This window comes from Vulpes lagopus, chromosome 23 (genome assembly GCF_018345385.1).
Source record: "Vulpes lagopus strain Blue_001 chromosome 23, ASM1834538v1, whole genome shotgun sequence".
Taxonomy (NCBI): Eukaryota; Metazoa; Chordata; class Mammalia; order Carnivora; family Canidae; genus Vulpes; species Vulpes lagopus.
This window is the reverse complement of record NC_054846.1, coordinates 727,852-872,030: the sequence shown is the minus strand read 5'-3', so window position 1 is coordinate 872,030 and position 144,179 is coordinate 727,852. Positions and strand designations below refer to the sequence as shown.

The window sequence follows — 144,179 nt, the reverse complement described above, 5'->3', positions numbered from 1 at the left end:
ATGGTAACGACTCCCCGGCCGGGCCATATTTCCAACATCACATCCCGTCCTCCTTGGGAAGACACCGTGTTCGTTGTGTGTCCCTGTCCATGTACTCAACTGATGCCGTCCTGCCTTCCTTAGACTATGTATCCGGGTTGAGGGATAAATGTGACATAGCACAGCAACACACGATGAAACCTCGGGGCCTAGGTTGTCAACTAAATAGAGGCTCCTGGAAAGAAACACTAAGAAAGTCACCATCTCCTTCTGGGGGACGGAGGAGGCCACACAGGCTGGGGTACACTGAATCAGACCCAAATAGCGAGGCTGCTCCGGGTGCCTGACTGCTGGGGCCTCCGCCCTCCCCCAGGGTGAGCTCTGTCTGCCTGGGTAAACTGCGTCTTTCTTCGTGGAGCTAGAGGAAAGCATTTCTTTTAATCATTATTTTTAAACTTAAGTTTTCTTGTGCCTGTTTACAAATTCCAGTACTTCAGTTCCTCTCTCTGAAACAAAGACTATATTAGTCTCTCTTTTCTATAATCGGTGTTAAGGTTGGGTTCTGAGTCACTGTAAAAGAAAAGAAGAAAAAAAAAACGCTTTTAAAATCTCTCCTAAGATAATAAATACGTGAACATTTTCGTACAGTCAGGAAGTAGATGACAAATTAATTTTGTGTGACTCTTCAGGCAAGGCCTCCATGTCAAGGCCTGTTCTTAAGATGATTTAGAGGTGACTTGAAATAGCTAAATTTCAGTTTTATTTCTTTAGCTGGGTTCTCTCATCTCCTGAGCAAAGGTGGGTTATAAATTCATACCTGGTGAATGTCTGAATTTGCTGTTTGATATGAAAGTCAGAAGTTTCTCAATAATTTGCCCAAATCTTTGACTTCGAGGCCCAATCCCAGGCGCTGTTTCCTTACATGAGTCTAGATCTCGCTAAATCACGTCTCCTGTCCACGGTCTCCAGAGCTCCCTACAAGCTCCAGACTAGGAAAGCAGGGACTTATCTCTTGCCTTCATCTTGCACCTCAGAGGCTCCCTGAATGGGACTTGCTCTTCTCGGCCACATGCCTCATTCTCTCACGACAACGTCTCTTCACCGTATCAACTCTATCGCCAGGCCTGCTGGTACTTTACCTCTTGTCCCCTTACATCTTTCTGGGAGTCATCATTCTCGTTGCCGCCATCATAGTCCAAGCTACCATCATTTCTTATCAAGGCCAATTAACTGTTTCCCCTACATCCCCTCTGCCCCCCCCCCCTCCAATATACTCTTCATATTGGAACCAAAGTGATCATTTCAAAACTGAAATCTGGTCATGTTAACTACTACCCAGGTGGAACACCACTGAATGCTTCCCTGTTGCTCATAGGATGAAAACCCAAGTCCTAACTGTGGTTTACATGCCCGAAGGTGAGCATTTCTCTAGCCCTCTCACTGCACCGTGACCACAAGGACTCTCTCCTACAATTTCATTTACGTAGGCTGTTCCCACTGCCTGGAATCCTCCTTCCCCACCATTCCCCCACCTGAACCCTCATCGGGTTCAGCCTTCATCATCCTTTGGTTTCCACCTCCAGACTCATGTCCACAGAGCAAAGTGGGCTTGAGCTCAACTCAGGACCAGTACCTTGTGATATGCTCCACACAGCATCGTATTTATTTTCTTTAAAGGGCTTATTTGTTCTATTAGCTTGTCTCCTCTTACTTTCATCAAAGACACTCCACGAATTGGGGCCTGTTGTTAACCACAAGTATCTCCCTAATGCTTCACATAGTATTCAGTCCAGGGTATGAGCTCCATAAATATCTGTTAAATAAATTAATGTTTTTCTCCCAGGATTTCTCCATTACCAATGGTTGCTCATATCTGCCCTGTATGTAAACTCCCGTTACTCCTTTTGCACCCAACTAATCCCAGGATTGACAGAGTAATTCCAGAAGCCCTGGATACTGGGAAAACAATTAAAAGTTCCTACCACTTTGACTGAGAACCAGCCCTGGCTCCCCTGTGCTTCACAACTGAGGCGTCCGCTCAGTGCCATTAACATGAGTAGGAGGCAAACTGAGACATCTTCCTCTTTGTTGTTATTTGTGAATCTAGACAAAATACTAATACCAATAACTCTACTAATAATGTCATTCTATAGTCTTCATTTTGCCAAGACAGACAAATCAACTGGGCATCAGCTTTACAATATGTGAGTAAGGTTTTCAATTTAAATAAAATAAATTTAAGAAAAATAAATTTCTAAAACTGCAAATAACATTTAAAAGAGAAAATAAAGCTTCTCTGACAAAGAAACATAAGTAGAAATAGCTGATATCTCTTTGGAATTGTTGAAAGGTCGCTGACCTAACCATGTAAGTATCAGGTTTATCTAAATCTAAATTATAGAGAACATAGAAAGATAAATACAAATTAAGCAATGTAAAAAAAAAAATCAATCTAGTAAAAAGGAGTATTAAGAAAACCATATAATTAAATGGAGATAAACTCAGAAAAGATAAACCACAAAATGAGTTGCAACTGGTAGGAAATATTTAAGATAAACAAAAGAAACAATTTTAATTATGAGATACAGAAATGATAAACAGTACTGTCTTCTTTAAAGAGTTGAAAATTGATTGAATAGATAATGGTTAGAGGCAGAAATTTTTATCCTTCTTTGGCTTCATCTTAAATTCAAGAATAATCAATTAACTGAAACACGTGTCTCCTCAGATAAGAACTAAAAAAGGAAACTCACCGTAAAAGTGGCACAGGGGAAGACAAAAGTCTTTAAAGACGTAGTGAATTCTTTCATGGAGGTCTTTCCCACAAAGAAAGATTTTTAGTAACATATAGAATATGGAAAGAGCAATGACTTGCTTTAAGGAAAGTATAACTATTCATTAAGAAGCAGCAACAACAGAGCCTCGATGAAATGGAACCACGTCTGTGTCGTTCTACAGTTCGGAAGGCCCCTGTTCAAGGAAAACTGAGAACTTCCTCAAGGTCATACTATATCCCTGTCGATTTAACTTCGGTAAGAAAAGATCCCTGTTTTCTGATCCATTAGAGAAGTCAGGTTCAATTTTACTTGTGATAAATATAGATCTGGAACGTCTGTGCATGTGAGCTATTAAACACTTGGACAGACGTAGGATTAGGATATTGGAAGGGTTCGGCTCATTACAGAGAGATTCACAATAAGCACATCCTACGACGGGAGTCATGAATCTTCTATAATTGCAATTTGAATTATTCCCTCACTTTAATTTTTATGTCAGTTACTGAACACTTTCCTAATGAGTTAATTAAGTATGATTTCATTTGTTGGACATATTTTAATAAATTCCAACATGTGCTGAGAATCATACCAGAGTCTAGTCCGAGTAGATTCCAATAAAGACAAGTCCGCATTTTAAGCAGTCTGTTTTGGATTTAGTGATTATACAAAATTGTTTGCACGAAGAATGATAAAACTTGAATGAATTAACATTTACAAATACATGCATTTGTAATGCATATTGTTGGTCAGCGTGTACACTTGTCCTCTTTGGCAATACTGAAGAATTGGATAATCCCTAGGATATCTATAGGATCACATCTCATGATTTTTTTTTTCACATCTCATGATTTAAATAAAGAATCATGAAGGATACTCTGCATTTCTAGAGACATCTTAAGATGAAGATCTACTCATCAATACTTCTCAGTTCTTGAGGGCTGAAGTCAAATCCACATCATTTGGGGAACCTCCTCTAACTAGACACTCCCTTCCAGGTTGAAACATTGCTTATACTTTAGTTCTGCTTTTTTTGGTTGTTGTGTATCTATATTTATATTTTATTGTTTTAAGTGCGTGATCAGATTATTTTCTTCTTGGGTCCAACATTTCTGCATTAGATAGAAGTATATGAAATGACTTGTGGTTCTTACTAAATTCACAGAGAAATTTGCAAAATAAGTTACATATTTATTTTATATTTTGCCTCAGATATTACTTCAACTGTAATCTAACTTCTAAATTTACTTTGGATTGTAAATATAACATAGTTCCTTTTCAGTTATTTCCATTGTCATTTGTAACTTATTTTATGGAATCGATATTCAGGCATTATCATAAATCAAAATTCTGTCAAATATTAACTTATAACTCTTTGTTCTTTTAGCTTTATTGAAATCTTTTCTGACTTATGAAAATATAAACCTACCGATGAACTTAATTTATCTGCCTAACAATTCGCTTTTTACAGGCACACTTCAGAGATACTGCAGGCTTTGTTTGAGATCGTCTTAATAAAATGAATGTCACAATAAAGCAAATCAAGAGAGTTTTTTGGTTTCCCAGTGCATATATAAGCTGTTTACACCATGCTGCAGCCAAATAAGTATGCAATAACGTTATGTCTAAAAAAAGCAATGCATATAGCTTAACTAAAAATTACCTTTTTGCCAGGAAATGCTAACCATCATCTGAGCTTTTAGCATTTACAGTCAGAGATCACAGATCATCATAACATAAAAAAAGGTTGAAAATATTAACCCCGTGAGGCCTCGGGCACTGAGGGGGACACTTGACAGGATGAGCACTGGGTGTTATACTATATGTTGGCAAATCAAACTCCAATAAAAAGATACACACACACACACACACACACACAAAGAAAGGTTGAAATATTGTGAGAATTACCAAACGTGTCAGAGACAGGAAGTGAGCAAATGCTATTGAGAAAATGGCACCAGGAGACTATTTCAACACCAGGTTGCCACAAACCTTTAATTTGGGGAAAAATCTACAATATCTGAAAAGTGCAATAAAACAAAATGTAATAAAACATAATATGTTTATATATATCTAAAAAGAGGCAAAATTGCGCCTGAACAAACTCGACTGTGTGTGAACACAACGACAGATCTACATCCTCGGACCCAGAACAGTGACATCTATCCCCAAGTGTTGGTGATGACTCGGAAAGAGGTCATGGATTTTTCGCCCTTTCTGACTTATGAAGGTTCATTGTTTTGTCATTTTCTTTCTGTTTAGAGAACTTCCTGTGTCATTATTTTAGGAATGCTCTGCTGGTGACAATTTCCAATTTTCCTTTATCCGACAATGTCTGAAAAGTATTGAAAAGTATTTTGGGTGGGTAACAGATTTCTGGCTTGACGGTTTATCTCTTTAGACCTAAAAATTGTGATACTACCTCTGTCTAGCTTCTGTCATTTCTGTTAAGGGATCCAAGCCCTTGTGGTTGATTTTTCCCTCCAGGTAAATTGGCTTTTCTCTCTCACTGTTTCTCCTTTTTAATTCTCAAAAGTTTGACCATGATGCATCTCTATGTGGATTTCTTTGAGTTTATCCTCTTTGGATTACAGCTAGCTTCCTGGATGTGTAGGTTTATATATTTTGCCAAATTTGGACATTTTGAGCCATTACTTCTCCAGGTCACTGAGGCCCTGTTCTTGCTTTCTCTCTTAGTCTATTTAATCCATGTTGATCAGATTAGGTGATTTCTACTGTACTATCTTCCAGTTCACTGATTTGTTCTACTGTCTCCTCTATTATGCTACCAATCCCATTCATTGAGTTTTTAATTTAAGTTATATTATTTTTTAAGCCAAAAATTTTCATTTGGTTCATCTTCATAACTCTCATATCATGGTTGAGACTTTCTACTTTTTTCAAGTATATTTATAATTGCTAGTTGAAGGATTTTTATGATGGCTGCTTAAAAATCACTGTAAGAGGGATCCCTGGGTGGCGCAGCGGTTTGGCGCCTGCCTTTGGCCCAGGGCGCGATCCTGGATACCCGGGATCGAATCCCATGTCGGGCTCCCAGTGCATGGAGCCTGCTTCTCCCTCTGTCTGTATCTCTGCCTCTCTCTCTCTCTCTGTGACTATCATAAATAAATAAAAAAATAAAAAAAAATAAAAATAAAAAAAATCACTGTAAGATAATCTTCACATTTATTCCATCTGAGTGTGGGCCTGTATTGATTACCCCTTCTTTCTGAATTTGAGGTTTTCTTCTTTTTTGATATCACAAGTGACTTTCAGTTATAACTTGGGAATTTTGGATATTATATTTCAAAACTCCAGATCATATTTAAATGCATTTAACTGGTGTTCACTTCAGCAGCACATATAAATGCATTTTAGCTGGCTTCCTCTGACACCATTCTAGCAAAAATGTGTGTGTTGGGGGGCGGTGCCACTTTGTTATTGCTGATGGGAAATAGACATCCCGGTTTTTCATTTTCCTCAATCAGATGCTGGTGACATCTGGGGATGAGGGGAGGGGAGACCTTATTGCTCATTGTTGGTAGGAGTTTGGGCTCCCCATTGATAGCCCTCTCACTAGGAGAAGCAGCAATGCTTCATTGCAGCTCCCCATGTGACCTCCACTGACACCTCAGAGGGAGTATCCTTGTCAATGCTGGAAAATAGTAAAAGAAGTGATTCTCCACTAGGCCTTCTCTCTCTTTTTTTTTTTTAAGTTTTATAATTGATTTAATAGCATAATTGATATATAAAACCTGCACATATGTAATGTGTACAAGTTGATGAGTTTGGACATATAGAAACACTCATTATACCATCACCACAATTAAGGTAATAGACGTATCCAACATCTCCCAGGGTTTCCTGTATTCCTTTTTTCTGTTTGCTTTTTTTTTTTGCTTTTGTGTGTGTGTGTGTGTATGTGTGTGGTAAGAACACTCAACATGAGATCTAGTTTCTTAATGGATTTTCACAATATGTGTGGTCAATTATAGACATGAGATATGTAAACTTCACATTATTGTTATCATTATTACCTCTCACATTATTAAAAATACAAGTATCCATGAGGATGTAGGGAAATTGGAGCCCTTACACACTGTGTGAATGTAGAATGGTGCAGCCATTATGGAAAAAACACTATGGAGATGCCTCAAAAAATTGAAAATAGGAGTACCAAATGACTAGCATTCCTACTTTGGGGCATATATATAAAGAAATTGAAATCAAGATCTCAAAGAGTTATTTTCATCTCCGTGGTTCATGATGGCACTATTCATAATAGCCAACATATAGAAACAACCCAAATGTCTATCAATAGATTCATAGATAAAGAAAATGTGATGTATACATACAGAGTATCATTTAGCCATTAAAAAAAAAAAAAAGAAAAGAAAATCCTGGCATTTGCAAAACATGGATAAGTTGGAAAAACATTATGCTAAGAGAAATAAGCCAGTCACGGAAGGGCAAGTGCTGCACGATTCCACTTATATGAGGTATCTAAAATGGTAAGACTCATAGAAGCAGAAAATGAAATAGTGTTTCCAGAGGTCAGGACGGGGGGCGGGATGAGGGGTGGTAATTCAGTGGTTATAAAGTTTTAGTGATGCTAGAGGAATAAACTCCCCAGATGCGCTTCACTAGGTTTCTCTTGACACTAATGGGGAGGGACAAGGGTATCTCATTACTGCCAGGTGGGGCTGGAAGTCCAGGCTTCCTGTGGTCTCCACTGACATGACGGTGGTTGGTAATCATGGTGCCCTTTTCAGCCGGTGGTAGTAAAAGCCTCAGCTTTCTCCTTGGCTTTCTGTGACACCATCCTGGTGGAGGCGTTTCGGTGGCTCCCTCTAGCTTGATGATGGTCACTTTACTGGAGTGGATTGAAGTGGTGCCATAGTTTTTCTGTGCTATTTGGCTGGAATAAGGTGATAATTGTCCAAAAGATTTTTGTCCTCCTAGGTTGGCCCTCTCCTGAACTTTTGGTCTTAGAATACAGGCTTTTTGGAGGGGTGTGTGTGTGTGTGTGTGTGTGTGTGTGTGTGTGTGAACCCACTTGGCATTTCTAGGTTGCCACCTTCTTTATATATGAAGGAAAATGAAAACACAAGGAACTCATTGCCATGTCATTCCTTGAATTCCAAGGCCCCTCGCCAGTCTGTCATCTTCTCTTTGCTTTTCAGTCTTCATAAGTTTGTTTTATATATAAAGGCCAAGACTTTTAGTTGTACTTAATGTGAAAACTAGGGGGAAAGTACGTGTGCTCTATCTCCCCAGAAACGGAACTCCTTTCTCCCTTTAATCTCTTAAAAAAAACAATCTATTATGAAAAATGTTGTCACCATAGCGCAAGATCTTATTGTCAATAATTCTGCTGGAAATTCATTCCACATAATTCAAACAAATGTTAACTTAAGCAAGACTTAAAACTCTGCTGCCACTTGGGTCTCAGAAACAAACTGACTACCTGATAAAGAGGGTTTTGGGGGTGGGGGCGGTACAGGTATTTCACTCTTACTGTCCATAGTTTTAGTTAATTAATTAATTAGTTAATTTTTACTAAAGGGAAAACTGAGGCACTGTCTCACTTTTTGCATCATCTGGGCATCGTACCGGGTCACCAAGACTTCTCAAAGGTCACCCAGAGCAAGGTAGCAGTCTCACCCACAACTTGCCTGGATTCCCGGGACGTCCCGCAGCTGCCTCACGGGGATGAATTCACTCGGAGCATCTGGTGCTTTCAGTGCATTTACGTCTTCTGAACGACCTTGACCTCTAGGCTGCACCCAAGTCTTCCCTCGTCTATACCCCGGGCAAAACTGTCAAAGCAGCGTCCCTGATGTTCCGCTTTCATTGTGTCTTTTCTGTCCATACAAATTTGATGACTTGTTATGACTCACAGGATGAAGTTCAAGTCCTTTAGCCCAGTTTGAAAAGATCATATTCTGATTTAATTCTACTTCCAGCATGTTCAATGCTCCTCTCTACAAAATTTTTCTTCTGACAAAATGTGTAGCTCATCGCCTCCATATTTTGTTTTACATCTTTGATAGTCACATTCTTTTCTATTAGAGTATCTCAATTAATCCCTTTTAACTATATTAATTTATGTTAAATAAATTTAGTTAGTTCAAACCTTAGGGAAGAGAACAGTGATAATTCCTATATTCACAATCCAGGTGTCCTTCTAAATGTCGGTGACATTTCCTCTTCTTGTGTATTCTTCAATAGACATTACATTCTATAAACAAAAAAACCTTATATGATTTATATTCTGTCTTGTTACAGAAATGGTGGCTTATGGATGTCCAGGTGGCTCAGCGGTTTAGCACCCCCTTCAGCCCAGGGCATGACCCCGGGGTCCTGGGATCAAGTCCTGCATAGGGCTCCCTGCAGGGAGCCTGCTTCTCTCTCTGCCTGTGTCTCTGCCTCTCTCTCTCTCTCTCTCTTTCTGTGTCTCTCATGGGTAAATAAATAAAATCTTAAAAAAAAAAAAAACATGTAATTTAGAAATCCATCCTCTATCAGTGCTTGAAAAGGTAACTTCATTTATTTTTTTTTATTATATGGAATTTAATTATATGGATTCATTAAATTTTATGTCTCTACTTATCTGTATCTTTTACTAATCTGTTTCTACAATCTCTTCTCTCTTCTCTTCTCTCTCTCTCTCTTTTTAATCATTCTTTTTCTTTCTTATCTCCATGTGTGCCGGGGTATTTTATTATTAAAAATTAGAAATTGTGTAGAAACAATTTAAAATAATATAAAGAGGCATTGATTTATTTTTTCCATTAGAGATAATTTACTTTGCCTCTAATAGGCATCTAGGAGCATCAGCATTTCAGATTGTCCTCAATCTAATTAGAAATTGAAATTAGAAATTTGGCTTTGGTCTCTGCAGGAACCTGTTATAGATACACTCTTCATAATATGGTAACATCTCGGGCTTACAGTCCCAGAACACAACTACCTTTCTAGCTCCCACCTCGACTCGATCACACAGACTCACACACACCCTGCCAAGTGGACCCACTCCATTCTTTGTCGTCCTCACTTAATGAGTCTATCTAAAGGTCATCTAAATCTCTGGTCAGCTTTTTTTTTTAAGATTTTCTTTATTCATGAGAGAGAGAGAGAGAGAGAGAGAGACAGGCAGAGGGAGAAGCAGGGTCCATGCAGGGAGCCCGATGCAGGACTCGATCCCAGGACCCCAGGATCAGGCCCTGGGCCAAAGGCAGATGCTCAACCACTGAGCCACCCAGGCTGCCCTCTGGTCAGCTTCTCATGCTCAATCTCCTCAGCCACTTTTTGTGACTTTAGTACATGGAAACCCTACAAATCCTTCTAATTCTTTAAATTTTACTTTTATTTTCATATCATTCTTAGTAAGGAGCTGGATCTAAATTATCTAGTTATTGATTAACCGAAACTCAAATCTTAGACATCATTTTTTTCCTGTTTTTTATGACTTTCACAAAAACATCTTTATAATCTCATGTACGTATGTGTATTGGGAGTGTCTGTGTATGTGTCTGTGTGTATGTGAGTGGATTTTTTCAGGTTTGTTTTAGGAATGACATTTGAGGTGATAACTTTATATATTAATCCACTATTTCTTTTTTAAAATATTTTTATTTATTATTTATTCACAGGAGACACAGAGACACAGGCAGAGGGAGAAGCAGGCTCCCTGCAGGAAGCCTGATGCGGGACTCGATCTCGGGACCCCGGGGTCATGCCCAGAGCCAAAGGCAGACAGATGCTCAACCACTGAGCACCCAGGCGTCCCTTAATCCATTATTTCTTTAGACATTATTGATTCCCTATTTTAGAAAATAAGTAGAATATATTTACTTTCTTCCATCTCCCATCATTAATTTCCAACATTCGATTTCTTTAGATTATGCATTTTCAGTATTTCCTATTTATCTTTTCGATATATGTATACTGGTATACTTGATTGAGCTCAAATGATAAATAAGCTCAAGTGCCAGATTTTTACTTGTGGCATTTAAAGATTTTTAAAAAAAAAAAAAAGTTGTGCTTATATGTTCTAGGATGTTTTTCAACCTTTCCTCACAACTATTCTTAGGCAAAATTTCTGTGTTATCAGGTTCTATAGTATCGGAGTTACAAAGTGCCTTCAGTTCTGACAACAATTCTAAGTTCAGGGGTTCCTACAACCATAGTTAGTTCCAACAACGCACTAGGAGGATTTGTTGAATTCAGTGAAAGCTACCAGACACATTGTTATGATTTATCACAGGTAAAGGACACAGATTAAAATTAGATAGCAAAAAAAACAAAAATTAGACAGCAGAGTCCAGCAAAGTCCACGCGGAGCTCGCAGTTGTCCTCTCCTCACAGTCATGGATGGTGCTTTCCTTCTATTTATATGACAACACATACGACAATATTGCCAAACTGCCAAGTGCATCCGAGCTTTGGTGTCAAAAGTCTTGTTGGGGCTCAATCCATGTGACCCACTGGCCACACTGGAGTCGGTGGGGTGTGTCCGTATGTGCCATCGATGGCCCAGCACAGCCTCCTCCAGTCTCTCTGGAGGTGGAGAGACACGGAATGACTCAAAGCCCCTCCCGTAAACCACATCGTTGGCATCTCCCAAAGCCACCAGGTAAATAAACAAACTTTTATCATGCACGAAATTCCAAAAGTTGAGAAACAATCTACCAAAAGTGGAGGGCAAAGGGCAGATCCCCTCGTGGGCAGCGTCCAAGTCTTTACTACACACGGTTCTCAAAACATGATCTCAAAATCTATTTCCGTTTTGCACCAAAGTCTATGACTTTTCTCAGGAGTCATTTTACTATAGATGTCCCGCTCATAGTTGATTTGGCTCCAAAGCAGCTCTTTAAGAAAATGCAATTTAGGGTTGGGGCCAGGGCTAGGGTTCGGCTCCAGGCAGTCCACTTGCACTCTGGCTGCTGCCCCAGCTGTAAACCTACTGATCAGAGGAGCTCCTTACACCCACCCCTTGCGGAGAAGCCCGGCCCCACAGCAGTAGGCCATGAGCAGCAGACAAGAGGGACTCCACGGCCATTACATGATGCAGCAGGGCCAAAATATACACGTATGTATTTTATACTTACACTTAAATGATACTCTTAAATTATATATTTGCATAATTACTGTGTCCTTTTCTTATGGAGAGGATAGAAGATACTCATTACCCTCTAGTGTTAAATATTAGAGGAGCAAAAGTCCGTTTCCGCTCTATAGGTTGTTTGACCTCTCTGCCTAGTTAACAAATAGATTTCATCTTCGAATTTTAAATCTAGTAAAATTACTAAGACGTATGTAAGAATTAGTGGTACTTTGCCAGTTCTTTCCCGGATGGAATTTAACTTTTTTAGCCCGTAGTTTCAAGTCTTTTATTATTGGGCCTTTTTATTTATTTATTTATTTATTTATTTATTTATTTGTTTGTTTGTTTATTTATTTTGAGTGTGTGCATGCATATGAGTGAGGGAGAGGGGAAAGTGGGAGACGGAGAGAGAGCATCGGAGCAGGCTTCACACCCAGCACGGAGACAAATGTGGGCTCAGTCGCACAACCCTGAGATCATGACCTGGGCCAAGGTCAAGACTTGGACACTTAACCAACTGAGCCACCCAGGCATCCAGACCGTTTTCTTAAGTGATATAACCAGTACCTGAATTTCTTAGTTGGGGTTTCCCAGCAATGCGTACATTAACAGTATTTTGATAATCTGTGTTGATTATAATCTCAAAATCTTTTTCACATTTTGTTCATTTGCTATGTGCATATTAGTTATATTTTTGTATTATTTGTCAATCATAATGTCAAAATCCCTTTTCACTTTTTGTTCACTTCTATTATATTCCATTCAATTGTCTGACTCCTATTTTCACCAGATCTTCATGAGTCCATATATTTGATATTCATTATTGTCATGTTTTATTTTAGCACTTCTTATTTTATAAGATCTTCATCTAAAACTTCATTTTTTGGGGCGCCCGGGTGGCTCAGCAGTTGAGTGTCTGCCTTTGGCCCAGGGTGTGACCCCTGGGTCCCGAAATCGAGTCCCACATCGGGCTCCCTGCATGGAGCCTGCTTCTCCCTCTGCCTGTGTCTCTGCCTCTCTCTGTGTCTCTCATGAATAAATAAATAAAGTCTCTTTTAAAAAATAAATAAAACTTCATTTCTTTCTAATTTTCTGATAAATCACTTTTGAACTTCTTTGTGTTCTTGTTTGATAAAGAAAATTCTTACAATTTTTATGACTAAATTTAAATAAATACACTTGGTCACACTTTCATCTGTTCCACAGCAAATTTTGCTGCCAATTTTTCTTCTACTACCATTTCTTTTTTCATACGCAGTTTTACATGTGTCCATATTTTGGGGGAAACATTTGAATGTTGTTTATGATTGAATAATGTATATTCTTGCTGGACCAGCTCCCTTCAGGAGGTTCTTGTCAGAACGAGGACCCTCGTCCAGATTAATCAGAATTCCCTTGAAGCCATCGTGTCCGTGTGTGCACAATCAATATTTTTGTCGTTTCTTTCTTCCCAGCAATCCAGGACAGCGCGTAAGGGTGCTGCTCCCATGAGACTTCCCTCTCTCCTGCTGGAATAACTCCCTTTGGAGTTACAGATTTTTACCTTTCATGGTAAACCCTGCCTTCTGGTTTCTTCTTGACTTCATGTTACCTGAGTCCACAAAGTTCTCATATTAGCCCCCTTTTCTTCTTAATGTTTTAAAAACTAGCAAACAGACAAAACTTTGGGGGGCGCCCGGGTGGCTCAGTGGGTGAGCAACTGCCTTCCGCTCAGGTCATGATCTCAAGGGCCTGGGGTCCTGGGGTCCAGCCCCGTGTTGGGCGCCCTGCTGGGGGGGAGCCTGCTTCTCCCTCTCCCTCTGCCCTCCTCCCTGCTTGTGCTCGCTCTCTCGCTCTTGCCTCAAATAAGTAAATTTTAAAAAATCATCAAAAACCTTTCGGTTTTATGTATCAGAAATTCCAACCTGGCACCATTCCGTCCTGTGTTCTATTCAGTATTATCTGTTCAATCCTCCCTTCTCTGCGTGTCCATGACCCCAGTAGTAAGTGGCTTTCATTTTAATTTTACAGTTAGATGAAATTTGAGAAATGTGCATGATTATTTAACTATCAAAATGTGTACCATGCCCATCACTCCAAGTGCTCTCCCCTTGCTCTTGTATAGCCAGCCTGGCCACCTTGCCTCGAATCCTGACCCAGGGCAGCTACTAATTTCCTTCCTCCTACTCTAGAGACGGTGTGGACATTCTAGAATTTCACATAAATGGAACCATGCAATGACCGGGTGTACCTGGCTCCTTTCAGAATGCTTTTAAAATACTTCCATGTTATTAGGCTTATCAGTTTTTATTTCTTTTTATTGCTGAGTAGCATTTCATTGTATGAATATAATTTGTTTATTCAGCTTTTGATGCACATTTGCATCGCTTACCATTTTGGGATATTATAAACAAAGTTATTGTTGTATTAACCTTTTATGGATATATATATATATACATATATATACTTTGATTTTTCTTGGATAAATTTCTAGGATATGTATGCTTGCCTTTAAAATAAACCTCTAGGGGATCCCTGGGTGGCTCAGCGGTTTAGCACCTGCCTTTGGCCCAGGGCGTGACCCCCTGGGTCCCAGGATCGAGTCCCACATCCGGCTCCCTGCATGGAGCCTGCTTCTCCCTGCTCCTGGGTCTCTCTCTGACATGAATAAATAAAATCAAATATTGCAAATATTTAATATCTAAGACTTTTTTAGTCTTTCTGGTAGCTTACAGTGGTGTCTCACATTGTTTTGTTTTATAGTTCTTTGAAGAATACATATGTCAATTATCATTTTTGTGCTTATTAAACTTTTAGTCATACATTTCCTATCATGTATAAATGGGAAGTTGTAAGTTTTCTTCTCCAAATTGTAGCCATTTTATTTCTCTCCATTTTATTTCTCATCCTCGCCTTGTTATTTAACCAAGGCCTCCATGAAAGTTAAAATAGCAATAAAAGATTTCCGGGTAAGACAGCTGAGTAGGAGGCCCCTAAGCTCACCCTGTCCTGTGGATACAACCAGATGACACCCACATCAGTACGAATAACCAAGAAAGTCACCCAAACACTTGCAGAACAAACTCTCCGCAGAGAAATGCAGAGAGGAGGCCACACCAACGTTGGTAGAAACTCGGTCAGGAACTAAGCAGACCCGTAGGACTATCCATGGGAGAGAGGCATGGAGAAAGGAGAGAAACAGATTCTCACCACGGGGGGCCCACAAAGGGGAAGATGAATTCCCGAACATTTGGTTTGGAAAACTAGAGGGGATGAATTTCAAGAGTTTTTACAATGAGCAGGATGTGAGATCACACACACACACACACACACACGGGAATGCAACAATACTTAGCCTTAAAAAAAGAATGAAATCTTGGCACTTGCCACAACACGGATGGAGCTAGAGCTCACAATTCCAAGTAAAACGAGTCCGCTGGAGAAAGACAAATACTGCATGGCCTCACTTATATGTTGGATTAAAACAACAGCAACAGCAACACAAGGACAAAGAAAATAGAGACAAACGAGAAACAGCCCCTTCACCATAGAAAACGAACTGATGGTCACCAGAGGAGAGGTGGGTGGGGAGGTGGGGGAAGTAAGTAAAGAAGATTAAGAAGATTAGGAGGACGACGCTCATGATGATGAGCCCTGAGTGGCGTAGAGAGCCGGTGAGTCACTCCATGATGCACCTGCAGCTCCTCTCACAGTGTGTGTTGACTATACTGGAATTAAAACAAAACCTAATAAAACAACAACAAAATAGCAAAAAAAAAAAAAAAGTGGATATCACTGCCTTTTTCCAAATTTAGGGCGAGCTTTTTTCATTTCTCATCGCTGAATACAAGAACACTAGATTCTTATCAGATAGATGCCTTTTATCAAGTCGAGGAAGTGACTTCGTTGTGGATGAGTATTGAATGCAATGGAAGATGATCTCTGCAGCTGTTGAGATGGTCACTGGTTTTTGGCCTTTGTTAATGTGCTGACAATACTGTTTGATTTTTAGATGTTGTAAAACCAGTATTTCTGGAATAAAACCCGCTATTTCATAAGGTTATTATATTTTTTATAAATTGAAGGATTTTGTTTGCCAACTTTTTATTAAGCATCTTTTTATTAAGCATTTGTTTTTAATCTATGTTCGTAAGGGGCGTAAGTCTGCAGTCTTCTTCTCATATTTGTGTGACTTTAGTGCCCGTGAAAGTTTGACCTCCTAAATGAATATGAGTTATTCCCTCTCCTCCATTTTTCTGAATGTTTGTGTAGGATTATTATTATTATTTTTTAATATCTCATAAAACTCACCAGTGAAGCCATCTAAACCTGGAGATTTCTTTGTTGGCTAATTTTTAATAAGAGATCTGTTCTTCAAGTTGATATGAGGCTATTCAAACTGCCAGAAAAATCTCCTCTACTTCTTTTTTTTTTTTTTTTTAAGATTTAATTTATTTATTCATGAGAGACACAGAGAGAGAAGCAGGCTCCCAGCAGGGAGCCAGATGCGGGATTCGATTCCAGGACCCCAGGATCACGCCCTGAGCCAAAGGCAGATGCTCAACAGCTGAGCCCTCCAGGCGTCCCCACCTCTACTTCTTTAAATGCAAGTTTGCTGGTGTCAAAATTTGGGAGCTTTTGTTTGGCTGAAAAAGACTTTATGTTCAGTTTTCAATGATATTTTTTGCTGGAAAAGGATCCCTCAGTTGTTTCCCTGCCACGGCCAGCATTGTAAAATCTCACTCCTCTGGCTTCTGGCTTTATGTGCTTCTGCCTGGAAATGTTCAGTTATTCCTTTGTTGTTGCTTCCTTACCCTAGCGTGTCTTTTTCCATGGCTACCTTTAAGGTTTTTCTCTAAAACCAGCTTTCATCAATATGATTACAGTGCGCCTTGAGGTAGTTTTCTTTGTGTCGTTCCAGCTTGGATTCTATTAAGCTTCCTCAGGCTTTGGCTTTACTTTTTTCATCAAATTAAAAAAAAAATCATTTTTCAAATATATTTCTGCAGCCCTGTCGTTTTCCTCTGTTTTTGAAAATGTAATTATACATATGTAAGGATGCTTGATACTGTTCCACAGGTCAGTATTTATGTATTTATTAATGTATTTATGTGTTCATGTTTGTCATGAAACAAATATCTCTCCATGTGATTCAATTTGGGTCATCCTTATTGCTATGTCTTTAAATTTATTTATCAGTGACTAATTCACTATTAATGCCAATTCGGCGCATTTCATCTTGGCTGTTAATATTTTTCAGCTTTTAAAACACCATTTTTTTAATCCTTTATTTTCTTCATAATGTCCATATTTTTCTTTATGTCTATGAATATATTTACTTATATGGGGTTTTTTTTAAGATTTTTTATTTACAAAAAAAAAAAAGATTTTTTATTTACTCATGAGAGACAGAGAGAGAGGCAGAGACACAGGCAGAGGGAGAAGCAGGCTCCACGCAGGGAGCCCAAGGCAAGACTGGATCCCGGGACCCCAGGGGTCACGGCCTGAGCTGAAGGCAGACGCTCAACCACTGAGCCACCCAGGCTGCCCCTATTTACATCTGTTTTAAGTCCTTATCCGATGATTCCATTATCTTGGTCATTGCTGATTTTTTCCTATTGGTTGAATGTTATTTTCTTCTGGTTATAGTCACGTTTTCTTGCCTTGATATTCTAACAGTATTTGACTAAATACTGAACATTTAGGACATTACAATTCTGAGCAACTTGGTATTTGGCCTACAGCAAAAAGTGTCGACGTTTGTTCTTGCAGCCGGGTTACTTAGGAATTACTTTTATCATTTATAGAGTTTTATTTCTCCAAGTTTTTATTTAAATCCCAGTCGGTTAACATACGGTGCACTGTTAGTTTCAGGCGTAGAGTTTAGTGATCCCTCAGATACACCACAGGTGCTCATCGCAAGTGCATTCCTTAATCCTCATCGGCTGTTTGACCCATCACCCCCCCCACACCTCCTCTCCTGTAACCATCACTTTGTTCTCTATAGTGAAGAGTCTGTTTCCTGGTTTGTGAGGCTTATTTTTAAGGCTTGTTAGAGTGGCTCAAGAGCAGATTCTATTGTAGGGATAGCTTAGCCCCTACCGAGGTGAGACCACGTGCATCTTCAGGTATTGCCCGCACTGAATGACTTGTAGGAATTCCCCAGTTTACAGTCTCCTGGTTTTGTCCTTTGCTCAGCCTTGTGGATTTTCACTTTCTTTGCAAAGCTTGGCATCATTTCCTATAGATTTCTTATTTTCTTCCACCAAGTCCCTTCTTCTCTGGGACATACGATCGGGTCAAGTGCTCTGTGTCAGCCTCCTTAACCTCTGATCTCTGCCTTTCCAACTCAGCGGAACTTTCATAATCTGCTTGGGTTTTCTCTCCCACTGGAGCGTAGCACAATGTGCCCCAAGGCAGAAAGCAGGGCCAATTACAGAGCTCACCTCATTTGTTTCCCTTCTCTCAGGGATCACAGTTATGCTCAATAGTTGTCAAAAATCCACAAACAGTTGTTTCATATATTTTGTTCAGTTTTCTAGTTTTCTATGCAGCAGGGCAATCATTGTACAAGTTAACCAGTACGGCTTGAAGCAGAAGCATGCCTTATATTTATAATTATGTATTGTTAAAAACTTAAATGTGAAACAACTTTCATAAAATCACAAATAACAAAATTTAAATGAGAAAGAAAAGTTAAATATGAATGTGTGTTCAATTACTCGTTAGTTCCTTTACAGATTCTGGTTTATTATTTACTATCTCATGTAATAGTTTATACGAAGAGGTCTCAAAAATACTTATTAAAAGAATATAAAAAAATACTAGGCCCTATTTACACAAACATTAAGAATATTGATATTTTATATCTAATAATAAAATGTTATCTGTAAGTGGCCAAAATATGTCAGTTTATATGAGAGTAAAAATAAATGTCTTCTTCTAGTCAGCTTCGTCTTAATTGACATTTGACTGACTTGCCTTTAATTAGACACTTGAAAATTTTGCAAAAACACTAGTGTTTTATTAAATAAAACTCAAATCTTTTCTTGTTTAGTTTGATTTCAAGAAAATCTTTTTTGCCAATCTTTTTGAAAGCTATGATTACAAAGTTCCTTTATTTAAAAAAAAAAAAAAGAAAAGTAGTTTGAATACAACCTAAATCAGGTAGATTTTCATTTTTCTTTTAGCCCCATGAGAGTATAATAAATCTTTGTGTGCTGAAATTAGTGTCTTTTGTTGCCCAAATTAATTAGATCTTTAAAGATTTCTTTTCAGTGTTCTTGAAATAATTAGGCCGCTCTAATCCGCACAGCTTTGCTGTTACACGAGCAAAATTTCACTAATAGTTCGCTTCAAATTCCCCGTTGTTTCCAAATATTCTTTTCTGAAATAGATATTTTAATAACAGATTGTTTTATTTTCTTCATTTAGAGGTTTAGTTCTTTCTTACAAAGATCTCTGTCACTTTTAGAAAAATGTGGTTGTGTTTTATAAAAAGTTTTCTGCAACTTTCATTGAGGTTTTTACAACACTAACCCAGTGGAAACAGTGTTAGTTTTATCATGCTTAAATTTGGTTTGAGGTTGGTGATCAGGAGTCTTTGGAACTCAGCTGGATTTGGGGGGAAAGACTTAAAAAAAACTAAGAAACTTTAAAACAAAATGCATTACCTTTGATTTTTAGGTTTTATACATGTAAACATTAGATTGGGCATTTTTGTTGTGAAGTTAATTCTGTGCAATAAACATCCATGATGAAACAAAAGAAGATGTGCTTAGATAGCACACTCCAAAAACCCGGAGCCATGAGACAGCACTCTGAGGTGCCTTTTTCCTAAAAGTCTAAATGCTAATCTGTTAGAACTGACAAAAGGAATTAAAGGGAATTTTACATGATAAATGAATAAAGGAAATGCCAAATTGATGAAAATGCTACAATGTTTAAATGTCAACATCTGTTGTTGAATTCAGTATTCTTAGGCTGCTTTGTATTTCACTTTAATAGAACTGTGTTTTCTGGTTTAATCTTCAGATTTGTGGAAAGCCTGAAAAACTCAAATTATCATTTAAACGCATTCAATTTCAGATTCCTAGTTGTCAATGCAACTATTTCAACTCAGGGCTTAGCACTAAAAATTCTCATCTAATAAAAGGTTTTGTTTTACTCTTAGAAGATCAATGCACGGGTGACACTTTTTAATTAGTTGAGTTATAATAAAAGTTATATAACTAATTAAGAAATAATACATGGGAGCCAATCTTTGCCTCAGAACCAAAACTCACTTGCTTACATCAATGCTACTAACAATTGGCATAAAATCCTATAATCATTAAAATAGTTTCCTGACAGCCCAAGCGTATTAGCATGACGTATTTAACAATCCTGTAACTGACGTAAAATATCCAGAACCTGTGGATTTGAATTTATAACCCCACTCACTCTGAGGGAGAGCATAAACCATAAATCTTATATGATTCAAAGTTTATTCCCCAAAGTAAAAATTTGTGGAACAAAATAGCTGCAAAAGAATTTGAGATTGTGGCTATTCCTACATAAGAGCTGTTTTATAAGAAAAAAATATTCAAGGGTTATAAAGCATTTGATAGAAGATAAAGTTACTGGGCTAATAGTTCATGCTTTAAAGCAAGAGTGTCATCAGAAATTCGAAGATTTGAATATATATTGGACTTGTAGCCATCTCTTCGAAATGTAAACATCTAGGGAGATAACGCCCCTAACTCCCAGTTTCTGTGGGAGGATAAGGGTCTAATTTCAGTGATAGGCCTGCTCCAAGTGGCAAAACTCCCTCTGTCATAGAAGTATGAGAAGTTCACTTTTTTCTTTAAAAAAATGGTGATATATATATATGCATATATATATATGTATGTATGTATATATATGGTGAGAAAAAATGTTACTTAATTGGAGAAATTGGGACAGAAAACTACAAAATATCTCACTTCTACTCTCATATTTCTATGTTCTAAGTAGATTCTTCTGCTCTAAGATCTTCTGTTACTGATGTTAAAGAAAAGGAGTTGTTCCCTACTGTTCCTTTTCTATTATTTTTTTTATTGTGATTGGACATCCTTTTGTACATCATTTTTATCCTTTTATTTTCTCCTTACTTAATCCTTCCCATAGATGAGGGCTGACTTATCAGACTGATGTTTTTCTAGAAGGGAGTTGAGCAATGTGACTTCTCCCCTTTCTTCCATTCCCCTCATCCTCTCCCTCCATTCTCCTCCATCTGGGACCTGCCAGTGTGCAGAGATTATATCCTGGGGGCCACGCTTGGCCAGATAATAAAGCTCACTGATAAAGCCTCTCTGGCTAAATTTTGAGCTCAGCGCTATTTCTTTTCTTTTCTTTTTCTTTTTTTTTTTAATTAATGATTTTATTTATCTGTTCATGAGAGACACCGAGAGAGAGAGAGAAGCAGAGACACAGGCAGAGGGAGAAGCAGGCTCCATGCAGGGAGCCCGATGTGGGACTCGATCCCAGGAACCCAGGACCATGCCCTGAGCCAAGGCAAGCGCTAAACTGCTGAGCCACCCAGGGATCTCCCCCCAGTGCCATTTCTATTCGTGTGTGAGTCCTTGGATGTTTTGAAGGATGGTCCATGAGAAGCTGGACCTTGACTAACATAGATCCCTGTTGAATCTCTATTCATTCTGATGTGAGGCAGCTAATGAAGAACCAGTGAGGTTCTCTGACCACAAAAAGAGCCTCAGCTCTCCCACAGCATCTAGAATGCTTCAAAGAAAAATTTAGTGATATATGAAATTGGGTCGAATAAATTTTGGATTTTAATTTCTTTGAATATTAACTCAAAACAGCAAAAGAATTAAAATTTGAACTTCATTTCTGTGGGCTTGGAATTATAAAGCAATCTGGAGTTTTGACATTAACTCCTCGTAGGAAGTTGATAGTAAAAGAAGGTAAGTGATCAAACGTGTAACATCTAATTGCCAGCCACTTATTATTAAATTAGCTTAAGGCAATTTAACTTTATTTAAAAACCTCTAATAGGTCATATTGCACAACGAGGTTGCTGATTATCTGAGATAATAATGCAGGTAGAGAATCATTTTTTGAGCCTTGAATACAAAAAATCTATGAAGTCTAATAAATATACCCTTATGAACCATCATCCCATGGAATTTTGGGCTCAAAATCAACACTGCTCACTGTTTCGAGTTATATCCTTCTCCCTTTCAGATTTTCGAATGTAAGATAAACTCTTTTGTTTTAAAACATGAGGTGGCTAGTGTTGGGGATATATAATTAAAACTAGAATCTCCCAACCAAAAAAAAAAAAAAAAAAATTCTTCCCAAAGGTAGTAAGGGAAGAAAACAGTTGTATCGTTGACTAAGCATTAAACCAGAAGAGATGCTTATCACAGGTAGTCCACTAAGAAATCCCAGAGAGAAACCTTACATTTGTATGTCTCCAACCAGATACAACCCATTCTTGCTTTTAAGAAAAACAAGACTAGTCTTCAAGTAAGAGGATCTGGCTGGACCAAGAGTTATATATAACTCACCCTGACTTTACCTGCTAATTATGTTACCGCCAATGTGTGACTATCGGGGTTAGCTGAGTGGCTTTATCCAGAGAAAAAAAATGAACTTCTCATACTTCTATGACAGAGGGAGTTTTGCCACTTGGAGCAGGCCTATCACTGAAATTAGACCCCTATCCTCCCACAGAAACTGGGAGTTAGGGGCGTTATCTCCCTAGATGTTTACATTTCAAAGAGGTGGCTACAAGTCCTTGAGATTAAAAAAAAAAAAGATTAAAAAAAAAAAAAAGTCCTTGAGATAGACATTCTTGGGTTGTAAAAGTGATAAAAGACCTATGTAGTCTTCAAAAGCATTTGTGTCCATTTTAAAGATGTAATATTTTAGATTAAAATGTAAAATTTTACATAATTTAATATTTGTGATATTAATATTACAAATGATCCAAGGTAAACACTTGGAGAGAAAATAAAGGAAGTAAATCTCTTTCCTTATTTTCAACAGGGTGAATTCAGTCTCTTATTTTTAAGTTGTGTTTATTTTTAATGTAGCCCAATGATTTTCAAGTGTATGTGAAATTCTTGAAAATGGTTTTCTTTATAGAAGAGCTACTATGCAAAGAGAGCCACGATCTCAAATATGTAGTGATTTGGTCTCACAGATTTTTACTTTTGGGAGTAGAGTTTGAATTTTATAAGACTTCATGGTTGATGACTTCCCTCTGAATAGGGTCGGAAGGGAGGGGGAGTAATATCCAATATACAGCAATGCCTCCAGGGAGCTTGACCAGCACTACATCAAAAGTAGCTGGTGTGGGGGAGCAAGCATGGGAAGGTGGGTTCAGGACTCTGCTAATGACACCCTTGCTCTCTTTCTGCTGAGGAGTAGCCTCAACACTGGTTGGCACGAGCTCAATACATTAAGGGTATAATACGATGGAAAGAGTATATTCTTACTAAACAATGAGACTATCATAAGATGGAAAATATAAGGAGGTGAGGCTTTGATATGCCACCACTTTTGATATTTCCATTTGTGTGTGTCTGTACTGAGTCTTCTTTCATCCGCCCCACTCGAGGTAGTAATTCATTTGATATAGAGTTTGGAGAAGACCCTGAGCACACACGATTCATCTTCATCTTTGTTTATACTTTGGGAAGCAACTGCTTCCAGAAACTGTGTATAGAGTATTTATTCTCACTCCCATGACAACTGTAATAATGACTGGCTGTGCAAGTCTAATCCTGGAGTTCTCTATTGGGAAACTCATTGATGCTATATAATTAAGCTACCGTCACACTCAACCAAGTCTTTATTAGGACAGGCTGATTTTTTTTCATCTTTATCTGCCTCCTACAATTTCCTTAATTGGTTGTAAACTCAGGGAGGGTAAGGAAAAAACACTGCACCTCTAAAACACTAGTAAATAATAGGATCGTTAAGTACCAAAATAGACATTATATGATTTTAATTCATACAAATTGACAGAACTGTTAGAGTAAGTAGTCTGCTTTGCAAATGAAAAACCAAAGTTCCGGGAGGCCAGGCAGGATGGTGGGAGAGTAGGGGCCCTAACTCACCTGGTCCCATCCTCTTACCTAGAGAACATTCAAAGCATCTCGAACACCTACAAATACATCCTGAGATCTCAGAGAGAACAGCCCAAATGCTACAGAAAGAAAGGATTTTGCTTCTAGCAAGGTAGGAAGGTGGGAAAAGAAAAGAAAAAAGAACCAAGTGGGGGTGGGGCCCACCAGGAGCCCAGCTAACAGGGGACAGGAGAGCCTCTGGGTGGGAGCACCCAGCCCTGGAGAGGCAGGAACTTTAACAATCTGCAGGAGTTTTCCTGGACAGAACAGTGCTCAGCAGGGAAATCCCACAGAACCAGGAGGGTGAGGAAGCTTCCAGATTCCCGGGGTCACTGTGAGAGGAGGGGCGCCCCGGGGAAAGTGTATCACACACTGTGGACCAGTCTCAGGAACGAGCTGGAGTGCACAGCCCTCTGGGCATGGGGAGAATGGTCCATTCTGTGAGGTTGTATTCTCTTTCACTCCCCTTCTGCCCCCCTCTTTTATCTCATTTATCTTTTCATGGTCAATAATGGGGCTCTCTACCAGCATTGCTGGTTTATATAAATTTGGGACTGAGCATCCTCTTACATAGAGCAAAATACACTCAGAACCAAGAGGAACATCCTCTAGGACCCCTCAGGGAGACAACATTCTCCCTCCACTACAACTTCCTCACCATCACCATCTTGCTGTCCCTCCCCCCTTTTTTCTTCTTATTTTCTATTTTTCCTCTTTACTTTTTTTTTCCTTTTATTCTTTTTCTTTTTTATTCTTCTTTGGGGTTTTTGGTCTTTTATTTTTTACTACTTTGTTTTAAAATTCATTTTTCACTTTAGGTGTCCTTTTGTTTTATTTTGTTCTTATCTTCATTTCCATTTTCTGGTTTCTGACCTCATCAGAATCATCTAGGATGGAATTTACTTAGGTTGTGGTTGATAGTCTTAACTCAGCCCGCTCATACAGCCCCTCTGCACTGAGCAAGATGACTAAGAGAAAGAACTCACCACAAAAGAAAGAACCGGAAACAGTACTCTGCCACAGAGTTACAGAATTTGGATTACAATTCAATGTCAGAAAGCCAATTCAGAAGCACAATTATAAAGCTACTGGTGGCTCTAGAAAAAGCATAAAGGATTCAAGAGACCTCATGACTGCAGAATTTGGATCTAATCAGGCTGAAATTAAAAATCAATTAAAGGAGATGCAATCCAAACTGGAGGTCCTAACGACAGGGTTAATGAGGTAGAAGAACGAGTGAGTGATATAGAAGACAAGTTGATGGCAAGGAAGGAAGCTGAGGAAAAAAAGAGAAAAAACAATTAAGAGACCATGAGGAAAGGTTAAGGGAAATAAATGACAGCTTCAGAAGGAAAAATCTATGTATAATTGTGTTCCCAGAAAATGCTGAGAGGGACAGAGAACCGGAAAGTATATTTGAACAAATCATAGCTGAGAATTTCCCTAATTTGGGAAGGGAAACAGGCACTCAGATCCAGGAGATAGAGAGATCCCCCCCTAAAATCAATTAAAAAACTTTCAACATCCTGACATTTAATAGTGAAACTTGCAAATTCCAAAGATAAAGGGAAGATCCTTAAAGCAGCAAGAGACAAGAGATCCCTGGGGAGAAGCATTAGAATAATAGCAGCCCTCTCCACAGAGACCTGGCAGGCCAGAAAGGGCTGGCAGGATATATTCCAGGTTCTAAATGAGAAGAACATGCAGCCAAGAATACTCTATCCAGCAAGGCTCTCATTCAGAATAGAAAGAGAGATAAAGAGCTTCCAAGACAGGCAGGAACTGAAAGAATATGTGGCCACCAAACCAGCTCTGCAGGAAATATTAAGGGGGACTCTGTAATAGAAAGAGGAAGTCCAAGGAAACAATCCACAAAAACAGGGACTGAATCGGTATCATGATGACACTAAACTCCTGTCTTTCAATAGTAACTCTGAATGTGAATGGGCCTAATGACCCCATCAAAAGGTGCAGGGTTTCAGACTGGATAAAACAGCAAGATCCATCTATTTGCTGTCTGCAAGAGACTCATTTTAGACAGAAGGACACCTACAGCCTGAAAATAAAAGGTTGGAGAACCATTTACCATTCAAATGGTCCTCAGAAGAAAGCAGGGGTAGCCATCCTCACATCAAATAAATTACAGTTTATCCCAAAGACTGTAGTAAGAGATGAAGAGGGACACTATATCATACTTAAAGGATCTATCCAACAAAAGGATCTAACAATCATGAATATGTCCCTAATGTGGGAGCTGCTAAGTATATCAATCAATTAATAATCAAAGTTAAGACATACTTAGATAATAATACACTAACAGTAGGATACTTCAACACAGTACTTTCTGCAAATGACATATTTTCTAAGCACAAAATCTCCAAAGAAACAAGAGCCTTAAATGATACACTGGACCACATGGATTTCATAGATATGTACAGAAGTTTACATCCATATGCAACTGAATACACATTCTTCTCAAGTGCACATGGAACTTTCTCCAGAATAGTCCACATCCTGGGTCACAAATCAGGCCTTAACTGATAGCAAAAGATTGGGATTGTCCCCTGCATATTCTCAGACCACAATGCTTTGAAACTAGAACTAAATCACAAGAAGAAATTTGGAAGAAACTGAAATATGTGGAGGTTTAGGAGCAGATCTGCCCTACAACCCAGCAACTGCACTGCTGGGGATTTACTCCAAAGATACAAATGCAGTGAAACGCTGGGACACCTGCACCCTGATGTTTCTAGCAGCAATGTCCACAATAGCCAAACTGTGGAAGGATCCTTGGTGTCCATCGAAAGATGATGGATAGAGAAGCTGTGGTCTCTGTATACAATGGAATATTCCTCAGCAATTAGAAATGACAAATACCCACCATTTGCTTCAACGTGGATGGAACTGGAGGGTATTATGCTGAGTGAAGTAAGTCAATCGGAGAAGGACAAACATTATATGGTCTCATTCATTTGGGGAATATAAAAAATAGTGAAAGGGAATAAAGGGGAAAGGAGAAAAAATGAGTGGAAAATATCAGAAAGGGAGACAGAACATGAGAGACTGCTAACTCTGGGAAACAAACACGGGGTGGTGGAAAGGGAGGTGTGCAGGGGGTGGGGGTGACTGGGTGACGGGCACTGAGGGGGCACTTGACGGGATGAGCACTGGGTGTTATGCTATATGTTGGCAAAGTGAACTCCAATAAAAAAATAAAAAAAATAATTAAAAGAATAAATAAATAAAGAGCGTCTTCCTAAAAGATGAAAGGGTCAACCAGGAAATTAGAGAAGAATTTAAAAGATTCATGGCAACTAATGAGAATGAAGATACAACTGTTCAAAATCTATGGGATACAGCAAAAGCCGTCCTGAGGGGGAAATACATTGCAATACAAGCCTCCCTCAAAAAATTGGAAAAAGCTCAAATACACAAGCTAATGTCTCACCCAGAGGAACTGGGGAAAGAACAGCAAATAAAGCCTACACCCAGCAGAAGAAGAGAGATTCGAGCAGAACTCAATGAAATAGAGACCATAAGAACTGTAGAACAGATAAACAAAACCAGGAGTTGGTTCTTTGAAAGAATTAATAAGATAGTTAAACCATTAGCCAGCCTTATTAAAAACAAAAGAGAAAATACTATAATTAATAAAATCATGAAGGAAAAGGAGAGATCATAACCAATACCAAGGAAATAAAAGCAATTTTAATACACCAATAAATTAGGCAAACTAGAAGAAATGGACGCATTTCTGGAAAACTACAAACTTAAAAAAAAAAAAAAAAAAAGAAAGAAAGAAAACTACAAACTACCAAAACTGGAACAGGAAGAAATAGAAAACCTGAAGAAGCCAATAACCAGGGGAGAAATTGAAACAGTCATCAAAAACCTCCCAAGACACAAAAGTCCAGGGCCAGATGGCTTCCCAGGGGAATTCTATCAAACGTTTAAAGAAAAAAACATACTTATTCTACTAAAGCTGTTCGGAAAGATAGAAAGAGATGGAGTACTTCCAAACTCATTCTATGAGGCCAGCATCACCTTAATTCCAAAACCAGACAAAGACCCCACCAAAAAGGAGAATTACAGACCAATATCCCTGATGAACATGGATGCAAAAATTCTCACCAAGATACTAGCCAATAGGATCCAACAATACATTAAGAAGATTATTCACCATGACCAAGTAGGATTTATCCCTGGGACACAAGGCTGGTTCAACACTCAATGTGATTGCTCTTATCAAAGAGAGAAAACAAGAACCATAGGATCCTCTCAAAAGATGCAGACAAAGCATTTGACAAAATACAGCCTCCATTCCTGATCAAAACTCTTCAGAGTGTTGGGATAGAGGGAACATTCCTCGACATCTTAAAAGCCATCTACGAAAAGCCCACAGCAAATATCATTCTCAATGGGGAAGCACTGGGAGCCTTTCCCCTAAGATCAGGAATGAGACAGGGATGTCCACTCTCACCACTGCTGTTCAACATAGTACTGGAAGTCCGAGCCTCAGCAATCAGACAAACAAAAAGAAATAAAAGGCATTCAAATTGGCAAAGAAGAAGTCAAACTCTCCCTCTTCACTGATGACATGATACTCTACATAGAAAACCCAAAAGCCTCCACCCCAATATTGCTAGAACTCATACAGCAATTTGGTAGCGTGGCAGGATACAAAATCAATGCCCAGAAGTCACTGGCATTTCTAGACACTAACAATGAGACTGAAGAAAGAGAAATTAAGGAGTCAATCCCATTTACAATTGCACCCAGAAGCATAAGATACCTAGGAATAAACCTAACCAAAGAGGTAAAGGATCTATACGCTAAAAACTACAGAACACTTCTCAAAGAAAATGAGGAAGACGCAAAGAGATGGAAAAAAATTCCATGCTCATGGATTGGCAGAATTAATATTGTGAAAATGTCAATGCTGCCCAGGGCAATTTACACATTTAATGCAATCCCTATCAAAATACCATGGACTTTCTTCAGAGAGTTGGAACAAATCATCTTAAGATTTGTGTGGAATCAGAAAAGACCCCGAATAGCCAGGGGAATTTTAAAAAAGAAAACCAGAGCCGGGGGCATCACAATGCCAGATTTCAGGTTGGACTACAAAGCTGTGGTCATCAAGACAGTGTGGTACTGGCACAAAAACAGACACATAGATCAATGGAACAGAATAGAGAACCCAGAGGTGGACCCTCAACTTTATGGTCAACTAATATTCGATAAAGGAGGAAAGACTATCCACTGGAAGAAAGACAGTCTCTTCAATAAATGGTGCTGGGAACATTGGACATCCACATGCAGAAGAATGAAACTGGACCACTCTCTTGCACCAGACACAAATTACATTCAACATCGAGGAAAGATCTAAATGTGAGACAAAAATCCATCAAACTCCTAGAGGAGAACACAGGCAACAGCCTTCTTGAACTCGGCCACAGCAACTTCTTGCAAGATACATCCACAAAGGCCAAAGAAACAAAAGCAAAAATGAACTATTGGGACTTCATCAAGATAAGAAGCTTTTGCACAGCAAAGGATACAGTCCACAAAACTCAAAGACAACCTACAGATTGGGAGAAGATATTTGCAAATGACGCATCAGATAAAGGGCTAGTTTCCAAAATCTATAAAGAACTTATTAAACTCAACAGCCAAGAAACAACAATCCAATCATGAAATGGGCAAAAGACATGAAGAGAAATCTCACAGGGGAAGACATAGACATGGCCAACATGCACATTAGAAAATCCTCCACATCACTTGCCATCAGGGAAATACAAATCCAAACCACAATGAGATCCCACCTCACTCCAGTGAGAATGGGGAAAATTAACAAAGCAGGAAACCACAAATGTTGGAGAGGATGTGGAGAAAGGGGAACCCTCTTGCACTGTTGGTGGGAATGTGACCTGGTGCAGCCACTCTGGAAAACTGTGTGGAGGTTCCTCAAAGAGTTAGAGGACCTGCCCTACGACCCAGCAATTGCACTGCTGGGTACTGGATACAGATGCAGGGAAACGTCGGGACACCTGCACCCCGATGTTCACAGCAGCAATGTCCACAATAGCCAAACTGTGGGAGGAGCCTCGGTGTCCATGGACAGATGATGGATAGAGAAGCTGTGGTCTGTCTACTGTGGGATATTCCTCAGCCATTAGAAATGACAAATACCCACCATTTGCTTCGACGTGGATGGACCTGGAGGGTATTATGCTGAGTGAAGTAAGTCAATCGGAGAAGGACAAACATTATATGGTCTCATTCATTTGGGGAATATAAAAAATAGTGAAAGGGAATAAAGGGGAAAGGGGAGAAAATGAGTGAAAATATCAGTGAGGGTGACAGACCATGAACGAGACTCCTAACTCTGGGAAATGAACAAGGGGTAGTGGAAGGGGAAGGGGAGGTGGGAGGGGGGATGGGGTGACTGGGTGACGGGCACCAAGGGGGGCACTGGACGGGATGAGCACTGAGCGTTATGCTATATGTTGACAAATGGAACTCCAATAAAAAAAGAAAGAAAGAAAAAAAAGTTCCAAGAAGTGTAGATATATATGTAAGGTTTTGCCTCTTATATGTTCTTCTCTGGCTCTAAAGACCATGATCTTTAATGTTGTTATTTTCAGCATCTTTCAAGGAATGTCTCATTGATTATCTCCTGATATCTCTTCAATAGGTTGGATTCTCCTTCCTTCGCTTTTTGAAAATGTATTGCTATTCGCTTACTTTCTCATGCATTGACAAAGAGAACCAGAACCAGGCCTTCGTTAAAATAGTAAAGACAAATTTGGTTCAGAAACTATTATAATAAGAATAAAGAGACTTCGTAATAGATCTGAGATTGATTCCAAACACAGTGAAGACAGGTAGGGATTTATGGCCAAGGAGAACGATGAGGTGTCATGGATTCTCAAGTTCCTAAGATGAAAATAAAACAGAGGTTCTTGCAAACCTAATCTCACAGGATTCTTGCTGAAGAGAGGGCAAGGTGATCAGGTATCAGGGGTCCCCATAAACTGACTTAGCAGGTGCTATACACTGAATGTTTCTTTCTCCCCTAAATCTCACATGTTGAAACCTAAATCCCGGTATGACATTTTGGGGAGGTAGATTTTGTAGGAGGTAATAGTCACAAGGGCAGAACCTTCATGAATGGGATTAGTGTCCTTTTAAGAGAGCCCAGAGAGCTCCCTCCATTCTTCAACCATGTGAGGATATAGTAAGAAGATGGCCATGCGTGATCGGGAAAGGGGGCTCTCACCAGGCACCAAACCTACCAGTGCCTTCGTCTGTACTTCCCATTCACTAGAATTCTGAGGAATAAATTTTTGTTGCTTTAAAGTGCTCCAGTGCATGGTACTTTGTTATATCAGCCTACATGGACGAGGACAGCAGAATTCTGGCTACATGGGGGTAGTCAGTCTGGAATACAAGGCCCTAGCATGAGACACAATTGAAAAGAGGGCTGGGAGGAGCCTGTAAAAAAGTTAGTCAAGTTGCTCTCTTGATTATTCTGATTTTTACTTAAGCAACTGATTCAACTATCAGATACACCAAACCCCTATCAGCCCTGCAACCCCAATAGCAGAAAATGATAGTAAATTGCACATCGCTATGCCCGTGGTGGGTAGTCAGAGCATGGTCCTAAAATTAAATCGTCCAAATCAAGACTAAGCCATACAAAATGCACAGAGCACGACTATCAGCTTGAGTGTTGGGCCAACTCCGTCATGATCGTTAAAGGACGTAGAGCAAAACCTCCCCTAGTGGTCAGCAACGTTCCTACTAATACACACAGCAACGCCGTACATATGTTATCAATTTGAAAGTAGTCACTCCTGGAAGTGATATATGGAGGCACATGCTGAGATTGGAAATTTGTCAGGAAATAATTTATGATCTTAAATATCATATTTTGATGATAATAATTCAATAGAAGTAAATAGGTCGTTAAAGAAACTGAAAGAATTGATAAGCTTTCCGAAATATTACCTTGTATGGGAAAGCACTAGTCCATTTTCAGGTGGGCCAGGAAAGGTCTGCATAGCTCTGATGCCATGGACACTGGCATGTTACCGGCCCAGCCCAGGAAGAAAAGAACCCATTCTCACGTTTCTGCTTCATACCAAACAGTATGATGGACATTCTGAAGACTGTACTGTATTTGATTATTTCAACATATTTTAGAAATGAGCAAACTCTACCTGGAGAAAAGGAAACTAAAAAACGAAAACTAAAAAAAATAAAATAAAATAAAATAAAATAAAATAAAATAAAATAAAATAAAATAAAATAAAATAAAATAAAATAAAATAAAAAATAAAAAAATAAAAAATAAAAAACGAAAACTAAACAAAACAGTAATTTTTGAAACGCTGCATCCTATTTAATCGCGGGACCCAAGTCTGGTTAACGGCAAACGTTCTTTCACTACAGACGGTCTCAAAAGAATTGTGCTCATCTTTTCACTCTGTGAATAGGGAATATGTGGGCCTTGTCCTAATGGGATTCACGGTCCAGATATTTTAAAACGAATATATAATTAAGACATAATTTTACAACAACAATATACGTGGAATGATCACAAATACGTAAGACGCGGGACCTACAAGGGCGTACCATGTAGTGTATTAGGAAGGATCTTATTTAGGCTGATACGGAGAAGATAAATTAGAATTAACAAGGTAAATTTAAATGGTCAAGAAAGAGACGGGGAAAGCATTTCCCTCTGGAAAACGTAGGACTGTCCAGGAATATAAAGTTACTTGGTACACTCTTCGTGGTGGATTGGCCATGTTAGAGCATGGAGACAGGCAAATAGTCCTTAAATCTCAGTAAAATGACAAATATTTATGTCCCACCCTGCACGGTTTCTTACATCCTCTGTCGTCTAGATCATTAGCGATAACAGAACGAGGCCTCCCACGTTGCCGTGGAAAGCGCCTGAAAGGGACAAGTATCGCTTGGTGTCTCATTTTGAAGTTTAAAGGAGGTCATGGGACCGTGCCTAGCCCCACGGGGACAAGCAAGTGCGATCCTAAGGTGGGTTCAGAAGAAGAATTTGCAACAGTGGTAAGGAGAACCAGGGACTGTCACGGAGGGAGAGAAAAACGGGATGTGAGGCTGGAGTTGGGGTCAGGAGACTGGCTCCGCCGGGCCTTGTGGGCACCACTGTCGAGACAGACCCTTAACAAGTTTTCTCCTTAGAAGATCGATTGGGTTGTTGCAGGGTGAATAGGTCAGAGGGAGCGTGCACAGAATCAGAGAAACCAGTGAGTTAGGTGCGAAACGACAACAGGGAAAGGCGATGCTGGACGATGGTGCAAGTGAGGAGCCCGCAGAGCGGTGGTGCCCCCGAGGTGGGCTTGGGCTCTGTTTCACCAGGTGGGCAACGGGAATGGGGCGAGGGCCGCGCTCGTGTAAGTGTCCTTCGTGAACTCTGGGCTGCGTGCTCACGGCATGACTTAGACGAACAACACAGATACACGTGAAGGTCAACGGAGACCGAGACTTCAGAATCCGGTGTGTCCGACGGGCCTTTCCCAGGAGGTTTCCAAGCTGAGATGCCCAGTAGACAGAGCTACGCGTCTGAAATAGAGCTTGGGGGGCAGATCTGGGGTGAGTACGTGGGCCCGGCGGTCGTTGACCAAGAGCACTGTGAGTAACAGACAATTCTCTATTTATATAAAAAAATATATATAAAGGGGGCGACTTCCACCACCGCCGTTCCCCGCGCCCCCCTGAGAGACACTCGCTGGGCATCCAACACCAGAGGGTCGGTGGAGAAGCTGGGCCAGCAAGGGGTGCTGAGGGCGGCATCCGGCTCGGACACGTGGAGCCTGGAGAAAATGCTCCCCAGTCCCCGGCCTCGTCATCACATCTTCGCAGTCTCACGGCCACCCGTAAGCCGAGTCCGCACACTGATGCAGGCAAGGACGAGCGTTCAGCGGCCCCTTTCATGCGCCCCTGGGCGGTGCACAGTCGTGTCGGGGACGGGGGGGGCAGCCTGCCGAGCGAGCGGAGAGAAGATGCTGCTGCTCAGCCCCAGGACCTTCTCCGGGCCTCCACCCCACGCTGGCCGCGCTGGCAGGCGGCTTGGGGGGCCTTCGAGCTCGTGCTGTCTGCGGCGGCCGAGATGGCAGAGTCGAGCGAGGTCAGCTCGCTGGGTGCCGCCGTCTGGGCTCAGATGCAGGCTCTGCAGAACCTGATTGCAAAGGAGAAAGGACACGCGTGTCCGCTGCTCCAACGTGCTCTTCGCAGGGCGCTGGCCGCGTGCCTGGCGAGATGACAGAGGGACGGAGGTCGGCAGCCCTAGAGGCCACCGCACAGCACGAAGGCTGCTTGGGCTGTCGCTGGGCTCGTTGTGACCTGAAGCTGAATCGATGCTGGGCGGACGGCTGGGAGCGGGTGTTGCTGTGCTGCCCGGGTTCAGCAGGAGGAGGACGGAAATTTGATTTACTGTCGCCAACAGACACGTGGCCTTGGACGTGTGTCCGCTGGAGGCCCCGGCTCCCGTCACTTGACAGGCTTTATCGTCTGCTCCATGGGGGCCCGCCGCAGGGCACCGTGTGTGCAGAGAGAGCGGGGACGGCGACACGAGGACCAGGACCGGGGCCACCGCCCCAAGGCAGGCCCGTCCGCTGTGTGGCTGGTCCCTGCGCGTCCGAACGAAATCTGGGCCTTGTCGTGAAGGACAGTTGCGTTGTCGGTTCCCCAGAAGTCGCCAGTAAGAGGCAGTGTCTGGGTCCCCCTCAGCTGGCCGCCGGGGACCTTGAATCGCTTTGGGGCCAGCGGGTCAGCTCGGCCCACCTTTGTTCACTTTAATGTCTTAGAGACTCACCTGCCTCTTTACTCATAACGTTCACGCCGAGCGCTGGCGCGGCCGACCCCGGGTCCCACCGGCCGGGACGAAGGCCCGTGTGGCCGTGTGACGTGTGCTCAGGCCTGCGGCCTTGCGGGGGAGCAGGGCTCAGGCCCTGGGTGTCGGCCTCCCACGGCCCTAACAAGCGCCACAGCCGGGGGGAGCGGGGGGTTGCACCCCGGGAGGGACGTGCGGGCGGACTCGTGGCTCCTGGGCCTGTCCTCGTGGCTCCTGAGGCCTGTCCTCGTGGCTCCTGGGCCTGTCCTCGTGGCTCCTGGGCCTGTCCTCGTGGCTCCTGGGCCTGTCCTCGTGGCTCCTGGGCCTGTCCTCGTGGCTCCTGGGCCTGTCCTCCCGGCCCCCTCCACGTGGAGAGCAGCAGTCGTGCTGGCCCGGGGCTCGCGGCCGGCCCCCCAGCCTCACTCCTGCTGAAGGCCCCCATCTCCACGGGAAGCCGTGTCCTGCGGTGCACGGGGTGGGGTCCCAGTGTGTGAATTTGGGGGGACAGTTCAGCCCCTCTGCCCTGCTCTGCACCCCGGACGGCAGCCCTCAGGGCCCTCACTGCGGCCTCCGGCCCGGGAGCAGCCAGGCTGTGGGCTGACGGGCGCTGTGGGGCGGGGGAGCCCGAGGCTAAGCTCCTCTCAGGCTGTCAATCTGCGACACCACACGCGTCACGGGCCTCTAGGCCCCAGGTCGGGACAGGCGTAGGCCAGACACGCCAGACACCCACGTTTTAAGACAGAGGAATTGGGATGAAGCGAGGAATGGTGGGGCCCAAGCAGACCTAAAACCTTAGCGAGGCCAAGTCCCTTAGATTCTAAATCGTGAACCTGGAGAATGATCCTCTTGTCCCCGGGGCTGGTCCCTTAGGACGACCGCGGGGCTCGTGCTCTGCGGCTGAGGGGGACGAGGCCTGCACCGCGGGCCCGGGCCGACCTCGGCACAGCCTTCTCGGTCTTTCTTCTCTTCTCTTAAAGAATGACACAGGGTGCAGCTGCCCGGCCCCGTCTGTGCGGCCCCTCGGACGCCAGAAGACAAGGCCTCGCTGCGCACCTTGTCGCTGTTCCCCTCGCTCCACGCCGCGGGGCTCCCGCAGGGTAGCCCGAGTCTCCCCTTAGGTTCCGCCGAGGTGGCTCACCAGGGCCCTCAACACACCCACAGAACCTCTGGATCAAATGGTTTTCTAGCCCCACACTTGGGCTTGTCTCCAGAAAATACCTCCTCTTTGTTGTTGTCGTTGTTGTTGGTCTGGCCTCAGGGATAACCCGACCATTTTCCAAATCTTCAGGTCTAGTCCGGGTTGTTTTGCTTTGCTTTGCAGTTTCTTCAATTTTTCTAAATTCTCTGCCGTCTCATTATAAGCAGCAAGGAAGACGTATTTTTTTGATAAATTTATTTTTTATTGGTGCTCCATTTGCCAACATAGAGCATAACACCCAGTGCTCATCCCGTCAAGTGCCCCCCTCAGTGCCCGTCACCTAGTCACCCCCACCCCCCACCCTCCTCCCCTTCCACCCCCCTAGTTCGTTTCCCAGAGTTAGGAGTCTTCATGTTCTGTCTCCGTCTCTGATATTTCCCACTTATTTTTTTCTCCTTTCCCCTTTATTCCCTTTCACTATTTTATATATTCCCCCAATGAATGAGACCATATAATGTTTGTCCTTCTCCGACTGACTTACTTCACTCAGCATAATACCCTCCAGGTTCCTCCACGTTGAAGCAAAGGGTGGGTATTTGTCGTTTCTAATGGCTGAGGAATATCCCCCTGTAGACACAGACCCCAGCTTCTCTGTCCATCATCTGTCCATGGACACTGAGGCTCCTTCCATATTTCAGCTACTGTGGACATTGCTGCTAGAGACATCGGGGTGCAGGTGTCCCGGCGTTTCCCTGCATCTGTGTCTTTGGGGTAAATCCCCAGCAGTGCAATTGCTAGTCGTAGGGCAGGTCTATTTTTAACTCTTTGAGGAACCTCCACACAGTTTTCCAGAGTGGCTGCCCCAGGTCACATTCCCACCAACAGTGCAGGAGGGTTCCCCTTTCTCCACATCCTCTCCAACATTTGTGGTTTCCTGCCTTGTTAATTTTCCCCATTCTCACTGGTGTGAGGTGGGATCTCATTGTGGTTTGGATTTGTATTTCCCTGATGGCCAGTGATGCGGAGCATTTTCTCATGTGCGTGTTGGCCATGTCCATGTCTTCCTCTGTGAGATTTCTCTTCATGTCTTTTGCCTGTTTCATAGATGGTTTGTTTCTTGGCTGTTGAGTTTAATAAGTTCTTTATAGATCTTGGAAACTAGCCCTTTATCTGACAGGTCATTTGCAAATCTCTTCTCCCATCTGTAGGTTGTCTTGTAGTTTTGTGGACTGTTTCTTCTGCTGTGCAGAAGCTTCTTATCCTGATTACATCCCAATAGTTCATGTTTGCTTTTGTTTCTTTTGCCTTCATGGATGTATCTTGCAAGAAGTTGCTGTGGCCGAGTTCAAAAAAGGTGTTGCCTGTGTTCTCCTCTAGGATTTTGATGGAATCTTGTCTCACATTTAGATCTTTCATCCATTTTGAGTGTATCTCTGTGTCTGGTGCAAGAGAGTGGTCCAGTTTCATTCTTCTGCATGTGGATGACATATTTTTAACGCATCACCTAGAAATCTCTTCTGCTGGGCATCTAAGTTCGTCTCTCACAAGCTGTACCTTCCACAAAACACTAGCCAAGTTCTTTGCCACTTTACAACAAGGGTCACCTTTCCTCTGGTTTCCAATAACACGTTCCTCCTTTTCATCTGTCACCTCATCAGAATCACTTGTAAGGCCCCTATTTCTGGGGCAGCCTGGGGCGCTCCATGGTTGAGCGTCTGTCTTCATCCCAGGGCGTGACCCCAGGGTCCCGCGATCGAGTCCCACATCGGGCTCCCTGCATGAAGCCTGCTTCCCCCCTGCCTGTGTCTCTGCCTCTCTTTCTCTCTCTGTCTCTCATGAATAAAAAAATGAAATCTTTAAAATAAGCAAAGTCCCTATTTCTATCAGTAGCATCTCTAAGGCAGAGTAGCCCTTCCTGAACATGACCTCGTAGTCCTCCGGGCCCTACCCCTTGCCCAATGCCAAAGCTGCAGCTATAGGCTTCGACCCGGCAGCCGCCCAACAGAATAACAGACACGGGTCATGAACAGACGTCGCACAAGACAGGATTACTCGATGCCACTCAAACATACGCCGAGATGCTCCCCGTAGCTCACGGTGAGATCAACGGAAACTGCAGCGCCCAGGATGTCGTGTTTCACCGAAGATGCTGGTGGAGATCCCAGGCCTTGCCAGCGTGCTCAGGGACGGGGCCGTGGGGAAGCCGTCGTTGTCACACAATGTCCGTGGGGGCTCGGGATGACACAGCCCCATACGGAGAACAATTTTGCAATATCTAACAAAATTCCAGAAGCGCCTATGCATGTTCTCATGGCGTGTCCAACACTGGAGGATGTTCAATGGCTACAGCTATCTCTTTACTTCTGATCAGTCATTAATCTTGAATTTCCTTAGGCTTCTCCCTAAACAATTTTTTAAAGTCCAGACTTGTCCATCTCCCAGCTCAGCCTCTTCGCTTGAATTCAAAGTGGCAGCTCGGGTGCTGTGCCCCAAACTCTTCACCCTCCCGTTGCAATGGGTCTTTCTCCTCTGCCTCAGTCTCCTCAATTCCCAGGATCCTCCTTAGCCCCCAGAATAACCTCCACCACTATTAATGCAGTTATGAAATGTCATTCATCAAATATGCTCCCCCTTTTAGGTTTATTTCCTTCCCCAAATTATCATCACCCTAGACTTAGCTGCCATCATTTCCACCTGGGCCATTTCAGCATCGTCTCAACCGTTACCCGCGTGTCCTCTCTTGTCACCCATGACTCTTTTTTAACATAATTGCCGAAATACACATATTGAATAAGATATAATCTAGTAACGCAACGGTATACCCCTACCCTAATGTACACGTGTATATGCAAAATATATGTAAAAACATGTGCAATATGTAATGCATGAAGAACAATGCATAATAATATTCAAATTTATGGTTATAATTTCCCTGACCGAACCGTTCTAAGCACTGCCTGGTGTCCTTAAAGTCCCCAGAATAGTGCCTGGCTGTGCACGATTTAGGCTTCACTTATTATTATTCGAGCATCATCTCAGGAAATTTTTCTTTCCGTCATTCTTCCCTGCCTTTTCTCTGTGTGTCACACATGCTATGTTCTGTCCCATTTCAGGTTTTTTTTTTTTTTTTTTTCAGGTTTTTATATATGAAGTTGTTTTTGCCCGGGATATACCTTTTCCTTTATTGTAAAACCAACTTCCATTATTTTGTTTTCCTGCATCCTCACCATCATTTAGTGTTACAGGTATTTTCTATTTCAGTCATCCTGAAAGCTGTGCAGTGATAATCCCATTGTAGTTTTAATTTGCATTTTCATAAGGGCTAATAATGTGGAATATCTCTTTATCCTTGTACTGTCACCTCACAGACCTGAAAACTTATAAGAAATGGATCAATTTCCCAAACACCACAAACCACCAGCCAGCCAAACTCAACCAAAGTAAAATAGATAATTTTATGTTTCTAAAGCCATCAAAGAAATAAAAGTTGTAATAGAAAATTTTCCAAAAAAGAAATCTCCAAGCCCAGATGGTTGTACTAGAGAATTATGCCAAATATTTAAAGAATAATTAACACTAATTTATACAATGTCTTCTGGAAAATAGAAGAGAATGGGACACTTCCATCCTAATTTTATGAGGATAATAATACCGTAGAGCCAAAAAAATAAATAAATAAAAATAAAAATAAATAAATAAACAACAACAACAAAAAAAAACAGGAAAACTGTAGATCCATGTATTATAACTTAGGTGCAAAAATTCTCAACAAAATATTAGTTCACATTTTTTTTTATTTCTGTGTAATATTTCTTAGTATGAGTGTATCACAGTTCATCCTTTCCTCTGTGAATGATTGAGTTGTTTCTAGATTTTAATTATTGCCAACAAAGCAATTATGTTTACTCACATACATGTCTTTCTATTGTTCTATTGATATAATTTCCTTTTCTTTTAGATAAATTCCACAGTGTAAAATTGTTCAGATATATGCTGGGGATATATTTAACTTCTAGAGAAACAGTAAAGCAGTTTCCCAAAGTCCTTGTTTGTACTAATTTAAATACTCACCAGGGCTGGGTTTTCTTCCACATTGTAACCAACACATACTATACTTAACTTTTAAAATTTTAGACATTTAAATATGTGTATAGTCGAATCTTATTGTGATTTTAAGTTGTATTTCCATAATGACTAATGAGCTTGATCGTCTTTTTTCTCTTTTAGTTATCCTAAGACTTAGATCTTAAGATTTGGTTCTTGGTTTTCTTGCCCAATTTTTCTCTGCCTTTCAATAGAAGTGTATGTATCATTTGCCTTCGTGGATGTATCTTGCAAGAAGTTGCTGTGGCCGAGTTCAAAAAGGGTGTTGCCTGTGTTCTCCTCTAGGAGTTTGATGGAATCTTGTCTCACATTTAGATCTTTCATCCATTTTGAGTTTATCTTTGTGTCTGGTGCAAGAGAGTGGTCCAGTTTCATTCTTCTGCATGTGGATGTCCAATGTTCCCAGCACCATTTATTGAAGAGACTGTCTTTCTTCCAGTGGATAGTCTTTCCTCCTTTATCGAATATTAGTTGACCATAAAGTTGAGGGTCCACTTCTGGGTTCTCTATTCTGTTCCATTGATCTATGTGTCTGTTTTTGTGCCAGGACCACACCGTCCTGATGACCACAGCTTTGTAGTACAACCTGAAATCTGGCATTGTGATGCCCCCAGCTATGGTTTTCTTTTTTAAAATTCCCCTGGCTATTCGGGGTCTTTTCTGATTCCACACAAATCTTCAAATAATTTGTTCTAACTCTCTGAAGAAAGTCCATGGTATTTTGATAGGGATTGCATTAAACGTGTAAATTGCCCTGGGTAGCATTGACATTTTCACAATATTAATTCTGCCAATCCATGAGCATGGAATATCTTTCCATCTCTTTGTGTCTTCCTCCATTTCTTTCCAAAGTGTTGTATAGTTTTTAGGGTATAGATCCTTTACCTCTTTGGTTAGGTTTCTTCCTAGGTATCTTATGCTTTTGGGTGCAATTGTAAATGGGATTGACTCCTTAATTTCTCTTTCTTCAGTCTCATTGTTAGTGTCTAGTAATGCCACTGACTTCTGGGCATTGATTTTGTATCCTGCCACGCTGCCAAATTGCTGTATGAGTTCTAGCAATATTGGGGTGGAGGCTTTTGGGGTTTCTAGGTAGAGTATCATGTCATCGGCGAAGAGGGAGAGAAGGCAAAAGAAACAAAAGCAAAAATGAACTATTGGGACTTCATCAAGATAAGAAGCTTTTGCACAGCAAAGGATACAGTCAACAAAACTGAAAGTCAACCTACAGAATGGGAGAAGATAGTTGCAAATGACGTATCAGATAAAGGGCTAGTTTCCAAGATCTATAAAGAACTTATTAAACTCAACACCAAAGAAACAAACAATCCAATCATGAAATGGGCAAAAGACATGAAGAGAAATCTCACAGAGGAAGACATGGACATGGCCAACACGCACATGAGAAAATGCTCTGCATCACTTGCCATCAGGGAAATACAAATCAAAACCACAATGAGATCCCACCTCAGACCAGTGAGAATGGGGAAAATTAACAAGGCAGGAAACCACAAATGTTGGAGAGGATGCGGAGAAAGGGGAACCCTCTTACACTGTTGGTGGGAATGTGAACTGGTGCAGCCACTCTGGAAAACTGTGTGGAGGTTCCTCAAAGAGTTAAAAATAGACCTGCCCTACGACCCAGCAATTGCCCTGCTGGGGATTTACCCCAAAGACTCAGATGCAGTGAAACGCCGAGACACCTGCACCCCGATGTTTCTAGCAGCAATGGCCACAACAGCCAAACTGTGGAAGGAGCCTCGGTGTCCATCGACAGATGAATGGATAAAGATAAGTGCTTTACAATAATGCGGTCAATATTTTTAACTTACAGGTTTATGCTATTCTTGTCATACCTTTTACTTATGCATATGTTACAAGTTCCATTTTCTTAATATTATATTTTCAGCAGTTAGATATCTTTGAAGAAATTTACATAATAAGAAAAATTCTTACATAAGTTACCATATTTCCCTGTCTGGTGTTCTTTTTTTATGTCTGGTGTTCTTTACTCTGTTTTTATAGATTCATATTTCCATTTGGTACCATTTTTATTTCAATATTTCATGTATTTTAGACCTGCCCATGATGAATTATTTCAGTTTTTATACGTCCAAAAGTCTTTGTTCCCTTTGTTTGTGAAAGATAATTTTCCTGGATATAAAATCTATTTTGCTTTGTTGATTTCTTCATGTTTTGTTAGTATTTTAAAGACATTGTTTCACTGTTTTCTTTCTTTCTTTCTTTCTTTCTTTCTTTCTTTCTTTCTTTCTTTCTCTTTCTTTCTTTTGATGGAAACTGTGCTGACATTCTTAACTCTGTTTCTATGTACATAACATGTCTTTCTTCCTCTTACTGCTTTTAAGTTTTTCTCTTTATTCCTATTTCTGAGCAGTTTGATATTGTTATGCCTTGGTACAGTCGTCTTTATGTTTCTTGTATTTGATATTTAGGAGCTTCTTAGATCTGCAGATTTGTTGTTTTCATCAAATATGAAAAAATAAGGGAGCTATTATGTCTTCATAAGGTTCTTGTGCTCTTTGTTCTTCCAAGGACTTTGATCACAGCACAATTCTTTAGACCCTTTCAAATGTTAATTGTTTATCCTTTCTGTTTCATTTTGGACAGATTTCCTTGCTTTTTCTTCAGGTTTACTAATGTTTTGCAACATCTATTCTACTAATATCTAATTCCACCCAGCTCTCTTTTCATGTAATACATTGTAGTTTTCATTTCTAGATCAACTTGTCCTTTGTGATATATTTATTGTTTCTACCTTACTTTTTGAACATATGAAGGGCAGATATAACAATTTTAATATTACAATAAGCTAATTCTAATACATATGTCACTTTTGCTTTAGTTTTAGCTAATTTTTCTCATCATTTTGGGTAATATTTCTTCCATTTTTGAATGCCTGGCAAACTTTGATTTAATGCCATATGCCATATATGTATTTTACCTTGTTGGGTACAATATTTTTATTCTGTAAATTTTCTGTTTTGTTCTGAGTCCCAGTTTAGCTACCTGGAAATAGTTTCATCCTTTGCATCTTCCTTTTAACATGTGTTAGACAAGACCAGAGCCATATTTATTCTAAGGCTAATTCTTCTCCACTGTTGAGGCAGGACAATTCTGGATACTTTTACCCAATGTTCCATGAATTATGAGATTTTCTTCCCATCTGGCTGATAGACTAGGCATTATTCCTTGCCCTTTATCAGTGTCAGGCACTGTTACTTTAATCTTTTCCAATGTATCTTTCTCTCTTCTCCGGTGGTTTCCATTTCTGCATTGTTGCCAAGTACTCAGAGGCATACGGGACTGGATATTCTTCAGATCTTTATGACCTTTATTCATGCAGCTCCCTCTCTGACATTCTATCTCGCCAACCCTATTGGCCTTAATCTCCTGGAGCCCCAGCAATGTCTTCTCAACTCAGGGAGGTGCCACTGCCTGGAAAGTCTGATAGGCATAGAGCCTAGCTTGTTTCCTCTCTCTTAGGGATGACTGTGTAGTTACCCAATGTGCAAAGACTTAAAAACCTTAATTTCAAATATTTTTATTTCTTACTTTTTTTTTCTTCTCTTTTCCTTTGGTTATTTTAAGTGGGAGGAAAAATCTAGTTCCTATTACTCTGTCTTTGCTGGAAGTGAAATAATGATTTCTTTTATTTGTTTGTTTGTTTGTCTGTTTGTTTCAGAGAGAGAAGGAACCAGCCTGAGCACGAGCAGGGTGGAGGGTCAGAGGGAGAGGAAGAAGCACACTCCCCACAAAATAGGGTGCCCAGTGGAGGGCTCCATCCCAGGACCTCAGGGTCATGACCTGAGCCAAATGCAGACACTTAACTGACTTAGGCACCCAAGTGCCCCTTAAATAACTACTTCTGATGCCAGGTCATATACCATATACCTATTGAAGATGCTATTTTAATTTTACTTGTGGGAAAAAATACTGTCACTGTACCTAGAATTAGCACATGGACCTTTACTATGCACCAACACTGTAGGTGACAATCAACAATTTCTAATAGCTAAAATAGAAAACCACATCGTTAGTAATTTTAGGTACCTTTGAGAATTGCTCTTCAAAAACCTATATGCTTAATCATATTTGGTTAATTTGATCATATTTGGTTAATTTAATTCCTATATGGAAAAAGTGATACTAAGGACAATAACAATTCCAAATTAATTAATAAGTGTCATTGCATTTAATAGATTTGTATAACATTATTAATTTTATAAAAGAAATAGTGAATTTTTATATAAAATCCTTACAAGAACATAAAAATGCTAAACTGAAATTTATTACTAAGAAAACAAATATATGTGCTACATATATTTAGGTTTTTTCCACTGATAGGAAAATCTTATCTTACTGAAAATTGTAGGTGAGGTCTTTTTTATATCTTTTATTCAGAGCACTTCAACTTCTTTTTCCTCCTTGAGATGAAGAAATCCTGATACCATTATTGGCATCTCTAAACCACCTTTCATCTCTCTGATCATCTCCTTCCTTCCTCTGATGTTGTAATGTTTTCATATCTCAATGTTAAGAGTAAAAATGATTTTATATATTTATTTCCTGCTCCTCATGATATCAAATGCATATATTATATCTTGTAAGGGATAATATTTATGACAGAACAAAGCAAATAAAATTTTAAAAAGATCTGGGATTAAAAGCAAAGCATTGGAGCCCTGGTAAATGAAAAAGAACAACTGTATATTTGAAGATTCGAGGAAAATTGAGATTTTAATTTTGCTTACAAATTTAGTGAAATAATTATTATAAATGTGGGTCATCTATCTAGTGAACAATCCTGCTTTTAAACACTATGGTCAGCAAAGTGCCTGGAGGCTCCTAATTTGTTCTGAACCAGGTGGTATTGAATTATTCAAACAGAAACAAAAGTTTTATGAATTCCTCAGTGTCCATGCTTATGTTTCTATTTTCAAACCCAGAGAGCAAAGTAACATTTGCAAAACCCAAGAATTCCCAAGTCTATAGCACCCTCTGCTGAATGCAACACGATACCAAGCTTTTACCAGTTCCTAGATTTCTGCAACCTAGATCCTAACTGAAATGTCTTATGATTTCCAGGGTTCTTAATTTTTCTTGAGGCAATTTGTGACCCACATAACTCATTTGTCTTAGTTAAGTTAAATCTGTATATTGGAATAGATAAATCCTGATATTTCAGTGGTGTAATTCACTGGTTTCTTGCTCATTCCCATAAAGTTTCATGAGTAGCAAGGAAAGGACTCTGATCTGTGCAGTCGTTCAGATGCCCATGTTGACAGGGGCCCTGCCAGTGTCAACACATGACGTCCAATGCCAGCAGACCGAGATAACAGAACATGTTTATGTGTGTGATGGTTATAGGGCTAGCCCAAAAGTTCTAATACCAATTTCAGCCACATTCCATTAGGCAGACTCAATTATAGGATTTCGTGAAATGTAGACTAGCCTGTACTCAGGAGAGAGAACCGTTTGATGAGAAGCTAGCAGTATTGGTAAATACATTTACATGAAATGTGGAGTCATAATACCCAAGGCCCGGTACTTAAACATCCCCAGTGGACAAAATACCATCTAGTTACTTTGATGGAGAGATAGTGAGAAAGCATCTGAAATTTGAAATCGGAGGCACGCAGAATTAAATATCAGTTCTTCAATTCACTTACTAAGTGGTTTTGAGAACGATATTGACTCTGTTACTTAGCTTTCTTGTTTGTAAAATGGAAATTATACCACCTATTCTGGGCTGAATTGTGTCGTCTCAAAATGCGTATGCTCAAGTATTACCCCTCAAGGCCTCAGAATGTGACTACATTTGCAGGTCGCGTTGTGTGGGCCCAAATCCAAAATAGCTGGTATCCTTATAAGAAAGGAGTTAAGACACAGACGCACTAGAGGAAGACCATGTGAAGACTCAGACACAAGATGGTTATCCACAAGCCAAGGAGAGAGACTTCAGAAAAACCACCCCAGCCAATACCTTGATCTTGGGCTTCCACGACTATGAGAAAATAAATTTCTGTTATTTCATTCAGCCATACTTTGCTGTGGCAGCTAGCAAACTAATACAGTACCTGGCTCTCAACATGCTTTTGATGATAATATTGAATATTTAAACTGCTAAGTAAATTGCTTATCATTTGGAAATCATTCAATAAGTGACAGTCTTTTTACTCTGAGTCAGACATGAGTGTTTAACTGAGGTTTTGTGATTTGCTTTAAAAATGTATGACTATGGCCGTCATTTAAGGGATTAGAATCTCAGAACGAAAGAACAAAAATTCTAGTGACATTCAATATAAAAGATAATTATTATTTTAATTATATCAATGGCTAAAATTTACTGTCTGATCAATAGATGTCAGGGACCTGGTCATTCGTGTTATATACCAAACTCACAATGACTCTATAAGGGCTTTGTTATTGTTGGGATAGAGCTAATTATCTTCAGACTAGGTCCAACTACAGCTCAGAATCCCAAAGTCAATGAATTTTGTTTCATTAGTCTCTCAAAGAAGAATAAGGAAAGTACTGAGGTTTTATATCAGTTTCTTGCAAATTATGAGCAGATAAACACAAATCCAGTATCTAAAGCAATTACCAGAGTCCAGGAGTATGTAAGTTATCTTGGAGAATAAGAGGGAGGTGAGGTTTTTGAAAGATCTAATAGGGGGCACCTGAGTGGCTCAGTTAAGCATCTGACTTTTGACTTCAGCTCAGGTCATGATCCTGGAGACCCAGGATGGAGTCCCTGCGTGGAGCCCGCTTCTTCCTCTGCCTGTGCCTCTGCCTCTCTCTCCCTGTGTCTCTCATAAATAAGTAAGTAAAATCTAAAAAAAAATATTATTCCTCTCCCTCTCCATCTGCCTCTGCCCCACCACTCATGAGTTCTCTCTCTTAAAAAAAAAAAATCTAATAGGATCCATTTCCTTCATCACATGCAGGAAGCTGCTATTGTTAAAATGCCTTGAGAGCCAGGAAATGTAGCTCTGTCAAGAGGACATGCTCTTTTATGGCCTCTGCTCTATTCAGTCATCTGTGAACAGGCAATTTCTTGCATTAGTTAATCACTATAAAAGGACATGTATCCTCTGACAAAGACAACTTTCTCTAACCATCGTTGTCATACTTATGACACCTATACAGTCATTACCTTCATTTTACAAGTGGGAAAACAGACAGACAGGGTTTTCATGAGTTGGCCAGGGTCACACAGATGGTGATGTAACCAACACTTGAATTCAAGCATTCAAGCCTGTGTTTCCTTAACTACCCTGACATGCTGATATATACGGTAGGCCACAGTATAGTAATCGCATGAGAGCTAGAGCTGACAAATGTCCAGGAGAGAGAGAGAGAGAGAGAGAGAAGGAAGAGAAATGGAGAGCAAAAGATACACACACACACACACACACACACACAAGTCTTTGAAGGGATTATTTACAGATTATAAGGTCAAAGATTATCACTAGTTGTGAAGCATCTGTTTAGGTTGAAAACTTAGAGGATCAATTTAAAGAACAATCATTGGGAAATTTGCCAAAACGTAATAATTCTTGGCCAAGCATTATACAAATTGCTTAGCTTGAGTGTCACAAAAATGGGAGTAAAGTGAGTTTGGAAATAAGCAGGATGTCCAGAAAAAGGTAATTTGGGGAAAGGCAATTCTTGTTCTCAGATCTCCCCTGTGATGTAAATCTATGCCTTGAAGGCCTAAGCACACATATTTGGAAAATGTGCTTATTTAGATTGAGTGCTAATTTTTGCCCATATTTCTTTTGTGAACCCATGTGCAATGTCTAATTTCTTACATTTAGTATGTCTTTTGCTTGCTTAATTTATCAGCTGCTGGTAATCTGGAAACATGATGGAGGTAATGTGTATAGAGTACCCTGAAAAACATTAGATCTAAATATTTCTACTCTGGGAAATGAACTGGGGGTGGTGGAAGGGGAGGACGGTGGGGGGTGGGGGTGACTGGGTGGCGGGCACTGAGGTGGGCACTTGACGGGATGAGCACTGGGTGTTATTCTGTATGTTGGCAAATTGAACTCCAATAAAAAATAAATTTATTATTAAAAAAGAAAACTTTAAATGTTCTGAAATCTTAAAATTCACATAATAGTGAATTTGAGAGAGGTTTTCAAAATTTGTCGATAGTCTTAAAAATTCACCTGACATTTCCAATACCAATGAAAACCAATCAAAATGTTTAAAGTGTTTAATACTAAAACAATATTCATTCACCAATAGAAAATGAAAGATTGAATTTTCTATTCTATTGTAAATAATGTAACAAAACCAATGTCATATAAGAAATATCAATGAGTATGCAGCTAAAAAATGATGGGGAGAATGTATTACAGAGATCTATCAGGCTGTTAATAAGAATAATGGCATTTTCTGAATTTTATGATGTTTGTGGTACTATTTTTTAATTTGTCATTTGTTGAGATTTCCTTCTCTTTCAAAATAAATATTCAACTTCATACTTAAAAAATAAATAAATAAATAAATAAATAAATAAATAAATAAATAAATATTTCTATTCTAGAGCATTTGGAAGTCATGTAGAAAAATACATCTGCCTCTACCACTGAGATCCCAATACCCACGTTTCCTAAATTCTTAAGAAGGAGATTGGGATTCATAGATTCAAGTGGGTTAGAAAGTCTTTTCCAGGTGTTCATCTATAGTTCAGCCCATTTTCTCTGAGTCTTTGGGCTACTAAGCAAAAACATCAACAACCACTTACCTGCCAGACTGTTCTATAATACTCCATCCAGATAGTTTTCATTTTTGTAAGCAAACATCCCCTTAGGAAAGTGGGCTGCACAAAGAAGAAAAAGAATGTTGAGAGAAACTTTGCTGCACAAACTCAAGGCCTCGAAGCAGGATGCCTTAAACACCTCCATTCTGTGCTCTGTGTATAGAACTGTTCTCCTCTCCATGAACGCAGAACGGGCTGGTGCGCTCTGTGTGTGCGGCCTGTGTGTGCGGGTGTGCACGTGGTGTGGTGTGCCAGGTGTGTGCCAGGTGTGGTGTGCACGTGGTGTGGTGTGCCAGGGTGTGTGCACGTGGTGGGTGTGTCCAGGTGTGGTGGTGTGGTGTGCGTGGTGTCAGGTGTGTGTGCAGGTGTGTGCCAGGTGTGGTGTGCCAGGTGTGGTGTGCCAGGTGTGAAGTGTGTGCCAGGTGTGGTGTGCACGTGGTGTGGTGTGCCAGGTGTGTGCCAGGTGTGGTGTGCCAGGTGTGGTGTGCCAGGTGTGTGCCAGGTGTGGTGTGCAGGTGTGGTGTGCCAGGTGTGGTGTGCCAGGTGTGTGCCAGGTGTGGTGTGCCAGGTGTGGTGTGCCAGGTGTGGTGTGCCAGGTGTGTGCCAGGTGTGGTGTGCCGTGTGGTGTGCCAGGTGTGGTGTGCCAGGTGTGGTGTGCACGGTGTGGTGTGCCAGGTGTGTGCCAGGTGTCGTTTTGTGCCAGGTGTGGTGTGCACGTGGTGTGGTGTGCCAGGTGTGGTGTGCCAGGTGTGGTGTGCCAGGTGTGGTGCCAGGTGTGTGCCAGGTGTGGTGTGCCTGACAGTCTTCTCAGTGCTTTCTCGCAAGCTGGCATCGCAACGGTTCTCCTTACTCTAAGGTAATGTGTTAAGTGAGCGCGGCCTGTCCCTTTGAGCCTTCTGAGCACCTGGGGGATTTCTTTGCGCTGCTCCCGTGGACAGGAGAGAGGAACCGGATGCCGCCGCACACTCTGGATCTTTCAAATAAGAGTAAGTGGAAAGGAAGCCTTTAAAGCCAGCGAACAGCTCTGCCCTAACCAGGGGCTTGCCAGACGTGCCCTTGAATACTCTTTACACTTTAAATATCAGCTTTAAAAAAAAAGTGTTTCCTACGATTTAACATCTCGGTCAAGATCATGCGCTGTCCATACAGTGACTTTCTTAGCTTTACTCTCACACTTCCTCTAGTGGCACGTGACCCAAAAATCCTCCTGAATATCCTTAGTCACTTTAATTCCATCTTTTTATTTCATTAAGCCTCTACCTTTTATCCTCCATTGGTTTTCCCCATCTTGTTCTTATGTTATTAGGAGCAGATTAAATTTCTGTTAGTGACTTTTCTTTCGATTGGAGTCACAGAGTTTAGTGAAATTCAGCTGGGGCCTATCCTAGAACACTTTTTTCTTTACATTATTAATTATTCTAGTGACAAACTGTCATTATTCTGCAAAGATTCTTTGTATTTTTTAAACATACATGTTGAGTGAAGCAACTTTTTAACTTTGTTAACCAACAAACTCTGAGTTTGTTGGCATCGTATGCTTCACATTTTTTATCTTTCCTGTAGACCATTTATTTTCCAATTGTTTTCCAAAGCAAAAATGTTCATATTTTCTCTCAATGAGCCAAACTTTCCCCATGTGTTCTTAGATTTTGTCACAATAAAGAATAATTTTAAAAAAATAAAGAATAATTTAAATTTATTTCTGATAAATATTCCCATCTCTTTTCTAGAATTTTTTTTTTCTTTTCTAGAATCTTTGCATATTTGTGTTGTCACCCAAGAAAATGAGGTAAAACTGAAGGATAACAAAGGCCTTTATTTGGGGTCTCAGAAAATCTGGGAAGCTCAGATTCCGTAACACCCAAGAAAGTGTCCTGCTCCTCTGGGGAAAGCAGGGATCATATGAGAAGGAAGGAAGGGGCAGTTGCATGATTTGGTTAAGAGAAGAGAACAAAGCAACCAGCCTGGTGCTGACCAGTTGAGCCGATTTCATTACTGTCTTATTATTTTATTAGTGCTATCAAACGAAACCACCGCGGCCGTGCATTAATTAACTTTACCGTCCTCGTATGATCCGAATGTCAGTTGCTCTGTTGCAATTTTATGAGCAACTGCTTGTAAAACAATTGCCACTTGTGGCCGAGTTCAAGAGTTTATTAGTTGGAAAGTGAAATGGAGCTGCCAAATGGAGCCTTTTATCCAGAAAATCTATACAGTCCCGCAGTTCATCCTTATGTTCCATCATTTCCAACTTCCTATTACTTTCACTTAATTCTCTTCCCCATTAAGGCATAAAGGTCACCTTTCCTGTCATGTTTTTCATAGTAGCATAGGATTTAGAGACATCTAAAACTGGATTATCTAGAAATAAAATCTGATGAGAAAATGAGACTCCTATTACGTATATCACCCACCATTTTGCAAAAAAATGAATATTTTAATGCACTATTTTCTTTTTCATCCACGTAAAGCATGGACTTCAGAATCCTGGCTCAGCTATGTATACACCTATGTCACCATGAGCACGTTTCCTCATGAAAACCAATCATTTTACCCTTTGCTTATCATGGCCTCCCTGAGATGTATTTTTCTGACCTCTAATTTTCTAGTCAATAAGAATTTCTTCCAGTGATGTTTCAGAATATTTGGCTTTCCTAGCATGTCGGCATTTATTTTATGTTATTTTGTATTGCTACTAATTTAGTTTACTGAAGTCTAATTATTCTTGATATCTTTTTATTACTCAGCACCAAAAGTTACAAAGAGAAGGTAACCAGGTGGGGTGCCTGAGTGGCTCAGTCAGTTAAGCATCTGCCTACTGCTCAGGTCATGATCTCAGGGTCCCGGGGTTGAGTCCCACCTGGGGCTCCCTGCTCTGCTCCTCTCCCTCAGACTGCAGCTCCCCCTGCTTGCACTCTCTCATTCTCTGTCAAATAAATAAACAAAATTCTTCAAAAAAAGAAAGTGATCAAAGCTACTGCATGATGTTGGCATATTCCATTAAGACACCATTTTTTACATAATATAAAATCTCCATTCAAAATTGAAGTCTTGTTTTCAACAAAAGGAAGTTAGAATTTTATTCTTTTTTAAAAAATAATTTTATTCTTTAAATAATTTTTCATCCCTGAATTTTAGGTTTCTCAAGAAATTAATTTAGATATTGATGAGAGTCTTAAAATAAGGTTCAATATACTTTTAAAATAAAATGAATCACCTATATTTTTTCTTCAGTTCATATATTTACTCAAATGAGTTTTTCTTTAAAGATTTTATTTATTTGAGAGAGAGAGGAAGAGAATGAGAGAGAGGTGAGCACGGGGGGCAGCAGAGGGAGAGGGAGAAGCCGACCTGGGATCATGACCTGAGCTGAAGGCAGATGCTTAACCAACTGAGCCACCCAGGCGCCCCCTCGAATGGGTGCAAATCTCACTATAATCTAACTAATATCTTCTCTGCTGGATAGGATTCATTCTTTTATAAAATACAAATTTCAATAATGCAATGGAGCTTAACTAATGTTTTAATCGCATATTTTTAGTTGCTAAATTCATTTACATTTACATCCAATGTAATATCTACAGTCATTTTCCCACGTAGGCTTCATGATTCTTTACTCTTATATCTTCAACTCCGAAGTATGCAACTTACCTGCCATCTCATGGAGTGATTACAGCTGCAGTCTAGCCTCGGCTAGAGTAAAAGAAATAATTCCTGATAATATTTTTTAAGAATCTAAGAAGTGGGAAAATAATAGAAAGTTGAGAAGAATGGGTCTCAGACAAAAAAAAAAAAAATCAGGCAAGTGGCTTTGTCATTCAAGTAGTAGAACGATACAGACTCTAACCAAGTCTTACACAACCAGTTCTAAGATTTACTATCTCTTGGACCAATATTACAGAGGAATTTCATGTTTTTATGAAGAATAATATTTTCTAAGAAAGCAATGTGATATGCTTTAATATTAATACAAGTATTCCTAATCTATCTGTAGCTAGTTGGATCACTGGTGAAAAAAAAACATTGCTAAAGACGGTCTTAGTTTCACACCAAATGAATATTCTCTGTACTTCAGAACTAAAAGCATAGATCAGAAATGTTTATTGTTTATATAATATTTTGGGAATATTTCTTGGTCGCTATAAATGTCTCACAAAGCTATCAGGACATATTTGTTGTAAAACAAATGATGTCACGTATATTAGAAAATAAATGCAAAACTCATAGCAGAAAGTGCGAGTTTTTAATATCAATGTGTTTAATGAAATGATATTTAAATAGTGTCAAAACCATGATAATAAAAGAAAGAGTACTTAGGAGTATAAATAAATACTGCTTCTGTGAAAGCCACTTTTCTAATGAATCACTATTATAGAGCAAGTAAACTATTATGTATGGATAGATATGCTGATGAAGAATGGAATCACTCAGATGGCAAGATTTGGACAACCTAAAATATACAGTTCTAAATAGATTCTTCCCATAATTTCTAGAGGTCTCATAAAATCATTTCTTGACATTAGTCAAGAAGCAAAGATTTATAAACAGTGATTAAAGTAAATGAGAAAGGAAGTCCAAAATATTAACAAATTAAACTGTGAACTAAAATAAACCACTTATACTTTCTAAGACCTGCATATTTTAATATACTGATAAAGCAGGGTTGATTATGTAGCTCCTTATACTTTGTGGATCTTACTGCAAACAGCAATTCACTTGATTCCCTGCTCCAGAAATGGAAAATATAATCTACAAATAATATGATAATTGTGCATTAGCTCTATGATCCTAATTCATGTAATTCTTTATTTGCTTGGTGTTTTGTTTTGTTTTGTTTTTTTCCTTTAATGAAGGCAATAAATGCCTGCTACTCAAAGGCAAAAAGGCCTGGGACACCTGGGTGGCTCAGCAGTTGAGCATCTGCCTTCGGCTCAGGGCGTGACCCCGGGGTCCCAGGATCGAGTCCCACGTCGGGCTCCCTGCATGGAGTCTGCTTCTCCCTCTGCCTGTGTCTCTGCCTCTCTCTCTGTGTCTCTCATGAATAAATAAAAAAATATTTTTTAAAAAAGGCAAAAAGACCCACATACTTCAGCTGAGATTCGTATTGTTTCATACTGTTAGCCTCAAACTATCTAAAAATGGTGTTTTGTGACAAATTTTTTTAATTGAGAAGAAAAATAGAAGCAAACAAAGATTTCAACAAGCTTTCATCAATATGAAAATGGCTATGAATATGGTTAACTAATCAGAGCACCTCATCAGTCTGGTTTTATAGTATTTTTTATGATGCACATATCCCAAAATTATGTTCACATTAAAAATAAACATCTGGTATACATCATTTTATGAAATAGGCAAATAAATCTACTTACTGCTATAGTAAAATATATTGATCTATAAACTACAATACTGAACAACAAATCAACCATAAACTAAAATCCCAAGCATCCCTTCAACACTAAAACTCCCATTTCCAGGCCTCCTCCTGGGCCGTGTGAGCCATCACTGGATCCCTGGGCCCTGAGGTACCATGATGATCACAGACAACTCCTGCACGACAGCACTGGCAACTCCCCAGCTAAGAAAACCCTTTCAGACAAAAGCCACTAGCTAATATGAGCTATGTTATCCTCTGTGTTGAATATTCTATTTCTTAAGAGGTATAGCTGAATATTTTCCAAACTTTGCTTGAGGTCAAAACAAAACAAAGCAAAACGCTGATGGGGATCACTAGCCGTCGAACAATTAGAAATCTTAGTGTATCATGTAGCCCTTTCCAGATTTTGTATAAACAAGTCACTTGGTTTGATGGATGAACAAAGACATGAGATATTAATTCTACCTCTAGTTTCAATATATTTTGAAAATCTATAACTATAATAAAAAATGTAAATGCAGATAAATCAATCAAAAGAAGAAAATAAGATCTCCCATAAAAGTACCAGCAATTTTTAAAATCTTATATTGGTGCGTGGTCAGCCACAAACTATAGATATGTATATAGCCTATACACATAGGAAGGCATTACACGATATTATCTCAGCCAGAGGGTCTTCCCTTTCACTTCCCATTATATCATGACTCTCTCTAATTTGGCCCGTAATCAGTCCATTATTGGCTGCAAGAGGGGTGTCATTATTGGAGCAGACAATCAGAGATCAAATGCTTGGCTGCATGATGAGGCCCTGCATTTTATTTTATTTTATTTTATTTTATTTTATTTTATTTTATTTTATTTTATTTTATTTTATTTTATTTTATTTATTTATTTATTTATTTATTTTTTAATTTATTTATTTTTTTATTTATTTACTTATTTATTTATAGGCCATGTATTTTAGCTTGTTCGGTTATTTTACCACAGGGGCTGTTCTACTTTTTTGCCGTAACTCTTCAGTTACCTTCCCGGATAATATGGGGTTGTGGTTTTTTTTTAATTTATTTTATTTTTATTTTTTAAAGATTTATTTATTCATGAGAGACAGAGAGAGAGAGGAAGAGACACAGACAGAGGGAGAAGCAGGCTCTATGCAGAGAGCCCGACGTGGGACTCAATCCTGGGACCCCAGGATCTCACCCTGGGCCAAAGGTGGCGCTAAACCACTGGGCCACTGGGGCTGCTCGGGGAGGGGGGGGTGGTGTTTTTAAATAGATGAAATTTACCTGCACACATTTTCATGAAGACAGACAGTTTTGGAATTTATGTTATCTGTATTTTCAACGTGCCATGACTTAACAATATATATATTTTATTAGCACTAATTATTTATTAGTCAGTGTTGAGACCTAGGAAAAAGAGATATTTCCATTTTAGCCTGAAGGTAGGAGAAAATCTATAGCCCAGCTCACAGGCAGTCAGGCAGGAGAAATTCCCTTTGATTTGGGGGAACATCAGCCATTTTATTCTACTCAGACCTCTAACTGATTGCTCTCCTTAATGTGGATGGACCCCATCCAATCAGCTTTATTCAGTCCATCAGTTTAGATGTCAAGCTCATCCAAAATACCCTCACAGAAACATCCAGAATAATATTTGATCAAATATTGGGCATTCTGTGTCCTAGTTAAGAAAATTTACCATCACTACTTGGATTAAGATTTCTTTGTTAAAGTTTTTCCTCCCTTTAATGGGCTGAAAATCATTCATCCTATGTCTTTGTTTTTAATTTTAATTTTCTATTTCTAGGACTTTTTTCCTTTCCTTCTTTTTGATTTTTTATTTCTTTGCTCTTACTAAAAGAGCATGATCTTTTTTTATTTTTTTATCCCTCTCAATAATCATTCTAGTAATATTACAGAAGTCATTTATTCTAAGAAGCCTTATTTTAATATTTCTCCCCTCCACCAAAGGCCAAGTTAACTGTTTCTCCTCTGCTTCCCTGGCCATCTTTAAACAAACACCAAAAACATTTATTTACTATTTATCACAAAAAATAAAATTGCTTAAAGATACATCTGCAGCAGACTGGCATTACGTATCTTACAAATTTTATGTCCAATACAACACAGTTTTTGGTAAACCGTGGTCAGATACTTAGTACAAGAAGAAAGGCACAGATAGATGCAAGTTATGAAGATCTTCTGGAAATCATGAATAATAGCTATAGGATATAGAGATGAGTCCAACAGATTAGTCTGTGACTCTTCAGTTCTCTGCATTTGCAATTGTTCTGAAAAAAACTATGCTCATCTTTATTATTGTTATTGATAGTGATGACCTCTGAACTAGATATTTTCATGCAAGTTTTCTTGTTTTTTGCTTTTTGTTTTAATTCCATGTCTCCTATTTTTCTCCCTTTTGCTGAATATGAGCAAGATCTGATATGAGGTTAATAGCATCAGAAAACAATTATTTCTTAGAGATTTTAGCTCAGCTTTATAAGCTTTAATTAATGCTTTATTTTAATTATAGTAAAATATTTATAGTTTCTTCTGTCTACTCAAACACGTTACTTTAAAATTTGACTCTGCGCTATAGAATTCACTGAAAATATAAAGTTGGGAGACAATTTATTCCACTTTCCAGGCTACAGTTTCTACAAGTGACATCTCTTATCTCTTCAGTAAGTGAGCATTAAAACTCTTGCTTTCTTAAATCCTTCACACTTTACACAGTTATTGAAAGTAATGATATTTCCCCATAAAATTCTGTGAGATCTGTTGTTCATGTGCTTTAGGGAGAGTCTGCAGTTAAAATTTCTTTGTAACCACTTGCATTTTCAAGACAATTGTCTAATAAGTAATATGTTTGTTGTTCTTCTAAACAACTAACCATAAACCACAGTGTTTTCCTGGAAATTCATCGACGAAGCCTTGGCCCTTATTATGAGGGGCAATAAGAATGAGGAGCAATAAGGATCTTTCCTAAATGGATATGTGGAATTGTTGAATCACTAAATTGTACACCTCAAAGTAATATCACACTGTATGTTAACTATACTGGAATTAAAATGAAAAAAAAATATTTTTGCAAATGGGATATAACCACCATTTGCATACATAATACAGTGATAAGTCTCCCTGGTATCCAAATCTATATATCCTCCTAATTCTCTTAAGTTTTACTATGATAATGAGGAAAAGATGTGCATCGTCACTAGACTCAGCATGTCCTGGCTTGAAGTCATAAATACTCATGATTAGAAATAGAAGCAGAGAAAACTGGTTACGATTGAAATCAGAGAACTGTCCTGGGAAGAACAAAACCATAATTGCAAGAGAAGAGCTACTTGTGAATAGGGAGGAAAATCAGAGTGTAGGTTCAAAGGAAATCATGCATATTCATACTCCACTTTAGCACACTTAAAAATTGCAGAAATGCATATGTCATAGACCATTAAGCTGGACTAATTTTAGATAAAGTTATATAAAGGCAAGTCTATCTTTTTCTTCCTTAATCTTTCAAGATCTGCCCACCTCAGATAGGACTCTTCTGTTGCCATCTCTGTCTCTGTTCCAAGATTCTCTATGGTGCCTCTTCCTTTCTTCTTCTTCTTCTTCTTATTATTATTTTGCCTCTTCCTTTCTTCATAGGGACCCTATTTTAACATCTGTCCTGCTAATTATTTCAATTTATTCTTTGTGAGTCTTAAACTGTCGGAAGCTTCCACCAGTATGCTCTCACACTGAGGAGGTCAGAAACTAACACAAAGTATACGGTTCTGTACTTGCAAAGGATAATTTCTATGTAGTATTTAGTAGATCACTACATAGTTGACATTTCTGGCATTTTGAAATAATTGTCATCCACCAAAACAGTTTAATCACTGAACTCCACTGTTTGAAATGAAACTTCACATGCAATACAGTAGTTTTTACATAATCTATAGATATCTAATAAGAACCATAGAAGTTTAGAATCATATTTTTTTTTTGCAATGTTCTTTTTGAGATAACTAGGTAAGGAATCAGATTTATAGAGGTGAAAGCTTCCCCAAGGGAGCTGAGTTGGGGAGGAGAGAGTAACCACTGCCCAAAACCTGCTGGGATTCCCCTTCAGTGCCACTGACCTTGGAATATCCTCCTGGTGGTATCTTGGGAACTCACAGGGCTCACTTCCTTTGTTTCACATCTCAAGGGCCAGTATTCTCTACTGAGTAATGTCCGATACCTTGAGAACCATTGTTTCATATATTTCGGGCAATTTCTTAGTTTTTTTTTTTTTTTTTTCCAGGAAGAAGATTAAAATCAATCTTTTTTTTTTTTTTTTTTTTTTACTCCATCTTGCCCAAAAGTAAAAGATTTACTGAAGGATCTTGATTCAAAAATAAATATTTGAAAGCAGAATCCAACACTGCTTCAATACACTGATAAATCATGACCTAATGGAATTTATTCCAAAAATTAAGGTTATTTCAACATTAGGAAACCTTTAATATTATATACCATATTAATAGATCTAATAAAAATATCTGATTGTCTTCCAGATGTGGACAAAGTCTGCCAATATTCACATGAAATCATGGTTAAAAACTGTCAGGAATACTAAAATTGACAGATAATGTAATGAATCATATGATTATATATACAGAGAGAGAGACACACATGCATGCATACACAGGCACCACATTTGAAAAGCCAGGAACATACTTAATGAGAAAGATAGGAAGCCTTTCATAGATATTCAGAATAAAGCAAAAATGCTCAATATCATCATTAATATTCAATAGTATACTGATGGTAATTGCCAAAGCAATTAGGCAAAAGAATTGTATTGGAAGCATCACAGGCATTAAAAATAATATATATATATATATATATATATATATATATATATAATTAAAATATTACTTGTAAATATGTTGTTACATCCAAAGAACTCCAGGGAACCAGTAAAACTAATTCAAACAATAAAAAAAATTTCAGTAAAATAGCCCACTATAAAATTCACATAAATAGCCTTCATACACACAAAAAATAATAGGGAAATTCTTATTTATAATAATAAAAAAGAAAATTAAATACTTAGGAATAAGTTTAGGAAGACATGCACAAAACCTCTACAAAGAAAACTATAAAACACTCCTGAAAGACAAAGAAGTAGACTGAAAAAAATGGAAAAGACATCCCCTCTTTCTGGGTAGGAAATTCTACAACATAAAATTTAGTCCTCCTTAAGTGAATTTACAAATGTATTGCAGTCTCTATAAAAACCCTGAAAGCTTATTGAGTCAGGAAGGGTGGTTACTAGAGTTTCTAATGGATAAATAAGGATGAGAGAGAGGCAAAGAAAATTTGGAAATAGAAAATCTACAACAAGGAGGGGGAGTTCCAAATTTATCAATACAGAAGTTGCATAGCCCCCCGAAAAGCATAAATATAACTGACAACTGGGAGAGAATATTTACAGTGTATATCACAGACAATAGGCTTATATCCCTAATGCATAAAATATTCTTAAAAATCAAGAAATAAAAAAAACAAATATCCAATAGAAAAACAGGAATAAAACCATGGCTAGGCAATTCTGAAAAAAAAAAGAATAACTATAAAAATGTGTCTTAAAATATATGAATGTTGAAATTAAGTTGTACTAGAGACATGTGAGTTAGGCAACACTGATAAACCTACTCTTATTAGCTAGTTGAAGATTTTAAAAATGGCAATAGGGGGTGCCTGGGTGGCTCAGTCAGTTAAGCATCTGACTCTTGATTTCAGCTTGGGGTGTGATCTCAGGGTCATGGGATTGAGCCCCACATCAGGCTCCTCACTCAGTGCGGAGTCTGCTGGAGATTCTCCTTCACCCCTCCTGCAACCTATCCTCAAACCCAACCCCACCAGTTTCCCTCTCCCCCTGCCTCTGCCCCTTCCCCTGGCTCACTTGTGCGTTCTCTCTCTCTCTCTCTCTCTTTCTCACAAATAAAAATAAATAAATAAATAAATAAATAAATAATCTTTAAACCAAATAAATAAAAATGACAATATATTTAGGATTAGGGTTAGGGCTAGCAATCATGACAATATACTTTGTTGACATGGCTGTAGGTCAAGGAAACAGACTTCCAGATATGATAAACTGAGAGAGATACATCACCTTTGTGGTAACTTGCCCCAAATTCATAACCTGAATTGAATTCAGAAGAAACATCAGACAAACTCCAATTGACATTTTATAAAACAACCCTACCAAAGTATCGAGGCCTGAGCGGCAGAGAAAGATTGAGCAACTGCTCCAGATTGGAGGACACTAGGAGACATGACAAGATACGCAACGTGGGCCGGTGGACCGGTAAAGGGACATTGGTGGGACAATTGTTGAAATTTGAATAAGCTTTGTAGTTTAGTAGTTTAGCTAATGGCATTTTGTTCAAGTTAACTTCCCAGCTTTGATAATTGTGCTACGGTTAATTTAAAATGTTAACATTCAGAGAATCCGGGTGGGAACTGTTCACAGCATTTGGGGATCTTTTTTTTTTTTTACGTCTGAAATTATTTCAAAATTTAAAAAAAAAAAGGTTGTAATGGTAGGAATAAAACACATAGCCTCCATATCAAGACAAAATCTGATCTGAAAATCTGCACACGTTATTAATTAAATGCCTATTTATCTCTACCTCGGATTGAAACAAAAGACATCAACGACACAGCCAGAAAAGTAACCTATAGCTTTCAGTTTCATTAATTTTCCACTGCATAAGCAATGCAGAGCCTCTAACAATTCTGGAAGAGACAGTTCAGTTACGCAGAATTCAAAGGCATCACGTAGTGCCCTAGATCCTCCACGGCCTTTTACGCAAACATGTGCACCGAGGCTGTTTCAATCAGGCCACTAAACGTTAACACCATTTGGACTGTTGATGTCGTCATCAGTGTCAACTCCCCAAGATTATGTTTAAGATATGAGTGGCAGGGGGGGTATTACAGAGATATTTCTAGGTGTATTTCCTCCTTTCTCTGCTGGTAGATGATAGTTAATGAAATGACTTAACATTTAGAACAGCGCCAGGCAGGGTCGGCTATTTTAGCGTCGTTGCTGTTATTACTATCATTAGTGTTATTACCCTTTCTGATTTTTAGTAAAGATAACTTAGCCCTATCTTTGATCTATGCAACCCTGAACTACTTAAATTTTCAGGCATTAAGTAATTTAATGTAAGTAAGTAGAAACAATGCCACTGAATGATTCAAAAATTAAATTTTATAGCTCTCAGGCATCAAAGTAGAGCAGCTCAAACTGGCAGCTCTCCGTCGCTGCACCTCTCCTGCCTGATGACCTTTGAGAAGGCAGTGATCTTTAAGACATCTTGTTCTGCTTCATGTTCTGCTTTGCGTTTTGCACATAAAATCATCTAAAATTATCACCACCCATGAATGTCAGTGAAACTGTGCTGTGCTGTTTTATATACTTGGTTTGTACCACGTAAGACAAAAAAAAAAGAAAAATGTGCGAAGAGTGTTTGGACATGTCAGTGAAGCGTGAGAGATGTTCGTATTAAAAACAGATTACGCTTGTCTTCAACTTGTCTCCAGGAAGCCAAATACCAGCATCAACTTGGAACAGGCATTGTCAAGTGCTTTGGAGACATTGATGAACAACTTATAATAGAGGATATTTTCCGTAGACATAATGAAAAACATTCCTGTTTGCAATCCTGAAAATGAATTAACTCAAAACTACTCCTGTGCAAAAATGCTCTGAGGGTTGAAGGTAGGGAGAAGGAGTCAGTTACGAAAGGCCTTTTTATAGATTCCTTTGGATCCTCGTCTCTAGAAAATTCTTTAACAAAATGTACAGTAATAAACCTAACAAAATATAGGGTCTTGATGCAATTCATTTTACCGAGTAAGTCTTAGGGTTAAATTTCAAACACCCACATTTACAATCAATAAAATGTTTTGAATCTATCAAAAGAGAGACATTGTGTTGTCTCTCAGCCCATTTTTTAAAATACAGAAAAAATGTAAAGGAAAAGCCAAGGTTTGGAAGTATTGTCTTGAAAAAGAGCATTGGGAACAATGAAACATGCATAAAAACTATTTTAATATTCTGATCTGCGTTCTCTCATTTCGAATCATAGAGGAAAGTAATGTTCTCAGTCTGAGTGAAGTAGGATCTGCAGGGCTGCGTGGTCACATGCCTTTGTGGAGGTGCAGAAAGACTCGAAAGCAAGAATGACCTGTTGGGCTCACCGACAAGGAGAGGGAAGTGCACCTTAATTCACCTGCTGCTCAAGCGAGCATCTAGTACTATTCCGCTCTGCAGCAGTGCGATGGAAAAGAAGAGAGGACACGGGGTTAACATCTGTCTCCGCAGAGTTCGTGGCTCGGCTACTTCAGTTGATTAAGATCATGTCACGGCTACAGGTGCAACCGCAAGGCAGCACCAGTACCGCAAGCCCCGTGGCTTGAACAGCACACACTGGTGACCTTGCAGCTCTGGAGGCCCGACCTCTGGTGTGCGTCGCACTGGACTAAAAGCAAGACCTTCTCAGGGCTGCATTCCCCCCGGAGCTCTAGAGTGGCGTCCGCAGAGCCCTTGCCTTTTCCAGCTCCTGGGGGCCGCTTGCTTTCTTCGGCCCCATGGCGACTTCCTCCATCCTCCTCTAGCCCATGGGCCAAGTCCCTCCCAAGTCACATCTCTCTGGCTCTTCCTTGTCCTCCTTCCTCTTCAACTCATAAAGACCCTTGTGATTTTGGGGGCCACCTGGCCAATTCAGGACACTCTCCCTTCCTCAAAGTCAGTTAATTTTACTTGCAACCTCAATGCCTCTTGGCCGTGTAGCTTAACAGACTCTGAGGTCTTGGACGTGAGGGTATGGACATCTTTTGAGGGAGACATCATTCAGCCGACGACCACATCAATGCAATATTTGTGTTCTCTGCAACATGTTAAACTTTCTTCCAAATTGTGCAGCAAATTTTTAGTTTTCTTAGCAACTCTTTTTAAATTGAGTGAAATATTCAGTATTAGTTAATGATATTTTATTTATTTATTTTTTTATGACTCTGTGGCCCATCTCCTGGGCTGGAATAAAATAAAAACATAATGCAGTTAAGTGGTGTATTATTTTTCCCCTCCCAGGGAACAGGGTCCAGTTCTTTAACACAGACACTCCAGGGGCAGTTTGAAGTGAATATCCTTGCTCTTGCTTCCCCATCTTCCCTAGTCTTTACCATTAATATCTCTGCTTTTCCTTTCTGAGCTTCTCCCAGACATGCTTTTATAACTCTTTTCTCTTATTTTTCACCTCTAGTTTTATTGCCCATACTTCTCTTGTTTATCTGTTTTACTGTGTTATATCCACTCTTGAGTAGCAAGTAAAGCTGTGTTCCCTTATTTTTTTTTTATTATTTTTTTTACATTTTAAAACTTGATGATTACTGCTTACTTGTGTCTCTCTTTTATGGTAAAAATCTTCATTTGGAAGTCTCCCTAAAGGCCATAAAACCTCAAATTGACCTATGTAAACTAAAGCAAAAATATCTACTAAGCTTGTTGGTTCAAATGTTGAGAATATGTTTAATTTTTTAGAAAAATTTAACACACAAAAAGTGCAAAAAATGACAAAGAACAAATTCATACAATATTTATGAATTCTACATAGAAGAAATTTCATGAATATCAGTATTTTTGTCTTTACTAGTAATATTCTTCAGAAGTTGAAGACATACTCCTGTATTTCATTAATCAACGTTTGTAAGGAAATTTTCTTTGAAAAATTCTCTATGCAAGAGATCAATGCTTTGTTTTCGTCAAAATACTATCAGCTTTGTTATTTTATCAGGTTTTTTGGGGAGATGGATCCAGGATTTGGGGGACCTGCCATTTTTATAATTTTTGGAGATCATTTTAAGGAAGAGCATACACACGTGAATACCAGGTATATATTTGAATGTTTTTAGAATGGGAGATCACACATGACTCATTTTATTTTATTTTCTTAAGATATTTTTATTTTTATTATTTTATTTTATTTTATTTTATTTTATTTTATTTTATTTTATTTTATTTTATTTTATTTTATTTTAGAGGGAACATGAGAGAGAATGAGTGGGGTTCGGGCAGAGGGATAAGCAGACTCCCTGTAGGGTAGGGTAGGGAGGCCAGTGCTGGACTCGATCCCAGGACCCCAGGATCATGACCTGAGCCAAAAGCAGACACTTAGCTGACTGCACCACCCCAGGTGCTCACACAGTACTCATTTTAAATTGCTGAAAAGCATCATAAATGTAACAAAATTCTGAAAAAAAAAAATCAGTGAAACAAATGCATTAATTAACCAACTGACACCTCAATTGTCCTTTCTTTTTTAGTTGCATTAAATATAACAATTCTAAAAAAATTTGTAATTCCACCCTTTCAAAATAAATGTACATTCATGAGAAATAAATACTAACCTCACTTAGTTCTATTCAATTAGTGAACAGAAGAATAGGTCTGACCAGCTTCTGAGTCTGTAGGTTTCCTCCCCTGCTCACGTATTTCTGGTACCATGTACCGCGGGGCAGGTATAAATCACCTCTGGCTTGACATTTTCAAGTCGTGACACAAAACGAATCAGCAAGGGGAATTAGGAGTCCTCCCAAAAGTCATTCTTACACTGGGATGTTTAACGATGAGCCTTGTACAACAGGAGTCGCTATTTGCTGCCGCTCAGCTCCAAAAGGACCCTTTATTGCCTGTTCTGTGAAAACTGATCTAGGTGCTTTACATATAATTTTTTTTCTACCTGTCACATTGTTAAAATTTTTAAGTAGAGGACACAAGTGAGACAGGAAAAGGAGAAGGGGTCTAGCTTCCTGATTTCAGCGACTATCTATGCTTTTGCACTTTCCCTCCCTTCCGTCTTCCCTGCATGACTAATATTCCACAGCCCCCCCCCCCCACAATAACACCACATGCTCCAGGGCTTTGAAACACCCTCGATCCTGAACACACATCCACAAGCCGACAACTGCCTACACCTTGAATAATCCCTTTCTGCCTGCCTGGTGATGGTGTCCTGGCTCTGGCTTAAGCAACGCAGAGAAATTCTCCACCGTCCAGTGAGCTACAACCACACTTTCTCCAAAAATATCCAAACAAACCCAATTTGAGGAAAGGCCTCCCCCGTCATTCCAAGTTCATCCTCCTGTGGGTACTCTCCCCTTCAACCCAGGGATACTGTTAGATTTCTATTAATGTTTTCATATTTACTCTCCAATTTTGTAGCTTAAAATTTTTCTTTTTTAAGATTCTATCCATCCATTCGTGAGAGACATGGAGAGAGAGGCAGAGACACAGGCAGAGGGAGGAGCAGGCTCCACGCAGGGAGCCCGATGCAGGACTTGATCCCGGGACCCCGGGTCACGACCTGAGGCAGGTGCTAAACCGCTGAGCCACCCAGGGATCCCCTTAAAATTTCTTTATGTTAAATGTCCCCCTTTAAACTACAGTGTAAATTCTGTCTTGATTGGACCCAGACTAATACACAGGGGTTACTGGAAACCATGTAGTACATACAAACTAAACTAACTAGTAAAATCCAAACTAAATTCTCCTTCGCTTAGACCCCAAAATGTCAAGGGCCTATAAAAGACCATCCGACATTATGAAAAGGGTGAAGTTAACTCACAATTGAAAGAGCAGGTTTAATCAGCCTGGGCTGGGGTGTCCAAGCCGCGGAGACACCGGGCAGGCAGGCTCCCGGCAGACAATCCCCCAAAGCCTAATGCCGAAGCCTGGTACCCTGTGAAAACCATCCGGGCGGAGAGAAACGGGCCAAACACGGAGCGAGAGCCTTGACCTACTATAGCGTGGCCTTGACCTACTATAGCGTGGTATGAAACAAGAGAAGAAACATTAATTCCACTTGCATCTAAAAATTCCACTTGTGTGTGTGTGATAAATGGGAGCTCTGGACGTGGGCCATGCAAGTTAGCTTGATGAAAAAAAATTTTTTTCAGCTCTAGGAATTCTGGTCTCTGCCTGAACAGTCATTTCTCAAGAAAAACTCCATCTCAGGATTGGCAAAACACTGAAGCAGGACAAATCCAATTTCCATTCGCCCTTGTAGATAAGGTTTTACCTATTTCTTTAAATATTGCCAATGGCCGCTTTCATGCTATCGTGGCATGGTTGGGTAGTTGCCACAGAGATCATAGGACTCAAAACCTAAAATATTGTCTACTTAGTTTTTTATAAAGTTTGCTGATGGCTGTTCCGTGGTACTGAGTGGCACTAAAAATGTTCATGGGCAGCTGGTCATTTATGTTAGATACACACGAAAATACGTGAGCACTTCCGCGGCAGCCGTTAGTTTGAGATCTAAGAACCCGAGATCAGCTCTGTGTGTTCTATGTGAAGTCAAGAGCTTGACGGGCATTATTTTCCTTGCCACTCAGAAACCTTTCCATTTTACATCCAATTCCTCTACTCTGCTACGAATTGTTGTTAATGTCAGAAATATGAACACGAGACTATATGTCACCTTTTGAAACTACTTTTAAGAGACCAAGAATTAATATATTTAAAGGAATGTTCTAGTGGGAGCAAAGAGAACACGGGTATGAGGACCACAGCAGATTAAAAATTTTTAAAAGCTATTATCAAAGCACAAAATCCGTGATTAGGAAGTCATAGCAGAAGCATGTTGGAGAGGAAGAGTAGAAATTTAAGACGAGACTGGAAAAAGTGATTAATCAGACATTTATAAAACTTCAGTCCACAGTTTCTCTTAAGTGACTAACATATATAAAGAACAACATGAGGAAGGTTTATGTGAGAATTGGAACATAATATAAAGATCGCTGATTTAGTGAGATTTGTCAGAATATGTTTCTTTCAAAGACCGCAAAGTCCAGCTTAGCAATAATATAATTCCAAAAATAAATGAAAGTCTTAGTAAGATGGAAATGAATGCATGAGCTGGAATCAAATTTGGTTTTACTTTGTTTCAAGAACAATGTGAGAGAAATAAATTTGAGATGCCAGCTGCTCTCCTAAATAGACCAAAAACAAACAAACACCAAAAACCAAAAAAATGATGTGAAAAAGATAGGCAGATCTTTCTCAAATAATGAAAACTAAAGGATACTAATTATTTGGCATCACTCTGTCCTTAAATATGTCTTGGGGAAATATTTAAATGGATATCCAAATATATGCAAATATTTAGAATCGAACCTTTATCTATTATTTTAAATATAATCGGTTTGAAATGAAGTTTCCTTACTGTGAACCCCTAAGCTGAAAGAGATGTAATTAATTCAACAGTGAAATGTTTTTAACTGTGGAGTCTGCCTACAGAAGTAGCTAGTTTTTATGCGACATTATTTTATCCATATCCTGATGTATACACCAAACCAGTTGCCATAAAACACTATTCACCACATCAAAAAAGAGAAGTTGCCTAAGCTGATATGTATTTGAAATACGATATGAAAATAAAAAATGCAAAAATTAAATAAATAAATAAAAAATAAAAATAAAGAAAATAACAAATGCGTGATACTTAGAATAAAAAGAAAATTAAATCACAGTGTAGCAGGTATTGCAACTTATTTTTAGCTTGTATTTAGATGCACAATATTTGGTGAAAGTTGTTGTTTTTAATGCTTTGGCCATTAAAGCAATGCGATCCATGCGGTTCCATTGGTCCCCCACACACAGAGGTTTTGTTCTTTCCAGATGTGTTTCACTACTGCTGTGCCAGCAACCACACTAACGCTGCTCTCCAGGCCTATCAGTGGTCTCACAAGACAGGTTGGAAATCAACGTGCCCACATATGCATTTATTACGACCCTCCTTACTACCACCGTAGGATGCTAGTCCATTGATTTTCTAAAGAAGGAAACATGGGAGGAGGTTAATGATACGCTCCAAGAATGACATGATCTGATGTGGTTCTCTAAGTCAGGATATGACTTGACTCCATAGGTTAAGAAACATTTTTATTGGTTTAGGCTCAGCGAGGTCACTCTTATAAGCATAGGGGAAAAGAAAGAGCTATAGTGAATTACTTATACAATGAAGCGCCATCAGTTTTTGATGCACAAACCCAAGACCTTCTTCTTAGTATCAAGGCACCCCCTCCTCCACCCCAGAAAAAAAAGATTCACAAAATATTACTTAGCATATGAGTTGAGCAAAGAAAATGAATATTGCATCTAGATTCTTCCCCTCCCATAATAAGTTATACTCACTTAGGGACTAGGGTACTTTTATCTCACTATTCCTGCAGACAGTGCTAAACATTAATTAAGCAATTATTTTTTTTTAAATATTGATTGATTGTTTGACTTTAGAGAGAGAAAAAAAAAAAGAGAGAGAGAGAGCATGCAGGGGGAGGAGCAGATAGACAGGGGAGAGAGAGAGTCTGAACCAAACTGTGCGGTAAGCATATGGCGACCAAGGTGGGCTTTGATCTCATGACCCTGAGTCCATGACCTGAACCAAAACCGAGAGTCAGATGCTTGACCGACTCTGCCATCCAAGTGCCCCTAAACATTAACTAACTCTAAATAACATTTTCCTTCTTTTGCCTCCATTCAGACCACTACTTTCCAGCTGAGACCCACTATCTTCATACGGCTCCAAGGAAGAGACTACTTTTCAGAATTATTTAGTCCCATTTCAAACCTATCTTTGTAACTCCAAATCTCTATCAATGGTATATTTAAGCATCATGATTTAGGATAGGTTTTTCTCATAACTGGTTCATCTCATGTTGGAGCTTCAGTTTATCCGGTTTTATCTCTTTACCGGAGAGGGGAGAGGGTAAACTCCGTATCCGCCCCAGGAGAGCAAGAGGAACCCCAGGAGGAGGAGGATGAAGATGGAGAAGAAAGCAAAGAGGAGGAAAAAGAAAATCATCTGTGGGCTTAGAAAAGAGTCTTTATGCAGAAATTACTCAAAGTGCTTATTTATGGGCACTTAACCAACCATCTAAAAACTTGATGACAATGAAAAATAAATTGTTCATCAGTCTAAGGAGTCCCAAGTCAAAATATGGAACAACCTGAATTAGAAAAACAGCATTTTCACAATATAGTGGGCATATAAGTTTTCTATTAAAAAAAAACAAACAAAATACTCATGCTTCTGTTTGTTCATTTACTCAGCAAATTTGCATTGCAGGGTTACTCTGTACAAGGACTATTCTAGGCACTGAGAATACAGGGTTGGACAATGAACGTAAGGTCCCTAATCTTCTGGAATTTGCTTTCTAGTTAGGGAAAATGAGAAAAAGAGAAAACCTATACCCCATTTTTATATAGTGCAAGTTCTTTCCATTGAAATAAAAACAACGTTGCAGAATGCTAGGATCTCTGGTTGTTTTTCTATTATCCTTTACCAATAGTTAGAAGCAAGCGACACTATAGAAAGCGAGTCCCCCCTTCCAAGGTAGAAATATTAAGAGTCAGTAAATCAATGGAAACTTCCATGTGATCACTTTTTTTTTTTCATGTGATCGCATATTTATGAGGACTTTGTCATTTCCTTAGGCTGTTAGGAATTGACACCACCAACACCACCACCAAAACCTGCCTAAAATTACCCACTTTCCAGACAGGCTACACCTTTTTGCATTCCTCTCGAAACTGTTAACATCCTGCCTTCTAACCAAGCACAGAGTTGAGCAAACAGTCTCTGCAGAGCGTCAGATACTACATAGTCTCGGCTGTGTAGGCCAAGGGGCAAAATTGAGGATATAATGTAAGTAGTCATATTACTCAAAAGAAAATAATTCACAGAGTTTTACTGATGCAATTACAATTTAATAATAATGGAATATAATTTTTTTTTTGGTAATACAGGTCTTCCTTTAAGAAGAATATAATTTCGGGAGGGAGGACCACATTTCCCTTACTTAGGGTTCGATGGCTATGCATCAAAATCCATGGAAAATGTTTACCTGCTAATGCTAATGTGTAATGATATTTCACATAGAGCTTCTCTGAAAATGTCTTTTCACGGGGGGTTTGGTGGTTCAGGGGGTTAAGGTCTGACTCCCGATGTAGGCTCAGGTCATGGTCCCAGGAGTGGGATTGGGCCCCCTGTCTGTTCCCTCCCTTACGCTCTCCATGGAGTCTGCTTAAAATTCTCTCCCTCCATCTCCCTGTGCCTCTCCTCGCTCTTGCACACACACACTCTCTCTCTAAAATAAATAAATAAATCTTAAAAAAAAAAAAAGAAAGAAAATGTCTTTTCTCATAGAACCCGCCAAATAGTCAATAGGCAAATGCTTTTAAGTGAACATATTAATCTCTTGAAGGCATTTATGGAATTGCACCAGATTCTGTTCTTGATGTTTGCCTTTAAGCAAATCATTACATGGCGGAGTATTACTTTCCGGGGAAAGATAAATAGATTTTAAAATTCGAAAATTTTCTTTGTACTTACACTGAGCTTTGAAACACACTGCTGGAGGTAGAGTTTGCGTTTGGAAAGTCTGAAACAGATTTGTGATGCGATGAGGATCCTGCTTCTTGCTTAATTTTTGACAGGACATGAAGTGTATAAAGCAGCTGACATTGCTCACGGGTCAAATGTTAGTTGTCAGCCGCGTGGCTCTACCGAGCGGAAGTTTCACATGGAAGTACTATTTGCCTGTGTAGTCCCAATGACCCCGCGTCGCCCAAGCTCTTGAACATTCTGCTATCTCCACCCATATCTGAGCAGGACCCTCTACTAAGATTCATCTGTATCTCAGTCTTTCCTTTCTGCACTTCTGTTTTCCTGCGTTCTCACACCCTTCCCTTCAAACATTTATTCAGTGCCAAAATATACCCAGAGGTGATTGTGAACATCCCTGAATGATTAATTACCAATATTGAGATGGGTGAGGGTAGCTTTCAACATTTTACCATTACCGTTGATTCATGGGATCAAATTTAGGGAGTTCTTTTCTATTAATTTGCTATCCTTTTCTGCACTGAATGGAAAATTGAATTTCAATAGATACTGTCCATAATTATTGAGATAATCCTGTGCCCTGTTTATTCTGTCATTGGAATACATTGATTTGTTTCCATTTTTAAATGCAACACAAAGTCCTGAAATAAATCATTATTCCTCATATGCAAAAAAAAAAAAAAAAAATTTAGGCTGAACTCATTATGAAACATGATCAAGTCTGTAGCAGAAGCTAATCCAATGCTATTTAGTGTCCGATAACAGTCGCCGGAGGAAGACCTTCCCTTCCAGAAACACTTGAGTATCAGCCGTGCAACCCTAATGAAACACCTTAATGAAACTTTACCACGGCAAAGTCACCGAGCTGCTGTGTGTTGGGGTTAAGTCAGGACAACCAGCTTCTAATTCAGACAAAAATTCACAGAACTGAGGATGATTGAGTTTATGAGAGGCGCTGAAGTTCACTGTTGACACTACTGACTCAATAAAACATGGTGGATTGACGTATTTTCCTCAAAGTACCTGCTGATGAATAATAAAATGGAAAAGTCATAGGCTTTAAGCATGTCATTATTTCATGAAGTTTATTTATTTATTTTTTTAAAATATTTTATGTATTTATTCATGAGAGACAGAAAGAGGCAGAGACACAGGCAGAGGGAGAAGCAGGCTCCACGCAGGGAGCCCGACGCGGGACTTGACCCCGGGACTCCAGGATCAGGCCCTGGGCCCAAGGCAGGCACCAAACCTCTGAGCCCCCTGGGGACCCCTATTTCATGAAGTTTATAAATTGGCCCAAATAATTCTCTTATGGCCCCTTATCTATTGTTATCGCTATCACTTGTACCCGGGGGATTCCGCTGCGGGCCGTCCTGAACGAGCTCCCCCAACTTCTCCAAGAGCACCCTCAATTCCCCTGCTCCACGCACACCGTCCTTAGAGGTTAATTCCTTAGTCACTTAACGTTTGGTATCGACTTAAGAGATAAACGACTACTGAGGAGTGTCCGTCCTATCTGGAAAGTCATCAAGAGCAAAGAAACACAATTTGGGGTCATTTTCTTTGTTAAAAAGAGGGTCGGTCGGTGTGGCCCTCAATTCCTCAGCTCTTCACGCAACTGTCCAGGCCGAGGGTTAATCACCTTTAAACAGTTTTTCTCTAAACACCTTCTCCAGCTGCTGCAATCAGGCCCCACGAGTTCACACGGGCCAGCGCCCTTCTGAGCCCTAATGGGACACTGGGACGGTGACTTCGACGGTGGCCGCGCCGTGTCCGTGGAGGCCCTGCCGCAGGGAGCCCTCCTGTCTGCAGGGCTCTAAGGTCTCTGAAGGTGGCTTGTCCGTGAGCCGGGACCGTCCAGTGACCCGTATTCTCTAAGCAGAGATAGTCATTGGTGGCCAACCACGACTGCTCCCTCTAAGTCGGTGCCCAGTAAGGCAGCTTCCCCGGCCTTCGGCAGGCGGCCCTGGGCCCTCTCCTCTCTGCTTCAGCTTCGTCGGCGCACGCACCGGTGTAAAAATCAGCCAAACTGTTGTGGTGACACGTGGCCACGGGAGGGCTGCCAAGCTCTGGCCTCGCTGCCCCGACGGGTAAGTGCCAGGCAGCTGGACAGGGCAGCGGGAAGGCCGCAGCCGCTGGTCCCTCACACAGCCGGGCACGGTGGGGGGCTGGCTGCCCTGGGGGCCACGACGGAGCAGCGCTGTGCTCCAACTCCAGCTGGGACCCCCCACCTGCGGCTTTGAGAAACGTTGTCCTTTGGGGCACCTGGGGGGCTCAGGGGTCGAGCGTCTGCCCTTGGCTCAGGTCATGACCCCGGGGTCCTGGGATCGGGTCCCTCATCGGGCTCCCTCGGCCTGTACGTCTCTACCTCTCTCTCTCTCTCTGTGTGTCTCCCATGGACAAATTAACAACATATTTTTGAAAAGAAAGTCCTCCTTCCCCTGTTATTCTGTTGAGGATGACAGCGACTGTGGATCTCCTCTGTTTTAGGAAAGGCTTGTTACGTCCCGGAACTTAGTTCATCCTGATTTCCGTCTGACCCAGATTTCTGATCCATTTTTTTTTTAATTCAGAATAATTTTTATTAGGAGACAACTTTTATTTTTCTTCCGAGGGAACAACCGCCATATAAGCATTTGCCAAGAATGAATTATCTTTGACGTTTTATGTATTTGAACCAGACGTGGCTCAGACTGATGGTCCCTTGTGATAAGCTTATTCCCTCTGCATAATCTTCAATTCAAGCTAACTTGACTAATTACCAAAAAATCAATTTAATGTACTGTTTTCATAATACTACAGCAAGGGAAATATTCTGGAATATATGCAGTGTCACTTGTGCACCATGTAATAACACTTAGAAATAGATTCCACACTGAAAGACCTAAATTCCAGGGGACTGCTACACATATATACAAGGAAGCACTGGTCAGATTTATTTTAAATAGTCACAAAAAATTCCAAATATTTATTAAAACACATCAATTCAATAGAAAGTCCAAATTCATTTTTATTATCCTGAATATCACCTCCTCCACTCCCCCGCCCCTAAGAAGAAAGGCAAATCGCAACAAAATGGAAAAAAATATATATTTAGGCTGATAAGGCAGCAAACAACCTAAATTATTTTCTCTCCAATAGAATTTTAGGACTTTCCATTATACATGAGACAACACTGGGTGGAAAAAACGCAGAACACTTTTGTACACACTGAACATTTTTTTTTAAAAAGAAAGCGTAATCGCTTGCTTATCCAGCTTGTTCTCGTTGTTAGGATAAAAGCAATTATGTCTTGCAACTTTGACAAACTAAAAATGAAATGAACTGGATTTTTTTTATCATCCAAATATTATTTGAAGTGAATATTTCAAAAAGATTTTTCCCCATAGTTCCTGACTTTAGTAGGTTCACATATCCCTTATCATTTACATATCTAAATGTATTTCATAGGATATGATAGCATGTAAGTATATTTATTGATTACTTTTGTCTCAGACATCGATAATATATGCAAATCACCCCTTGTTCTCATCACAACAACTCCAGGAGCAAAGTACTATTGTTATCTTCATTTTGAATATGAGGAAACTGAGGCACAGGAACGTTAAGTCATATGAACAAGGCTATTTTGCTAATTGTTGGTGGAGTTAGTATGCGATATGGATTCAATAATCTATCGACTTTATGATCTTAAAAATCACTTTTAAGAAACACGCCCATTGGATATGTGCTTAATCATTACTTCTTAGAACAAACTCCTAGTACTTTGGTTTTGTTTATCAAAATGGTTTTTGTTAGGTAATGGAAGAAGTAAAGAGAACAAAATCCTTATTCATAGAATAAAACATTCCAGTATTGTTGATAACAGCTTGAGCTCCTTTGTAGTTGGAACCCTCTGTAGTCTATAAAGTTCATTACAATTTCTGTTTGAATTTCTTGGTTCAACGGTAACAATTTCAAGACGCCCAGATGGGGTATGTGAATATTAGCCCTGTTCCCCTTCCTGTTTTTATCTGTAACCCATTACTAGGTCTGGCACCTTAATCTTCCTTCCTTATAATTCAATTTCTAGTAACTGGGAACCTCCTTCACTGACCGTGCCCGGGGCTTCCCCTGAACACTGGCCAATTCCTCCAAAGCGCTCGAGCTGCTGTGAACCTCAGCTCCCGTGACGGAGAGCTAAGAACTCACTGTCAGACCCCTTTGATGCCCTTCCAGATCTCTTATTTTCTTGACTTGTGGGTACTTTTCCCAGCCAAGAAAACCACTTGCCTTGCTGCCTTGAATTTTCTTCATGCCCCACCTATTCCTCTATCTCTCAAATATCTTTCCTCCTTGCCATTCTAGTCCATTAGAGCTCTCCATCTCGGCCTCACGAAGAGAGCTTCAAGCCCTTACAGCCACTGCTTTAAAAGCTTTCAAGATGCATCAATACCCGCTGCATGGGCAAGTCTACCGACCAAAACGCTGTGCTGTACATTTTCAACCTCTTTCCAACAGCATTTCTTAGAAAATCTTAAATCCTACACTGGAGAATTCGTTATTTCCCATACATACCCTGGTTTTCCTGCCTGGCCACCTTGCAATGCTATGCATCCCCATCCCTTTCAAATGCTTAATAAGACCCCTCTTATCCTTGGAGTCCTACCTCGTTTATTATTCTCCATGAAATTATTCTAGTCCCTTTGAAATGGAGATTATCTCTCTTTACCCTGAATTCACCTAAGATTTTGTCTGAAATTTTGTGACAGCACATTTATTCTACACAGTGTCAAAATTACCCATCCTCCATTAATTAGAGACTTCTCTTTTTTCTTTTAAATATTTTATTTACTTATTCAAGAGAGACAGAGAGAGAGAGAGAGAAGCAGAGACACAGGCGGAGGGAGAAGCAGGCTCCCTGCGGGGAGCGCGATGTGGGACTTGATCCCAGGACCCCGGGATCACGACCTGAGCCAAGGGCAGACACTCAACCACTGAACCACCCAGGCATCTTTTTTTTTTTTTTAATAGATTTAATTTGACTGCTTCTTGAAAGCAAGGAGTATATCACCCCACACCTGACTCATCTCTAAAGATCTGAATAATGCAGGTGACGTATGCTCTTATTTTTTTTTACATTTATTACTCTAAATAACTGAGTGTAATAAACATTTTTTAAGGGACACCTGGGAGGCTCAGTGGTTGAGTTTCTGCCTTTGGCTCAGGTCATGATCCCGGAATCCCGGGGTTGAGTCCCACATCGGGTTCCCCGTATCGGGCCTGCTTCTCCCTCTGGCTCTTTCTCTCTCTCTGTCTCTCATGAATAAATAAATAAATCTTTAAAAAATTAAAAAAATATTAAGTGCCTATTCATTATACACGAACTATTGGTTTAAGCATCAGATGTGAAGACATAAATGATAAACACACCTTAAAGAATTTACACTCTGATGGGAAAGATAAACCAGTAAGCACAACTACTATGCAGGGTGCGCGGTATACCTGTGTGCATAAGAGCAGAGAAACCGACTGATAAAGGAGAAGTGGCTAATATGTAGAGATTCCAAGAGAAAATAGTTTCTGAGCCAAATTTTGAATGAGTCTTATGCTAAGAAACAAAATGGGAAGAGAAGAAGAAGTTACTCTAAGAATAGTGAGTATGTAAAGTGATCGATATGTGAGAATTGAGTCTGGTATTACGGGAAGAGAATAAGAGTCTTGGCAAGAAAAGACTCTGAGGGCAGGGGACCCCTGGGTGGCGCAGCGGTTTGGGGCCTGCCTTTGGCCCAGGGCGTGATCCTGGAGTCCCGGGATCGGGTCCCACATCAGGCTCCCTGCATGGAGCCTGCTTCTACCTCTGCCTCTCTGTCTCTCATGAATAAATAAAATCTTAAAAAAAAAAAAAAAAATCTGAGGGCAGCCCTGGTGGTTTAGTGGCTTAGCACTGCCTTTAGTCCAGGGCATGATCCTGGGGTCCCGGGATTGAGTCCCGCATAAGGCTCCCTGCATGGAGCCTGCATCTCCCTCTGCCTGTGTCTCTGCCTCTTTCTCTGTGTCTCTTTGAATAAATAAATAAAATATTTAAAAAAAGAAAGAAAGAAAAGGAAATAATCTGAAAGAGCATTATTTTCAGGGACACGGATTTGGATTTCAGATTTAAGGGTTTTAAGGAGGGTGATAGCATGCCCAGATTTACCTCCTAGAAATGAATGGACAGAGAAACCACCGCAGGCAAGAAGAGCAATTTTAACGACACTCCACGTTAATATAAGTCACAATCGATAAGAATATGAACTAACAGGAAGCAGCTGCATATTGAACAAGTGTTAGAAGGTGGAGAAGGGATAGTAAGACCTTCCCGAGACTGGGGAGGCACTTTGAGACCCAAAACAAAGCAAGCCACACCTTACCCTTTATACAGAGCTTTCTTCAGGACAACTGAGAGGGGGTACGAGGTAGGCAGGTGATGCACACGCTACGCAACTATCCCCCCCGCCCCACCCAGACCGAATCCGCAGGTTTCACAGAGCAAGGAGCCCTGTAGTTGAGTCCCAAGAGTAGTCACCTAAGCGGTGCCACCTGTGTGCCACCATCCCTACTAGTTACCTAACGTGACGCCTCCCACGCGAGCCTCGGAGCAGCCAGTCCTGCACTTGGGTCAGGGCGGGACATGCACTCACCTCCGAGGGACCTGGAACATTAGCCTTGGGGGAGACCATTGCAGGGACACGAACAAGGTGGAGGAGTTTTGTTTGTGCTCCTTCAACTAGAAAGTTGATATTCTAGACTCAGAAATTCATAATTTTTCTTTCATCCGTCAGTTGGAAGGCAGGAACAAAGGACGGGAATAATACAGCAATGGCTCTCAGGTTACCGTGTTTGGTGACTATCATAGGAAATTTAAAAAGAAAAACTTGGGGGAGAAGATGCTGAGTTCTCCTTTAACATACTGAACTGGAAGAGAGAAACTCTTTCAAAATTACCTGTGGGTAATTGAATTTATTACCCTGGATCTTGCACCGGGCAGCCTAAGTGGATAGATAGTTATTTGCTCAGAAATGACTCCAGGTTGCCATCTTCTCTGGCAAATGAAGCAGAAAAATAGGACAAAGGATTAGGGGATATTGGCCAAATGGTAGTTGAATGTATAAAATATACAGTTGGGGTTAATGTCTCTCAAACTTGTAACGCATCTCCCTGACTATGGTAAGATGCCCATTGTCGTCGGACTGCATCTATTTTCTCATATTACAGTGGAAAAATCGCTTTGGTGATAAAGAATCGGAGCAATATTAACCATTTTATGAGAGAAGATTAACATGGCCATATATCTAATTATAAATCTATAAAAATACCCCGAAAGGTACTCAATTCTTTTATCAAACCAAAATTTATCATATGCTGCAAATATTTTAAATATCACAAAACTCTCAGGCAGCGTAATGCTTATAAAATGTCATGTTGGTGAAAACTTTGGAGGAACCTTAAGACATGAGTATACATCTTAAGTTGAATTCTCATAGAAATATGAGATCCGCATATCTTCACCCCACAATTGACATGGTCAGAAACAATTCAGAACCAAATGAATGGATCTTTAGGAGCCAAACTGAAGACTGTTTTTTCATCAAAAGTAGGTATAGCTTACAAAAAAAATGTATATAGATCGTTTCAGGTTATTTTTAATACGTAATCCAGGAGACTGAGAAATTCTAGATGTTGAAGTCATTACAGGGTATTAGGAAGCATTAAATTCCAAAATTTAAGTCTAACCTGTATCTACGCTCCGCTCTTCTGTGTTCCTGTGGCACAATCTTCACTATTACTCCCAATCTTCCTCTAAAATCCCACGAACATGCAACTGACTCCCATGGGTTATTGCTTTATAACATGAAATACAGACGCTCTGTGTCCTAATTTACTTTAGCACAGGGCAGAGGGAGGAAATTAATCACAAGTACAGAAAAACAATGATATAAAAAAAAAAAGCAATCCAAGGAAAGGGAAATATCGGAGTAAGAAACAATCAGTAAAAATACAAACTCCTTGAGGGTATTTACATGTGGGCTGAGGGGAAACGACTGTACAGAGCTAGAAGTTGGGAGGCACCTGCAGACAGAAAACTGCCTGGTGACGTTAATATGAGGCATCATATTGACGTATGTGATCGTCCCATGGCTGTTCTCCCCTTCATTCTCTAGTCTTACATTATTAGTAAATTCCAGAAAACGGTTTCAGGCAGAGTTATAATTCAGTGTGATCTACTTTCTTTCTGTGGGCCCTACTATGCCTTATTAATCCTATTTAAAATCCATTTGTATTTTTGGAATAACCCTAAACGGTTCAGTAAACTGAGCACATTTGTGCATTTGGAATAAATGGAGTAAGCAGGAATTAGCTTGATATTTCCCATATAGTCTTCTACCATGTCTTTTTGTCATTATGTACTGCAAATGAATTGCTGGTATTTATGCCCTAATAGCAGCAGTTACTCAAAGAATGCACAAATGGCTCAGAAAGCTTGATCATAGACGTCTAATTGTGCTCTTTGGTTTGCGGAGCGCTTATCTATCTGTCAGTGGCAGGGCCTTGGGGCCGGACTATAATTCCAACGAGGCGGTTCTGAAAGGCAGTAAAATCTAGTAACCGCTACACTGTCAATGGCGACGTACAGAGAAACAGATTCGCTTGGTGCTTGTTTGCAGATGTGGTGGCTGGTATGAAACTGCAGACTCTCTTGTCCTTAAAAGGGTAATAAACCTGAATATTATCTCCATTGAACGGATGTGACTTTATATTACGTCCATTATACAACACAGGACAGTTTAAGCACTGCAAGACCTACTTTAAAAAAGAAAAAAAGCTTCCAACATATTACCTTCATGCAGGCTTTCTGTTCAGTGAAATTCTGGTTTACTCTGCTTTTGAAGAGGGATGGAGTGATGCTACAATGCCTGCCATGTTACTTCAGATGTGCCCACTGGAACTCCCAGCGTGTGATGGCTAAGTACTTGGTAGCCGGTGTAGAGCAGGGAATTGGCTTGTGGAAGTCCTACCGGATTTTCAAGCTAAGACCAAATGAGGACATTACCATGTGGATCATTTCAGAAGGACTGGATGTGTACCTTGCCTTTGCCTTCCTGGAGTTTCTCGAGCCATTTTCTGTTTTGCTCCCCTCATGCTACTATCCCCCACCCAACGCCCACCTCCAGCCACATACATTCGGAGAGAGGACAACGACGAAGAATTGAGATGAAAGGCGTTAAATTTGGGAGCAGGCAAGCATCCGTTTATGCCCTGTCCAAATGCAGCTCTTTACCCTCCATCTACTGGCTTCCTTAAGTACAAAATAGGACAGTAAAGCACTCTATTTTATTAATTAATTTATTTATTTATTTATTTATTTATTTATTTATTTAATGTTTCTCGGCTGAATAATATGTTCCGGCCACTAGCAATACCTAGAGAAATAAATAGAAAGAAGATCATAGAATGTGTACAACCAGAGACTAAATGCTTGGACTGTGTATGGGACTGGGAACTAATGATCCGCTCATCAGATTGGTCTTTCTGACTCTCCTCAGACAAATACGAGGGTGGGGAGTAGTAAACCCACCTTTCCTACGGGTTGTTACGCGATGGTATACGTGACAGTGAGTTGCAGACTCGAAAGCACAAACACAAGAGAAAGCTGTACATAAATTATCAGAATCTTTATGTCTTTGATAATATTTACCAAAGAAAGGAGACTAAGGTCATGCATTTTCATCCAGAAATAATCTGCCAACTGGCCTTCCAAATACCTTCAAGTCCCTATTTTTATGTCAGTAAATAACATCAATTTTTTTCCTTTAACAAGTATACTTGTCCTTGAATCCAAATGAAATACAGTTGATTTTATTTATTTATTTATTTATTTATTTAAGTTTCAATAGCCCTTTCCTTATTTTTTTATAAATTTATTTTTATTGGTGTTCCATTTGCCAACATATAGAATAACACCCAGTGCTCATCCCATCAAGTGCCCCCCTCAGTGCCCATCACCCAGCCACCCCCACCCCCTGCCCACCTCCTTTTCTACCACCCCTAGTTCGTTTCCCAGAGTTAGGAGTCTCTCATGTTCTGTCTCCTTTTCTAATCTTTTCCACTCATTTTTTCTCCTTTCCCCTTTATTCCCTTTCACTATTTTTTATATTCCCCAAATGAATGAGACCATATAATGTTTGTCCTTCTCCGATTGACTTATTTCACTCAGCATCATACCCTCCAGTTCCATCCACGTCGAAGCAATGGAATATTACTCAGCCATTAGAAATGATTCTATTTTATTTTTAAAATTACACTGTGTACTAGAGAAGAAAAGCCCTGGTCTTCCTGTTTCTGCCTCCTGGAGTTCTTCTCTCCCGCATCTCTTCACTAGACCCACAGAACCCTTCACTTCTGATGCTCCTGGTCAATAAAAGGATAGTTTTTCCCTCACACCAAGCAATTCTCCATGATGCAGGATATTTTACAATTTGACTCGATTCTAACGCTAAGTACCTAGAGAGAGGGTTGGACCCCATGAGTTGGGGTTCTGTCCCGCGAGACCACTCCCACTCTACTTCAGATGCCCCAATTACCCACAAGCTCTGTGCCATTTGGCTACAATTTGGAAGTTCCCATGGTCCTCCCCTCAGGTTTGATTAACTTGCTAGAGTCGCTCACAGAACTCAGGGAAACACATTTAACAGCCTGTTAAAGGATATGATATAAAGGAGACAGACAAACCTCCAGGGGAAGAGATGCACAGGGTAAGGTTTAGGAAGGTCCCGAACACAGGGCCTTCAGCCCTGTGGAGTTGGGGTGAGTCGCCTTTCCTTTGTGGTGTGTTCACCAGCCTGGAAGCTCTCTGAATCCTGCACTTTGGGGATTGTTGTGAGCCTGATCAATGATCAACTCCAATTTTAGCCCTTCTTTCTTTTCTGGAGGATGGGGCATGGGGCTGAAAGTTTCAAACTTCCAATTGCAACTTGGTCTTTGTGGTGACCAGTCCCCATCCAGGAGGCATCTGAGAGCTCATCCAGTGTCACATAAATAGGACAAAAGATGCTCCTAGGGCTCATATCACTTAGCAATTTACAAGGGTCCTAGAAGCTCTGTGCCAGGAAATGGGGACAGAAACCAATATATATTTTCTATTATCTCACGTGTGAGCTCAGGGAAATTAATATTTTTCAGGATATTAAACTCAATGAAGGTAATTTTATTTTATATTTTCCTTTTTATAAATATTTTCTATGAATATTTAGTGACAGTTCTGCTTATTTCTTCTGATCATAAATTAATACATTTTGATTCTTGAAATATTGGGTAATATGAAAATTATAAAGAAGAAAATGAAGATCTTGAAATCACTCTATAGAACAATAAACATTGGCCATATTGCTGTTCAAGATTTTTGCATTTTAAAAATTTATCACAGAGTTTAGCTTAATTACTATGTAATTTGTCATTAATCATTATAATGAAATGATTTCAAAAACCAATTTATAACTTCTAAAACCAATTCCCTAATAGCTATATATCATAATTTCTTTAATGCTTCCCTTAAAGCATTTTATTTTTGCCTATTTATTTTTGCAATGAACTTCTACCTAAAATATGTATAAGGCAATAATAATTAGAAAAAAAAGAGAAACGATTATTAGAAAGTAAATTTGCCCACAGATTTTTAAAAAAGAATTTTAAACATTTTATTTATTTATTCACGACAGACACACAGGGAGGCAGAGACACAGGCAGAGGGAGAAGTGGGCTCCATGGAGGGAGCCTGACGTGGGATTTGATCCAGGATCCAGGTATCAAGCCCTGACCCAAAGGCAGATGCTCCACTGCTGAGCCCCCCAGGTGTCCCTGCCCACAGATTTTTAAGCTGCAATAATGTTTTACTTAATTATGCAGAGAATGTTGAGCACTTTGGTTCACTTTTCCATTTTGAAAGCATTAACTGCCTATTAGATGTCAGATATTATTCCAAGAAACAGAGAAGTTCCTATCCTCATTTAGATTACCTTCTGGTAGGGAATTTAGTCAATAAACAAGTAATACGATATCTGCGGCTTATTCAATAAGATCTACGCAAAAAACAAAGCAGAGTACAGGGTAAGAGAGTGACCTGGAATTATTTTAATTAGGGTAGTCATGAAGACCTTTCTGAGCAGTTGGGTTTTGAACAGAAATATATATGTGAAGACACCAAATGGAAAGAATCTGTGGCATGATTGTTCCAATTCAAGAGCAGAGCAAATAAATGTCCTTAAGACTATTTTTTAATATATAAGTCAAGTATTCTAGGAGCAGCCAGCCCGTCTATATGGCTAGTGTGGTGCAGTGTGCTATAACGAGTGGCAGCAGATATGGGGCGCCTGGGGGCTCAGCGGTTGAGCGTCTACCTTCGGCTCAGTTCGTGATCCTGGGGTCCTGGGATTGAATCTTGCATCAGGCTCCCCTCAGGGAGTCTTATTCTCCGTCTGCCTGTGTCTCCACTTCTTTCTGTGTCTCTAATGAATAAATAAATAGAATCTTAAAAAAAAAAAAAAGTGGTAGCAGATATGAATGGGAGATAGGCAGGTTTCAGCCTGGTTAGGGCGTGATGTGCCAGGAAGAATGTGTAGCTATCAGGGCAAGCAAGATGGTGAACTCACTGGAGGGCTTTGAACCAATAAGGGATATAGTGTAGTGCATCTTTTAATCAGGGTTATTTTTAGCTTCTATGTAGAAACTGGACTGTAGAAGGGCAAGAATGGACCTAGAAGGCATTTTTTCGGTTGTTCACGTAAAAGATAGTGGTGGCCTGAAATGTGCTGTTAGTAATAGAAATGATAAAAGAAAGGCTTGGGACAATAAATATAATTTTTAAATAAACCCAAATTTAATGATACAAAAAAATGAAATTGAGAAAAAGAAGAGCTTTCCCCTAAGGGCTGACAAGTTTTAGGTCAGTGCAACGTTGGCAGTAATGGGATCATTTTATGACATAAGCAAGACCAAGAGAGACACTGGTAAAGAGTGAAATTAAAATATTTCCTCTAATTTGAAGAAGCTATTGAAACGTCAAAGTTGAGACGTTCAGCAGGCAGTTGACTTTGTGAACCTAGAGAATCGAGTCCAGGGATAAGGTCTGAAGATATAAATTTGCAGCCATCAGTCTGTAGTATTTAAAGGCGAGAAAAAAAAAGAAGAAGAAGAAAAGAAGAAGAAGAAGAAGAAGAAGAAGAAGAAGAAGAAGAAGAAGAAGAAGAAGAAAAGAGAGAGAGAGAGAGAAGGCTACTAAGTGAGAGACCACAGATCATGAATAAAAGAAACCAAAAGGCCAAGTTTTGGGGCACTCAAACACTGAAAAGTTGGTAAGTGAATTCCTCAAAAGGTACTAAGAAAGAACAGGCAGTTCACTAGAGGTTAAGATATGAAAAAGCCAAATGAATATGTATTTTAGCAAGAAGGAAATAATTTTGCTAAATGCTGCTGAGATGTGATTTAAGATAAATACTGAAAATTGATCATTGAATATATAAAGATGGAAATAATTTATGAATTTAACAAGATTCAGGAAAATAAAGGTTATAAAAAGTGAGTATGGAACTATGATGTTTTTGTACAGACATACTTAATAGATTAAATGGAGGAAAAGACTCAGAAAATACATCAATCTTTTTGTCAGTTAGGGTTAAATTTGATGGTAAGTAACCGAAAACTACATCACAGTGGCTTGAATGTTTATGATATAATTTTCCTCATACAGCAAGTCTATTGGTAGGAAGTTTGGGAAGCTGGTTCAGCAGCTTAAATGACACTAAGAGCTGCCATTCTCTTGGCATTTCCTTCATGCTCCTAACATAAGAGCAGCTGCGGCAACATTCAAATCGGAAAGAAGGGGCGGGGGGAATGGGCAATAAATAATACATTCTTAGAATGATTTATTTTTTTTTAATTAGTTAGGAAAAAAAATTCCTACTAACTTCTCTGAATTCTCTGTCTTTGATGGAATCGGGTCATGCGCGTCACACCTCAGTTGAATTGTGAAAAGTTTTCCATCTTCTATAATGCTCTCAATTGCACACTTTGCCTTCCATACTGACCTCTTACCTGGTCAACTTGATATACTTCAGATTACAAACTTCCATTCAACTGATCTGTTCAGTGATGGTTTTTCTTGGGGCAGCCCCGGTGGTGCAGCGGTTTAGCGCCGCCTGCAGCCCAGGGCGTGATCCTGAAGACCCTGGATTGAGTCCCACGTCGGGCTCCCCGCATGGAGCCTGCTTCTCCCTCTGCCTGTGTCTCTGCCTCTCTTTCTCTCTGTGTCTCTATGAATAAATAAATAAATAAACTCTTAAAAAAAAGATGGTTTTTCTTAAAGATGGATGGATGGATGGATGGATGGATGGATGGATTTAATCTTAGAGAGAGAGAGGGAGGAGGTTAGAGGGAGAGAATGGGAGAATCCTAAGCAGGAGCCCAATGCCAGTCTGGGTCTCATGACCCTGAGATCATGACCTGAGTCGAACTCATGAGTAGGTCACTCAATTGAGCCACATAGGTGCCCCTGACCATAGATGTTTTTTCTCCCTTGAATATTTAATGAGAAACAACTAGGTACCAGACACTGCTCTAAGTTTCAGGGACATTATACTAAAAAAAAAAAAAAAAAAAAAAATCCTGTGGTCATATTAAGAGTGGAGAAGACAGACAATAAAATAAATAAGGGAATAGTGAGGTATGAGAAGCTCTATGCTAGTGAGAATGGTCAGAGAATGGTCAGGCTTCTCTAAACAGTTGATATTCCTACAGAGATGTGATTAGAATAAAAATATCTGTGAAGCCAGTAAATTAGAACATGTTTCATATGTTTAAAAGATAGCAAGGAAAGGATAGCTAGAATAAACGACCAAAGGAGGTTCGGTAGGAAATAAGAGATACTGTTCTTATACGGGGCTAAATCCTACAGACCTTCCTGAGACGTGGCAACGCTCCAGAGCCTGCGTATGTCGCTACCCTGGCATTCTCCACGTGTGTCTGTGCCGACTCTCTTCTTAGAAGAACCCCCCATATTCGGATTTGGCTCACCCGACTCCAGTATGACATCATCTTAACTAATTACATATGAAATGACCCTATTTACAAATAAGGTCACATTCTGAGATGCAGGAGGTCAGACTTCAACATATATTTTGGGAGGACGCAATGCAACCAAAAAAAAAAAAAAAATTACATTGTAACTGAATTAACCCAGAGTTCATTCTTTACTTGTTCTAACAATCACTTAGCTACTATTAGAACTTAATTTTTGTGTGTGAAATAAGTAAAAAGCGTGTTCATAATATTTAGTATCATTTTCCAGAGAAATTTTCATTCCAAATTTTGTATGTAGTTTGATTTTTTTTTTTACGTTTAGTTGGGATTATGTTCCATTTGCATTTGATTTATTTTAATGACTTTGATAGTGTGCCAGTTACTCTCAGATATCGAGGGCAAATTACATCTGACTCGATCCATTTTATCTCACTCTTGAAGTGAATATCAAGTTTATAACTAAAGTAGATAAAATAAAATAAAAATAAGCTACTTTCGTTCTCAAGCTGTTAACTATTCGGGTTAAAAATAACATTAGATTTTCTGAAATAGAGGTTGAGATTAAATTTTCTTTAATCTAGAAACTAGAGAATAGAAGGCTTGAAGAGATTAACAGAAATATCAGTTCCCCCACCCCTGTAGGTTTTTCAGTCTGAAAAGAAGATTTCTAATTACTCCTTGAAAGTAATTTGAATTGTAGCATCAGGCGCATCTAGCTCCCACAAGCAATAACACGCGTACGTTGCCTTCAAGTGGGAATAAGTATTTCATCTGGACTAAGGAAATGTTAAGGTTAGAGTACAATGAGCTTATTTACCTGTTCTGACATTAAACACCAAGTATGGGCAGCTCCGCTCCTTTTTCCCTTTGGCTGCAAATGTGAACTGTTTCACCACCCACACAACTAGAAGAACAAAACGCGATATTAATACGAGTCAAAATAACAAGATCAATCACTAAGACTCACTTACAGATGAGGAAGACCGTCGTTCAACGTATTAACATTTCAATGAAATCTTAAGATGAAAACAACCGAAAGCCAGATTGGAAAAGTCACCCAGAAAAAGTGGCAGGAGGGCGACGAGCCCCTTGAGCCCTGGACTGGGGGACCGGTGGGTGCCGCCCGGCAGCCCTCATCTAGGACGTGTCACCTCAGCACAACCGGCCTAGGTCAGAGGACTTCGCCCCTTTTGTCCAGAGCAGCTCAGTGACCTCTCAGGGGGGAAACATCATCTTGTGCGTCGCCACTCCGGGAATTCCGTGCTTGTGGGACACCTGTCACCTCGGTCTCGGCACATCCCGCCTGGCTGGACTGACTCTTACTTGGATTTACCGCTGCCGCTTGAAGCACTAAACCACCGCAGACCCCTGTGGGGCTCCAGGGTTGATTCCTAAAGCTCCATTCTGGAGACACAGGGACAGGGACGCACTTTCGGGTGAAGCGAAGACCATGGCCAGATGTGACAGTTGAAGCCAAGTACAGTAATTAAGCAAACTCTGCATTTAAGGGGAAAACGCCCATTAGCTGGACGTGCAAAATGTGCCACGGGGAGCCGCACGGGCAGTGCGTGCCAGCACACACTCCACGAACACGCCAGCACACACTCCACGAACACGCCAGCACACAGTCCACGAACACGCCAGCACACACTCCACGAACACGCCAGCAACAGTCCACGAACACGCCAGCACACACTCCAGGAACACGCCAGCACACACTGCACGAACACGCCAGCACACACTCCACGAACACGCCAGCACACACTCCACGGACGCCACACGAAGTTGTCTTAACAATAGGCCGGTCTGCATCGCGTTCCCTCGGGATGGAGACGGGCCGGAGCGACAAGCATCATAAACTCTCTCGAGGGAACATTCTCTGCTTTATGGGAAGCTCCCGCGGGCCTCCAGCGTCCCGTGATGTCTAAGGAAACGCGGTGTCCTTGAGAAGGTTCTGGGCGCAGCGGCTGTGGAGGGCGCCGGCAGGACCCACCCAGACCCGGGCCGAGGCCTCCTCTCTCCGTCCCGTCCCCACCGCCCGCAGGGCCGGGCACATCGCGTCGGGGCGCCCCGGGCACGCAGGCTGGGGGCAGCCGCCGAGCACCAACACCGGCCGGCAGCGCCTCACAGAGTGGCAGCTGCAGCTTCTTGTTCCTCTTTTCTTTCTTTTTCCTTCTTCTCAAAAGCATAAGTAGGTGCTTGAGCCGTCCGCAGAGGCTACCAGGCCGGGGCCTTTATCTCTCTCATCTCCAGGACCAAATCCGAACGGAGTGGGCCTCAGGGGGGCTCCTGAGCTGTGCTCCAAAACCCGGAGACATAAAATAATAGGAATAGGAATAGGAACAGGAATAGGAATAGGAATAGGAATAGGAATAGGAATAGGAATAGGAACAGGAATAGGAATAGGAATAGGAATAGGAATAGGAATGAATTTCCCTTCTGCTAGACCCTAGTAGGATAGTGTGGGGGGGAGTCATCAAGAAGTTTGACCCTTGAGCTAAATATGGGCAGCTGGAGGCCCCCACCCCCTTTTCCTGACAAATGTGCGTTCTGCTTGCCTTTCCTGCACCCAGAAACTGCCCCCAAGACACAGCCTTGAGACCGCAATGTGCTGCGGAGACTATTTGGACGGTCGACACGTCTGAACACAGTCCAGGCTTCAGCAGAAACTTCCGATGCTCTGTGGACGGGGACGGCTCCCGCCCATCTGGTGGCCCCGCACAGCCGGCATGAAAGTCCCCTTTGCCTGTTAAAAGTGCCCCCTGGCAGCCTTGAGCGGCCTCCCTCCTCCCTTGCCCTCCCCGGGCAGGCCCCGTTTCACATTGTCCTAGGGAGCTCCCAGGGATGTCGTGACCCAGCAGATGAGCAAAACGAAGACGCTCTCTACTGGGCCTCCTCATTTCCTTTAGGGGCGTGGAGAGCGTTGGTTCTACCTTACAGTCACCCGATTACGGACAAGCCTCACTTACTCTTCACTGTGGAGAATAAGCCATTTCAGTCGTGGCGATTCTCTAGATCCGTGCAATGTGCTTCCGCAAACAGCAAATGCAAACATTAAAAACGTATTTTAATGAACATGTTTCTAAAACGTCACATTCGTCTGCCTTTGAAAAGAGTGTGCGATTTAAGGAGCTCTCAGGTTTTTTGGAGCAGTAACAGCCTATCTCCTTGAAAATTCCTCTGTTTCTTGCTTAAATTATTGCCGTGTAAAATAAGGCTAAGTGAGGCACCTGGGTGGCCCAGTTGGTTAAGCATCTGACTCTTGGACTGAGCTCAGGTCATCATCTCAGGGTTGTGGGATCAAGCCCAGAATCAGGTTCCAAGCTCTGCGGCGAGTCTACTAGAATTTCTCTCTCCTTTGTCTGCCCTTCCCTCTCATTCTCCCCCACACCCCTCAGATAAATAAATACATCTTAAAAAAATTAAAACAAGATAGAGTATTGCTGCGGCTTGTCTACACTTTTCTCTGCCTAATCGGAACCCTGCTGGGGATGAGAGCTCTCACTGGTTGCGTGGGCTTGTTACGCATGATGGAATTGGGGTGCGGAGAGAGAGAAGCCTGACATGAATAGAGAAGCCATACACACCTCTATTTGAGCAAAGGAGAAAGAGAACTGCCGTCCCCCAAATGCGAATCTGGAGAAAGAAGAGCATGAATAGGGATTTTCAGATTCAGAGGTGTAAGTGAGCATTCTGTGAGTGATCCTGAGCCATTTCCTGCCTTAAACCCCAAGGGAAATCAACTCATTCCTGTAAAAGTTTGTCCCCCAAAACCAACAAAGAAGACCTAGACGTGGCCAACAAGCACAGGAGAACATGCTCCGCATCACTGGCCATCAGGGAAATACAGATCAAAACCACCATGAGATCCCACCTCACACCAGTGAGAATGGGGAACATTAACAAGGCAGGAGACCACAAATGTTGGGGAGAATGTGGAGAAAGGGGAACCCTCCTGCACTGCTGGTGGGAATGTGACCTGGTGCAGCCACTCTGGGAAACCGTGTGGAGGCTCCGCAAAAAAGTTAAAAATAGACCTGCCCTACGACCCAGCAATTGCCCTGCTGGGGATTTACCCCAAAGATTCAGATGCAGGGAAACGCCGGGAAACCTGCACCCCGATGTTTCTAGCAGCAATGGCCACAATAGCCAAACTGTGGAAGGAGCCTCGGTGTCCATCGAAAGATGATGGATAGAGAAGCTGTGGTCTGTGTCTACAGTGGGATATTCCTCAGCCATTAGCAACGACAAATACCCACCATGTGCTTCGACATGGATGGACCTGGAGGGTATGATGCTGAATGAAGTAAGTCAGTCGGAGAAGGACAAACATCATATGGTCTCACTCATACGGGGAATATAAGAAATAGTGAAAGGGAATAAAGGGTAAAGGAGAGAAAGTGAGTGGGAAAAAAAAACAGAAAGGGAGACAAACCATGAGAGACTCCTAACTCTGGGAAACGAACTAGGGGCAGTGGAAGGGGAGGTGGGGGGATGGGGGTGACTGGGTGACGGGCACTGAGGGGGGCACTTGGCGGGATGAGCACTGGGTGTTATACTGTATGTTGGCAAATCGAACTCCAATAAATAAAATAAAACAAATTTTTAAAAAAGTATATCCCCCCAAACCAATGACCTCATCAGTGGCGTACAAACTAATACAAAGAAGGGCTGACGGAAAAGAAGCAAGCGTGGCATTTACAGAACCCTCATATTACTGCCAATAGCAGAGGAACGACAATATATCGACACATCACTGATGTGGCCCATTCAAAACCACATGGAAGGGACGCCCGGGTGGCTCAGCGGTGAAGCTTTACCTTCATCCCAGGGCATGATCCTGGGGTCCCGGGATCGAGTCCCCCATTGGGCTCCCCGCAGGGTGTGTGCTTCTCCCTCTGCCTGTGTCTCTGCCTCTGTCTCTGTGACTCTCAAAAATAAGTAAATAAAATTAGAAACACACACACACACACACACACACACACACACGGAAGACATAATGGATACAAAGTTATAATAGTTTTTTTTTTTTTAATCGTAGAAGCTTTCAGATCCATTTTTCCATTATTTTAGGATGAGGCACAAATCTGAATAGTTTGGTTTCAGTTTAGTGGAAACTGTAAATCAGCTGTGTTCATGCCCCTGGTCACATCCGCGTCTATTTGAATCTCTGTGTATCACAAGCTAAAAATGTGCCTTCTCCTTCCTGACATAACACGTCTCTCTAGAAAACTCGTATCATTCAGAGAGAAGATTATTTATTAAGAAGAGATATGAGTGACTGGTGCTGTTCAAAAGATTAACAGAAATTTTATGAAACCATTGTAAAGATTTCAGGTATCAAAAAAAATTGGCTTGTGGCCAACTAACCTCTGACTTCTCATTTGGGGATTCTAATTTTAGAGACAAATCCTATTTCCAGGCTCCGGATCGTTTTATAAATATTGATCTTTTTATTTTCTTTTTCCTGCCAACAGATTTGGTTCTTTTACTTCAACTTATTTGTCTTGAGCCTTTCATGTTGTTTTACGAACCTCAGGAGTCACAAACATCCACCCTCCCGCGGACAACATCTGGTTAAGAATCCATTTGGGCAGTTGAGTCCTTCTGCTCTAGAGATGCTGCCTGTAAACCTACGTAACCAACAAGTTAGAAAGGATCAACTTCTTGATCCTTTGTTAAAAGGATCAGAAGTTGTTAGAAAGGATCAACTTCTTGTGTCACTTCTACGGGATGACATTCATTGAACACTTCAATGGAAACTACAACTAAAACCCATGAGAATGTCAGTAGGTTTCAGGTCATCTCTCCCCACGTGCACTCCCCTCCTTCCTAAGATGCTCCACAGACTCTCTTCTAGACCCCAAGAAACTGTTTTCCTGGAAAACATGTTGAAAATACCATAGAGCTGCTCAAAAACTAGCAGTGGCTCATCATTCCTCGGGAAATATTTGTTTCCTTCCTCACAAGAGTCAGCGTGACTCTCCCAGATGACAGTCCTCTGATACGGACTGTTCTCTCCCACTTTTTCTTCCAGATCGAACCCGGTGTGTTTTACATTGTGCGCGTCCTGCAGAGACTGTTCCTCTCAAACTTGACCTGTTGGTTGTAATTCTTCTCATTTACGTTCCCTAAGTATTTGTTTATACCAGAGGAGTCTCACTACCTCACAATCTTAGATTTTGGAATAACATTCTACCAACTTTTATTTTCTCTCCCAATCTAAATTGGAAATTTCTTCAAATCAGAATCACGACATTCCTTTCTGTTTTAGTTTGGCATTTTTTAGTAATACAAGATGTTAGCATTGTATATATTTACCCATCCATTTACTTTTAGTCTTTGTCTCTATATTAAAATGGGTTTCTGGTAGACGACGTATAGTTGGGTTGTGTTTTCTGATCCACTCTGACAATCTGTTTTTTTCTGTTTTTTCAGTTGGTACTTTTAGATCATTAGCATTCAAAGTGATTATTGATATAGTTGCATTAAAGCTACGATATGTGTTAGTCTTTTATATTTGTTGCCTTTGTCCTTTTCCCCGTTTTTTTCTTCCACTTTTTTTCCGACTTTCGTAGTTTTAATTAAGAATTATATGTGATGTCATTTTCTCTCCTTTCTTAACGTGGATTAGACTTTTTAGATATTTTTTAAGTCTGTAATATACATTTACAGCTAATCCAAATTCACTTTCTTTTTCTTTAGATTTTATTTATTTATTTATTTATTTATTTATTTATTTATTTATTTATTTTTATTTTTATTTTTTTTATTTTTTTCAAGAGAGGGAGAACGTGCATGAGCCAAGGGGAGGGCCAGGGCAGAGGGAGAAGCAGACTCTGCATTAAGCACTCAGGAAGTCTGATGTAGGGCTCAATCCCAAGCAGGTGCTTAACTAACTGAGCCACCCAGGTGGCCCCAAGTTCACTTTCAAATAACACCATAGTACTTCACAGGTGGTATAATTTATAATAATGAAATAATCCTAATGTCTTCATCTCCTCCCTTGTATCATTGCTGCCACTCATTTCACTATATGTAAAGATATATAAATCCACACACGCATACCACACATGAGCACAAATAACCAAATACACCATTGATGTTATTTTGAGCCAACCGCATATGTTAGATCAATTAAGAAACATAAACGTTTTATCAACACTTAGTCTTTCTTGAATGTTCTCCCCTTCTTATGAAGATTGGAGCTTCGTGATTGAGTTTCTCATATATATTATTTCCGTTCTCTTAAGGATTTCTTTTAGCAACTTTCACAAGGCAGCTCTGCTGGCAACACATTTGCCCTTCTTTTTCCTTCTCTTAGAAAGTAGTTCTCCTTCGCTTTTGAAGGATTATTTCACAGGATATAAATTTCTGGGTAGGTTGTGTTTTGTTTCTCTCAACACTTGGAGTGTTTCACCCGACTCTCTTCTTGTTTGTATGGTTTCTGAGAAGTCAGATGTGATTCTTATTTTTTTCGCCTATAAGTAAGGTATTTCCCCCTTCCCCTCTGGCTCTTTTCAGGCTTCACCCTCCCACCATTTATTTTTGATTTTCTGTAGCTTGAAACTATATGCCTATGGACATGTAGTTTTTTGAGGATCTATTCTGGTTGGTGTCCTCTAAGCTTCTGGGATCTGTGGTTTGGTGTCTGACACTAACTGGGGAAAATTCTCAGTCATTTCTGTTTCAAATATTTCTTCTAGTCCTTCCTCTCTTGCTTCTCCTTCTGGTATCCCCATTTTGCATGTTCTACACCTGTTCTGGTTGCCCCACAGATCTTGGATATCATATTTGATTCTTTTTCAATCTTCTTTATCTTTCGTTTTTAGTTTTCAAAGAATCTATTGATAGATCTTCTAGCTCAGGGATTTTTTTCAGCCATGTCCCATCTACTAATAATTAGTGCATCAAAGGCATTCATTATTTCAGTTACAGTGTACTTTGTATCTTTTTTTTTTCTTTTTAGTGTTTTATCAGGAATTCTATCTCTCTGCTCACATTGCTCATCTGCTCATGCATACTAATTCATTCATCAGTGCTTTTAGTATATCAGTTGTTTTATTTTTTTATTATTTTTATATCATTTTTTTTGTTTATCAGCTGTTTTAATTCCCAGTCTGGTTATTCCAACATCCCTGAGCTGTCTGGTTCAGATGCTTGTTCTATCTCTTCAAATTGTTTTTTGTCTTTTGGTATGCCTCATAATTTTTTCCTAGTATCTGGACATGATGTACTGTGTAAAAGGAAATGATATAAGTAGGACTTTAGTAACATCATAATGTGGTGTAGGAAGAGGGAAAGTGTTCTATAGTCCTTTGTGTAGGTCTGTCTTTTGGTGAGCCCATACCTCTGGACTATGAACTTCACAAGTATTTCTCAGGTTTTTTTTTTTTTTTTTATTCCCACATTAGATGTGACAGACTGGGCTGGACTTGAATATTTGACTTCTCCAGGTCAGTTAGCCTTTGCTAATACCTCATCAGGTTAGGCTCTGGTAAACTAGTTTCCCCTGAAGCCAGGCCATGTCGATCAGATCAGAGTGCTCAGACATATTTTTAATGGTTCTTTACCCCTCCATCGGAAGCTGGAGATTTTTCTCTGATATTTTACTGTAGGAACCTGGTTGAACTCCTGGTGGTAAATCTCACAATATTTGGAGTGCCTCTGTGACCGAGGTCTCCTAGAGTTTTTAACTCTCAGAGTTGTCCACACTGAGCCTCCAGTAATTCAATTACCATTCATGTTTTCCCACCTGGCACTGGTTCATGTGGCTGCATTTCTGGTGAGTCTCTGCTCTGCTGAGCATTGACCCAGTATTCACTTTTCATCCTTTCCAATCCCGTGTCTTCTCTATTTTTATGGATCTAAGGAGACTTGCTGATTTTTTAATCTGCCCACCTTTTTATTTTCTGTTAGGAGGCAGTGGGTACTTCCAAGTTCCTTACATGGAGAACCAGGAACTGGAAGGTGCCAAAGGGAATGACAATAGCAAAGAACATAAAGCAAGTATCCAAACAGAAAGAGAGCTAAAACCATGTCTTAGGTGAACTATTCTGGGTGTGTTGGTAACGTCAGATCAGTGGGATATCTGAACTGCCTTAACCAGTTGGTGTCTTTCAGGAACAGATAAATCTAGCCAAAAATTTGGGATTCTGATCCAAGGTAAGAGCTAAGTCTAAGACTAGAGTTAAGTCTACGTGTTAAATTACAGTCCACATTTAACCAATGCTAAGACATCAATGAGTTTCTAATAACACTCTTTTAATTTTTTGTTTTAATTTCTAATGAGTCAAGAGATTAAATCATAATTCAGTGACACTGGGATATATATGTTGTATAATAATATATTATTAATAGTGTAGTAAGTTATCACATCTAGAACTCCATAGTCTTCATTGAATTGCAGGTCAATGACATTATAACCTTAGTCGGTACACAAAGAGAAGGACTTTTTCTATGTGACAGATGAACGTTGTTAGGAGGCAGAAGAAGAGGAGGAAAGAAAAGGGCAATATACTTAAGGAAGAAAATAAATTGAATATAAAATACTTCAGGGCCCAGAGACAAATTGAATACTTCTGAATTCCTAACTCAGCCTGTTTTCCCCTCATAATCTACTTCAGGTTCAGCTCCCGTGATCAAGCCCCCTTTCCCATACTGTCTCTCATTCCATTTGCCTTTTTTTTGACATGTAACATTATATAAGTTCCAGATTTACAACATAACAATTCAATGTATGTATATATTATAAAATGATCACCACAGTAGTCTACTTAGCATCCATCACCACATAAAGTTATAATTCCTTTCTCATAAGAACTTTTAAGTTTTATTCTTTTGGAAACTTTCAAATATGCCATACAAAATTATTACCTATAGTCATGCTGTACATCACATCCCATTTGTCTTTAGTTTCTATATAGAAAAATGAGCTTTAATACATAATAGCCTAACGTGCTTGCCCACAGCAAAAGAGGATTTTAATTTAAAGAAAATTCTAAGGCAACCAGTAGTAAGAGAATGCTTTCAATCATGTTGTCTTCAAAACAAATACACAGCATGACAAAATGAGTTGTCTTTAAATCACACTTATGCTACTGGGGAAAAAAAAATTGCCATTGGATGATTATCATTTAAAGGCCATATTCTTTGCTCAAATGAAAGAAAATGAAATAATTTGGAGTTTGAAAGAACAAGAGATAATTTCACAATAAAATTTAGAATTGAGTTTGCTCTGAAATGTCCTTATCACACTTGAGAATAATCCTCTCCATCCATTTGAGGTAAAAGCTTCCTTCCACACAAAGAAAAGAAATGGATTTTAAATAAGAGGATTTTCAGACTCTGCTATATCCCATTCTTAGAGAGAACTAAGAAACTACATCAGCACTACGGATTTGGTTAGTTCAAACCAAAGTACATAAAAAGAGAGCAGATAATCAAACAACTGAAATAGGCTTCTTAAACAGAAGCAGCCCATTTGTATAGCTAATTTATTTCCAAAAAACAAACATACAACAAAAACAACAGGTAAATGACACACTGCTCCTTCAAAACCACACTCATAACAATAAAATGAAAGAAAAAGCCCAATAGACTCACCTGAATCCAGATTTCTTTAATCCAGTGGACTTCGACTTTAAAAAACTTTATTTTAGAGCAACTTTCTCCTTCCAGATCTATAGACTTCAAGTCACAAAGCCATGGGTTTAGACTATACAGGCCCTCAAACATCGCATGTTTAATGCAAATAGAGGAAAGGCCATTTCTCAGTGTTTTAGACATTATTATTGTGCTAATCACGTGCAACCAATAAACAATAAGCTTCTTCCATGTGCAAAACACTGTTGTAGGTGCAGAAATTGTCTTGGTTCAAATTAGTTTTATTTTACACTCCAAAAGTTGCATGCATAACTAAATATGATTCAAAACAAACAATTGTCATAAAACCACCCATTACTTTGGAAGGACAAAGGAGGGGGGAGTCACTTAAGATATAGTTTTTAAACTAAATTGCGCATTTTTCTATGTCTCAGTCCAACTTCTCTTGTAGTTACATAAATTCTAAGTGTGAACCATTTCATGGATACCTCCCAACACCTACTAGTAGTAGGAATAGCCAATTTATCTTTACAACAACTACAGCATCACTCTTCTGAGCCTTCTTAGTGCAATTTCTTCTACTAGATCTTACTATTTATTAATCTCTTACCTCAATGTTTGAAAGCTTAGCTGGGAATATATCATGATTAATCCTAGTAGACAAACCTCAGAAAAGATATCATTTCATTCCATAGGTCTAATATGCCAATACTTCTAGTAGTGAGAATATCATTAAATAAATTCCTTTTTTTTGAGAATAATATGCTAACTTCAACATACAACTATATTCAAATATAATCATTTTAAATGTAAAGAAATGATCCTTACAAGACCAAAATAACCCACAAGCCATGTGGTTGGTTTTTTTCTTTTTCCTTTCTTTGTTTAAACAAATGTGCACCACGACGGCTCAACAAGCAAGGCAAATGCCATGAACACGAAAGCTGCCGTCTGCAATATCCCACATCTAGAACCCAGAGGACGTGAGCTACACGGAAGTGGTTGTCATTCTACTTAAAACAACCAGGTAACGTCCTGACAAGTTGGTCTGTGGGCACAAAAGCGTCCATTGAAGTTTCCTTTTTCTTAGTGGTCAGCGGTCCCACGTTGTTTCCCGTCTCTTCGTTGTGTTTTGGGTGAGATCCATCCCAGAACGGGAACTTTTTGGATGTCCAACAACGGCAGTGCACAGCTTTGTCCCCCAAATCTTCCATATCGAAAGCATGCACTGCTTGGGGTTGTCTTTCCAGATGTGAGGGTCACCATATTCGGTGCGATGATCTTTGACATAAAATCTCCCGTAAGCTAGATAACCAATGGCAGCTGTCCCAGCTGTCCCCAACGTTATCTGTTTCAATCCTTTCATACGCTCCACGTCAGGCTCATGGTGCCGTCACCTGCAAGGTGTGGGCACAGGACTCTCTCGAAGGGCCAGAGTCAAGGGTGAGAGAGAGAGAGATGTCCAAAATGCACCCACTCCAAGCTCCTCCACTACACAAATTCTTACTCGCGTGTCCGAGGCTATGTCAGACAGAGGGTGAGAGGGCTAGGGAAAAAGAAAACTTTGAGGTCAGGGAGGGCAGGGAGTTGACAGTGTGAGTCTCAGCTACGTCAACTACATTCTTCGAGAGTCTGGTCTAATGTCATTGTGGATTGGGATTATTTTATAAGTTAATTCTCATTGCAGGCCTTTGCTGGAGACTGGTGACATTGGACGGAATGGACAAGGAGGAGGGTTGTTGAAGACAAAAAACAGCAAGGACGCCCGGGTGGCTCAGTGGTTGAGCCTCTGCCTTCGGCCCAGGGTGTGATCCTGGGGTCCCGGGATCGAGTCCCACGTCGGGCTCCCTGCATGGAGCCTGCTTCTCCCTCTGCCTGTGTCTCTGCCTCTCTCTCTCTCTATGTCTCTCATGAATAAATAAATAAAATCTTAAAAAAAAAAAAAAAAAGACGACAAACAGCAAATGGAAATGCCCAGTCGTGGAAATTGGGGACTCAAACACACCTTGTGTCAAACATTCACTAGCATTCAAGACAATGGCACCATTGTCACGGAGAGCTCACCCGCTATGAACTCACACTGGGACAACCCCCCTGAGGTCCTCGGGATGATACGCACTTAGATCCCCCCTACAGTCCACGCTGAGTGTGTAAGAAGCACGTACCTCTACAGGACGGGATCTAGTCGAGTCAGGGGGAGATTGTTTCCTTACACACCGCACACGGGTCTACACGGCGCCACCAGCGCAGCTCTACGATTAGACTAAAGTCAGGGAGAGAAACACGGTCATCCCCTGCGCCTTCTTACTTGGAAGAGGCCGTAAATCCCTTAATCGGGGGTTATAGTATCAAATGAGCATTTGTTTCATTTTTCTTCCTTACCGCGTGGAGCGATATTTGAGAGCGTTTCCATCCACTCCACAAGGCTTCCCGGACACTCATGTGCCCTGTTCGCCACAGAAATGGATTTATTTCAGTTGCAAAATCCGCACACACCAGATACAGTTCACATGATCTTTATGGGGTTTTTTTCCCTCAGTTCTCATTTCAGTCATCCCTTTTGGTAGCTGAATACTCATCCTCTGGTTTCTCTTCAGATCGTGTAAGTCTTTCGCCTTATTTTACCTTCCGCTTAATGTAGCTGCAGCACCTTTCCTGAGTAAGTGGGCGGGACATAAATGTCTTCTCTTTCGCGTTAGAAAGGTAGAAATCTGTAAGGAAACTTCAAAATACTTTCCAAATACTAATACTTTCCAAATACTAATAATGTATTTCCCAGATGTTCTTCGTTCTGTTGCTAAACACCTGTGCAGCGCAGCGCGTGACCGTTTTCCATGTGTCCCATAGTTCCTAAACGACCTGATGTCGATCTTTACCCGATCCAGAAGGATCTCAGGAACTCAAAGCACGTTCCGCGGCCCCGTGTGCCTTGGTGTGATTGTGAATTGGCTAAGGTGAGGGCCAAGAGATGGAGCACCCCGATGCTGATAGCTCAGCCTCCTGCCTGCTCCCCACAGATGGGCAACTGACCCTAAATGACAGGACTAGTCTCTCCTGGAAGCAAAGTGAGGCCCCACAGTTTATTTCAGGCCACCACTCAGAAAGTGCAAAGCTAATACGTGGGAATCCTATTTTGTGCAATGCACAGCTCTGGGTGCTTCCTAGTACGCGCCTCACACTTTGCGCAAGATAATAATGTAAGTTAGAAATCAGACTCACGAGCATATTGTCACGTACACGAGAACTGTAAAGTTCATGGAATTTAACCCATACAAGACCACATATGGCGAAGCCAAGGCCTCTAATTTTCCTGATCCCCTCACTATTTCCCGTTATCTTCCAGTTAAACTCGAAGATACATTTTAAAAGGGAGAAATTCTTTTATCAATGATCTCACGGCTATCGGTAGCAATCTACCCAGTAGGAACCTAATAATGACAATATAATTAAGACCTAAATATCTGGCTCTTTTCTCCCACTACGGTGAGCCTCCGTCCTGGTCTTGCATCCTCTGACGCCTTGATGAACCTTAGGGACTAGGGTTGGTTTAAATTGGGCGTGGACCTCAGGGCTCAGTCATTCTTTCTACCAGCGAGCCGTCGTGTCTTCCAGTTTTAAGTCCATAAGGTAAGTTCACAGAACACAGAGGGTTAGTGGGGGAACTGAGCTTCAGGATTCTGTCTGTGCTGAGGAAATGGAACTTCTATAAAAAATGCAATCATGATCATTAACACAGGCCATAGGCTCAAAATTAATTCAGGTGTATAAATGTTGAAAGACACGTTAGTTTGAGCAAAACGTCAGGAGATACTTATGGTGTAAGGTCCTCTATTTTAGTGACATGGAAACTGGAATCATTGCAAAGGCCGCAACACCGAGCTGCGCCGTCCGGGCTCCCTGAGACACTCAGGCTAATTACCTATGCAGCTGGACCTGGGTGAAGCCTCACCTGAACCCGAAAATGAGCCGGGACCAAAGGGAACCCTTACGCTACTGCAGAAGAGCAATCAGCAGAACAGAATTCATCTTTCAAAACCAGGGTCCAGTTGTTGGGTGCGCTCGGGGTCGCCGGGGTCAAGGGGCAAGGGAGCCGCAGCACAGTCTCCCCGAGGGCCCCCCAGGCCGCCAGGCCCCCCACTCCCAAGACCCCCACCCCCTAGGCCCCCCACCCCCAAGGCCCTCACCCCCAGGCCTCCCACCCCTCAGGCCCCCCATCCCCCAAGGCCCCCCATCCCCCAGGGCCTCCCCGACCCCAGGGATCCCCCAGCTCCCCCCGACCACCTCCCCCACAGGGCACCTGCTGGATACCTTGTGGCCCGTAGGACATTCCTGCGCCCAGACAGCTCCCACCTGGACAGCGCACCCCTGGGAGGACGGGGGGTGGCACGCAGGGGCAGTGCTGTTCCAGAGACGGGCTTGCACTCGCACCACAGCTGCACCGAACCTGTTGCCACCCGCAGCCATGTACAGCGTGTGGTGACACGGGCCAGGGGCCCAGGTGCAGGGACGCAGGGGAGGCCCAGGTGCGGGGATGCAGGGGAGGCCCAGGTGCGCAGCGATGCTCACAGGAGGCCCAGGTGCGGGGTGATGTTCACGGGAGGCCCAGGTGTGGGGATGCAGGGGAGGCCCAGGTGTGCGGTGATGCTCACGGAAGGCCCAGGTGTGTGGTGATGCTCACAAGAGGCCCAGGTGTGTGGTGATGCTCACGGGAGTCCCAGGTGTGTGGTGATGCTCACAGGAGGCCCAGGTGTGGGGATGCAGGGAAGGCCCAGGTGCGGGGGACATGGGGCACGGGGCACGGGCACGGGGCACGGGCATGGGGACCCAACCTGGATGCCTCCCTCTCCCTCCTCCCTCCCCCCTCCTCTCTCCCTCCCTCCCTTCCTCCCTTCTCCCTCCTCCCTCCTGGCTGCAGCATCACCAAGGCCACCGGCCGCCGCCGGGAGCCGACCGTGAGCTGACCTGCCTCGGAGCCCGGCCACCACTTGCAGACCCGCCACACGCTGAAACGAGCCCTGTCCCTCCTGGCGGTGTGTCCCCCCCGACGGCCTTGGGAGGGGTGCGGGCTCCGTGCACTGAGCACAAGGTCACAAGCGGCACCTGGAGGAAGGCGGCTGTGGGCAGGAAGGCTCCCCTGCGGGCACCTTGCTCCAGCCTCAGGAACGGGACGAGGAAAGCGAGAGGCACGCAGAGAGGGGCAGAGACCCAGGCAGAGGGGGAAGCAGGCTCCACGCAGGGAGCCCGACATGGGACTCGATCCCGGGACCCGGGGTCACGGCCCGGGCCCAAGGCGGGTGCCGACCCGCTGAGCCCCCTCCCGGGCATCCCCACGGGGCCACACTTTGATGTCAGCAATGTCCTCTGAGGCCAAGGAACAAAACTGCTGTTTCTTCTAGTGGAGGTTCACGATGTCTACGGCGACCCGCCGGCACGTGTGGCCCAGCCCGCCCTGTCCCCGCCCTGTCCTCCCAACTCGGCCCCACCAGGTCGGCCCCACCAGCCTGGTGACTTGGAGCCGCAGCCACTTACACTCGTGCTGGCCTCCCTCCAGCGTGACTTCGCTTGATGTCCTGAGCGACTTAGAGGAGGGGACGACGCCTACTGTGAAACCGTGGCTGTGGGACCGGAAAGTCACAGCCGCAACCTCGGAACAGTCACACGTTCCCCGGTAGAGCCGGACACAGACCCGGCCTTGGGACTCCGAGCCGCACGACATCCCCCCATCCCCTGTAGGGGACGGTCCTGCCCCTTCCCAACCAGGGCTGCTGAGCGCCACCGATCTCCCGCCAATACCCAGGGCTGGGCGGCGGATGCTGACCCATATGGCTTCTGACTTAGGTCTTATCGCGTTTTGCACATTCTCTCCGCCTCGATGATTGATCATTTCCAGGCCCAACAACCCGGCACAGGACACCCGGCAACGTGAGCTGCGGGGCCAGAGCCTTTAAAGGCTGGTGGGCAGCCTCAGGTGCTCGAGCAGGGGCCGCAGGATGCTCCAGCGCCGTCGTCAGCCAGGAGGCCGCGGGGGGGGGGGGGAGATGCTCGTGAGCAGGTGCTCCTGCACCCTCGTCACACCAGGAGGCCGCAGGGGGGAGATGCTCGTGAGCAGGTGCTCCTGCACCCTCGTCAGCCAGGAGGCCGCGGGGGGGGGGGGGGGGGATGCTCGTGAGCAGGCTCCTTTCTGCCATGGAAGCAGCCCTGTCCTAGATGTGTCGGGTAGCCGGCCCTTTGCCCCGGGTCCCCGAGTTCCACTGTGGAGGTAGAAGCCGACCCCTCTCTCCGTCTTGCGGCCCGAGTCCCGCGCCCTGCTCTCAGGGAATGGGGCAGGCCTGCTGGCCGCCGCAGGTGGAGCACAGGGGTGAGGCCTGCTCCGGCTGCCCGGCTGCCCCGTCCCCGTCCCCGTCCCCAGCTGTCCACCGTGGCCCTGCTGCATCACACCAGGAGGCCACAGGTGGGGTCCCCTGCTGCGCTGGGACCCACCTCAGCCTCACAGGGACTCAGTGGTCTGCTTTGCACCAAACCTCAACTGGAGACAATATTCTTTTCCTGCCAGACGTCCTCATGCTATTAAAGAGAGCGGGTTTTGTCCTTATTCAGCTGGATTAGAATTTGAAACCAGTGACTCTGGCGAATTGCACTAAATTCCTAATTCTCTGTTGCAGTCTGGGCTGTGGTGCTCACACCTGATGCGGCCGCGGGCTTGTGTGGGCCCATCGGCCGCCGGCCGCGCAAGTTGGCAAGTCCAGGCTGGAGGCAACTGCTCTCTCCGGACTCGCTGCCGGATCCCGCCCTCCTGTCCCACGGGGTCACAAACGGTGGAGCAGAGCGGGCCCCCCACCCCGAGCCCAAACTGGACCATCCAAGCCCCAGACCACCCTCAGGCCTGCGATAAAGCCAACTGTTGTTTAAAGCCACCGAGTTCGGGGTCGGTTTTCCAGGAAACCTTCTCCGTGGCATTGGCCACCTGGCACAGAGTCAGGGAGCGTGCACGTCCGTCACTAAGAGAAACGTTGAACATGTTGAGTCTTATACTAGGTCAGAATACTCCACCCTATATTCACGATAGTGTTGAGTTAATTATCTTGATTTTACTAATAAGGAAACGAAGACTCGGAGGGATGCCTCTGCACAAAACCAGAACGTCAGTAAGATGGAATTATGACCTTTTAAAATGCGTTGCCTCCGGTTTCAAGGTGATTCGCCAACATTTAGGATTCTTGCCAGTGAAAGAGTCCATCATAAGTAACACCTCAAAATGCGTCGAGCATGATAAATGCATTAGAATTTTGGCCACACTCTCACACTTCATGATCCTAAACTGAATCATACCCGCACGTACGACATAATACACTTTGCAGATCGGCGATTGCTGTCGTGGGTCCGCGTCTACCTGCACCAACCATTGTAAACAGAAAAGTGACTCAGCAGGGGTGCAGTTGTGGCGGCCGGAAAGTCCCCGCTATTGATATCACGAACTGAAAATCCAGCTATTTGTAATTAAACGTCAATCCCCACATCTCTAATTCATTTATTTTCATCAGCAGAAATTTCTAGTTGTCCAAGTCAGAGTCCCCAAATTTTCATATACCTACATATGCACGTACGTGAGAGAGACCGAGAGAGCGTTGTATGTACTTTATGCATCAATAACAAATTCAGATTTAAAAAGCTTCAAGAAAAAAAATAAAAAAAATAAATAAAATAAAAAAGCTTCAAGAAAAAATTAAAATACATATATGATAAAAGAAGGATATGCTTGATTTGAATTTTGGTATTTTTCATTCCTGAAAGCATTTCAAATATAAAGAGTAAGAATAAATTTCTATGGTGCCCTGGAAGCTTTCTGAAATATCGTTTATCGTCCATTGTGAACAGTTTAAAAGTTCTAATGTATCCCTAGATTACATAATCTTGAATTTTTAACAGTTTCAGCAATGTTAGAGCAATTTTTGGAGCAATTCCATGAGCTGGGGTTTCAGCAATTCCATGAGCTTCTTTCTAGAAATGTCCATGGCTCTTTGTTAAATGCCGGTAGAAAATTTTTAGAGATAAATGTCTATATCTATTATCAACCTATCTATCTATATATATTTATAAAAAAAACTTTTTTATTGGCCTAGGCACTTGGTTCATGGTTTTCCTTTTTGAAATAATAAGGGCAACATCTCAATGGTGCATTCCTGAAACACATGAACTATTTACACTGATTTACGTCCCGAAACCTGATAAAGCTGTAAGCATAGGGGACTCTGAGTTCGTTTTAAATATTTATTTAGCTATTTTGAGACCGAGAGAGCATGAGCAGGAGGGGCCGAGGGAGACGAGAGAGAATCTCGAGCAGACTCAACTCAACGCTGAGCGAGGAGCCGGACACGGGGCTCGATCTCAAGACCTGAGAGCACAACCTGAGCTGAAACCAAGAGTCGGACACGTAACCGACTGCACCACCCAGGTGCCCCAGGAGGCTGTGGCTTTCAGGGAGTTCATCAGATTTAGATTTCCAGTGGTTAGATTTATACGGCTCCGCACTGAGGATGGAAACCGGGCCCTGGAAACGTCTCCTCGGTGTCCAGTCAACTCTCAGAATACAGTTCCCTTGACTTCCCGTTCCCTGTGCTGTGCCTTCTCCTCCTCTTATTCCTAAAAGTATCTTCCGGTGAAACATTCAAGAGAAATGGGTTCTTGCGATACTCCCAGCAAGGTCCTGTGTCAGGCCCTGTAATGGGGAGCCTCCTTATTCCCTAGACCAGGGCCTCTTAATTCAATGGCTCCAGGGGCCCAGGGAGAGTCCTCAGATGGGGATCTCAGGGCTATGAACCCCTTAAACCTGTCTGTGGCATTATAAGTGCACACACACACGCACACCCGGAGTGGAGCATTAGTCACCCATAAAAAGGACGAAATCTTGCCACTTACAATGACATGGAGGGAGCTAGAGAGCTTTATGCTAAGTGAAATACGTCAGTCTGAGAAAGACAAATACCATTTGATTTCACTCATAATGGGAATTTAAGAAACAAAAAACGAACAAAGGGGAAGAAAAGAGAGAGGTAAACCAAGAAATAGACTCTATAGTTAAATAGTTCTCTATAGTTAAGAACAAACTGATGGTCACCAGAGGGGAGGTGGCTGGGGGGACGGGTTAAATAGGTGACGGGGATGAAGGACGGCACTTGTGACGAGCATCAAGTGTTGTACGGAAGTTGAACCACTACATATACCACTGAAGCTAATATTATATGTTAATTAGAATTCAAATAAAGAACATAAAAAATAGTGGAATAAATTATTAAAGTCATTGTTACGTATTTAGATAGAGAACACAAGGAAATATTACGTACTTTGCCCCATGCAAAATACACAAAAACCCCAAAAAACAATTTCCCAGGTAACATAAAGATGTAAAAATCTCTCTTGTGTTTTCGAGGCATCTGTACTTGCACACAAAGTTTGATTTCTAACTCCTGTGGATTTGAGAAAGTCAAAAATCTTTCAAATACTAGGGCGAGCTTTGAACTAAATCTATTCTCTGGCTCAAAGCATCAAACTGAAGTACCTCCAAAGGACGTCCGCGATGGAATCTACAATTAACCTACTTACAAGATCATTAATCTGATGCTGTAATGAAATATTTGAGCATGTTATAGCTATTTGTAAAGATTTTATTATTTATTTATGTATTTATTTATTTATTTATTTATTTATTTATTTATTATGATAGACACAGAGAGAGAGAGAGGCAGAGACAGGCAGAGGGAGAAGCAGGCTCCATGCAGGGGGCCCGATGCAGGACTCGATCCCGGGACCCCAGGGTCACGCCCTGGGTTGAAGGCCAATGGTCCACCTCTGAGCCCCCCAGGCGTCCCTGCTCTCATCTCACACTTTGGACCCGAGTCTGCACTGAGGTGGACTGTCACGTTCCACTAAGTAACGTGAAACACTAAGTGAAACACTTTTCCATCTGATTCGCAGCATGTTTCCTTCACCAAGTTTTTCTCTTTCAAACAGAATCTGATGAAAGACTGTTTCCAAGATACATAAGAAAACCCTACAAATCAATTTTTAGAAGTCAAACAACGTGCAGGTGCCTGGCTGGCCCAGTTGGTGAAGCGTCCAGCTCTTGATTTCAGCTCAGAGCTTGATCTCAGGGTCATGAGTTCACGCCCCATTTTGGGCTCCCTGTTGGGCATGGAGCCTACCTTAAAAAAGGAAAATTAAAAAACCAAGCAACCCAACTTAAGAAAGGTGAACAAAATATTTGAAAAGTCACTTTACAAAGGAGTTTATCTAAATGTGCAGTAAGAAAATGAAATTGGGGCACCTGGGTGGCTCGGTCAGTTAAGCATGTGCCTTGGGCTCAGGTCATGATCCCAGGGTCTTGGGATCCAGCCCCTCACGGGGATCCCTGCTCAGCGGGGACTCGCTTCTCCCTCTCCCTCTGTACTCTCACTCTCTCTTTCAAATGAACTAATTAATTTAAAAAAAGAAAATGAAATTATCATTGGGAATATAAATTAAAACCAGAAGTACATTCTACTACACTCCCATCCAAATGACAGTCATCAATCATTCAATCATCAATCAATCAGGAAAGGATGAGGACCAAGTAAATTTCTCATGCAACATGCATTGATAAAACCATTTTTGAAGATCTCTTTAACGGTTTCTGGTAAAGTTGAATATAATGTGTACCCTGTTACCAAATGTTTGCGTTGTTAAATATGTGCCCAACATTATATATTTGACCTAAAAGGCACGGGTAAGAACACTTTAGCGATGCTATTGACAGCAGCTAAAAACTGGAAACTACCAATGTGTCCACCCACAAAATACAGTATTATACGGTGATAAAGAAGTTGTTGAATTGTGCCACCACACGGATGGATCCCACGCACGTGGTGCTGCCACACCATATTCCCAGACCCAAATCTTATATATACTTTGCTTTCTTCCGCTTGAGGTTTAATTGACAGATAAAATCGTCATGTATTCAAAGTATACAGCGTGATGACCTGACATATATTGTGAAACGGCCCCCACAATTGAGTTAACACCTCCATCGCCTCCAATATTTACCTTTTTGAAAAAGATTTTATTCATCTATTCGTGAGAAACCCAGAGAGAGAGGCAGAGACACAGGCAGAGGGAGAAGCAGGCCCCATGCAGGGAGCCCGACGTGGGACCCGATTCCAGGACTCCGGGGTCACGCCCTGGGCCGAAGGCAGACGCTCAACTGCTGAGCCCCACCGGGCGTCCCACATATTTACCTTTTTTATGAGGACACTCAAGTTCTACTTTTAGCAAATTTCAAGTGCACAGCACAGTATTGATCGTAGTCACCATGTTATGCATTAGACCCTCGGACTTTATCTTATACTTAAAAGTTTTCACCCTTTTTCCAAACTCCTCCTATTTACCCCATACCCCAGCCCCTAAAATCCACCATTATACTCTACTTGTTTCCGTCAGTTTGACTTTTTTTTTAATTCCACGTATAAGCGATGCTGTGCCATAGTTGCCTTTCCTGCGTGCGTCACCTAACTTGGCTTAGCTCCCTCGAGGTTCCTCCACGCTGCTGCAAATTGCAGTTTTCTTCTTTTTTAAAAGCGGGTGACCCCCAGGGTTCCAGGGTAACACCCCATGTCTGTGTGTGCACCGCACGCTCTATAGGTGTCCGTGGCTTTACCCAGTCACCTGCGGCTGACCCACGTCCCTTCCACACCGCAGCTGCTGCGACGACCGTAGGAGCACGTGCACATCCCTGAGGTTCTGGTTTACCCCCGGGGTGAGGCCAGAGGTCGCATCGTTGGCCCACCTGGCAGCTCCGTGGGCGCGTCTGCAGGAGCTTCCTCACGTTTTCCGAGGGGCTGCAGCAGCTGGCAGCCCTGCCCAGGTGCACGAGGGTGCTTCTCTGCACGCTCACGCTCACGCTCACGCACGTGTTATCTCTGTCCCCTCTTGGGTAACAGGGGGGACCTATGAAGTGGTATCTCACTGCGAGTCTGATTTGCATTTCCCTGACGACTAGTGATGCTCAGCATCTTCACGCGCACCTGTCGGCTATTTGTAGGTCTTCTTTGGAAAATGTCTTTTTTGGAATCATGTCCATTCAGGTCCTTTGCATTCATTCATTCATTCATTCATTCATTCATTTGATGGAGAGAGAAACAGAGAGAGAGAGAGAGAGAGACTCTCAAGCAGGCTTCACGCCCGGCAAGGAGACCAACAAGGGGCTCAATCTCACGACCCTCAGCTCACAACCTGAGCTAAAATGAAGGCTCAGTCGTTTTCCTGACTGAGCCACCCAGGCGCCCCCTTTGCCCATTTTTAATTGGATTATTTGAGGTTTTGCCACTACGTTCTATGAGTTTCTTACGCACTTTGTCTATCAACGCCTTATCAGGGACGTGGCTTGTGGCTGTTCCCTTCTGCCACACAGAAAGCCTTTCCGTCCTGTTGGTGGTTTCCTCTGCTGCATGCAAGAAGCTTTTCAGGCTGATGCCGTCCCACGGGTTTGTCTTCGCTCTGGTGGCCTTTGCTTTTGATGTCAAATCCAAAAATACCATTGCTAAAACCAGTGTAAAAAGGCTTATACTTAAGTTTTCCTTCTAGAAGCTCTGTGATTTCAGGTCTCTCATTCAAGTCTTTAATCCATTTTGAGTTGGCTTTTGTGTATGTAGAGGACAGGGGCTGGGGCGCCTGGATGAACCCTCGAGGTAGGCTCGGGTCATGACCTCGGGGCTCTGAGACGGAGCTGCAGGTCCGGCTCTGCACTGCTTTCGATCCTCTCTCTCTCTCCCTCTGCTCCACCCCCTCTTCTCTCTCTCTCTTCCTCTCTTAAAAATTAAAAAAAAAAAAAGCAAAAAACAAACAAACAAGAAAAACGATAGAGGTCTAGTTTTATTCTTTTCACGTGACTGTTCAGTTTTCCCGTCGCCATTTAGAGCCGATCCTTTTCCCATTATATATTCCTGGCGCCTCTGTCAGAAGTTGACCATGTCTGTGTACACTGATTCCTGAGTTTCTGTTCTATTCCATTGATCCGTGCGTCTGTTTTCATGCCGGTTCCGTACTTTTGGATCACCACAGCTTTTTAATATAGTTTGAATTCAGGAAATATAATGTCTCCGACTTTGTTGTTCTTTCTCAAGATGACTTTGGCCATTCAGGGTCTCCTGTGGTTCCATACAGACTTTAATATTGTTAATTCTATTTTGGTGAAAAATTTCACTGGTATTTTTACTGGGATTGTAGCAGATCTGTGGATTGCTTTAGGTGGGATAACATTTTAACAGTGTTAATCCTTCCAATCCATAAACACAGATGATCTGTCCTTTTATTTGCATCTTCTTCAATTTCTTTCATGATTAATAGTTTTCAGTGTAGAGATCGGTCACCTCCTTGGTTAAATTTATCACACGGTATTTTATTCATTTTGATGCAATTGTGAATGGGAATAAGTTGGATTGTTTCCTTCATTTCCCTCTCTGCTACCTTGTTGTTAGTGTACAGAAATACAAATGATTTGCATATGTTTTGTATCCTGCAACGTCACTGAATTTATTTAGAGTCCTAGCAGTTCTTTGGTGGAGTCTTCAGATTATATATATATTATCTATCATATATATGTGTATTTATATATATATGATATATATATGTGTGTGTATATATGTATCATATGTATATATGTGTATCATATATATAGTAATTTTCAAACTATTTGCAAATAGTTCTTCATCTCCGATTCGGATGTATTTTATTCCTTTACTTTGCCTAATAGCTCTGGTTAGGGCTTTAAGTACTATGCTGGATAAATGTGGTGAAAGTGGATCATCCTTGTCTTGTTCCTGATCTTAGAGGAAAACCTTTCAGCTTTGCACCATGGGCTCTTCCTATATGGTGTTTATTATATGGAAGCACATTCCTTCCATACCTCATTTGTTTAGGTTTTTTGTTTTTTTGGGTTTTTTTTTTTGGTCACAAAAGGATGTTGAATTTTGTCAAATGAATTTGCTCCATCTGTTGAGATGATCGTTTGACTTTTCTTCTTCGTTTTCTCTATGTGCCATATCACATTGATTAATTCCCGTATGTTGAAATATCCTTGCATCCCAGTGAATCCTACTGTATCACGAAGTGCAATCCTTCTTGTGCATCGTTGAGTCTGGTTTGCAAATATTTTATTGAGGAAGTTGGCATCTACGTTCATCAAGGTTATCAGTAGAATCTTCTTTTCCTGTAGTGCTTTTGTTTGGCTTCTGGTATTAGGGTCATGCTTGCCCTGAAAAATGAGTTTGAATAACCCCTTCCTCGTCATCCTCTTCAGTCTTGCGAGGAGTTTGAGAAGAATTGGTATTGGGTCTCCTCTAAGTGTCTGTAGAATTCACCAGTGAAGCCACCTGGCCCTGGCCTGCGTTGTCGGAAGGTTTCCGATGAGCTGATTCAGTTTCCAGGGGCCGCAGGGAAGTGCCCCCAGCTCTGTGAGGCTCCTGGAGGGCCCCAGTCAGCGCCCACGAGGGGGCTGATGAGAAGCTGGACCCTTAAGCAGCAGCCAAGAAAGGACGCGGGCCGCTGTCTTCCAGGGAGAAGCTGGAGACGGGCCTGTTGCCTGTGTCGAGCCCAGGTGAGCAGCGGACAGCCGAGGGGGCTCAGGTGCCCATCTAACGCCTGCTTCCTTGTTCCCTGAAGTTCCGTGGGACTCCAGAAGGTGGGCCGGTGGGCTGCCAGCGGGTGGTGATGAGGGAACCACCCCTGGTGGCAGCTGTACAAGCTGGGGTGCCCGACTAGGGAAGGGCTCCTTGTGTGACCCTGGGGGTCTGATGGTCCCGCTGCAGGGAGTGACAGGGGGCAGGTGGACAAGTGTCCACCAACTCTCCGGAGTGCTGGGGGTTCCCAGTCAGCACCTGGATGGGGCCTAGTAGGAGGCCTGCCCTCCAGACACGGACGGTGACATCTCTGGTCAGATACCTTCCAGGAAGGGCGCAGGTGCAGGCAGGTGTGGCAGCAGCATCTGGGCTGAGCTCAGCGAAGCAGCCCCCAGAACCCGCAGCCCATGAAATGACCGTACTTGCTGTGGTCCCGTCGGGTTCCTGAATGTCCCGTAGGCTCCTGAACATCCCTGTAGGTTCCTGAACATCCTGTAGGGCTCCTGAACGTCCCTGTAGGCTCCTGAACATCCCGTAGGGCTCCTGAATGTCCCCATAGGACTCCTGAACATCCTGTAGGGCTCCTGATGGTCCCTGTAGGGCTCCTGAATGTCCCGTAGGGCTCCTGAATGTCCTGTGGACTCCAGTGCTCCAGGGCCAGGCATCTCGGGGGCGGCCCTTCAAGGTCGGCTGCTCCCCGTGGTGTCCCAGGCAGGGGCTGCGAGGTGGGGGTTCCCGCAGGGTGCTCAGACGAGGCTCACGGCCAGAGTGCATCTCGGTCCCCTGCCCATGTTGGCATATCCCTTGGATGCCCAACATAGGAGTCGGTCCAATAGTGTGTGGGTAGCTGTCAGCGGGAGCTCACGGATGTGTGCTCTCTCCTCAGGGCGTCTGCGGGGCTGAGAGGTCAGAAGCCTCCTACTTGGCCACCCTGGTGACATCCCCAAATACCGTATGTTAGAATTGCACTCAAAAGCTTTCGAGGTCGTGCAAAACCGATGTTTTTGGTGAGAGATTGGAAGAGTGATTACCCCTGAGCCATTCACTGCCAGGGGCCCCGGGGAAGCTTCTTGATGCTGAACATGTTCTACATCCTGGTGGTAACAGGGTACGTAGTATGTGAAGTATAAAATCATCTATGTAGGGGGTCGCCGGGTGGCTCAGCGGTTCAGCGCCTGCCTTCAGCCCAGGCCCTGATCCTGGAGACCCGGGATCGAGTCCCACGTCAGGCTCCCTGCATGGAGCCTGCTTCTCCCTCGGCCTGGGTTTCTGCCTCTCTCTCTCTCTCTCTCTGTCTCATGAATAAATAAATAAAATCTTTAAAAAAAATTAAAATAAATAAATAAAATTATTTATGTAAAATGTATATGTAAAACTCATCAACTTGAGCATTCAAACTTTGTTTTAAATCTACGTACGTATATGGGAAAGCATGCACAGTGTGCATACATGTATGTGTACGTTACGCTTCAATCAAATATCATACACGTGCATTTGAAGCAAATATCCGGGTGCTTTATATAGCACTTAGTAATGCATCAAAGAATTTTAGGTGACCAGTCATTATCTTCGTCTCTTCCAATATATGACACCGTGACTATTCTGAAATAACTAATTATGATAAGAACCTGAATATATTAGAATTTTATATAGCCATACTCTTGAATGCTTTACTACCTCGGCACAAAGTAAGGAAAATACAGTCTAAAAGCAATTACAAAAAGCAAACAAGGAACTGTGACATATAAACAACCAGCGCACAAGACTGCAAAGGGGAGACTGGCCCCGTTGGCCTCGGCTCCGTGCGCCAGTCCTTGGGGGTCTACGTGAAATTCCTACCCTAAGCCAGGACCATCCAAAGCCGACTGCGGCCAGGCTGGCGTCGCTCCAGCTCACACAGCAGCACGTGCACATCCTCTTAGGGAGCAACACCCCAGATTCAGGCCCTCAGACCTGCCGCAAACCGAATTCACGCAGATATGAGCTCGCAGTTAAAAACTACCAAATAGGGAAAAGAACAGCAGACGCAGAACAAACACCAGTAGATCCGCTTCGAAAACTTGTGATAGTGAAGCTACGCGGCGACTCGGAGATGTTTAGGGAAAGAAAGAAAATCAAGAAGAGGAGAGATCAAGAAGCAAACACAGCAGCGACGCGGCGAACTGGATAAAGAACCAGACTGTGCTCCAGAGATGAAAAGTAGAACCACTGAATTTTTTTTTTTTTGAATTCAGTAGATTTGCTCAAAAACAAGTTAAACACAGCAAAAAGGGACTTCGTGATCTACAGACAGAGCTCAAGACATTACCTGAGGCACAGAGAGACTTAACACAATACGAAGGGCTAGTTAAGAGACAGAGGAAAATAGAAAACCAGTTTCCAAGCGTGGCCGCCTGGCTGCTCCGCCCTAGAGCCCCCTCTGGCTGTGGCGGGGGTTCGAGCCCCACTTTGTGGGTAGAGGCGACTTCATAAATACGAGCTTTGTTTTAAAAAGAGTCTGTGCACGCGTGGCCTTAGAGGGAGAGCTGGTCTCCCGGCAGCGGCCCGGTGCTCCCCGCCTGCACCCCTCCTGACCTGGTCTGCGGTGCCTGCCCCCACCCCCAGGACACTGAGGCTCACCCCCTCCCCCGTCCTCCCTCCCTTCCCAGCTGGTCAGGAGCATCACTCCCTCCCCGGAGCGTCCTGGCTGCTCTCTCTCCATCCCAGGTGGATTCCCAGGGGGTCAGCAGGTGTAGAACATTCTCTAGGCCGGTGGGTCGGCGGGGCCAGGGCCACAGAGGCTCCCTCCCGCCATCCTGCCTCCTCCCTGCAAACCTCAAAGCTGCAAACGGTGGAGACACACGGCACCTCCCGCACTTTGTGTTCATTTTCTATTGAGGCAGAAAAAACTCACCCCAAGCTCAACAGCGGAACGCGAGTGGGTGGTTGGGTCACCTGCGGGGTCAGGAATCCGGGCTGTGGCTGGGCCCTGCTTGGAAACACCAGGCTGGAGCAGGCCTGCCCTGGACCGGGGCACCTGGCATCTCATTTCCTTCTCGTGCCTTCCACAGGGCCCCCATCATCCTCCCCCCATAGCCCTCCCCACTCCGACTTTCCCCCACAGCCAGAGAAGGATCCCGGCTTTGTAGGGCTCACAGGATTGGGCTGGATTGGGTTAGGTTAGGTTAGGTTAGGTTAGGTTAGGTTGGGGCCACCTGGAGAACCCAGCCTCCTTCCAGCCTAGTTTAAGGTTAGATGATTTGTCAAATCAATTAAATCTGCTCAGCCCCGTTCAGCAGGTGACATAAGGTAGTCGGCGTAACATCACCAGGCCCAAGAGCCGCCCACCACACAGTTTCCAAAATAGAGAACAAAATATCAGATAGGAGGAGCCTGTGGGCTTCAAAGTTTGTCAGACGTAAGACTCTAGAAGTTGTAGAGTTTTGCAGGGAATGTTAAGCTAGTAATTAACTTTAAACTTCATTAAGTTTAATATTAAATATATAATCACATCAAATGTACATGGTAAAAACAGTAAAAAAAAATAAAAAGCATAAGAAAACACCAAAAAAAATCGATTCTAACCTTCAAAACAGTAAAAAAAAAAAAAGAACAAAGACACGCAGGCATTTATACAGCACAAAATAAGATTTTAGAGAGAAGTCACGATCACAGATGTACCAGTTAAATGGGATTGATAAGAAGAATGGAGCTATATATTGTTTTTGAGAAATAAACCAAAACGCTGAGGATACAGAAAGTTTGAAAGTAAAAGATAGAAAAAGAATTTCAGGCTAAACTAATAACTTCTTTGAGGATAAAAAAGCCCTTATCTACCAGGACTACACAACGATTGTGAATGTGTATATACTAACAACCCGTGTGCACGACTCCCCAACGGCCTGAGTGTACAACACCCAATGGCCCGAGTGTGCACGAAACCCCAGTGACCCATGTGTACACAACACCCCAACATCCCAAGTGCACGAAACCCCAACGGCCCAAGTGCATGACACCCCAACGGCCCAAGTGCATGACACCCCGATGGCCCATGTGTGCACGACTCCTCGACAGCCCAAGTGCACGACACCCCAACGGCCCAAGTGCATGACACCCCGATGGCCCATGTGTGCACGACTCCTCGACAGCCCAAGTGCACGACACCCCAATGGCCCAAGTGCATGACACCCCTACAGCCCGAGTGCATGACACCCTGATGGCCCATGTGTGCACGACTCTTCGACGGCCCAAGTGTACCACACCCTGATGGCCCGAGTGCATGACACCCCGACAGCCCGCACCTGCACCACACCCGTAGCACCTGCCGCCGCACGGGACCCCCCTGTCACTCCACGCTAAGTTCTCCGTCCAGTGCCTTGCTTTTACCCACTTTCTGGAGTGAGGCAGAAGCATGGTTACCTTTCCACTGGAGGCATTGACCACAGGTCTGGAGGCTTCCAAGCTTTCCGGGCCTCGCCCTGCACATGGGGCCTGTTCTCAGCAGGTGACGGCTGGGCCCACACGCGTGACCCTGCAGTGAGGACAGTCAGGGAAACACGGCAGCCTCCGTGGGGTCAGAGCACCGGGGGCACTTAGATACCCCCCATCCCACCCCCACCCCTGCCACCCCTCTGCGTCTGCCTGTCCCGCCAGAGACACTTTGTGACACACCACCTATTATCACGGAGTCACATCATGAAGACACTTTGGGGGGAAAAAAAAGATCACCTGTTCTTTGTCACCTACATACAAATCAGAAAGTTACTATTATATTCAAAGCCCAATATATGAGACAGGTACGCTGCCTTGGGTTCCCTTTATCTTCTTCCGAGGAATGTGACCTTGATTTTTGTTATTTTCTTTGCCCCTCACCCCCAAAAAACAGATTTATTATAGCAAATGCTTGTTTATGTATTCCATTAAAACATGATCTTTATACAATCATATCATTAAAGGTATAAATCAAATTTCCACTACCCCATTTTATAAAATGTAAAAGTAAAGTGTTTCCAATACATAAAGTGCAATAAACAGAACAGGGGAGGCACATCTGCCTTCTATTTTCCCCACGTCCTGAAGGTTTTCCTACTGTGAGTGTTGTCCTACGTTAGGTGCGAAGGATAACCTCAAGGATTCGCTCAGAGGCAAATTTGCCGCACATACGAAGGATGAATGTCACTTTTTATTTTTAAAGATTTTATTTATTTATTCATGAGAGACCCAGAGAGAGAGGCAGAGACCCAGGCAGAGGGAGAAGCAGGCTCCATGCAGGGAGCCCCACGTAGGACTCGATCCCAGGACCCTGGGGTCACACCCTGGGCCAAAGACAGGTGCCAAACCGCTGAGCCACCCAGTGCCTGAATGTCACTTTTAAATCTTTCTCCTCCTTCTTAGGATTCCCAGGCTTGCATACGGGTTGTCCCCCCACCGCGACCCTACTGCGGAAACAGAGGCCAGCAGCTAACACCTTGGAGGGCCTGACGTTCCCATGTCGAGTCCCCCCACAGGAGAGGGCAGCAGCAGTGGCGTCATTGTGCACGGGCCCAGCTCCTGCCCCAGGTCACTGCGTGCTGACGAGGCCACCCCTGGTGAGTCGGGGACAAACCGAGGCCGTCACGTCGGGTGGTGCTCATAGGTGCCCGTATCCACGAAGGCAGCAGTCGCCGCTTCTGCATTGACTCTAGTGGCTCTGGGGCCGAACAGCTTTTTGCAGGAGCTTTTCCAAGAACCAGAGCTGCTCTTTTAAGCAGCGAGACCCGTGGCCCCCTCATGAGATTGCTTCTCCCTGTTTCCCCAGCACTGTCCCCGTGCTGGTCAGACCCTGGGAAGGCAGCGGACGGTGACATCGGAGGTGCACAGCCTGGCGGGTAACTTTTTTCCTGGTTGTTGCTAGTTTTGAATGTAGAAAGGGCGAGCGGCAGGAAGGCCTCCTTCGTGGGGCCACCGTGCGGGCCAAGAGGTCCTCCCGGCGGAGCGGCGGGCCCGGCGCTCAGGAGTGGCTACAGCGCTGTGGATTATGAATTTGAGGGCTCAAGTATTTTCAGCGTCACAAAGATTGCAATTAGAGATCAAACAGAGGAAAAGTGAAATGAAAACAGGAAGGATAGCGCAGTAGGTTTCCGTAAGAGCAACTCTAAAGGGACTAGGTTCTGTTCCTCATCTCTAGGTTTCATTAGTTCACTCACGGTGGGGGGGTGAGAGGTGAGGACGGTTCCCTAGAGCCCTTCGAGGATGAGAACAAGTCCCGGGAGCTGACCCCAAATCCCTGGAACAGGGTCCTGGTCCCTGGCTCGGCAGTCAGGAGGGAGCACCCCTCAGGGCCTCGAGCTTCCTCGGGGGACCCGCACCTGCTGCAGGCCCGTAGGCGCCAGTGGCCTGATGGCTGCTCCACGCCACGCGCGAAATGACTCGTGGCAGGGCCCCCGGGCCCCGGAGGCGAGCAAGGGTCAAGGTCAAGACACAAGCAGCAAAGGGATGTGTAGGGAGGTGCCACAGGCCTGCCCCGTTGAGACACAGCCCAGCGGTGGGGAGCGGAGACCAACGCAAGCCAAGTCCTGTGCCAGGGTCACCGGCCTCGGGGGTGACGGTGTCCAAGCTGGCTCGCCAGCCACAACCGTTTTTACTACAATTGGTATAAAAAAAATGTAAAAGATCCAATTAGTAAAAAGCAGGAAAATTTTACAGACTCCCTCTATGTCACAAAGTCGTGTGGGCTGATCCCAAAATCATTACCTTATTCCTCTAACCATACAAGTTGCTCTAATCTTTTCAGCAAACCAACCAGGAGGTCTATAGCTCTCAATTTATGTGCATTTTGGGAGGGGGGCAGAGTGCAAAGAGAGTACCCAATAGAGGAAAGCAAAGTATTTGCTTGATTTAAGTTATATAGTTCAGTAACGATGATTACTTTTTAACACCTAGTTAAAAATCATAATAAACATTTACATTCCAATTGAAAAGCTAGTGGGACTTTGGGTGAATATGGTATTGGATGAACGGACATTGGATAATGTTCCCAGCTTCCTAAAACTGCTTTTATAATTCTTAGCAGGCAAAGAATTGTATGTTATTTTAAAATTAAGCTAATCACCGTTAGTTTTTCCTGTATTATCAGTTTTTTTGTGGCTATTCTCGTTGTTCACTCATACCCATTTACGTAGTTTAGTCTTCCAAGGGTACGATTCAATGACCATTTAACACGTGGGCTGTGAGAGATTTTTCTTGCTCCCCTGATTATATTATATTGTTTTGGTAGAATTTAAAACCTCAGAGAGCAATTTGAAGTGTGTGTACATAAGTCCTATATTTCACATATATAATATACTTATTTTTTTTTAAATATTCCGTAGGGAAACCTTACAAAATATAGTTCATTTCTGAGTTTCTCACATTGTTCCTTAGTTAAGGTGCTCATGCGTGGAGAAGAGTGGCCAGTTTTCAAAATTAGATTTTAAAAGACTTAAAGGGCGCATAATGCTGAAGAAGAGGGACTTAAAGAAGAAGGTAGACATCCTCCCTGTGGTGGACACTAACACGCATGTTTGATGAGAGGTTCCGAGGTTTTCCCGAGAAAAGCCAGAACAGAAGCAGTCACATTTTAAACGCTAACAAGGGCCGCAATGAGAATGGCTTGACGGGGAGAAGAGCAGCGACCTTTCTAGTGAACCTTCTGGAATCCCAGGGCTCCGGAGCACCAGCATCCCGGGCGGCGAGGCCGCAGAGTTGGCACGTTCTCTCTCAGCCCGACGGAAACCTTGTTTGAGAGGAGGATCCGGCCACAATAAGCAACGGCACCGGCTGTTGTTTCTCTACTTGGTCACAATCAAAAAAGCAAAGCATGATTCGGGAGAGACCACGGGAAGGGTCGGGTTTTATTTCCGGGTCTTCCGGGGAAGCTCTCTGCTGTGAAGCAAGTCATGGAGCGTTTTTGAGTCTTGGGCATTTCGGCTCCAGAGCTAGAATGATCAAAGCTGGACGTTATTAGTAGGACAGTGTATGAAAGGTCCGACAGCCACAAAACCTTGAGCAGTTATAATGAAGCCTTCTAGAGTTTCATTTCTGTAAGAAGCAAGGGATTTTATAAAAACCAACCTGGAAAAAAAAAAAAAACAAACCAACCTGGAGGATTGACCGCAGAGAAAAATCCAAGTGTATTTGTCGATATCGATGAGCAGTAATATTCTACCCCTTTTCTTTCTTATGATCGTTATTGTACCTACGTTCACTAGCAAATACACAAATTCAGGGCAATTGCTTCTTTGTTTAGAAAAGTGGTCAAAAGATACTTGTGTGAATACTTTGGTCAAAAAAGCACCAAAATTCATTCATTCTCTGCGGTGTTTATGAGTCAGTCCACCGTTCTCGTGTTAGGCATCTTCTGTACCGCTCCTGCCTCCTCGGTGCCTTATCTGTGGCAATTCCACCTGACGTTCTCAAGGCTGAAAAGCTCATTGACACAACAGCTCTGGTGCCATCTGCCCTACATGGCAAATTCGAACTAAAGGGTTTAATTGAGGTCTCATCTCCCCCTGAACGTACCATACATTATTTTCATCCAGGTGCACTTCAAAATGCCCTTAGGTGGAGTATAAACATTTCTAGTAGCTCATCAGGTCATATAAATGAATTGAACCTCGGGCTAAAACATGTCATACGCTAGAAACAGATGAGACATCGAATGAAAACACACACGTGACTTATTATTTACCAGGATGAGCCGATACGCCGTCCAATGACTGTCCGCTCCTTTGCGTGTATCTCAGTGTGACTGTGGCGGGTGTGTAGGTCTAAGTAGGTGTGTGTGTCACCTGGCAGGTAGGGGGCTATTGATTTCTTGGATGGGAAAAGTTGAGGTGTTTGAGCTTTGCCCTTTTATTCTTGCAACTACAGCAAAAGTTCTTTACTGCCATCACCTGGAATACACAAAATCAAAAAGAGGGAAAAAATGAGAGTATTGGATTTAAATCCCGAGTTTGTTCATCCAGTGAACACTTAATCAAGCAACTATGAGCAGTGCAGCATCGTAGCCCATGGAAAAGAGACCGATGCAGAAAGAGAGAGAGAGATAATCTCGGGGTATAGGAACTTATGATCTTAAATACAAAACACACAAGCTGCCATCTAGAGATAAAAATATCCCATAATCCTGGTGAAACATTAACTGTAGAAGGGAATGGCCTCCTTCTCTGGGCCAATGCAAGAAGATTATTTTTCAATAATTCTGGCCACACATGGAAATGGGGCTGGAAACAGCAAGAGGCAAATACAGAAGGAAACCTGTATTATGAGAGAATCATTTTCTAGCTCTGATACGAGGTCCACAATTCACTATTTTTCCAATTGTATAAAAGTCATAATTGTGAAAGACTCACGTAAATTGACATACAAATGGAATAAAGTTATAGTTTGTTGGGAGAAAAGGAGCACCCCTGCAAAGGTAATATATGAAATATTTTCAGTGTTGGCCAATCTCCTTTTGTACAAGTAACAGACTGAAACATTTCTACCTCGTTTCTGAACCCCAAAATACTGATTTTTGGAAACTGGATGTAAATAGCTATGGATATTGTTGTAAATCTTAGTGATATCACAAACTAGATGATTTCTTAAGAAGCCACAGAAATACATTACAGAGGACTACATTAATTGTATTTTTCATAATTCTGCAATAGCAATATTGAAAATAGTCCCCTAGGTGAATGCTATATTTGGTACATGAATCACAATGAAGCATATAATTAATTTCTCCACATTTAATATTTCTAATTAAAGATCCACTTCTCTTTTCCTGTTCCCATAAAAATACTGCAATGACGAAATGCCTCCCTGGGGTTTCAAAATGTTATTTGAAATAAACAAAAAATAATAGTTAATTTGAAGCTGTTAGAGTTTCTTTTTTTTTCTTTTTTTTTTCTTTTCTTTTTTTTATTTTAAGCTGTTAGAGTTTAAATGACATTTCAAGGTAAATATTTCTCCAAAGGATTAAAATTTTAATGAGCAGGAATTATGATGCTGAAAAATACGATAGGAGACTTCCTGATTTTTATAAATATTTGGAAAATACATACTTTTGAATAAATGTCCATTTTGTTAGGCAAATATGAAAAAAATACTTAAAATGTATGTGTTTATGTGTTAAAGCCAAAATACAACTTTCGGATTATACTTTCAATAAAACAAACTTGGCCACATTATGTGAATCACCGGAAGAGGAAAAGTTATGGGTGGAATATTAAAATGTTCTAGGAAGTAGGGACCCAGTTATAGGAGATAGGGAATGTTAGGGGCACAGGAATAATAGGATCCGTGTTCAGTGGGATGTGGGCATGGACCCAGACGAGGCAGCGGAGATAAAGTCAAGGTTTCTAATAATTAGGGAACTGGTGGAAAGTGGAGGTGTTGATGTTTAAAAAAAACAGTAGGGGGCAGGGATCTAAAGGAAAAATTTATTTATGGTACAGATAATAAAAATGCTGTTTTACATGAAACACTACTAATAAATTCCTCACGTTGAATGGCCCGCAGGCCTCGGAAGTGCGGTGCTGACGATCAGGACTGACCGACAGGTGCGGAAGGAGGTGGCCACGGACGGCGCTGGCTCAAGTCCTGTGGCAGCAGGAGAGGCTCCCAGAGGCCGGGAAGACAGAGGGGGGGAAACGGGAAGGCGAGGAAGGCGGAAAACTGAAAGCAGAGACAGATTCAGGGAGCATCTGAAGCAGGGATCCAATATGGGCCTTTTCAAACGACGAGAGGGAAGAAGAATTGGTGACAGAGAGGGACTCGGTGCTGAATGAAGACAGATTTAAAAAAAAAAAATATTGAGACCAACAAAAGAATCTAAAGACTGGGAAACAATTTACGACTTTAAAACATTACAGTTTGGAGAGAAGGGCAGAGATGTAAAAGGCAGGCAGGCACAATGTTTGGGTTAAATAACAGGAAAGTGATACAAACCATGGGACACCCTCCGGTGAAATTTCCTAAGAAAGGCGAGGAAGTGGAACAGTGTCTCAGTGGGATTATGAAAAACTTCATTTTTGTAGGAAGTTCACGTATTTTTACAAATGCAAATAAAAAACTGAGGTTGGAAAAAACTACCAGTAATTGACGGAGCACGATCCAGGAGATCCCCGATTAACTTCCCCTCGGGGGACCAAACGATGAGGGTCTAGGATGGCTCACGTCCGCCCCTTCCTCTGCATCCTGACGTGCTGCCTGGCCGAGCACGTAAATCGGGTTTACACAGGGAGGACTGCGTTCTGCAGCTTTGCTTCTCGCATTAAAATTGAGAATTGATACCACACAAGGAGGCCGCGGCTCCAGATTATTAACACGTATTATCTATGAAACAGTTTTTTAAAATTTTTTAACAAGGAAACAATAAATTATATCCGAATGTCTGCTCAATTTTCATAGAAGCCTTAGGGAAAATTCAAAGCTGAAAAATACATGTTTTCTCTTTGTTAAAAAAAAAACAAAAACATCTTTTTGTTTTTTAAAATGCTTTCCGAAGCAGCAAGAGAATGGTTGAGAAAAAGGACGGTCGTACCTACTACCAACAATCACCCCCATATCCTGAAATAAATGCTGTGACCTCACACTGAAATCCCCAGGCTGACGTCTTTCCCGAATTTGTAAGAATCGATGTTTGTCCGAGGTTAATGGTCTGGGCTATTCCCACAGGCCAGAAGCATAGTCAGCAAATCCTTAATGACAACAAATCGTCCTGGGAATCAATCGGTTGATCAATCAATCAATCAATCAATTACCGTCTGGACAGTCAGAGTTCGTTTCCGGGTTGATTAGCTCTGGTCGCTTTGCAGGCCTGGGAAGGAGAAGCAGAGAAGGCTGCGGAGCGTCCGTGCAGGCGGGGGCCAGGCCTGACCCTCCGGCCTTCAGCCGCGCACAGTCCCCTGCCAGAGCCCTCACGGGCTCCAGGTCGCAGTTGGCAGAAGAGAGCTGGGCGACAGCAAGCGGGGAGGCCGCCGGCTCGGAAGGGCTGATCTCATGGGAAATAAGCAGAGTCGGAGGAGAACATGCAGCAGAGAACCAGAGAGGCCTTATTCTGTGCTTCTGGTCTCATTCTGGTTGCAGAATCTACTATTCTCATTTATTTATTTTTTTCGATTCCGTTACAGCTCTTACACATCAATTCCTCACCAATAAAGCACTTGCGAAAATGACTTATTTTATCCTTGAGCACCCTTGGTGGCAAAAAATATAAAACTCCCCTTTCGGATCCCTGGGTGGCGCAGCGGTTTGGCGCCTGCCTTTGGCCCAGGGCGCGATCCTGGAGACCCGGGATCGAATCCCACGTCGGGCTCCCGGTGCATGGAGCCTGCTTCTCCCTCTGCCTGTGTCTCTGCCTCTCTCTCTTTCTCTCTGTATGACTATCATAAATAAATAAAATTAAAAAAAAAAAAAAATTTAAAAAAAAAAAAAAAAAAAAAAAAAAAAAAAATATAAAACTCCCCTTTCTAGATAGTCAAAAGAGCAAGATAGAGGAGATTTTGTATTGCCCCGTGTGGAGCAAAGCCCGTAAATGATTCTCAACAGAACTTTGTTTCCCATAAGGGAAGTCCCGTGCCTTGGGGTTTCAACAAATCATCACGGAGCTGGTGGGAAGTATTTTTGAGATTTTTATTGCCATTTGAGTGATTAGCTGTTGCTTTTTAAGGTAATGATGACATAACGCCTTACAATATGCCCTGTTGAGGGTTTCCGATGCAAATTCACATAAGTTATCTCTCTGATTCTTGCAAATTATGTCTACTATCATATGATCCGAATTGACTAAATTATGAGATATGATATTTACGGAGGCTGAGCTCACGTAACTGGAGGGAAGACTGATTAGGAACAGTCTTCTTACATGTGGTGTGTTAAAGAATCAACCAGAAAGTTAAGAACCCATATCCATTTTAGTGCTTGAATTATTGAATGTAACAAACGGCTTGGTGGTAAAAAAAAAAAAAAAAAAAAAAAACCTCTCTCCAGTTTAGTTGGACATTCAGGTTGATTTCAGTTTTTGCAAAGTATGAAGCGTGTGAATAAACTGCTACGCTTTGCCCACGAAGCACTAATGTTTGCGCTGGAGAGACGTGCCTACCCCCAGCCGTCGTGGAAGGCAGTACCCGCTACGGCCAAGAGTGAGCCCCGAAGTCGACCGCCTGGGTCCGGTGCTGGCGTAGAGCAGGCTCCACCAGACACTCCCTGAGTCAATGAATTACATTGTCGGAGCTAAAAGAAAGGAACGTAACACTGACTGGCCGGTCCCTAAACAGTGTGTGTGTGTGTGTGTATTTTTTTGACATAAAATTTGATTGATTATTTCTTCTGAAAAGTCTGCAGTCAGCCTCCTTCACCAATAGTTCCTTTTTCTCCCAACATCTCAAATAAGACCAGAGTTCGTTTCCTCTCATTTGCTTCTTCTCACTTATCTCTCGTTTACACTTTTGATCTTGGAGAGATGACGAGAGACAGCGGAAGTGAGACCCATAACCTGGTATTTTAGTACGTCACGGAGAATGGCATGGGAAAGAGAAGGGAGAGAAGGGAGTTTGACCTTAAGGAAGCGGAACTCATCCTGGAATCTAGAGAGGACACGTTAATAGAGACCCTATCACCAAACCCTGGAAATGATGAAAGTCTCCAGGCTGTAGGGTCAGAGGGAGACTGGGAAGATTTGAGTGAATAAATCATTACTTACGAACAACATAAGTATCAATATATTTGCAGAAGAGATTTCTATTTCTGTCTCCACGCTACGTTTTAGAAGTGTGGAAGCTCGTTCTATCTTATGTTAGCAACTCCTTTTCTTTCCATCAACACTTTTATTTTTTTTGACAATTTTTTTAGTTGCTGCTACTTGATGTCCACCAAAATGGATATAGAAATCGCTAGAATGTGACCTTCTAGGTTTACACTGACAGATGCAAAGGTCTTATTTATTTATTTTTGCCCAAGGATTTACCCTGGACCTTGGACACAACCAAAAAATATATATTTTATCTCATCTGGACAGGAGTCATTTACCAGTTTGAAATGTCAAAAAAAAAAAATGTATTATGTTCCGGAAAGGGAAGGAAAGTGAGCTCCTCAGTATCAGTAATCAGATCATACACATGCCTGGCAACCCCCGGAAAGCAGCAGGTAAACACCCTCCAAGGGAGAGAGGAGAGGAGATAAACTACCCTCCTTGAGCAGAGACCTCGTGTCTTTTATTCCACGGAATCAATTGCACGCGTTACCCACTTTAAATACGGCAGCAGCCCTGTGAGGGGACTTGTATCCGAGGACCCCTTCTACTCTGAGCAACCAGAAGTACTGACGAGGTGATGGGTTTGCTCAAAGTATCACATTCTGCAAGGAACAAAATTAAAAATAATGTACTTTTAATTTTTTTGATTTTTTAATTTTTAATTTTTTTAATTTTTTTTTAGTAATGGCATTTAAAATTAAAGCAGTGATAATGACCATGATGCTAGTAGTTGCAGGAATGTCCACGATTTATAGAGTTCTTACCATGAGACAAGAATGTGCCAACACCTCACATGCACTATTTAAGCCTTATAACCTCCAAGACAGTGGTGGGAAATGGTGGTCTAAATGGTGGTTTAAATAAACAAGACATTAGATATCCATCATTGCAGCTAATCACTGGTGACCAAGGGGCCTGGTATGCCGGCCGAGCATATTGTTCCTCCCCTTAAAAATGGTTCTTATGTGAATACTGGAAAAACTCGTTGAAATCATCCTAGCAGGGGGAGCCCTGGGTGGCTCCACGGCTTCGCACCTGCCTTTGGCCCAGGGTGTGATCCTGGGGTCCCGGGATCGAGTCTCACGTCGGGCTCCCAGCGTGGAGCTGCTTCTCCCTCTGCCTGTGTCTCTGCCTCTCTCTCTCTCCCTCTACGTCTATCATAAATAAATAAAAATAAATCTTAAAAAAAAACAAACAAATCATGCTAGCATGGCTAAAAACACATGGTCTTCGAAACCATGCAGGGTAAGCTTAATTCCCAAATACACCAATCATCAATTTTTAAATTCTGGACAAATACGTTAAACGTATTCGGAACCTGTTTTACATTTTTGCAGAATATACGTGATATCTCATAACTCTCAGGGTCACTCTACAGATTGACTGAACCCGTCATCTGTAATAACGCAGCACACGTGGTGTAGCGGGTGACGAATGCGGCCGAGCAGCCTGAGGGAGCAAAGGCAGCCGCTCCCCTAGTTTCTAGGTGCGAGTGAGCACAGAACACTAAATATACTTCATTACTTCATTTTAAAGCGGACTTGCTGCTGATTGAAGCCAAACGCATACGAGTGTAGACCGTGCAGAGTAAAACACCAATAAATAAACGCAAAGCACTATCTGCTTAGATTATATTTGGTTACTTAAAAGCTTATAGAGCGAGACCATGAACAAGCTACAGATTTGCAGAAAATATTTGCAAAATGCATCTCTGATAGAGGACTTGTACCCAAGACATTAAAAAAAGAATTAAATGTTAACAAACAACAAACAATGAAAAACAAACAGAAATAATCTTAAAAAATGGGCAAAGCATCTCAAGAGCGCTTCGCCGGAGATTATACAGGCGGAAATACATAGACCCCAAGGTGTTCCAGGTCATATGTTATTAGGCGACTGCAAATCAAAACACTGAGATACACCACAGCCTATCAGAATGTCTAAAATCCCCAAATGTTAACACAGCAAACGCTGGTCAGGACACGGGGCCAGGGGGACGCCCGTTCACTGCCAGTAGGAAACACAAACTAGTAGAGCCACCGGGAGGACAGTTGGAGCCTCTCACAAAGTCAAACAGGGCCTCACCAGGCCATGGAGCCGCTGCCTCCCCGGGCATTTACCCAAGGAGGTGGAAACCTATTTCCACGCAGAAACCCCATAACAATGTTTAGAGCAGCTTTATTCACGAGTGTCGGGAACTGGAAAGAGCCAAGACGTTCTCCAGTAGTTGAGAGGATAAACTGTGCGAGCGATGGGATATTACTGGACGATTTAGGGGCCTTTTAGGACTACCAAGCAAAAAAGAGGATATGGACATCAAACCACGTGGAGACAACAAAGCATGTTTTGCTCAATGGAGGATTCATTGTGAAAGGGCCACGTGTTACACGACTTGAACTACGGGACTTTCTGGAAAAGGTCAAAATTAATAGGAAGGCGATGGGTGGAAAAGACAAGTGGTTGGGGGTTGGCAAGAGTTGCAGGGGAGAGGGGAGGGAGGAGGGAGGAGCGGATGTGGCAAAGGGGGCACCCACGTGAGGGGCTGTTCTCTGTGGGGTCGTGGCAGCCGGACGTTGTCAGACAACCCCGGGGAACCGGGCAGCCCTGAGGGGGCAGCCGGTGGAAGCCCCAGACTCAGTTCGTAATGATGTGGCCGTAATATCAGTATCCATTCATCCATCACGGTAACCGGGCCATGCTGACGCCCAGGGATGCTGCCAGGGGGAGGGAGGAGCGGGGTGCGGGCGCGAGTGGGCTACGCAGCAAATCTCTATGCTTTCCACTCAATTACTTGGTCAAAGTGGAGGACTCTAAAAACAAGCTACTCATTTTGAAAAATTCACAGGAGTTAACCATCAACAACAGAGATGGCCTTTCAGATTGAGGGGAAAGACTCAGGGGTCTGTGTATTGCAGGCGTGCCTAGTTTTCTTGTGATTCACGGACATTGTTTTTTTTTAATTTTTTTAATTTTATTTATTTATTTATTTATTTATTTATTTATTTATTTATTTTTTAACAAATAGGACGTTTGTGGCGATCCCGCTTAGACCAAGTGTATCGGTGCCATTTTTTCCAATAGCATTCACTTATTTCATAGTCCAGTGTCACATTTTGATGATTTTCACACCATTTCGAGCTTTTTTGAATTTTTGTTACGGTGATGCCTGACCTGTAATTATGACTCACTGAATGCTCAGGTGATAGCAGTAGTTTGTTTGTTTATTTATTTTTAATGGTGTTTTTTTTAAGATTTTTTTAAATTTATTTTCTCATGAGAGACACAGAGAGAGAGAGAGAGAGAGAGAGAGAGAGGCAGAGACACAGGAGGAGGGAGAAGCAGGCTCCATGCAGGGAGCCCGACATGGGACTCGATCCCAGGACCCTGGGGTCATGCCCTGGTCCCAAGGCAGGTGCTAAAATGCTGGGCCACCCGGGTATCCCCTTATTTATTTTTATTTTTTTTTTTTGATAGCATTAGCTTAGCAACAAATTATTTTTAACTAACTTATGTACATTATATTGTTAGACATCATGTCATTGCACACTTAACGGATGTGGTATAGTGTAAAGGTGACTTCTGTGCGCACTGGGAGACCCAGAGACTCATTCGCCTTCCTTTACGGTGGTGGCCACCTCCTTGCGGTGGGCTGGGCCTGCAGGATGCCTGCGGTGCACCCAAGGTATCCCTCTTAGAGATCAACACTGCACTTGTACGTTGAAAATTGAGATGACCTGAAGAAAGGACGTGTCATTTTTAGTCCCGTGTTTCCTGCCTGTTTTGATTACCGAACCTCATTTTGTACAAAAAAAAAAAAAAAAAATATATATATATATATATATATATATATATATATATATATATGTATAAGCTGTCTGGCACACTTGAGAAAAAAAGGGTGGACTGGACATTTTAAGAACATTTGTATTTTCCCTGAGGACACTGTAATGCCAGCCCCCTCGCGGTCACATCCCGGTTGTGTCAGCTCCGGCTGTGCGGTCTGTAGCACATGACTAGTAGGTTCTCACCAATATTAGCAGGTCTCACTACTTTGTTGTTGTTGTTGTTGTTTTCCACAAAGGTCGAATTCACTCCGAGGGTCTGGCCTTCCCATCAGGGCACAGAGCTGAATGCTGGGACACAGCTGTAGCTGCCAGCCGTGCTGCAAGGCGAAAACGCTTGTTAAAGGCGGGAGCCCCGTGGGAAGGGCACCGGCTGCCCCGCTTGGAGCCTCTGCATTGCCGGGCCCTCCCCGGCTGCCCGGGGCAGCATCACACGCAGGACGCCACGGCCCCGTGCACGTGCACCACCAGGATCCTGAGGGGGCTGAGAGCGAGACCCCTGGTTCCCTGACGCGACTTCACTCAGATTCAGGAAAAGGGGCCAGAAACGCCGAGCTGGATTCCGAAAAGGACGTTGGCTCTTCAGCGGATCCCTTCACACCCCTCACCGGATGCCCCGACACTCACGTTGCACTGAACTGAAGAGTCTCCACTTCTGAAACCTGAAAACATCATAAAGAGATTTTTAACGATGAAAATTAGGTCTCTATGACACAGATCTACGATAATAAAAAGTCTGCGTTAGACACTAAAACGATTGGTCATTGATTATGGTCTGCTTTACCCAACCAGTGCTAATTCTAATGAAATAAATCCGTACGAGAGTCTGTCCTATGTTCTTTAATATTTTTTGTAATTAGGGATCCCGGGTGGCTCAGTGGTTTGGTGCCTGCCTTTGGCCCAGGGCGTGATCCTGGAGACCCGGGATCGAATCCCACGTCGGGCTCCCGGTGCATGGAGCCTGCTTCTCCCTCCGCCTGTGTCTCTGCCTCTCTCTCTCTCTGTGACTATCATAAATAAATAAAAACTAAAAAAAATATTTTTTGTAATTACGTAATGATAATTAATGCATCCTTAAAACGTGTGACTGATATCAATTCGAGATAAATTGTCAGAAATTATTAATTAATCTAGCACTCGTCACACTTGCGTTAATCATGTTACTGTGGTCGGGAAACGTTCTTTTGGAGACAGTCATTGGTAAATCTGAATTAATTAAAATACTTAACATCTCCGTTCTATAAAGGCACATAATTAATAGTTTTTCTTCTCTTGGAATATACGTGCACATCAATGAACGGACATGAATGTTTTATGCCACGTGAAGGACAACGCCCTCAGCCTTCATCAACTCGCAGTTGATCCTTTATAGTGTCCTGCTGAGAAGGAACTTTCCTTCACAGATTTCAGATGTTTTGTTCTTTTTTCTTTGGAAGTCAAGACTCCACCCCAAATTTGCCGCAGGCATTTCATTGTGATTGCAAACAAGCTCGAAGGCATCCTTACAATGTGCTGCATATCACTTAAATATCCTTCTACTTACGCACTTTGCGCATTATTTATTTATGTATTATTATGTGATTTTATAGTTCATGATGTTTTTGATCACTATAACTGGAGGTGATTTTTTTGTCGTCCACAAATCAGGAGGCTACACCACTACATGATTCCAACTGTATAGGTTTATACGTTTTCATCTCACGAATAGTTTACATCAGAAATTCAGTATAATTTTTTAAGGATTTTATTTATTTATTTGAGATAGAGCAAGAGAGAGAGAGAGAGAGAGCATGAGACCAGGGGCAGGGGACACAGACGGGCAGAGGAAGAGGAAGAAGCAGGCTCCGCACTGAGCAGGCAGCCTGGAGTAGGACTTGATTCCAGGACCCTGAGATCATGACCTGAGCCCAAGGCAGATGCTTAAGCAACTGAGCCAGCCAGGTGCCTCTCAGCAAGTTATTCATAAAACACAAATAAAAAAAATAACACTATATATTTTATAATAATACATGAACTCAGAGAATTATTGGGATTGAAGAATAGGGGTTAAAATGGGAAAAAAGAGAGTGCACAACCATGCATGCCATGAAATACCGTGTGGAGACACCATCCCAATCCCTAGGATTCATTAATATCTTATATTTACACAACTTCTTCATTTAATAACTGAAACTTTCATACCAGAAGCTAAAATCCTGAATGCTGGGTACGTTCAACTTGGGGAGACACGGGCCCATGTTGGATCTCGTGTTGTTGGATCCGGCAGTGTTTGCTGATGACAAACCACCTCCACGTGCCAGCAAGTGAGGAAACCAGGCAACTCAATTAATTTTATAATATCCTCAAAGCGAGAGTCACTCACGAGCAATTCCCAAAATGAAAATGTGCACAGTATTGGACTTTTCAGGGATGTATGTCCATGAAGACACTCAAAAAACACATAAATTCACCAAACGAGGGACTGTGTAGTGCTGAGAGCCTTGGTGGCTGTTGCTGGCCTGTGTGTGTGAGTGACGGGGGCCCCACCTGCTCCATCAGCGCCCAGGACGGGGTCACTCAGGGCCCACCTGCTCCATCAGTGCCCAGGATGGGGTCACTCAGGGCCCACCTGCTCCATCAGCGCCCAGGACGGGGTCACTCAGGGCCCCACCTGCTCCATCAGTGCCCAGGACGGGGTCACTCAGGGCCCACCTGCTCCATCAGCGCCCAGGATGGGGTCACTCAGGGCCCACCTGCTCCATCAGCGCCCAGGACGGGGTCACCTAGGGCCCCACCTGCCCCATCAGCGCCCAGGACGGGGTCACCTAGGGCCCCACCTGCTCCATCACCGCCTAGGACGGGGTCACCTAGGGCCCCACCTGCTCCATCAGTGCCCAGGATGGGGTCACTCAGGGCCCCACCTGCTCCATCAGCACCCAGGATGGGGTCACTCAGGGCCCACCTGCTCCATCAGCGCCCAGGACGGGGTCACTCAGGGCCCACCTGCTCCATCAGTGCCCAGGATGAGTCACTCAGGGCCCACCTGCTCCATCAGCGCCCAGGATGGGGTCACTCAGGGCCCACCTGCTCCATCAGCGCCCAGGACGGGGTCACTCAGGGCCCACCTGCTCCATCAGCGCCCAGGACGGGGTCACTCAGGGCCCACCTGCTCCATCAGCGCCCAGGATGGGGTCACTCAGGGCCCACCTGCTCCATCAGCGCCCAGGACGGGGTCACTCAGGGGCCACCTGCTCCATCAGCGCCCAGGATGGGGTCACTCAGGGCCCACCTGCTCCATCAGCGCCCAGGACGGGGTCACTCAGGGCCCACCTGCTCCATCAGCGCCCAGGATGGGGTCACTCAGGGCCCACCTGCTCCATCAGCGCCCAGGACGGGGTCACTCAGGGCCCACCTGCTCCATCAGCGCCCAGGACGGGGTCACTCCCCACTTTCCCTGCCAAGCAACTGTGCCCTGTTCAGTGGAGGCCATAGCGAGGCCAGCGCTCCGGGCCGGGCGGCCCCCCGTGGTGTCCCTACGTTACGTATCAACTACACTGAAATAAAGGAATTTAAAAATAAATCTCTTAGACATTTGGTATATGTCAGCACTGACATTAAGACGTTTGCTACACAAGCTAGGATCTGCGGCAGGTGGCAGAGTGGGAGGCCCTGAGCCAAGGCCCACCAGGTTCACACCTAGACAGCCCCCAGCCCCAAGCCAGCGGCCCGGGCAGTGGTCTGGAGACTGGCCGAAGGGACTCCACGACTAAATCTAGAGAAGAAGCTGCATGGAAAGGTGGGAAAAGCCGGAAAGGTGGGGGAAGACTGCCCGGAGGAGGAGGGCGCCGTGTGCATGGAGCAGGCGGGGAAGCAGGCCCGCACGGCTCGACCTCACACGGGGAAGACGGATGCCCCTTCCGGTTGGTTTGTAAGGACCAAAGAGGCCAAATTCTACGCTGGTGAAACCAGTGGGACGTGGACCCTGGAGCTTCAGAGGTCGCCTGGGTTGGCGCTTGGTGGGCCCTGGGGGTGACCACAGGCTTGCGGCCTGAAAGAGGCCACAGCTGCCCCGAGAGGGAAGCTCTCCCAGTGCCCGAGGCAGGTGGGCACATCTGTTCGTACTGAGTTCAGAGCCCGTTGGGGGATTTCTACAAAAATGAGGGAGCAGCCCCCCCCCCCGCCCCAGCCTAAACACAAAGCCAGCTGTGGGGGCAGGACTTCAGGGACACGTGGCCTCCTGCCGGGCCTCAGGGAGACTGTTCCTAAAGCTGGGCCCATTCTCCACCCAGTTACCGGGCGTCCTGGAACAGAGGAGCAAACCCCAAAATGGACCCGTGACTGTAGGGCCGACTCCCCTGTGACAAAGCAAGAAGGAACATGCAATGGGGAAAAGTCCCTCCAACAGACGGTGCTGGGACGGTGGACAGCTGCATGCGGAAGGGCGGCCGACCCCCCTCTGGCACCACGCTCAGGTGAATTCAAGCGGATGGAAGCCCCACGGGTGAGACCTGAACCCGTCACAGTCGCAGACCAGAGCGCGGGCAGTGACGCCTTCGACACAGCGACGGCTTCCTCGGGCCGTGTCCCGGGGCGGGAACAAGAGCAAACAGAGCAGCTGGGACCGCGTCAAAGCTAAAGGCTGTGGACCACGGAGGACACGATGCGCAATACTGTGAGGTGGCCTCCAGCGTGGACGAAGGCGTCTGCAGATGACGCACCTGAGGGAGCGTTGACATCGAGGTACATGAAGGTCCTACAGAACTCAGTCCCCGAGACGGATGACCCAGTGAAAGAACAGACGAAACATGAACAGACATTGTGCAAAGGGGCTGTGGCCCGCGGACACAGGGCCAGGTCTTCCTCGCTCAGCGCCGGGACCTGCCCCTCAAACCACGAGGAGAGGTCGCCTCACAGCGCTGAGGGGCCGCAGCCGACAGCACACGAGGGGACGGGCGCGGGGAGGCCGAGGACACGGGAGCAGCCTGCAGGCCGCGCGGGACAGCAGGATGGGGCTCCCACGGGGCGCGGTCGAGCCCCCCGGCCTTGCGGGGCCAGGCCTCCCCGAGGACCACCACAGCCCCCCTTCGGGGGACGCGCCCGCCGGGCCCACAGCAGCACTTCCCACAACAGGCAGGACACGAGGCAGCAGGTGTCCGGGCCCGGGGCCCAGGGGCAGGATGCGCCTGCAGTGGGGCGTCCTGAGCCCTAAACAGGAACGACTCTCGCCATCAGCGATGACTCGCGGGGCTCAGAGCGCAAGGCCGCGGGATCGAGGCCACCCGAGAGACACAGCCCTCTGCTGTCACTCACGTGTGGCAGTTAAGACCCAAAATAAATGAGTAAAGGGACAAAAGGTCAGAGACACAAACCAAGAAACAGACTCTTAACTGTGGACGACAGACGGCTGGTTACGAGGGGAGAGGGGGTGAGGGGTCCACAGGGGGCCCGGCGCGCCCCACCCTGAGGAGCAGGCAGCCTGCGGGGTCGTCGGGTCGCTGCGCTGTCCACCCGGACGTAGGAGGACTCTGTATCTTCGTCGGGATTAAAATGAAAAAATGCCTGTTGCTGTCGATAACTCCTCCCCTCTAACCTCTAGAAACTCCACTAAGAGGGGGACGAGGTCACTCATGTCGCAGAGCCGCACTTTTACTGAGCGACATGAAACCCAGACCAACGACCAGAGGCTGCCAGCAGCTGAGAAAGCGTCCGGGCGGCCCGTGGAGGAGAAGCTTCTCGACCTCCACAAAGCACTGGGCTCCCGGAAACAGGGCTGCAGGTACACGGTCCCCGTCCCCAGTGCGTCATGTCCCCGGGGGAAAACCGCAGGGACGTCTTCAACAGAGGTCACAGAGCCCGCGGCATTTCCGGGGCCCGCACGACGGAAAGGCCTCCCGGAGGCCGGGAGCAAGTGTCCCCCAGGTCGGGCAGGTGTGCGACGGGGAGCGGATTCGGAGGGCAGCGGCAGTGGGCGCAGGGCTGGGGGCTGGGCTCAGCCACCAGGGACCCACCTGCCATCGGGCCACCGCCGCCACCAGCACCACCACCAGCACCACCTGCACCACCAGCACCTCAGCACCTCCACCACCACCACCACCACCACTGCCTCTACCTCCATCACCACCATCGCCACTACCACCACCACCACCACTACCACTGCCTCTACCTCTTCCACCACCTCCACCATCACCGCCACTACCTCCATCACTGCCACCAGCACCAGCACCTCCACCAGCACCACCACCAGCACCACCTCCATCATCACCACCACCACCTCCATCACCATCACCAACATCACTGCCACCACCTCCATCACCACCACCACCTCCATCACCACCATCAACACCACCACCACCATTACCATCACCACTGTCACCACCTCCATCACCAATACCAGCACCACCACTACCACTGCCACCACCTGCACCACCACCGTCACCACCTACACCATCACCACCACCACCTCCATCACCTCCACCATCAACACCACCACCACCACCTCCATCACCACCACCACCACCACCTCCATCACCAGCACCACCACCGCCTCTACCTCCACCACCACCTCCACCATCACTGCCACCACCTCCACCACCACCTCCATCACCACCACCACCTCCATCACCACCACCTGCACCACCACCTCCCACCACCACCACCATCACCACCATCACCACCACCACTTCCACCACCACCTCCACCACCACCACCATCACCACCACCACCACCACCTCCACCTCCATCACCACCACCACCACCTCCACCACCACCACCACTGCCATCTGTGCCCGGGGGAGTTCCAGAATGGACAAACTACAATAGAAATAGAGTAATGCTTGCGTGTAGGTCCAATTTAGAGGAAAAATGGGCTTGCTCAAAAGAGAAGAGTATTTTCTCTGATGAGAAGCAGATTCTGAAGATGCGGAGGCAGTAGCGCAGGCTGATGGCAGGGACAGGAACCCGAAAGCACAGCTCTTGGTAGCAGATGCAGACGGTCCCTAACTGAACGCTGCGCCCCCAGGCCAGGTGCTCAGTCATAAGGCGCGAGCGTGTCCTACCGTCGTGCTATCCCGCAACCAAGGAATCCACCACGGGCCAAGCATTCAGAGTTCTTGAAGTGACTGGTTACTTCTCATTAGTAAATCAGAACTAAATAGTTTTTTTTTTTAATATATTTTATAAAATGTCAACACTTTTGAGATTAAGGTCTGGTTTGCTCTTTTGTTCCGTTTTGTTTTTTCAGCTTCTATTTTACAGGAATTTGATTTCGAGGATAGTGTTGAAAGTCAAGACGTACCCAAGTTGTTCCTTCTCTCATCTTTGCTGCAAATCTCCAAAATCCGTTTGTATTCCTGTCATCAAGAGGACAGGCTCCAAAACCAAACTCCTGGAATTTAAGACCTTCTTGTGAGTTGTTTTACCTTGGACAAGCTGCAGGGTGTTTCTCAGAGCGACTTCCCTCATCGGTAACATCCCGGCCTTTCTGTCCACGTGCCCTCGCGCCCCTGAGAAGACAAAACGAATGATGCGCCTGAAGCCCTTCAAATACTGCTTGGAGAGGAAAGAGCGTGTGGTAGATAGTGGAAATCGCTCTTATTTGGTTTTCCTAAGGACATCTGATATTTTGACGTTTGTCCTAAAGACGGGAGGGAACAACTTTATGCGGGAAGTCGAAGAGAGATAATAGCGGAAAGACCGCCCGAGGCGTGACACCTTCAAGTCATTTTCTTGGATGCAACTTACACGAAACAAAATTCACTGATTTTTAAATAAACAGTTTGATAAGCTCTAGCAAGCAGATATCAAAACGTATAATCACGAGCAAGATCAAGAACAATGTCATCTGCCAGAAAGTTCCGGAAAGTCCCTCAAGGATCATCCCCACCACCCAGAGCCCCAGGCATCCCAGACGTGCCTCCTTTCACTACGGATTACTTAGGCCTTTTCCAGAATCTCATTAAAATGGGATCACACATTGTTTATTCTTTTGCTCATTTTTTTTTTTTTTTTTTTTTTTTTTTTTTTGCGCAGAATAATCTCCAGGTGAGTCCCTGAGGTCTCTTTTATGAGCAGCTGGTTCCTTCCGGATGCAAAGTACTTAGCATGGGAGCGTGTGACTGTGCGGTTCATCCACTCCCTCGGGTCGAGACCTTAGTGCTGCCCAGCTTGGGGCGGTCGGGAAGAAAGATGCTACGGACACGGGCGCACACGCGTGGGTCGACGCCTGCCTTCCTAAGCCTCGGAACGTGGCATTGCTGCCCTGGTAAGGGCTGCGCTCGACTCTGCCAGGAGCTGAAAGTCTAGAAAACTGTGGTTTCAAAATAGTTGTGCTATTTTACATTTCCCCCGGCAGTGAATGAGAATTCCCGTAATCTACATTCCCGCCGGCACGTGCTGCTTCCAGGTACTTTTAGTTTAATCCTGCCTCATGGTGTGTGACAGGCCCCGTTGGTTTTATTGTATATTTCCCCAACATCTGTTGACATGCGTGTTGGCCTTTCGTGTATCTTCAGACGTGAAATGTTCATACAAATATTTTGCCTATTTGTAATGGAGTTGTTTGTATTACCATGTCCCAGCCATCACTTTTTATTCATTGAAATATAATTTTTCTCCAAATATATGTGTGGCAAATATTTCCTCCCACTGTATGGATTTTCTTTTCATTTTTTTTTTTTGACAATGTCTTTTGAGACTAAGAAAGTTTTCATCTTGATAAATAAAATTCTAAATAAATAAAAATTTAAAAAAATAATAAAAAAAGAAGGGATCCCTGGGTGGCGCAGCGGTTTAGCGCCTGCCTTTGGCCCAGGGCGCCATCCTGGAGTCCCGGGATCGAATCCCACGTCGGGCTCCCGGTGCATGGAGCCTGCTTCTCCCCCTGCCTGTGTCTCTGCCTCTCTCTCTCTCTCTCTCTCTGTGACTATCATAAATAAATAAAAATTTTTTAAAAAAGATAAATAAAATTCTGTGTGTATGTACACGTGTATGTATACAATTCGTATATACACATACCATGCACACACACGCACACATGCATAGACGTTTTCACGATTTATGCATTTGATGCCTCATCTAAGAACTATGTGCCCAACTTAAAATCCCAAAGCTACTGTTGTCTCTTTTCTCCTCAGAAGTGGTAGACGGCTTTAGCTTTCACAATTTAGCTTCCTGATCTATTGCAAGTTATTTTTCTGTGTGTGCACTGTGAGGAAATGGTTGAGGGGTTTTTGTTTGTTTGCTTTAATGGATATCAGCTTTTCCAGCTCATTTTTGAGATTAAAAAACCATCCTTTCTGCATTAAGTTACCATGGTGTCTTTGTTGAAAAGCAACTAACCATGTCTATGGGCTCATTTCTTTTTCTTTCTTTCTTTTTCTTTCTTTCTTTCTTTCTTTCTTTCTTTCTTTCTTTCTTCTTTCTTTTTTCTTTTCTTTCTTTCTTTCTTTCTTTCCTTCTTCTTTTCTTTTTTTCTTTCTTCTTTCTTTCTTTTCTTCTTTCTTTCTTTCTTTTTTTCTTTCTTCTTTCTTTTTTCTTTCTTTCTTTCTCTTTTTTCTTTTCTTTCTTTCTTTTCTTCTTTCTTTCTTTTTTTCTTCTTTCTTTCTTTCTTTTTTCTTTCTTTCTTTCTTTCTTTCTTCTTTCTTTTTTCTTTTCTTCTTCCTTTCTTTCTTTTTTCTTTCTTCTTTCTTTCTTTTCTTCTTTCTTTCTTTCTTTCTTCTTTCTTTTTTTTTCTTTCTCTTTCTTTTTTTTCTTTCTTTTCTTCTTTCTTTCTTTCTTTTTCTCTTCTTTCTTTTTTCTTCTTTCTTTCTTTCTTTCTTTCTTTCTTTCTCTTTCTTTCTTTCTTCTTTCTTTTTTCTTTCTTTTTTCTTTCTTTCTTTTTTCTTTCTCTCTTTATTTCTTTCTTTCTTCTTTCTTCTGTCTTCTTTCTTTCTTTTTTTTCCTTCTCTCTCTCTCTCTCTCTCTCTCTCTCTTTCTCTTTCTTTCTTTTAAGATCTCTGGTCTGAAAGGCACATGGTATTATCTCATTCTTTTTGTATTTGTTGAGGCCTATTTTGTGACCTAATATGTGAGCTATTCTGGGGAATGTTCCATGTGCATTTGAAAAGAATGTGTATTCTCTTGTTTTAGGATGGAATGTTCTGAATATATCTGGTAAGTCCATCTGGCCCCATCTGTCATTCAAAGCTATTGTTTCCTTGTTGATTTTCTGTTCAGATGATCTGCCCATCGATGTAGTGAGGCACTAAAATCCCCTACTATTATTGTATTAGTATCAAATAGTTCCTTTCTGTTTGTTATTGCTTTATATATTTGGGTGCTCCCATGTTGGGTGCAAAACTATTTACAATTGTTGTAACTTTCTGTTGGACTGTCGCCTTGATTATGGTATATGTCCCTTTTTGTCTCTTGTTACACTTTGTTTTAAAGTCTGTTTTGTCCAACATAAGGATTGCTACTTCGGCTTTCTTCTGACAATTATTTGAGTGATAACTGTTTCTCCAACCCCTCACTTTCTTTTTATTTTATTTTATATTATTTTTTTGACCCCTCACTTTCAATCTGCAGGTAACTTTAGGTCTGAAATCAATCTCTTTTAGGCTGCTTATGTTTGGGTCTTGTTTTTTCATCCATTCTGTCACCCTGTGTCTTTTGATTGAAGCACTTACTCCATTTTACATTCAACGTAACCATTGATAGATATTTATTGCCATTTTATTACCCATTTTCTGGTTTTCCTAAAGATTTTCTCTGGTCCATTTTTGTCTTTGTCACTTTTGGCCTTTTCTTTCCACTCAAAGAATCTCCTTTACTATTTCTTTACGGCCGGTGCAGTGGTCACGAACTCCTTTAGTTTTTGTTCATCCAGGAAACGCTATACGTTTCCATCTATTCTGAATGATACTTTTGCTGGATAGAGTATTCTTGGCTGTAGATTTTTCACATTCAGCACTTTGACTATATCGTGCCACTCTCTTCCAGCTTGGCACGTTTCTGTTGAAAAATTTCAAGCTAGCTTTATGGGTTTTCCCTTGTAAGTTAAGGACTTCTTTTGTCTCACTGCTTTTAAGATTTTTTTCTTTATCCCTACATTTAGCAAATTTAATTACAACATGTCTTGTATGAGTCTGCTTTTGTTGATTTTGATGGAAATTTTCTATCGCTCCTGAATGTGGATATCTATTTCCTTCCCCATATTAGAAAACTTTTCAGCTAATATTTCTTCAAATAAATATTTTGCCCCTTTTCTCTCTGTTCGTCTTGAACTCCTGTAATATGAATATCACTACATTTAATGGAGTCACTGAGTTCCCTAAGTCTAGTCTTATGTTACACACCTCTTCCTTCTCTGTTTTGGTCAGCTTCGTTATTTTTCCATTATTTTCTTTTGTATGCCAATAATTCATTCCTCTGCTTCTTCCAGGCTGCTCTTCATTGCATTGATCCTATTTCCGATCTTGTTTATTACATTCTTCATCCCTTCTTATTTTTTAACCCTTCTATCACTGTAGTAAGCGTCTCACTGATGTCTTCCATTCTTTTCTTAAGCCCAGTGAATATCATTATTATTGTTGCTTTCCATTCTCCATCACGCATGTTATTTACATCTGTTTTGTTTCAATCTCTGGACTTGCCCTATCATGTTCTTTCATTTGGGGTGAATTCCTCCATCTTGGCATTTTGTCTAAAGCTTTGCCTTCTTCTCTGTGTTATAAAAGCCAGTTATGTCTCCTGCTTCCCAAAGTAGTGACTGATGAAGAAGCGGTCACGGAGTGCCCAGAGCCTGGTGCTTCAGGGAATGTCTCCATTGTGTGCTGTTGTGAACTTTGCTGCTGTGCTTCGGCCACTCTCTGCTTCAGGCAAGTTGTCTACAGAGGCTCTCCTTGCTTGCTGTGGGGAGTGTTTGGTCCCTGGCCTGAATATGGTGAGTTTGAACTAGGTGTGCTCTGGTCTTGTGAAATGAGAACTGACAGGTACTCCATCAGGACTGAGGCCCTGCAGAACTCTGGTTGGGAGATGTGGTGTGGACAGGGGTTTGTGCTGGTCTTCTGGGGGCGGGGGAGGAGGAGGGGAGCTTGCCATGCTGGGACTGAGGCAAGCCTGACTGATTCACAGAGTCATTTTTATTTAAGATTTTTATTTATTTATTAATGAGAGACACACACACACAGAGAGAGAGAGAGAGAGAGAGAGAGGCAGAGACACAGGCAAAGGGAGCCCACCATGGGACTCCAGCCCTGGTCTCCAGAATCAGGCCCTGGGCTGAAGGTGGTGCTAAACTGCTGAGCCACCTGGGCTGCCCCCCTACACAGTCACTTTTAAATATTTATACTGTGTAGAAATTTGTAGTTTGGCACATTATTTTTTTCTTTCAGCACTTTGAAGATGTTCTTCCACTATTCTCTTCTTTGTTGTTAGTTTTTATTTCATGATCATGACCTTAACTCAGCAATCCAGCTAGAGTTAGAGGGAATGAGGAAAATATGGAAGCCATTGAACTGAAGTGAGAGCACAAAGATTATAGGCTATTTCAAGCTGATGAAGGTGAAGAGTTGTGCTCCTCGGCTATAGAAAGAATGGCCTGATGTTTCGAAAAAATACAAGTCAGGGCACATGGGTGGCTCAGTGTTTGAGCATCTGCTTTCAGCTCAGGGAGTGACCCCGGGGTCCTGAGATCAAGTCCCACATCAGGCTCCCCGCAGAGAGCCTGCTTCCCTCTGCCTGTGTCTCTGCCTCTGTCTCTGTGTCTCTCATGAATAAATAAATAAAATCTAAAGCAACAACAAAATACACAAGTCCAATTTATTAGACTTGTCCACAATCAGCTATGGTGATCTTCTTGATCTTGCCATTCCTGGATTCAAAGTGCTCTGCGGCTTCCACAATATCCATGCCCTCTTTCACTTTGCTAAAGACAATACACTTGCCATCCAACCACTCAGTCTTGGCAGTGCAGATGAAAACCTGGGAACCAACCATGTCGGGTTCAGCATTTGCCATGGGCAAGATACCAGGACATGCATGCTTCAGGGTGAAATTCTCATCACTAAATTTCTCTCCACAGATGGACTTGTTGCCCTGGGAAGTACACATGAAGTCACCACCCTTGCACTTAAATCTCAGAATAATCCTGTGAAAGCAGTAATCTTTATTAACAAATCCTTACTTCCCAGTGCTCAAGCAAGAAGGTTTTCTGATGTCTTGGGAACTTTGTTTGGAAACAGCCCAAAGGATATCAGCCCAAAGGCTTACCATGCAAGGTTATGTCAGAGAACACCATGGGGTTGACCATGGCTGGGCACAGGAGGAGCTCTGAGGTAGCAGCATCTGCAAGGCCACTGTGCCACTATTATTTGGGTCACACTATTTTTGATGAGATGGCCGTGAATATCAACTTTGTTTTCCCATTTGTATTGTGTTTCTTTTCTCTCTGGCTGCTTTATAACAAAATTTAAATTTCGTATTATCCCTGGATTTCAGAAAATTTATTAAAATATTTCTTGCTGGGATCCCTGGGTGGCACAGCGGTTCGGCACCTGCCTTTGGCCCAGGGCACGATCCTGGAGACCCGGGATCGAATCCCACGTCGGGCTCCCAGTGCATGGAGCCTGCTTCTCCCTCTGCCTATGTCTCTGCCTCTCTCTCTCTCTCTGTGACTATCATAAATAAGTAAAAATTAAAAAAATATATATTTCTTGCTATGGTCATATATGTGATTAATCTACACGAGATTCACTGAGCTTTGCTTTTCCTTTTTTTCTTTATTTTTTTTATGTGTGTGAATTAATGGCATCTATCAAATTTGGAAATATTATTCCTTGGAATTGTTTTCTTCCCCTCTCCTCTTTTTCTGGAACTGCAATTGCACATATGCTAACTTATATGATACTGCTACACAGATAACTAATACTGTTCATTTTCTTTCAGTCTTTTTTTATCTTTGTGTTTTGGCCTAAACTGTCCTTTAAGTTCTCCATGCCTCCATTTTTTTTCCTCCAGTGTTTTACATTATTTTATGCAAAATTCATCCAGTGAATTTTGTATCTTAGCTATTACATTTTTAATTTGGAAAAATTCTTTCTGTTCTGTTCTATGAAAGCCATTTCTCTCCTAATTATCTTCTTTTCTCCTCTACATCCTTGAGCATTTTTATTATACTTATAATAAATATTTAAAAGTCTTGCTTTCAAATCCCATGATGTCTATTATTTCTAGGTCTTTTTCTGTTAACTGATTTTCTTCCTTGGTTGTGGGTCACATTTGAAAATTTCCATATGTCTAGTAATTTTGTATTGGATGCTTGACTTTGCATGCTTAATTCAGAATCCTACTTGGTTGAAAGAAATGCAAATAATTCCCAGCTCTGTGTGAGCACTGGGAATTATTCAATTTATAGTTCCCTGAGAGTTGTCTTGCTTGGATTCCTGGAGTCATGCATTGTGTAGGTACAGGTCGGTAAATAGTCAAAGACTCAATAGGATTCTCTTTTCACTTTGTAGTTATCTCACTCTATTTTTTTCTGTCCTGCAAATTTCAATTTTCTCAGACTCTAATAACTCCTCTCTTTGTCTGCTCATCTTGATGAATTGCCCAGTTTTGCCTGTATTCTCGCTTCTTGTACTGTGGTCTAAAAAGCACATCTAGTTAAGAAGCCGAGTGAAATTTTACTTCTCATCTCATCTATACCTTCTCTCAAGGTTTGCAGTCAGTGTTTCCTGTTGTACCAATGCCCAGGCGCAAACGTTTCATCTGTCTTATCCAGCTTGTTTAGCAGCCAGGTCAGCACCAGAAATGTTCATGGACAGAAGCAGGGATTCAACACGGTGTGGTATTTTAATTACAGACTGTATCTGTCCACCACTCCGTGAGAAGTAGCTACTCATACAGTAACTGCCCCTTCCCGTCCGACCCCGCCAGTCGGTATTCTAATAACACAGATAGTGGTGTTTGTAGCAACAGACTGGTTTCCAAGCTTCCTAATGCTGGTATGTAAGCGTCTAGCAGACTATTCTCATAGCTTCAATCATGGCCTTCCTAACTCAAACCCTACTGACAGTTACAGTTCATTACTGAACCCACAATCATGCAAAATTTGTTCCTAAGATTTTTTTCAAATGAATAGAATATGCCAAATCTCACACATTTATGAAAAAAAACAACAACAACAACAACTAAAATATGCCAAGTTTAACCAAGCTTTTAGGTACAATACAAGGACTCATTAGGGACAACAATAACAGTGAAAAGATAGTACTCTGGGATCTTTAAAAAAAATAGACCAAGGTTTCTATCAAATTATGTCATAAGAAATAATAAATTCCCTATAATACAATATAATAAATCATTTGGATCCCAGCTATTGCCACAATATATCTTAATATCAAAGAGAAATAGCAAATACTATACCACGGAGATCTGACAATGCATTTTAAAACATTTTAACAATGATTTTCAAAATAATTTATGGGAGCCACAAAAATGTTCTTTATTAAAGAAAAATTAGAGTCATGGTAATTACTAAAGGATACCCTTGGAAGGAAAATCTTCATATTGAGTATTATTATACCGATAGG

General features: G+C 42.4%; 1 protein-coding gene and 1 pseudogene across 1 annotated transcript; both read right to left on the bottom strand.

Annotated features, from left to right (window-relative positions):
- Nucleotides 1-35,646: 35,646 nt before the first annotated feature.
- On the bottom strand, nt 35,647-139,302 carry LOC121481372 (the record flags this gene model as incomplete). The annotated part of the gene is given in 30 exon segments (XM_041738669.1): nt 35,647-35,949; nt 36,468-36,634; nt 36,637-36,771; nt 36,774-37,082; nt 37,085-37,177; nt 37,180-37,279; nt 40,292-41,207; nt 110,135-110,238; nt 110,240-110,289; nt 110,292-110,382; nt 110,385-110,782; nt 110,785-110,816; nt 111,278-111,898; nt 115,450-115,561; nt 117,378-117,652; nt 121,539-121,710; nt 122,799-123,033; nt 129,032-129,186; nt 129,240-129,293; nt 131,364-131,572; nt 133,119-133,328; nt 133,489-133,815; nt 134,488-134,663; nt 134,744-134,833; nt 134,969-135,049; nt 136,009-136,112; nt 138,619-138,846; nt 138,849-138,905; nt 138,908-139,280; nt 139,282-139,302. Coding segments are annotated over 30 exon segments (6,198 nt in total), but the record flags the coding sequence as incomplete, so codon positions are not given.
- A 2,109-nt stretch (nt 139,303-141,411) lies between these two features.
- On the bottom strand, nt 141,412-141,898 carry LOC121481658 (annotated as a pseudogene).
- Nucleotides 141,899-144,179: the final 2,281 nt, after the last annotated feature.